The sequence below is a fragment of the Eupeodes corollae genome, chromosome 1 (assembly GCF_945859685.1).
Source record: "Eupeodes corollae chromosome 1, idEupCoro1.1, whole genome shotgun sequence".
NCBI classification, from domain to species: Eukaryota; Metazoa; Arthropoda; class Insecta; order Diptera; family Syrphidae; genus Eupeodes; species Eupeodes corollae.
Genome location: NC_079147.1, coordinates 206,621,345 through 206,765,523, shown reverse-complemented (window position 1 = coordinate 206,765,523; position 144,179 = coordinate 206,621,345). Strand labels below are relative to the sequence as shown.

Here is a 144,179-nt window from a genome sequence, read left to right as displayed (position 1 = left end):
CAACGTCGAACGGCTACAGTCGCAAGAGATGGCCAAATCCTTCTCCGACACAGTTACAAGTAATTTCTCTGCCGCCAACTCAATATATCGAAAACCAGTGGCAACATTTCAAAGATGCAGTCAGAGAAGCCACCTCTGACGTGCTGGGTTTTAAGCAACCACCAACAAGGAACCTCTGCTTTAATGAGAAATGTCGGCAGGCAAATGCAGCTAAACAACAAGCACACAAAGCAGAGCAGCGCTGCATAAAAGGACGAGAGCTGCTAATGAGCTCTATGAGCAGAAGAGGTGAGAGGAACACCGATTTCTCAGAAGGAAAAAGAGACAGCATGGGAAGCGTGCGGTCGAAGATTTTGGGAAGTTAAAAAGCAGGAATGAAGTTCGAAAGTTGTATGAACAGGTGAAACGAAATTCACAGGTACATAAACCTAGAACCGAAGGCTACAAAGACGAAAGTGTTAACATCATAGTGGAACCACAGTCAATGCTGACGATATGGAAGAACCACTTCTGCAGACTGTATAACGGCGACGACGAGCTGAATTCCGCTATCAGCCAGGATGATCCATTTAAAATAGACGACGAAAGCCAACGATTCCGCCCTCCCGACCTAGACGAAGTAAAGATTGCCATATCTAAGCTGAAGTCTAACAAAGCTTCTGCTGGAGGGGATGGCTTGAATGCCGAGCTCTTTAAAGTAGCAGGAGATAAATTAGTTAGGAGCATGCATCAACTTATCTGTAAGATATGGTCGGAAGAAAACATGCCCGATGAATGGAACCTCAGTATTGTTTGCCCGATCCTAAAAAAGGAGACCCTCTGAACTGCACCAACTATAGAGGAATCAGTCTAATAAACATCGACTACAAAAACTTTTCTGCCGTAATGTGTGAACGTCTAAAGCCCACCGTCAACAATCTGATAGATGCTTATCAGTGTGGTCTTAGCCCACGCAAGTCCACAGTCGATCAAAAATTCACATTACGGCAGATCCCGGAAAAAACCCAAGAACACCAAATCGACACCCAATATCTTTTAATAGATTTCAAGGCCGCATATGACAGCATCTGCAGGAACGAGCTGTATAGAGCCATGTCTAGTTTTGGCATCCTTGCCAAACTCGTCCATTTGTGCATTATGACCATAAGTATTGACCATAAGTAATAAGGTTTCGGGATTAGGAGGCATTCCATTAGAGTTTTTGAAAAATGCCAGCTCACAACCGAGTGTTCAACAACGAAGAAATATCAAAGAATTTCAAGAGTCAACCATTTTAGCGATCCATAAACAGGAGTTCCTAATCTCCCCAAAAACTGCAGAGGTATCTCTGTTCTCAATTCATTACAAAAACTATTTACTTTCTAACCCTTCTACTACGTTTTTTGGATAAGACAACTAATCTCTATGCTTTTTTTGTAGATTTAAGCTGCCTTTGATACTTTAAACAGTAAACTATTACTTTTCAAACTAGCAGGTTCTGGATTTTCAACAACATTTTTAAGAATATATGAGAAACTTCTTTCAAACACAACAGCTGTAGTTTCTAATGGTAGAACCTCTTCGCAGCAATTCAAGACAGTAGAGGGAGTCCCGCAAGGTTGCGTTTTGAGTCATTTGCCCTTCTCACTTTTTATTAACGACATTGGAGACAGTTTTTCAGGGGATGTATATTATTGTGATTTGCTTATTAAGGTGCTTTTATATGCGGATGAACTTATTCTTACTGATAATCCAGTAACTCTACAACTGCAAATTAATAATCTTAACCAGATTGTAACTCTTGGGATCTTCAAATAAATAAAGATTATGGTTTTTAGATTTCATAATCATAATGTCAGAAATTACCGTTCTTGGAACCTTGATAATAACCTTCAAAGTAAAGTACTTATGATTGCACTTTAGCGTTGTTACACGCCGGTCAAAGATTGGCAAGAATTGGCTACTAAATATAATATGTCATTGAATTCAGCCTTGAATAGGTTTATTTCATGAAGGGACTGCATCTCAGCAATTGAGGAAAAAATATTTCAAAATTCTCTGAACCATGCTAAAGAGTCCATGTCAAGGACGATATACAGCAAACTGAATCAGTGTTTGGCCGAAGCTAATTATTTTCGAAAAGAATTCACAGTTTACGAGATGAGTTTGATATTTAAGATCCGAACTGAAATGCTAGAGCTAAATTACAGACCTTATATGGTTGTTATAAATCATAATTGTAATCTTTGTAACCTTAATCAAATCTTATACTCCAAGAAATTTGGTGTTTATACTTTAGGAGAAGCTTTCTTTCTACAGAATAGAGTTACTCAATTCTAAATGGTGAGTGTGGTTGAAAAGTTCTTATCCGGTTTGTTACTGAAGCTATCGCTTACAGAAATACTTATGTCAATATTTTTTAGAATCAATCTATTATTTTTTTGAGCTTAACTAAAAGCCTTTCTTTCGTTTAATATCGAATCCCTTAATTAACCATTACTCTTTAATCGATTAATTCATCAATTCTTTAAATTTAAATACAATAGTTTAATTTTTTCCTTTTTTTTTAATATAACTTTAAATTTAAATTTAGATATGATCAGCAGACGAATTTTAAGCCATGCTCGTAAACCTTTTATATTAAAACATTTGTAGTTTATGTGTTGAAAAAATAGTCTTAGTGTAAGTATGATATCGACTACCTGTAAGACCAGAGGTGAATTCTTGCCTTTGAACTACAAACCATTCTTTTTATCAAAGAAAACTTTAGGATTGAGTGAAAAATCCCTAGTATCTCATAAGTTTATTTTCAAAACTATTAATTTGTGAAAACAAAATTATGGCCATAGAAAAATCAAACTTGGGGACTATTTTCAATTTATTAATCTTAGTTCAGTAAGAAAAACATTTTGTTATTTGAGTTTTTTATTTTTAAGGACGACTACTGTTTCATTTTTTGAAACAGTTTATTTCAAGGTGCTTTATATTTTCCAAAATTAATATAAACAATAAAATTGTCTGCATCTATACATAACAGACCGAATTTTTCTCTTAAATCGTCTGAAGAGTGCAATGGTTCACTCTGGCGTATACTCAATATGTGTGTATTGAATTTTAATAACTTCTATTTTTGTTCTTAAAAATTTGATATGAATTTTGTTGATTTATTAAAAGCATCACACACACATGGAAAAATACTAAAAAGACTTTCCAGACAACTACTATATGTACATTTCTACGAGTACTAGAAAGTGATTGTCTCCGAAAAACCCTTATGTACATATATGTATACTGTAGTATTATCTTATAAGTCTGGCGAAGGATGGCGCCATTATCAAAATTTCAAAGCTTAACATAAATTAAGTGAAATTAAGGAAATAAATAAGATGTACCCTTATTTATTTCTTATTTAGGGCTTATAAATCTGACACCTTTTCCATTAAATTTGATCTTCAAGTATGGGATTTTATGGAATAGGTGGTTCCTTTTGGATATTATTATGTGCGTTAAGAAGTATAAATCTAAAATATTTCTTTATTTTATTTCCACATGAGTCATTTTCTTTTTTTCTGCAATACGTTTGTTGTCACTTTATTCATATCTGCTTTATGAAGGTTTGTATGTAACTCGCAAATCCCTACACACACAAATAAATAAATGGCTCAATTTTTTCGTTGTAAAGTGCCATAGAGTAGTAATAAATAAAGAAACTTGTCTTTTTTGCTTATAAACTGCTTGTTCTCGCTTCTTAAAGGATAACTTGTCATCTTTCTTCCTTCCGCACACTGTCTATCGCATTTCCTCTAATTTTCTTACATTCTTTCTATAGAAATATCCTTTCCCGCACCTACACCACAAACTACCTCAACCGCATAACTCCTGCCAACACCACCTGTCATAGGCCGTATATCATTTTCACAAATTCCACACGAATATTTTTAGATTTACTACTTTGCACCCAACAAAGAATTACCATATATCCTATGCTCCTGCCACACTATCACCATCATCACCTACTTCGCCTATTTCCATCTCCTATGTCCTTTAGCATCATCATGAATCGTCTGTGTGTGGATTCATTCGAGTCGAGAATCCTAGTGCTGTATAGTTGGCCGCAAATACTTGAACTCACATTAGAGTCCTATTAGATCCTGGTTAGTTTAGTTTTTTACTTTTTGTCTCTATAGCCACTAAAGAATTTCTGTGTGTGAAATATATTCTGCGAAGCCACAAAGTTGGCCAAAAACAAATTCCATGTATCCCCTCAAAAAGGACCTTTATCCGAAAGCTTGGCGACAAAAATACTCCCAACAAAGGTTGCTAACCTCGATTGCACTTCTTGTTTGCTGTGCTTGTGCTGCGTGTTCAAAGCTGGTTGGGTGCTCAACGTGTCTGTTAAACGCTCCAACGATGCAGGAAATCATGTGAAATTTTTTCCTGAATTGATTTATATCCTTTTTTCCATCCATTTTACTGTAAAGAAGAAGAAGGAGTAGAAAAAGAGGATTTTTACAGTTTTACAACTAGTTCGCTTTATCTATTCGCCGTCACCACTGCGCGAAGTTTCTGCTTCCAGAATCTTCCCGCAAATATTATATCTCTCATTCCACTTCAAAGTTCAACTAAGCTACAAGCTCGATGTCGAGAAAGGTGGCAAAAAGTAAGCAGGAAAAAATAAAGACAAAAAAAAGCAAAACAAAGAGATGTAGAAAAATTCAATATAAGGACATAAAAGGATATAGATGTTATAGAATATTTGTGTGGATGGATTGTAAATGGCATAGATGTCTACAAAAACATGTACATATATACTCGTATATGGAAAAAAAAGAGACAAAGAGAGAAAGAAACAGCGTGACGTCTTCGTTCGTTCGAAAAGAATAATTTCAACAGAGATGAAGCGCTAAGAAGGCGGCAAACCTCTATTACAGATAGGTACCTGTTATTTTATTGTTGTTTCCAGGAACGTCCATAAATCACATCGAAAGTCCGTGTTTTTATCAATTTTTATATCGACTGTCGTTTTCTTTTTACATCACACAACCGGTCGGTGGTGATTCGGGGCATATTCGAAATGTTCAATCAAATATGGCGTTTTCTATATAACTGAGGAAACAATCAATTTCAAGTGTCTTCTATTGTAAGGAAATGTGCGATTAGCAAACAACCAAAAATATTGAAGGAAAAGATCTGATATATTCAGCTTGGGTTCCATATTCATACATTCGGCTTTATTAAACGCTTGAGAAATCTGGATTACTAAAGAAAAGGTTGTACAGACAACTATTTGGCAAATACAATTTTAAAAGGATATCAGGGCTATATGTACATCCATAAAACGTATTTGACGGTATTCTAAAGATGGACTTTCAAGCATAATTTTCAATCTAAATATATGAAAATGTTTTTCCGCTAGTTAACCCGAGCGGGAACTCCAAATTTTATTTTCAAGTGAGATTATTAAAAATTAATTATAAGTCTCAAGGTTTCTGTAGTTGTTCTCAGTTTCATGTGCCTTTTATGAAGATAGTAAAAACTCTTCTTATTTTAAATGAATGTAATAATCTTTTACTTGCTGGAAAAGGTGAGATATTCTGCATTAATACCTCTAACAAAAACATTCCGTCAATTGACTTAGTTCATCCTAAGATCGCTCATAACTTAAGAAAGAACTTATCCCACAAAAAAATATAAAATGACGGGAAACTAGTTTATCGACAGAAATGGTGTGTGCATTCGATTAGTTTGTTCAAAGACACAAACCATTTTGTTTGATATATTGTTTTCCCAGTATTTCGTATTTTTATTATAATACAAACTTGAGTCTTCATAAAAATTAAAAATACAATTCGCATTCTTTTTGTTTTGACAACATATTTATTAGAATTGTTTCAATGTGAGAGCCCGAAAATAAAGACTTACTAACGAAATAATCTTTATGATTATTTAATTTAAAGCCCGTCGACTTATTGTAAGTCCTGTCAACTGTCAATTGATAGATATTGACAATATATCTTTTTTAAACTTGATTCATAAACAAATGTTGCTACTTAATTGTTGATCTTCATCCAATTTGTTTATATTTCCATATTTTCAACAACTCGTTTTTCAATGTTATCTTTTTAAGTCTTAAATATTTACATTTATCAACTTTAAATTGATAGGAGATTTTCAATATATTAAATATCAATCAAATGGAATGAGGCGAATTCCACAGTCAAGTTTTCGTCATATTTTTATAATTTCAATCACCTATGTATACGTCAAGATTTATCACTGGTTCCTGAAAATTAAATTACACTTTTGTGATGGCTTTAATTCAAATCCAATCTTATCTAAAATTACTCTATCACAGCAGGTTTTGCAGATATTACTTTTTGGAATTCTAAATGAAAAGAAAAGCGTTTCCATACGAAATACACTCCGCTCCACTTGAAAAGAAGCAAACTTTCAACTTTGTTTTAATATCAGACCGTGCAGTGCTTTGGTAAATATATAAATTCACCTATTTGTTTTAGTTCTTATAAGATGGATCTATTGCAAATAAAACTACATAGACAGAATAATTCAGGAAAATACCATTAGCTTATTTTAACCATTTTTATAATACTTGATTAAAAACACTGTTTTTTTGCTCCACTTGATACTTTGTTTTTCATTAAATTTCATAAAATAAAAATATTAAGTTGAAAACCTGTATTTCTAATATTAAAGCAGATAGTTAAAGTCTTACTTCGAATTTGAAATCAGCACAGAAAATTTCCCCCAAAACGATTTTTATATTCCAGATTGCTTGAAACTCTTTAAAGAATCATATGAAGACTCAAAATAATTTAAACTTTATCTAGAAGTCGAAGATTTGTACTTTTCATTTTCAAAACCGTTATACAATATTTATTGTTGAGGGATGTATTCGTGTTTAATGTTGACTTACAATACGCGTTTTTGGTTGTCTTTAGGATTTTTAAGGTGTCATATGTTAAGAACATGATAAGATAGAAAAGTAATTTTTTCGATCAGCAATAATTTAAGGAGTTTAAAATCAATATTTATTCTTTTAATGAAAGAGACAAAAATTAAGCTTTTAAATATTTTTTTGAGAAAGTAAGTACTACTACTACATATTACTATCTATGAGCAAGGCGTCGGGAACCCTCTATCCAGCCTCTTATAACCACCATAGAACATCCCTTTCATAGAATATTTCTATTTTAAAGGCATACCTATGATATTTTTCGTGCCCTGGAATATTTTTATGGTTTTTTTGCTGCTGTGTCTGTTGTTATTGTTGTTTTTTTTTTGTTATTCTTTTCTAGTCTTTAGCGGTTTTTGAGTTTTATTTTTTTATTGTTTTTTTGTGGCAAGGATATGGCTTCAATCCTTTCTAGTTGGTTTGTTCCGTTATAGCGTCGCCGTTTGTCGTCGTCCATCCTTTTTTTTTGTCCTTGTGGCGCGTAAGGATTTTTGTCTCCATTTCTCTGGATGCCAAATGGAATATACAGGTGAGGTGAACTACCTTCGTGTGTCCCATTTTTCTTCCGTTCGTCGAATCGTACCCCCTGAAGAGCAACATTGTTCGTTGTCGTGAATTCTGACTTCGTTTAGTTTCATATTGGCACTTGGAACTTGGACGAGCGACGGACGTATGGTAGCTGCTTTGGTAGTGCAATTGTATACGGAGGATGCTAGACGGGCACGAGATAGGAAGCTGGAACACATAAAACCATTACCCACTTCCATCCACCATAGATGATAGTAAATTCAAGGAACAACCAAGCAAGACCAATCGATCTGAAGAATTTATGTTTTGTTTTTCTTAGATATATTTTATGGCTACCTAAGTCTCCTTAACTTTGCTCTTGTTTTTTTTTTTTTATTTTTTTTTTGTCCGTTCTATGAGGCTTTGCTTCACTGAGAACATTGCGCTAGAGCTGGGTTGGGGTTCTTTTTCGCCGCCATAAAATATAAAAATAATATACTATCACGATTGAACAGCTTTAATGGTTGTGATGTCAGTGATGCGAAAAAAGTAAAAAAATTGAATCCAGCTTTCATTTTTAATACCTCAGACCTTAAAACCAGAGAGCTCCCTAGCAATCAGAGTCATTATCTTTATTATTATGGATTGAATTTTTGATGGTTTTGTGGGACTGAAATATTAATAATAATTATGGGTAGCTTACCTGATATTTTGTTGTGTTCATTTTTGTTTATTAACTTTAACGATATTTTAAGATAAGTAGGATAACATGCATCACGCTAAGGCTTTGATGATTAAATTTAATAAAAATGCAATTCAATTTTGTTTATGGAAGATTAAATGAAACAGATGTTGTAAGCTTTTTTAAGGATAAGCAATGTGCAATGTTTGTATACAAGGATGTGTGAATTTTTCGGAAAATAAATATTGCCTAGGGTAAAGTTAACCTTGTCGTACATATAGGCATAGAAACACATGCCGATACAATTTACTACATGTTCCGGCCTTCTTTAATAAAGAAGTCATAAATTGACGGAATATATTTGAGATCTAAACAAAATACGGTTTGTTTAGATCTCAAATATATTCCGTTAAATCGCAATGGCTATGAAAACTTGCTTCTATCTGACAATTTATTTCTTTGTTTGGATATTAAAGCCGCTTTAAAAATATGCAGTGGGTTAAGCTTTTCAACTATTTCTTGTATTCCTAAGAAACGTAGGAAGAGTTAAACAAACAAAAACGAAAAGCGGTTTCTCAAATTAGCCGTTCGGATTCAACTTAAAACTGTAGGTCCCCTCCATTCCTGACAACATTACTCGCACACAGGAATAGTTGAGAGTTGTACATAAGTCACTGGGCTCTAGTTCTTAACGGACTGTTGCTAATACATTTTATTTATAATTTGTTAAATAACAATACCAAAGGGTGATGCAAGATACCGGTATCAATTGTAGATTTTGTTTATTTTATGGTTATCAGACTTAAACGCATCTCATTGTACTTGTAATTAACTGTTCTAAAGGTTATTTTCCAACCCAACGAAGGAAGGATTCATATAAACCGAAGGCAATCAAATGATTTTGAAATACCAAGAGCAATATTCTTACTTTCTCTAATATAATGTAAAGATTTGTTTCATTATTTGACGAAACGAACCATGAGACCACTAGTTGACCTATTGCTACGAAGGTCATACTGCCGATAACTAAAAAGCTTTTGATTTTAGGGTGATAAATAATCAGTGTTTTCATAGCCTTAAAAAGAGTTAACGTAAGTGCAATTGCACTATAGTTAAAGAAACAAAAAGAATTTGTTTTGCCTTTTTTAAGGACAGGCTAAACTAATGCTGTTTTCCGACTCGGACGGATGAAAAAGCGTTGAAGAACACATCTAAAGAACAATGAAGGGATACTGTCCGATCCAGCGGATTTGTGAATGCCAAAATCTTAGCTCGTATACAAAGATAGTTACATTAACGTGCACTTAAAAGTACCACCCACAGGCAATATCAAACTTTCTTATATCACATTAAGTCCTTTTTTGCTGTGTTTAATCAATTTTTTTAACTTAAGGCCTAATTTCTTAATTCTTTAGTTTAACTTCCTGCTTTTATGTTTTCTCTCTCTTCACATTGACTACTGATGTATTTAAGTAGTTCACTTCATTTTTTGGCTTTCTTTTGTTTTGGAAAAATAAATTTTAACATTATCTCATCTTTCTGTTACCATGAATATAACTATATGACTCCTTGAAACCTGTGGCTTTAAACCGATAAAACTTCTTCAGAAATGTGATAAGTTACACGTGTGTCTTAGTCTTATCGAAATTAAAGTCATCCATTTTGCATTAACAACAAAGCTATTAAGTTTCAATAGAAAAACATCTTAAGATTTAGTCAAAAACAGCCCTGCCTTAATTTCTTTCATATTTCTATATAATAACTATCCCTAATCATGATCCCTTTTTTTCGGTTCAATGAGCCTATAAGGATTCCATTAAGCTTAAGGTACACACACATACCCTTACTATAAATGTTTGTCCCTTAACATATCTTTGTAGCATTTAATTCAGTTAAAGTTCATACGAGCGTAATTAACGCAACTCATTTTCCATGGAAACTTATGGGTCCTCATACTTATATCGGACATTTTAATGTATGTGTTCGTGTGTTGATGTGTTTGTATTATTTTCTTGTTTTAGCTTATTTTTTTTTCTTTTAATTTAATAATAACAACTTTGCTTTCAAAGTTCATTTTGTCTTTATAGCTTCTGTCGTCTATCGACCATGATGTCTTGAGTGCTCGCCATTTGTCGTCGTCATTGTGTGTTCTTTTGTGTGTAGCTGTAGCTGTAGCTCTAGAGATATTATTTTACTTAACGTAATTCAATATTTTTATGTCCTTGATCAATTTTCCTCTTAATTAACCACGAAAAAACAGAAAAATAGAAAAACAAACAGCAGACTCTCGATATAGTACCTACGTAGTTATGTATTTTCGTAGAAATTTTATCAATTTCAAGCAGCATCGTCGTTGTTACTCAATACAAAAACATACACAAACACACACAAACATATAGAAATATATTTATATAACATGGAGTCGTTAATGTCCTTTTAGATTATATGATCCATGCTAAGGAAAAAATTCCATACAAAACACAAACAAATTACAAGTGCAACCATCAAAATCAAAATAGAGATAAAAATAGAAAGAAATCCTTTTCTTTTTTTATAGACCCCTCCTTTACTGGTCCCTTTTTATGACCGAATGATGAAGAAACATCACGCAAACAACTCAGTTATCTGAATTCCTAAACACATTTTCACTTTTTCCTGACTCCTGAGAGTTCGTCTTAGTTGATAGGAGTTAACAAAGGAACGTGTACAATATAAAAAAAGGAATTTCACAAAAAACGTATCCTTTCGCTTTAAATTTTTTTAAATTCTACTGTTCATAGTTTTTACTTTAGAAAAAATAAAACTTTAATATTTAATATTTATTATATTGTTTTAATGATGTTCAAATGGTAGACATGTGCATTCAAGAGGACACAAGCGTCCACAGGTTTTTCTCAAAACCCACCTCTGTCTATCAACTCCTACTCTCACCTCCCCGCGGTGAACATCGGGTGCCTAGTACCTCAACTGGAGATTGGGTTCCAACCCCAGTGTTGGGGGCAGCAAACGAGAGAGGGGGGGAGAGGTGTTCCCAGTAAGGCACCTCTCCTTATCCAGGCGGCAGCGGACGAATTCTCGAGATAGAATCAACGGTGGCGTCTACAGTTCCAGTAAGGTCGAACTACTTAGTGAACACCTTATAGGGCTTCTTCGACATATTCGGAGCCCAGGCCTATAAGGAGCGGTTCATCCGGCTCCCCTTCCTTGGAGTTATACTAAGGATCTGGCCCTCCAAGTTGGGGGTTGTGCCGTCGGGGTGACTTCCTGGCCACGTAAAAACATCATAGTTTCGAAGCAACAACAAGCCTCGGATACGGACGGATTCACTGTTGACAACCCACGCAAACGAAATAAGGACAACGAACTTCGGATATGTACGTGGAATGTTAGGTCCCTTAACAGACCACGTGCAGCCGAACAATTAGCGGAAGCCCTAAACTGCTGCAAGGCAGATATTACAGCCATCCAAGAAGTGCGATGGGATGGACCGGGCAAACGCAAACTAAAAGACTGTGATATCTACTACGGCGACTGCTACCGAGAACAAAGACAGCGTCTATTTGGGTGTGGATTTGTTGTTGGAACTAGGCTCAGGCAAAAAGTCTTGAGTTTCAACAGTGTGAGCGAGCGCATCACGACAATCCGCATCAAGGCTAAATTCGCCAACATAAGCCTAATATGCGCGCATGCCCCAACAGAGGAGAAAGATGAAGACACCAAAGATATGTTCTTCGAGCTCTTGGACAAGACATATGAGCAGTGCCCTGGCTATGACATTAAAATTGTCTTAGGAGATTTTAATGCCAAGCTAGGAAGAGAAGACATCTTTGGTGGCATTATCGGGAGATACAGCCTGCACGACACCACCTCCGACAACGGATTCAGGCTGGTCGATTTCGCTGCGGGGCGAGACGTTCTGGTAGCTAGTACGCAGTTCACGCATCTTAATATCCACAAGGGGACATGGAAATCTCCTGATCAATCAACCGTCAACCAGATTGACCACATTGCGATCGACGCACGACACTTCTCCAGTATCCAGGATATCCGAACATTCCGAGAGGCCAACATTGACTCGGACCACTACCTCGTTGTAGCCAAGGTACGGCTACGGATATCCCGATCCAAGCCAAAACAAGGAAGTACTGTGAGAAGATTCGACGTTAGACGGCTACAATCGCAAGAGACTGCCATGTCCTTTTCCGATCGAGTCTCTAATAACCTCCTAAGGAGTCCTATGCTTCCTGCATTAAGCATTGAAAACCAGTGGCAACATTGCCTTGCAGCAATCAGAGATGCCGCCTCTGAAGTGCTAGGTTTCACACGGCCACCACAGCGAAACCCCTGGTTTGACGACGAATGCCGGCAAGCTCACGCAGCGAAACAAAAGGCATACAAACGGCGCTGCACAAAAGGACTAGAGCTGCTCGCGAGCTCTACGAGCAGAAGAGGAGAGAGGAACACCGGCTTCTTAGACGGAAAAAAAGAGAGCATGAGAAGCGCGCGATCGAGGAGATAGAGGGATGTCACAACAGGAATGAGGTTCGTAAATTTTACCAAAAGGTAAAAAAAACCTCCCAAGGGTACCAGTCACGAACCGAAGCCTGTAAAGACGATCAAGGGAACATCGTAGTAGAACCACAGTCGATGCTGAGAATATGGAAAGATCACTTCTCCAAATTATATAACGGCGATGAAGAACCGAATTCCGCTGTAAGGGAGATAGAACCACTCAACCTCGGCGACGCAGATCAACAATTCCGCCTACCCGACCTTGACGAAGTGAAGATAGCTATATCTAAACTTAAGTCAAACAAAGCTGCTGGAGCTGACGGCATGACCGCCGAACTATTCAAAGCAGCAGGCGATGACTTGGTAGGGAGCATGCACCAACTCATCTGCAAAATATGGTCGGAAGAAAGCATGCCCGATGAGTGGAATCTCAGCATAGTGTGCCCGATACATAAGAAAGGAGACCCTCTAAACTGCGCCAACTACAGAGGCATCAGTCTCCTTAACATTGCGTATAAGATCCTCTCTGCCGTATTATGTGAACGTCTGAAGCCATTCGTCAACAACCTGATTGGTCCTTATCAGTGTGGCTTCAGACCAGGAAAGTCCACTATCGACCAAATATTCACACTACGGCAGATCTTGGAAAAAACCCAGGAGCTTCAAATCGATACCCACCATCTCTTTATCGATTTTAAAGCCGCGTATGACAGCATCTATAGGGAAGAGCTCTACCGAGCAATGTCTAGTTTTGGCATCCCTGTCAAACTTATCCGTTTGTGCAGAATGACGATGGAGAATGCACGCTGCTCTATCAAGGTCGGAAAAGATCTTACCGATGCATTTGATGTCAAAAAAGGTTTTAGACAAGGCGATGCACTGTCATGCGACTTCTTCAACATCGTTCTGGAAAGAATTGTGCAAAACTCAACCGTCAACACTAGAGGCACAATCTTTTAAAAATCCATCCAATTACTCGGATACGCAGATGATATTGACATAATTGGAAGATCAAAGCGTGATGTCAGTGGAGCGTTTTTGAGCATTGCGACGGAAGCGAAGAAGATGGGTTTAGTGGTCAATGAGGGCAAGACCAAGTATATGCTCTCATAAAAAAAAGGACACTGAACGACGTCTTGGACAAAATGTCACCATGGACAGCTATAACTTTGATGTAGTTAAGGACTTTGTATACCTAGGCACCGCTATTAATGCAGACAACGACACCAGCGCTGAAATCAAACGAAGAACAACTCTTGCAAATCGCTGCTTCTTTGGACTTAGAAGGCAATTGAGAAGTAAAGTCTTCTCTCGAGCATGTAAAATCACCATCTATAAGACACTCATCATCCCGGTTCTCATTTATGGCGCTGAGGCCTGGACCCTGTCAAAGAAAGATGAGAGCGTCTTAGGATGCTTCGAGAGGAAAATTCTTCGGGTGATTTTTGGTCCCGTACGCATAGATGGAGAATGGAGGAGAAGATATAACGACGAACTGTACGGGCTGTACAGCGACACTGACCTAGTTAGCAGAATTAAAGTCCAACGGCTTAGATGGCTAGGTCATGTAGAGCGGATGGACAGCAACGCTCCAGCCCGGAAGGTCTTCGAATCCAATCCCGAGGGACGGCGCAGTAGAGGAAGACCGCGACTCAGGTGGCGCACCCAGGTGGGAGAGGACCTCAACCAACTTGGCGTGCGAAACTGGAGACAGCTAGCTAGGGACCGAGCTGGCTGGAGACGCTTGTTGGTTGAGGCCCAGGTCCGCCCCGGACTGTAGCGCCACCTTAAGTAAGTAAGTATATTGTTTTAATAATTAATATATTTTCATTGTAAAATCCCTACGTCGCATCGTCCGTACGATCGGGATACCTTTTTTCTTGGACCCTATCTCAAGAACTGGAAAATAATAATCATCAAAGCATAAAGTTTTTGATATGGTAAAATGTTTAGTATATTTATAAAACATAAAAATCTACAAAAATACTACACAAAATTGGTAAAAACTGATTTTTGACTTGAATATCTGCAGAATAAATGAAGTTTGAGTTCAATATTATTTCAATCCATGCCAAATATTGGTGTAAACATACGAACATTTTCTTGGAAGAATGCAATTGGTATATGTCAATTTAGGTTCACGGATTCATTGAAGTTTAGTTCTTAGTAATCCAATTCGTTTAAAATTGAGTTAAAAAATTTTAATTCTAGATCATTGAAATAAAATCGTAATAACTTAAAAAAATAAGAATACCTAACACTTTTAAAATGAATATGTACATATTTAAGAAAACTGGCACTTACTAAAAAAAAATAAAGATTAAGATTTCCCAAATCCCTCATTACATTGCAGGCTTCAAAAATTATAAAGAAATCACTTTTTACTTTTTTAAGAACTTCGGATTTATTTTTAATGTTTAATTTAATTGCTCTTTTTCAAAACCAAAAATAAATTGTATTGTACTTAGAATATAAGAAGTGCTTGGTGTAAAATAACGATATCACTCTTCTACAAACTTATCTATACTAACTTCCTTAAACGCAGTATGGCTTAAATTGTTCACTTCTAAGTGTTGAAGAATCATGAAATGTAAAGGGTCAATGTGGGCGTGATACCAGCCCTCTGTTCCTTTATTTGGAATCGTTTAAATGAAATACCTCTTGAATGATGGAATTTAACAGAGTGAAACTGTTTGATGTGTTTTCCAAGGTGGATGTAAACAATTTTTCATTATACCACATGAAGTGTGACACTAAGGTATAATTGAGGTTCTAAGGTGTTATTGTGATGAATTATCTCATCCTTTATTGTTGCTGGCTTGTTTACGTACCCTTTTTATTTTAAATAACCCAAAAAAAAGAAATAAGTCCTAATCATATGATCTTGGCGGCCAACTGACATCGCAACCACGTGAGGTAACAAGGCCATTGTTTCGTTAGCAGCACTGTCCTGTTAAAACCACATATCATACCCATCCATATCATCCAATTCTGACCTTAAAAAAGTTCGTTATCATCTCAGGATAGCCATTCACAGTAACTACCTGACCGGCCGTATTTTCGAAAAAATACGGCAAATTGATTCCGCCAGCCAATTAACAACTCCAAACAGTCACTTTTTGTGGGTGAATTGTTTTTTTTTTGACAATCACTCTAATGTGGCAATTTTGCTGATTGACTATCCGCTGGGGTGAATATGGTCCTCAGGAGACTGAAGTTGTATTCCTCGAAAATTGATCATCCATTATTGCTCTTTCCAAGTCTGAATGGTCAAGAGGCTTTAATTCTTGAGTCAATTGCACTCTGTTAGCAAGTAAATGCAAGTATTGATGCATAAAATACGACAAGCATGGGAGGTGTAATTGTTGGACACGGGAACGATGACGAGTTGTGGTGGACGGCTCTTCAGCCACACCATCGTAAACAGATGCAATATTTTCCTACAAACCCGGTTTGCTCAAATTTTTGCACGAGTGAAATGCAAACAAAATCTTGACGTTTATGTGTGGTTCACATTCAATTTCGGCTCTTAAAATTTAACCTCCCTTCATATGTTATCATTTACAAGGTACACTTCTGATGCTTCTATTATAATGAAAGGTCTTTTTCTCATGAAGCGTTAAATTTTGTATAGAATTTGTATCATTTAAGTGGAACAAATAGCATGATGAAATTTGGTAAAGCGGTTGGAAAAGAATTGGAATATTGTTAAAATTATATCCTAATTCTTAATAACAGTGCTGATAGTTAAAAATCATTTCTTCACATATTTAGCCTTGTATATCAAGTTTTAGAATACTTTAATGTTGATAGTAAAAAAAGTATAACCTTTTCATAAATAATAAACTTTCTCAAATTTAGAACTTGGCTTATTTTGTTTTATATTTATTTATTTAATATCAATTAGAGTTTATAATCTCAAATAGACTACTGAAATTTATATTCATTGATTTATTACAAAATTAAAGCTATACACAAAAAATTACAATTATTATTACATTATTCAATTTGTTAAAAAATATAAGTTTTTGAATTTGAATTTAAAAATTTACTGCAAACATCTTACGGCGGTTTTCTAAGACCAAACGAATTACGAAAAATAATACATAACATAGAGTTGGCTTTGTTCACCATGAATTCTGTATGCTGTACAAAGTTAAGCTTGTAATCAAAACTGACTGCAGGGTTTTTCTTAATAGAAACTCTATCAAGGACATGATTTTGCATATTGTAATTGTAAACGATAGGTAACAAACGACGGGTAAACGAAAAACATTGACATTTGGATATGTTTAGGGCTAATTGGTTTATATTGCACCAGTTGATAAGATTGTTTACATCATTTTGGAGCATCGTTAAGTTTTTTACACGTCTACAAAATTTTAAATCATCTGCAAACATAAGAAGCATTGAGTTTGTAAAGACATCAGTCATTAATAATAATAAGGAACAGCATTAGACCTAAATGACTTCCTTGCGGAACGCCAGAAGTTACAGAAAAGTGATGTGAGATAATTGAATCAATTGAAACGAGCTGACTGCGTACTGTAAGATAAGCTTTTTACTTTACTAACAGGTCGTTAGTTTGTTATTTACTGCTTTGGGTCACATTTGTGAATAGGAGTAACGAAGGACGTTTTCCATTGTGCCAAAAATACACCATATGTTAACAAACTATTAAACACAAAACACAAAACTCTAGACAAAGCGACGAAACATTTTTTTAAAACAATAGGTGGAATTTCATCTGGAGCAGAATTATTGCCTTCAATTAGACCAGATAGAGCCAATTCCACTTCTGTTAAGGTAACACTTACATTTTTGGCAGACGTATTACCCAGGTTTTATTGTAAGCAGCAGAATTTTGCTATTTTTTTCTGGTGTGATTTAATTTAAAATTATTTAATCACATGCGAAAAATTGTTTTTTTGTTTGAAAAATCTGGAAAATAAAATCTCATAATAATCGGATTTTGAATCTGGTATTATAAGAATAAAAAAATATTACCATTAAACTTGTGTTAACTAATACAAAATGTTGCAAATTTTGTAGAACTTTTAAGATCTTTCGATAGACGGACAAAAATGGGCTTTATATCAGCCTCTATAGAAATTATTTTTTTTTTTAACTTTGAATAATTTTTTTTTGAAAAAAAAAACTGGTGTTATTCTCCTTCCACCCAAAGAAAGTGATGTTTTAGTGGGTTAAGAAACAGCATAGGATAGAATCAAAAAAAAAAAATTAATTACACAAGTTTTCCCCATTAACAAAGTGTCTATGTGTCTATCGTGTCCTGTCAAAGTGTGTGTGAGAATGTTTATAGTGTTAATATGTATTCACGAAAACAATACGTGAATTTAATTTTCCCAGAAAAGATGAAAACCAAGGAAAAACAAAAAGCTAACACACGCGATGCGTTGCGTATACCAAAGAAGAAAAAAACAGCCAAGTACAAAAACGCTCACCATATTGTGTGGTGGGATGTGTATAGAAAAACAACAACACCAGAAAACAATGTCAAGGATTCTTATTTTCTCTTTCTCTATTGGAATATAGGCTGTACAGATCCTTGCTGGCATATCACCCTATTTTCTATCCTGAGCATATCCCTTCTTCACATTTTTCTTCCTTAATTTTTTTGTGTTCTTTCTTATTTTGTTTGTTTCGTGGCTCTGCCTTCTTGGGTATGTCAAGCAGTCGTTCTTAATATGGCTATAAGTAGGTACTAATGCCGGCATAAAGGTCTGTCCCCTTTAAGGACGACGAAAGAGGACCAATTTTTGTTGGTTTTTTGACTTCTTCGTTCTTACAAGTTATTGCTAGGCCCATAACTTTAAGCAGAGAAAATAATTATTTGCATTTAAGGACGGGGAGGTTATTTAAGAAAGCCTTTAAGATGCAAGGTGATGGTAATTTAAGCATGACCTTTTTATAGGCAGAACAAAAGTATAAAGATGAAAAATTATGTTTTGTGCACTAAAGATTCAAGTTGTTCTTGGCACTAACTTGATGCTTAAAATTATTTCTGATGATGACTGTCAAGTTCGTTCATTTTACACCCTTAACCATAGTGACTGACTGACTTACATAAAAAACACAATATTCTAACGTCTTAAAAGTTCCCTATATTTGTTCTTATTTTCTTTTCTTTGAAATTGTTCATGGGGTGAACAATTTTAATTATCTTCAATTTTACTCTTTGTGACGTTATTTTTCTTTGCTTAGAGATTAACGAGTTTTCTTTGTTAATGATGGCGAAATTTTACGTGCGGTGTTCGCTTTGGAGAGCTCATTGAAATTTCATTCTTTTAAGATTTTCCAAACTGTTGCTTTTTTTCTTAATATCCTCCTTAAAAACGCCCATTACCCAACTGACTTTCTTAACACTATTTCTGACCGTAACTATAATCCTGTCACTTAAGCTAAGTGTCATTAGTTTATATTGAATGAAAATGAAGTGACTCTAATGCGCTAAATAATTATCAAAGCCCTAAGATAGAAAGACGAAAGAGTCTTCTAATGAATTTCTGTCTTAATTCTCTCCAAACGATTACTGATTTGTCTCACATTTTCTCCCCGTTGATAAATACTTTTCCGATAAGGAAAATGGACCCCCACCATCATTTTTCTATTAAGGAAAGTTGAATGAGAGGAAAAATGGCGCCTGTGATTAAATGACACTTACTGATTATGTCATCTAACAAAAGAAAAAAAAAAGAAGAAAAGTTTATGAATTCTCTTTTCTTGAGTATCCTTATAATTTTGGGTGTGATATTTACACGTCCTTCAATGCCTACACCTAACCTACACATCACAAAGACATATACCACAACCACAACTACTGCTATACTGCCCCATCAAGTATGTGACATTATCACATTTAGCACACTTTGTATATATATTATTTAATGACTTGAAGGAAGAAATTTAGAAGTAGAATTGACACTTTAACACGTCTCATCTGTCAACTTGCTGTCAGTTTGAAATTATTATTTTGCCCCAACATTTTCATCATACTTGCCCTCTCAACAAAAAAACACCTCACTCACTTGTTTGACATTTTGTATCATTTGTCAGTTTCCACATAAATTATCCAGGTAAGTCTTGGAATTGAGGATTGGGATGAGAGGGACAAAATAAACATTCAAAAAAATGTGGTAACAAATTAAGGGTGTTGTATGTTGTACTCAAAGTTTACCCAAGACCCAACTAAGATGTCTCTACTGTCATTCCTTTATATCGGATGACAGCCAGATATAAGGTTATTGCATTTGGCTTTCAAATGTATGGGTACAATATTCAATTCGTCAAAATGAGTTACAATTTCAAGATTAGATACTGTTGAGTCTTGAGTGATGGATGAAAGATGAAGATGCTATGTAAGTGAGTTAAGAAGAAAGTCATTCAATTATGATAGACATTTGAGAATAGGACATATTACGGTGAGAAATAAGTTATAAGATTCTCTGGACGGAAGAGGCAAGGTAATTGGAATACGAAGAGATAGGAGATTTGAAATATAAAATGAAGAAAGCACCTACAATTTCAGTTTTGCAACAGTATAAAGCTTCAAAATAATTAAGCTTTTGTAATGTATACAAAGCAGAACGGGAAAAAATGTATGGGTCCTGGTAGACAAATGTTTAAGTACTGTAGAACCTAAATAAGAAAAACACTTTTAAAATTCCATTAAAAAAGGCGGAATGTTTAATATTTTATGAAAATATACGAATGTTTCATCAATACTAAAAATGTTTGTATTGTAATATTGGGTTAAAATACGAATGTTATTATTTATTTAGTAAATTATCCGCCATCTAACTTTTTTTTCAACTAGTGCTTAGTTCGTGAATTGTAACACTTAGCTAATTTCTGATTTGACAAAAAGTGTGCGTGAAGCGCCATCAACATCAATTCACTGTCGTTCTTAACAATTGAACATTTCGGAGATATCATTAAGACGAATTTTGAATTAAGACATTGGTATGATGAAATACAAAGTCCAATTGGTTCGTTTTTGCTTCGCTCAATGGGCCTGCGATCGACTTAGAGAAGACGATGATTTTGCCAAAAAAAAATCATCTTTTCGGATGAAGCTCATTTTGATCAAGGCGTGTATGTAAACAAGCAAAATTGTCGCATTTGGGACACAGAAAATCCGCAAGCATGCATTGAAAGGCCGATACACCCAAAACGAGTGCGGATTTTGGTCAAGATACATAATTGGGCCATTTTTCTTCTAAAATAAGCAAGAAGTAGCCGTTACAGTCAATAGTGATAGTTATAGGGCCACGTTGAACGAATTATTGTTCACAAAAATTGAAGAGGAGGATATTGGCAACATTTGGTTTAAAAGGACGGCGGGGGCGCACAGTGGTGCTAGAGCGGAAATAAGTCTTTTTTAAAAAGTCATATTTATCCTTTTAAATTGTATGTTTAAGTACTCTTTGAAAACCCGAGCGTATGATTTAAAAGTATTTTTAGCATATATACGTACTGATTTACAAGCCCTTAAAGATGAAAAAAAAATGTACTCAAATCACGAACCGTATTTTTAACAAATCTTGAGATGTTATTTACCGAAGTTCCTTTAAACAAAATTCTCTAGCTTCTGAAATAATTTAATTGGTCTATTTTCGATTATTAAAAAAAAAAATAATTATTTATAAAAAATACTTTCTATAAGTAGTCCGAAGCATTATAGTACTAGGAAAAAATGTGTTCTTTTTAAACTTTTTGATTTAAAAAAAAGCGCCAAAAGATACCAAGAAAGTAAGTATGCCAGCATATGCTCCATGCATTCATGTTAAAGCACAGAAATCAGCTGTAGATACGTGAAGATGTGGAAATTAGGATCAAAAATGTTTCAGTGAATCGGATTTAAAAAAAAACTGCGTTTTGACGGTGGTGTTTCCCAAAAAGTTTGATTTCTTTGGTATTAATTGTCAGAATGAACTGGTTAAGCAAATTATTTTAAGAAAAAATGTCAAATTTTATTTTAAAAATAAAACAAAATTAATACATTGACCCAGGTCTGAGAATTTCGATTTTTGCGAAACCATTTATTGCTGCCTGGAAAATTTGTTCAACTTTGAACTCAATTTTCTTGAAAAAAAAACCACGAAAAACAATATAGTTTTATGATATTTTAAATGATATGAAAGAGCTTAATACAAAACAAAAGAAAAGGATTAGGGATAGTCGTTTATTCTTTTTTTCATTTTTCCCTAAAAGTAGGGTAGATAGAAATAAAAAAGATGTTATTTTTAAAGTTGTATTGCTTTGTTTTTGTTGTGTATTGCTTCAGAATTAAAGAAACGTTTTATGTCTCATTTTTTAAGTCGATGGAACGCAGTTCATATAAAAAATTAATTTTAGAAAAAAATACACTCATTGGTTCGAAGTAGAACTAACCCAAAGTGTATTCCCCGAAACGTTAACGAAAGAGTTTTCATGAATGCTGTGATCGAGCTAAAAGGTATAAGAGGGACGAAATAAGAAATATATTTCATCAAGAAGAGATAAACTTTGCAGCATAAGAGAGCTTTTCCCGCTAACAATTTGATCCGGATAAGGCTCTTGCATTATTTATACAAGCAGTATTGACAAAACGCCAATTTGAAGTATTAAGACATGACCTTAAAGATTTTACTCAATAAAACTTTTATTTAAATATAACATCAAAATCCTAAAATTTTATAAAAATGTCAATAACTTCTTTTTTCATAACTTTTTCTTGGCCAAATTTTCACCAAACATGTATAAGACCAATTTTAGACCATGTATATAAAATTTCATTAAAATTCGTTTAATAGCTCAGATTTTATATAGGCTTTTGTTCAGCTCTCCCATACAAACGTCAAAACCCTCAAATTTTAGGAAAATGTTAATAACTTTGTTTATAATTATTTTTTTTCAACAAAATTTTGACAAAATATGTAAAAGACTAATCTTAACATGTTAACCAAATTGTATTTAAATCCGTTGATCCGTTCAGATTAAACAGACTTTTTTCCGCTCTTCCATACAAACCGAACCACTGTGCCGCGGCCGGCGCCACTGAGTGCCACACAGCCGAAGCTACACTCCATGTTTTACTCCCTGTTTTTGAAGATTGCATTATCAGCCCTAGAACTAATGTCGTTTGGCTACCTCAGAGTTGCGATTTGACACCTTTGGACTATTATTTGTGGGGTGCCGTAAAAGGTAAGTGTTACACCGACATGCCAGAGACAATAGACGCTTTAAAATTATTTTTCGTTATCAACCCGAAGGATTGTACTTTCAAATAAAAAAAATTGTCAAAATATTCAGTACTTTTTTTGTATATTCATTTCGAAAAAAAAGTTATTTTGGAGAACCTTTACGTTAAAAGCTAACGTTAAGCTTTCAATTTGTACTAACACTAAATTTAAAACTAATATAATTTCAACTAGTTATGTAAACAAATTTAATTTCAAGCTCGCAAATTTGAGATTGTCACTTATAGTGCCAAAGTATAAGAATTGATTAAATTGATTGATTGATTGATAAGAGGAATGAACGATCTGCTAAAAATAGTGATTCAGATTGAAATTTAATCGACAAAGACTAGATACACATAAAATCGTTCCATTCAATACACCAGCTATAAAGAAGCAGAGCTACAAAATAATTTCTGTAACCAAAAACGGAATTTTCAAGGGAAGCCTTGATAGTCTGTCAGACCAAGAGAATAAACTAAGACAAAATCTCAAACACCTACCTTGAATACCCGTGCAACGCAAGCGCATTCAAAAATTGGCCCGAAAACAGAAACATACAAAAATTTGTATAACATATGGAACACGTAATTCTCGAGAAAATCTTTTGACGAAATCAAGTTTTTTGTTAGCATTTTTTTTTAAATATAATCAATAAATGTTAATTTTAAGTCAGGTATACAAAACCAGGGTCAGAATAATTGGATGTTCAATTCAAACGTGACGAATTTATAATGTATTATAAACGGCAATTTTTTAAAGCTATAGGAAAGTTTTTCAAAAAAACACATACAATTGAGAAAAATTCATGAAATCTTTATTTGAATCGATAGTTCGGTCCATATAATTTAATGTTTGAAGATTATTTCATGCAAATGTTGACCTTGACTGCGCCTCAAATGGTCCATCCGCTTAGTCCAATTTTGGAATAATCTTTTCAACATTTCAGGTATCTCACGAATAAATGCTTCAATGCTGTCAATTGATGTTTAAAGGCCTTAAATCGCACGATCTAGATGGCCAATTGACCGGTCCCGAACGTGAAATAAAATGTTCACCGAACTCGCCTCTCAATAAGTCAATTGTTGCGCGTGCTGTGTGGCATGTGGCACCGTCATGTCATGTAAGTCAAGCTCTTGCATTTTGGGCAAACAAAAGTTGGATATCATCTCACGGTAGCGCTCACCATTCACAATTACGTTACGATTCGCATCATCTTTGAATAAGTACGGTCCAATGATGCCACTAGCCCATAAACTGCACCAAACTGTGACTTTTTCGGATGCATTGGTAGCTTTTGCAATGCTTCTGACTGATATTAACTCTGAAATCGACAATTCTGATTATTTCCGTACCCATTGAGGCAAAAATGAGCTTCGTCGCTGAACACAATTAAATGGAAGAATCGCGCAATGAACTTTTTTAACAGAGCACACATTTTGATAATAAAATTCAATAATTTTAAAGCGTTTTTCGTTTGTAAGACGATTCATGATTAAATTATAGACCAAATTGAAGATGTTTGACAGTAAAACAAAACACGAAATGTGCGTCAACTGTTTAAACCAGTGTTGCCAAAAAGATAATAGCTAAAAAATCACCCTTTATAACTAGTTTTTTTTTATTGGACTTTTGAACGCAACATTTACAAAAATTAATGATTTGATGTACTTTATGGGTTGGTGGTACTATTGGTTCATACTTTTGAAGTAAATGGTTACCGAACCTCTAAAGAGATTTTGTCCATCAATTCAACACCCATGATGTGCAGAATTTGCTCATCTACACCGATAAGACCAAAATGATTGATAACTTGGTGGACAGCATTTACCGCGTCATTGTCGATATACAGACATAAATGTTGGAAAAAGTGGAGTTTTATTTAAAAAAAAAAAAGTTTCAACGATACCGACGACGACTCACGGTGCAACAAGTCAAATAACACGACAAACATTGCTTTCATTGCATTAGGACATTGTTTTACGAAAGAGACCGTATTCAAACACGATGTCTAGACGCATTAAAAATCAACATTAAAATAAAGTTTAGACTGAGGGAGAAATGGTTAGATGCAATAAAAGTGTAATTTAATGCTAACGATTACATTTTAAACGCAAAATTTTTCCAAAAATCAAAAAAGGAACAAATCGTTACACAAAAAACTTTCACCCACCGTGAAGTCGCAAAATAACAAAATAATCGCATAAAGATGCAAACCTTCCTGAATCGACCGTTTGAATGATATTTGATTTTCAAACTTCAAAATTCCTTATTAGATATTACAGGAACAACACATTTCAAAACACCGTGTTTTCAGCGATTTACTGATTTCGAAGAACTTAAATACAAATCTGAGTTTTTTGTTGTTTTGAAAAATGGAAATATTATTAAGTTCTAAAAAAAACAGAAAATGTTACAAGAAAATAAGAGCTATTCAGCATAAATAGAAATATCCTTAAACACACCATTGAAATCAAATTTGAAAAGAAAAAAAAAAACAAGAGATAAATGTTTCTTCCTTTCGTTGGCATTTTGCTGAACACGTTATCCTTCGGCAATAATATATTAATCTACTAATTTATGAATCTGGCCTAAAATTTGTTTTTCAAGGATTTTCATTTAACAAGGTACAACTTGGCTACAAGATCCAACAACAACAAAACAACAATTATTATCTTGGTGGTTTTGATAAATCACAATATCCGTGATGCGGTATGGCACATATGCCGCAAGACATGGCCAATAATGTGTATCGGTCACGTTTTCTAGGGACAATCAATCAATATATAGGGGTTGAAATAAAATAGAAATTAAAAGTAGAGAGAAAATACTGTTTGTATAGGGACAGGGTAGCAGTAGGTATGGCATAAAACATATCATATCCGTTTCGATGATAATCAATTTCATGGTTTCTCTTTATCAATGTCAATGGGGCATGTGTGATTATCGATATTAGCTTCCGGTTATCAATGATATGACCGGATATGATGGTTGATGTTGTCGATGTTGTCTCATCGCTCATCCGAAAAAATATGTACGAGTATGGCTTAAAGCCATTTTTTGGCAATTAGGTATAATTAACTGCCTGTGGCTATAAATTCAATCATGATGATGTCAAATGAGAATGAAACAGCAAGGGACAAAAGGTTGCGATTAAAACATGAAAATTGGAAACACAAGCCGAGTCAACCATAATTTTTTTTAATTTGACTTCATTAACCTGTATACGACCCATCGACCTAGCGACCTATCTATACCTATATTAAACATCAAAAACACAAAGCTTCTGCTGTCCCAAATCTGGTGAAATATTTTCCAAGAATTCCTCATTCACCCCCATCAGAACCTTCACTTCCGTATCCAAATACATCAGCAAAAAAAGAACAGTTTGAAATATTTAAACACCTTTTGTGATTATGCTCTTTGTTGAAATTTAAACTGATGTTTTCACAATTTTTGAAAGTGCGATAGGAAGAGTGTGGGGTAAGAGGGAAACAAGTTAAAGGCAATACCTACTTTTAGGGAAATTGATTACATCACACGGTCAGTGAAGCCATGGATGTCGGACAGGTGAAATATAGAAATCGATTAATTCACCACTGCATTCACCTGCCATTTTCAAAAGCCCTAGTCGCTTCTCGTCGCGCCACCCGCGACGCCAACAGGAAGACACAAAGAATCGTCCCTCTCATTTCAAACTTAAATTCAATTTATTATCCGAAGCTACATTTTAGGTGAAACTAATGCCAGCCAGCCAACTATAAAGCTATGGTTCCTCCACAGTGATTTTAGGGAAGAGCAGAGTACCTAGTCTCTATAGGGAAGTCCTTGCTTCAGTCTTCGTCCAGTCCAGATTCCATCACCCACCCCCCCATCTGCCTCAGTCGACCATTGTCTGTATCAACTTTAACAACTCGGTGACTAAGCGCGTTCCATAGCTTGGCTCGTGCTCCTTCTGATGTTAGTACTGCTGCTGGCTTAAGCAAAACAAAAAGGAATGATGATGAGGACGACGACGAAGACGAGGACTAGGACGGCTATGGTGCAAGAAGGATCTCAGGTGTGTTTAATTGAGTTCAAAGTGCCTGACCTGCCGAAGGTATAGAACAAAAACAAAAAAATACACACACAAAATAGGTAAGACGAAAAAAACTGCTTATACAGTAAATTTTCTCCATTGTTGACTTTATCAAGCGTCGTTGGCTTTAATTAAACTTTAAGCGATGACATTGGGGAAGGATAAGAACGTGAGAAGATAAAAAGAGGGGGATGGAATGGAAAGGGCCATTGGTGCTGATGGTCGTTCGTAACTGTTGATGATGAAGACGACGACAGGACGACAGGCGACTATAACGTCGACGACGGCGGCGATGAAGACGAAGACGATGAACTTCTAGAGAAGACTCTATTTTCGAGGTTATTCTTCCAGCAAGAATTCTATATTTATTAGTTCGTGTCTGTGTCTGTGTCTAAGAGAATTGGTGATACCTATTTTTGTAAACAGCAACCCCTGAAGGTGTGGATGAGTATAGTTGATGATAAGGGGGAAGTCTATGATGGCCTGTTGTTTTCATGTTTTCAGATTTATTTAGAGAAGTGATTTTGAATTTTTAAGTTCGGCAGATTTGTTGACGACACGTGCTGGGCGTTGTATTTTTTTTTGTTGTATCGTTGAGTCGTTGTTTTATTTTTATTTTTTATGGCAATTAAGGTTGTAAAAATGGGATTTTGGAGATGGGATTTTGGAGGAAAAAACAATAACAAGAATGGTAAAGATTTGGGAGAAAATGAATCAACTTTAACTTTATTAAGCTGTAGAAAGGAACTTTGTGAATTAATGAGGCGTATATCATGGAAGTAATTATGTTCAAATTAATATGTAATGTATTTGAGAGTCATCTTTTGTTTAATTTTGATCATTTTATTTTAGTACCTACACATATATTTTGAAAAATTTAGTTGAATGCAAAAATTATTGCCGAAACATTTAAATTTGATGAACTCATCGGAAGATTTGTTCTTCTTACGTGTACAAATATTCTTAAGAAGTAAATACAATCATAACGGTTTTCAAATAAAGCTTGTTTTTATGAAATTTTTTGAATTTTACTTTCAAGTGAAACATTTTTTTGATCCTCAATATCCCTCAAACCGACTTAAAATTAATTTTATAATATGAATTGTATGAATTTGAACAAAAATCAACCAACGGTTTTTAATAAATTGAAAGACTAAAATAACGTTATTGGCATCTAGAAAATGTTTGAATAAATCGAAGTTACTATTACTACTTAAAATTACTACTTAAAATTGGTAAAATTTTGTTTTCGACTTGAATATCTTGACAACAATGCAAGTTATTGTCTTCAAACTAATTTTATCTCAAAAAAATTTGTTTTTTACGTTTAGTAAAATTTCCAATACAATTCAAAGTTTTAATAATAAAAACAAAATTAAAATCTACAAAAAATACTACGCAATATTAATAAAAACTGATTTCCTGCTCGAGATATACCGACATAATGCCCAAGTACAAAATCTCCAAATATAAAATCCCCAGGATCTAAATCCCCATGCCGATAATCCACAAGCGAAATCCTCAAATCTAATGTTTTTAAACTCCGTCAATGCATGTTTGTTTTCATTATTTGAGTGTTCTTTTCGGAGTTAAGAAAAAGTTAAGAAGATTACGACTTTTCAAAAGTTTCCTTCTGGTTCAAAACCAATTTTCTGGATGCGTTAAAAAGAAAACATGAACCCGAGCTAAAGTCAGTTGTCGATTGCCTTAAAAATAATCTTCACAAAATGTAGTTGAAGCTTGGCATCTGCGCATCATGTGCATTGTAGGGATGAAAAACTTAGGAATATATGCACTAATTTATCAAAGAAAATGATCGTAGGGAGTCAAGTATAATATGCATACACACATATAATGTTAAAAGGTTGTTTCTATTGTCTCCCTTGATCTCCTATTACATTAAAATATGTTCTTCTCTATTTTCTGTTCTTTAATAATTGTTGATTAATGTTGAATTTTTGTCATTCTTAACTGTAAACAACAATTGAGGGGTATAAAAAAAGGGATCAAATTCAATCATCTCCACGCATTTTAGATGTTGCTTCTTTCTTTCCTCTTCATAATAGTATTATAATATTATGTATATACAATGATAATGATGGGAAACCATTGCCTTCGGAACGGAAAAAATTAGGCCATTACATTTTCAGAAAATAGACATTGAGACACTCAAATTGGGAATTTTGTCCTACAATCGGAAATGATAGATTTTGTTACCACAATTGAGAAAATAAGCAGCGGTGAAAAACGTCAATTGGAATAATCGAGAGTGAAAACATACAAGAAGTTAAAAATTAAAAAAAATCTGTCAAAAGTTTAAAAAATTGGATTTTTAAAATTATATCATATTATGAACTATGCTAAATTATTTGTTTCATTTGTTTATTTAATATCAAAATCCTTAAGCACAGATTCACCATATTTCGATTTTGATTTTGGGAATTCTGGATTTGGGGATTTTGGTTTCGGAGATTTTAGATTTGGGGATTGTGTTTTGGGGATTTAGTTTTGGGGTTTTTTGCTTTTGCCTAGGGTACGTAACCCCTTGCTCCAATATCTCGAGAATAAAACACAAATATAAGTGTTAGCATAAGACAATATTTTTAGAAAAATCCAATCGGCCGTTTTTTACAAGAAGTAAAAACCAAAACAATTGCCAAAAATTATTTTATTTATAAAAATCCAATTGAAAAAATCTACAAAAACAAATAGGATCTGATAAAAAATAGTTCTGGAATCAAGTATTTTGATAACAAAGACAGATAATAACTACAAACTTTTTACACAAAAATTGTTCATAATATTTTTAAATTTATTATTGGCAGTAGTTATAAGATAGTGGATTAATTGAGAGCACTTGTGTAGGGCCATTAAGTTTTTTTTAAGTTTTTTGAAATGTACTCTAGTTTTTTAAGAATTTTGTTGTAGCTTTAAGATAGTTTTAAAATAGTTATAAAATAAAAAAAACAGTAGGTTGACTTTTTCTATAAATTTTAAAAAATGTTGTTAACAGTGTTTTGTATTAAATAAATAATAAATAGTTTCAACTGTTCTCGAAATATTCGAACCAACAAACAAAACTAACCAATTGTTACGTAGTTGTTTATTATTTTTTTTTTTTTTTGAAAAAATGTGTCAATTAGATCTTTTTTTTAAATTTTACCAAATGTAAGAATCAATTCGTTTGAAGCCATTTCATTTTTGCCAAGATATTTGAGTAGAAAATAATTTACTTTTTCCAAAAAATTATCCATTTGTAAAAAACGTTAGTCTTATTTGGACTAAAATATTCTAGAGGTAATATATCGACCGATTTAAATAATTCAATATTGGAAGTTAATATTTATAACTAAAATACTAATAATAAGGAGTCTGGGATGCGTCTGTCGATTTTTGTCTTGCTTAAATCTTTTATAAAATATTCATAACAATATCTTAAGTAAGATAAATAATTTGAAATCAATATTTTTCTTTGTTCTCCCAATACTTAACTTTCCGATATCAAGTGGCGTGACTTTTTCTTCAATTTCTTTTAATGTCAATAGGTACTCGACATCTAAAAAATAATAATAAATAATAATAATTAATAATAATCAATTCTAATTGATTTTTAGTTTCAATATTGTTTTTTATAAAAGGCGGTGGGAAGATAGACAACAGCAAACGCAATTCACGAAGGCAAAAAAGCCTTGCCTTCGGAATGTTAAGTCAAAAACCCTTTAAATTCAGTCGTTTTATGTTTTCGTAGGTTTTCGAGCTTTTTTTTTTAATAAGTTTTATGAAAAATAAAAGATTAACTAAAAATTACCAACAATTATTTGAATAATTATGAAGAAAGACTTTCATTTCGAAATATTTTGTTGGTTAGATTTTTAGTCGAAAGCTAATTTTTACCAATTTTTTGTTTTCATTTTTGTAAAAAAAATCTGTGAATTAAAATTTTGTCAAAATTATTTCGAAAACGTTATTCTTCGTTGCATACAATTATTTAAAAAAAAAAAAAACAATATATTACATAAAATTTAATTCAAGTTGCTATTGTAAAAAAAACATCCACTCAATTTTGTTGGGAGTCCTTTCTGCATCTTTCTGTGTTATTGTGTATCTGCATAACAAACGCACACACTTACGTACATATCTCAAAAAATCTTTTATTTGTATTCCTTGAAACGTTGTAAGCCAAACGGACCGATTACAATAACTTCGTATGGCAAGTTAAAAATAACTGTTTAGCGTGAATCTTTTGAAAATATTATGATCTTAAAAACCTCAAAAAGAAAACGTAAAGATTGTAGAGACAATTGTTTGGTCTTTGAATGTAAGGAAAAAGGTGTAGTAAAGTACATAATTATTCAAAAATTAAATAAAGGGAATAAGTTTGGAATAAACTTTATTTTTTGCCACTTCCAAATTACACGTTGCAGTAGAATGACTTTTCCTTCAGTTGTGGAGAGATTCAAAGCTTTTATCAATTAAAAGTTAATAGATATAAAACGCTTATTTTGTATTCCAATTAGGCATTAGTTTAAGGAAAGTGTTTTCTGCTGTTTTTTGGACATTTATATTTTTGAAATTAGTGTTTAAGTTTTAGCTCCAGAGCTTCCAATGCAAATTCACTTTAAAACGTAGAATTCTTTAACCTTTAAAATCAAAAAAGTGTTTGTATTTAATAAGAAATCAATTTTGAAAGATAAAAAGCTTACAATATTTTTTAGCGTCAAAAAATAAGATGGAATTGAAGACGAGTTTCATGAATTTAAAAATAGTTTAAAGTTTTGAACTCAAGGGAATTTCTACAAAAAATAGAAAACAAATTATCTCCCAGGCTATGGCTCCCCATAGACCATAATGCAACTTCCTGTTTTCTTTAGCCACCTATTGGTGAGCACTTATTTTATATTAATCCAATACACAAACCATTTGGGACAAACATTTTTTTAACAAGCAAATTAATAACTTAACTTTAGAAAATGGTTTGTGTATTGTCGAAGAATTTCGAAGCGACATCTATATGTAAGTATCAAACGTTTTGCTATAAAAGTTTGAATCAAAAAATAAATTAAACTATGGAAAAGTATGCATTTGCATGCAAAGTTTGTATAGGGAGGTTTACATGGGAAAGCATGGTTGACAACATGAATAGATGGTAAAAATAACAATATGCACAACTTTGCGTTTACATGGATAACGATTTTGTCGAGTATCAGTGTTTTAAATTTTCGAATCAAACGGACACATGATGGTGAAAATGCTCTTGGCAGAGTTAATTAAATGACTAAAATGAATAAACTCAGGTTAAACAATTTCATTCAATTCAATTATTCAATCCAGAACATTTCTATTAGTTAATTTTTAGTTTTACAATGATACAAATATTATCAATGATCAGCTGTTTTCTGATCTCACAATTCGGAAGAAAATTGTTCCACTGTAACCTCAAATGCTTGATTTAAATCAGGAAACTTTTGTTTAATGACAGAAATTTTCAATGAAAGCTACGACCAAGCTGGAAACAAATTCAATGATTGGTTTGAATGATGGAAGCTATAGTTAACTGGCCTTTAGGGTAACTGAAGGGTGGTTAAATTTGAAGGGCCGATGTTGAATGTGAACCACACGCATTTCAATTTACATTTCTCAATTTCAGACTAACTCAAGTTGAAACATGGAAAGATGAATAATGGGGGCAACGCTTTAAAGTTATCCAAGCTTACTATGAAAATGGGTTGAAATCAAAATGAATATAGTGCAATTCCTGATTTTGTCGGTTAATTAAATCGTCAAAATGTGAGTACAATCAGAAAAATCGTGCAAAAGTTTGTGCAAAACGGGTCTCTGGGATTTGTGAAAACACCAGTACCTACATATTCGTGTCGTATAGCTCGTGTTCTAGAAAATATTGCTGCTATTCGCTATAGTGTGGCCGCAGAGCCGTCCACCTCAACTCGTAAACATTATACATAAAGACTTGCATTTACACGCTAACAAGTTGCAATTGACTCAAGGACTAAAGCCTCTTTATCATTTCAAACTTCGTCAATGGTCAGAATGGTGGCAAGAAATGGCAACATGGATGACGTGCTTTCGAAGAAAATCATCTTCTGTGATCGACTACCTGTTCAACACTTTTGGACTCTGGGATCATTTGAAAGAAAAGGTGAACTGTATGTTGATGAGCCAGCAACACATAAAATATGAGATAATTTGGCACATTAACGGCATAGAAGCTCAGGTATTGCTCATTGCTCAGTGCCATCGGAATTTGAAACATCGGATGGAGATGTGCCGCCGAGGTCGCCGATTCCATGTGGCCGATATTTTATTTTAAACGTAATTAGACAATGCCAATAGAATATAATAATAGAAAGATATAATAATAATTTCTTAAATAATTTCTGTTTTATTCAAAATTAACATCGGCCCTTAAAATTTAACCACGCACATATTGTTTTCGTATCAATATAAAATTGGCAATGTTCGATACTGGGTTTCTTAGTAATTTTTGTATCGGGCTTGGTTTTGGCTATTTCAACCTATTTCAGATTTCCATGTTTTGATTAAATAATGTTTTCAAATATAAAGACATTTATATATTTTTTTTTCTGCAAAAAATGAAATTCACCTTTTTACTTTAGTTGTATAAAACACGTTTAATTTGACCAATCTGACTTTTTTGACTTTATTTGAATTAATCCATTAAATCCAGACAACTTTAATTTGGTTCTATATTCAACTTCATCCCTCCACTTTGCTCTCGATAATATTCTTCCTTTCTTCTATCCTGGACAAATATATGTATAAAATAACAAAAACTCCGCACCCACCACAATGGCATTGGCCAACTGTAACCAATCAGAACGCGGAAATATGTTTCCAACCCCAAATTAATGGCAGAGCAAAAATGGCTTCCCAAATATAGATTGTATTGCTAAAAGGGATGCTTTGTACTTACTCGTCTGTATATCCTTATATCGTTTTATGAATTTTTGTCGCAGGATGTTGCAATATTTCGTATCCATATTTTTTGAATCATCATCAGTTCGTCGTAGTCTTCCATCTGTTGTGTAACATATCGCTTTGAATTCTGTCTTAGCTGAAAAGAAAAATAAATAAATAAAATTAATTTGGTATTTTAAGTGAAAGTTCAGATTGTTCCTTATTCATGTCCTTGATTAAAAAAAAAAAGAAATTATTGAATTCAAGTGAAAGAGCACTTAAAATAAATTTGTTTAAAGTGATTTTACCTAATTATAATTAACTTAATAAATTGTGAAAATTGATTTCACAAAATTTTCTCCATATTCATTGATGACTATGCAGCATCATCCAGAATCAACGGGATACATGCCAGAAGTACCATTCACTCCACTATGGGGTCAGGAGGCTCCACCACCACCTCCAATTGTTCCATATCAAGAATTAATTGCTGGATTTCCATGCTCGGATTTAGGTACTTTAATATAAAATCCAAAACATTTCAAATTGAAAACTAAAGATATTTCTATATACATACGTGGTGAAAAAATTACAAGGACTATTAGGGAAAACAAATTGGGAATATGTTTTATCAAAGATCTATGAAAAAATTAAGCTCTGTCCTCGCTATTGTGGAAACCATTTTATTTATTAGATTACGGACGCAACAATTTAAGAATACAGACAATTTGTTGCTGATACAAAGAGCACACAATTAATTTAAGTGAAAATCACATACATGCCGTTTTTAAACCAACTTTTTCAATTTATGATATTTTAAGAGCTGGTTTTCAATTTTGGTACTTTAAAAATAATTGACACTTATCCTAACTCACTGTGAGCTTAGTTTTGGAGTTTCCTAAACAGGACTAAGGATAGACTTGAGATGGAGTCTTATTAAACTTAGATCCCGAAAACTAAACATCCAGAAATACCCAAAAAGTGCAACCGAATCGGTCTCTTCAAAGTTTTTAAATAAGTGAAAGTGTCTTATAAGTAGACACGATGTTTGAAGCGATCGCCCAATTTGTAAAAATAGTACAATTTCAAAATGTTGTCAAAAACTTGTTTACGAATGGTTAAATCAAATTCTTAAAAATAGTCAATATGGTTTTGTGTCTGAACGATCTGCTGGCACTAATTATAAATTGTTTTCAAATAGTGTTTGAAATGAATTCATAAAAGAAAACCAATTTGATTTTGTATACACAGATTTCTTCAATGGGTTGGTCATGATATTATACTTATTAAGAAGCAAAATAAAGGAGATGGCCAGGCCTTAAATCTATAAAACTATGTAGTACCAATTTAAAACTTACATTTGGCCCAATCTACCTGCCAAACATTTTTGTGATTTCGCTGTGGGGATTTTTAGATAATTGAACTTGAAGTTCAAACTTCTTGAACTGGGAAACTACATACGTAAATTATCGTACTTAAATTTTCCGTATTAATAACTTTATCTCTGCACTGATTCAGGTGTGCTACAAGGAAACCTTTTTTGCCCTCTTTTTTTCTTGCTATTTATCAATGACATTCTGAACAAATTTTTAAATTCCAAGAGGGTATCCGAATGGATTGTGTTTGAATAATTTCTTCCGCAAGATTCCAAGATTTTGAGTATAGTAAAAATAGTTCATCCTTTAATTTTGCCTTAAAAATAAGGAAATGATTTTTTTAATAGCAACCTTTAAAAAGTCCTTGGAGTAATTTTTTATTAAAAACTAAACTTCTTAAACACACATATAAACTACTTCTTAGTAGCCAAAAGTAGTTAAATGCTGGGTTTTAACTTGTTAATGATAGGACAAACAAATGTTCGACAATATTATAAAATATATCAATTTCTACAAAAAAAAACTTTGTGAGACCATATGTCTAACTATTGTAGGTACGTCACTATAACTACTTTTTTACATTTAACAAATTGATAGAAATGCCGATCAAAATCAGACCGTGTTTTCCATACCATTTATAAATTTGTATCCAAATAAATAATTTAATATTCAAGACTGTCTCAATACCTGATGGTTACTTTATGATTCATTGAATTGTTGACACGGTGTGTAACATCGAAGATACAGTGCACTACCCACAGGAATTTTTAAATTCCCTCAATCGTGCTGGACTGCCACCTCATGTGCTGAAATTAAAACTAGGTACGCATGTTATGCTATTAAGAAATTTAAGCCCTCTCAATATGTGTAGTGGTACAAGACCACGGGTAATTAAGTTTAACTTTCTCGAGTGGGATCTCCTGAAAATCAATACGTTTTTTTTTCCACCTACAAATACCACAGCCGATGTAGTGATAGAGAGGTTTCAAGAAAAGCATATTTTTTTTCTAATTTAGTGATTAATGGTCGTTTTATCTGTACCTATTTATGTCTACCCGTGTGAAGCAGGGACGGGCCGCTAGTTATTAATATATTTGCATAGAAAATCAGTTTTTAACAGTTGTAAGTAGTATTTCTTATAGTGTCTGTCGATTAGATTTTTCTCAAATATTTAACGGTAAATAACAATAAATATAAATTTTATTTGATAAAACAATCTTTTAAGATCATACCTTCATTTATTCTCAAGATATTTACATACATATATGAGTTTTTAATCAATTTTTAGCCAATTCTCTATGATTTTTTATAAAAACTTTCATCCATTGGTCTTAAAATTAAACAAGATGTCAAAAACCTTATTTTCCGATGCATGAAAGGAGGTAGTACAACTTTTTTTCATAAAATATTCGAGGGGATACATAAATACATACAAACTTTTTGTGGATTTTGTTTAAGGTCAAAACAATTGTTATGACATCACAATGTATAATATAGAAGTAATTTGTAGTCGATAGTGTTATTACTTCGTCATATTATGGAATCAACCAAATTTTGAACTTTTTTTAAATTGAAAAAGTAAAAAAAAAAACACAAACTGTAGTTTCAACTTCACATAGGAAGTTATTGTTATCGAATTGGAGACTCTCACTATGGTGGGTCTATATGGGTTAGTCTAAAACAATTGGATAAACAATAGTTTTAGTCTTTCAATTTTGATCATAAATAAATAAACATTTGGGTGTACTGACTCTAGAACAGGCCACATAAAGTTGGCTGTGTGAAAAACATGACATGATTCCTCCAAATTGACACCACAAACATGAAATTTTTGCCCTTGGGCCTTATTTATGAACATCGCAAATGATAAACGCACAGGATATTGTAATCTTTTGAATTCAAATGTCATGTCAGTTGGAATCATAGTGATACTCGGTATCAAACACACTTCTCCTTTTGATTTACCAGTTAAGATTGTAGCTTCAATCAAATTTGGCTATAACTTTTTCACTGCCAATCTGGTGCTATTACACAGTTTTGGTGGATTAATATTTCGCAATAATAAAATCAAAGAACCAATTTTCAGATTCAAGCAATGCGGTGATATACCAGCCGGTTCTAATGAATGTAAAAATTCAATTCGATAATTCATTTCCTCATCTTGATTTATAACACTGTCAATTTATTTATATGTCGTGACTACAACTCGCAGTTTCGCTTGAATTTTAATTTAATGGCATTGATATGAATGTTTTTGGTGCTAAAATGGTGCGTTCTCTCAACCAATCATGATTTCTGTAATTCTGAAGAACATTCGGAAAAACACATTCAATCAACTCATCTAAAGATTGCGCAATTGTACAAAAATTGTTCGGTAAAGTGATCAATCCATTGGTACTGTCGATTGGTATTTTGCCATCACCAATTTCTAACAATTGTTTTGATAACTCATGGGTGTTGCATCATTATGTAGGTGAATACGCATATTAATGTTCAGTGTCAATTTTCGTAAACATCTCCAAAGAACTGATGACTTCAAACAGTCGTTTATTTCATCGGTAGGAGCTGATCGAGAAATGATAGGCAATGTTTCACGAAAGTCAGTTGACAACAATATCAGAGCACCACAAAAACAGCTGTTTATCACCACTTAGATCTTACATTGTTCGATCAAATGCTTCTATTGATTTTTTATTCGCCATTGTGCACTCATCCCATAAAATAATTGACGTTAATCGAACTTTTGCCATAACAGAATTTCTCCAAGAAGCAAGTTGGAGTTTCAATCACCCGTACATTCAATGGTAATTTTAATGCAGAGTGTCCGGTGCGACCACTTTCTAATAATGTAGCTGCAATTCCCGAAGATGCAAGTGCCAATTCAATTTTCTGTTCCGATCGAGTAGTCGCTAAAATCAATGATGCAACGAAAGTTGTCATTATATTCGATTGTACAAATAAACGTATGTAAATCATTAGAATTTAACTCCTGCACACGTTGCAATTCACGTTAAAAAAAATCATTTATCTCACGAGTTAGTGCGGTCATACCCAATTGTGCTAATGCTTTATTTACAATCGTTAGACACATATCTTCAATTATTATTACAGCTTCGTTGTACACTTCCAATGTAATCAACGAATTGGGATTTCTTTAAGTAAATTGATTGTATATGGGAGTATAAAAAGATGTTGATTTTACACCTTTTCAAGTTTTTTTTTTTAAATTTTCTCTATGTACAAACCTTCTTTGGACTTCCACGAATAATTAAAGACCAAAATTAGCCAAATCGGTAAAGGCATTGTTGAGTTATAACATTACAACGAAAAGTGGCATTGATTTTTATATATATAGATAGATTATTGATTTCTAACTTCAAATACATTTTGTTCTACAGATAATAATGCAGATATATGCAGAAGGGACTCTAAAAAAAAAACAATAATCCTAGCTTGAATTAAATTTTACCAAATATTTGGTGTAATGCCAAACTAGTAAAACGTTGAAAAAAAACTGGTAACAAAATAATTGTCACCTCGAATATTTTACTTCACTTTTTTATTTAATCTCTAAAATAATTTTATACAATGAAGAATAACGTTTTTGACATCTAAGACTTTGAGAATTGACAGTATTTTTTAACAAAACAAAAATAAAAAACTATCACTCATTAATAAAAGTTGTTAAAAATCGATTTTTGACTAAGTACCTTTTTCAAAATTAAAGATGTTGGGTGCAAACTTATTGCATCTTATAGGAAATATAGTTTTTAGCATTCAGTACATTTTGTATGAAAATCCAACAGTTCTTTTTTTTTGTCATAAGAATTAAAATTGATATTCGATTCTTGATATCTCGCAAATAAATGAAAGTATTGTCTTCAAAATAATTGAATTCTGTTGTATTTGTTTACATAAGAAATAAAAACCTTCAAGAAATTCTAATGAAATTGGTAGAAATTGTTTTTCCACTAAAAATCTCGTTTCCTAAATAGATTTCGAAATCAATCTGTTTCATCATATGGAAAATATTGATTCTAAGATAATTTCATAGAAAAATTGAGCTGACACTTTTTTTAACAAAACACGAAAATCTACAAAAACAATCAAAAATTTTTAAGGAATGGTCTTAGACTAAAGTATTAGGAGAACAAAGGCAGATATTCACTTCAAATTATTTATCTCACACAAAATATTGTTATGAATATTTTGTTAAAATTTTAAGCAAGACAAATCGACAGTGTTGATCGCATCCTAGCCTCTTTTTATAAAAGTCGGTTTCTTTACATTTTTATATTGTAATATCTGCCAAACTTAAATTATTTGAAGTCGATATCTCCGCTGGTTCATTAGATATTACCGACAAAAAGAGAAGACAGATATATCTCTAATATTCGTTGATTTAGATTCTAGGGAACTTTTAATATAAATAAATGTCAAAATTTTCCATTTGAAAAATTGAACCCATTGCATTAACTTTCTTATTGTTAGCGTTTTAATCTACTTTTCCTGTCACATACATTTTTTTAAAGAATACATTTTTGTAATACAATTTATTGGTTTTGGGATATAAGGTTTTTTGTATTTTTTATTTCAGGATTTTTTCCTTCACATATAGTTCAAAGCAATATGTATGTAGCCATACAAATTTTAAAACTAGCAAGAAGTATCGCGGAACAAAGAAATACAACTCTATTAATGAATTTGGGAAACAATAAATTTGTGTACATATGCATGTATATGATATCCATTAAAAACACATTTTTTATATCGAAGCAATTTTTGGAACCAATTCACCATACCTCAAAGAAAAGATGTTAGACGGTTTATTAAAAAAAAACTTACAAAACAAATTATTCTATATTTTGAAATAAAATTCTGAAACTACTTAGGGAATAATACATCAAACATTAGTAAGCAAAAAGCTTAATAAGTCTGGAAAATACTTAGATATTTCACACATCATCTTTTTATAAACGTTTTTGGTAGAAATGGAAATTGTATTTGATTTTTTGCTAGAGGAGTAATACTGGAAGAACTTATAGATCTGGTGTTCAACCTAACTTGGGCACCGTAGAGTTTTTAGTGAGTTTCAGCAACTATTCCACGGGTTCTTGAGTTAATTTTGAGTCGAAATACGAATGAGGTCATTTTTTCCTCTTCGCTACCTTTTCAAAATAATGTTTTTTATAATAATTGGGCTAAGTTTACCACATAACGTCCAATTCTCGAATTATTTGCTTTGTTTAAACAACAATTTATAATTGTTTATACAAACTGGTTGCAAAAGAATTTTGTTTAACATTTGTTCGAATAAATGCTTTCGCTTTTAATAAAATGTCTTAAATTCTATGAAATGAAAATTATCCGTACTGTTCGTTGCTTTTATCCAAATATTAGACAATTTTTTGGTAGATTTATTGGAAGACAATAAGAATATATATTTTTGAAGTGAAAACAACAGGTTGTACAAAAACATTTACAAAATATAATAATAAAAAGAATAAAACAATAACAATGAAGCAATGATTGTTTTCTATCATTTATTTTTCGTTAGTTTGCCAATCGGTGACTTCTTGTTTCTTCGTGAAATCTTTTGTTGTTGGTTCCTGCACAAAAATGTTCAGTCAATTATAAATTGGAATATGTTGTTGGCAAGAACATATCTATTAGATAAAGTGCAATTATTCGAAAATACAAAAAATTGGGTGTTAAGGCGTGTTCAAACGGTTGCAAGAAATCGGCGAATTTTATTATACAAAATTGGCAGCTAATGTTCAATTTTTGTCTGTCACTTTTGACAGATAAAACTGCGGGTGTTTACTAGGTGGATAGAAAATTGGTTACCATATTTTGCAAAAAAATGTATCAATGATGGAAGTTTTGCCACTTAGCTTTATTTTTGAGTTTTTTTGGGATTTATTAAATTTAAAAAGTAAATTAATTAATTTCTTTTTCAGCAATTTGGCCTCGATCTCAGGTGTCCAGTTTGGTAAATCAACGACTCTCTCCCCGAGGTGGTTTGCCAGCACCATCGAATCCGTCAGCTAAAAAACCTCGAAGGCGAGTTGCTTCAATGGCACAACGACGTGCAGCAAACATACGAGAACGCCGAAGAATGTTTAATCTAAATGAAGCTTTTGATAAATTAAGAAGAAAGGTACAATATAACAACATAGCATAATCTGATCAATTTTTAAATAAAATAGAATATTCTTTTAATTTAGGTTCCAACATTCGCCTATGAAAAACGTCTATCACGCATAGAAACTCTACGATTAGCCATAACTTATATTGGCTTCATGACAGAATTACTAACTGGCACACCATCGAATTCACATAAAAATCGTTCTCCTGAAATTTACTCAAGCATGAATGGCCATCATCATCCAGGTCATCATTTGCATCCATCGTTTCAGAGAGATTTCGTTTCACCTTATGGACATAGTTTGGCTTAGAATAATAATAATACACTTTCTGATATTTAATTTTTTTTAAAAGTTTTTTGTTGAATTATTTGTTAAGTTTTGTGTCTTCTTATTTAAATACATTTATTTATATTGAATTAAAAATTATAAAATATCTTTTATTTCAAAAGTAGTTAGTTGGCAGCTCTATTTCAAAATTCAATAATTGTGAAAAAGTAATGAATTCACCCGAATTGTATTGTAATGAATATTCTTGACATCAGGTCTTGATGGAAATGTGTGAAAACATTTATTTTCTGTTTCCAATTGCTAAAATTGATAGTTTTCAAATATAATTCTTAAAAACGCAATTTCATTTAAATCTCCTACTCTTTTATGCGCCACCGCGCGCAGCCGTTGTATCAGCCTTGAAGATCTTTTTTTACAATGAGAGCATTGTATATTAATTAAATATAATAGCTGGGTCAAATAATTGTAATTATTTCGATCTCCACATACAGATTGTTTGAGGAAAACGAGTTTGTTGATGCATATTTTAAAATATTTGCTATTTCAATTAATTCTCTTACAAATCAACCCCTTTGTTACTTAACGATGATTAAATGATGTATTCCACGCCTATCAATAACTTCGTAACTCGTGTCCGGAATGAATGTACTTCAGTTTTATAATTCATCAATTACAAACATATGTACTATGGTTGCAAACAATCCATAATAATGACATGCAAGTTTAAAGGCACAATTAATTTACTAATGATGAAATTCTAAACTTTAATAATATGTTTAATAATAATAATGGACTGCAAAACTAAAAAGAGAGATTAGATACTCATATCAAGAATATACTCAGACACACAAATACATTTAAATTTGTACCTGATTCCTCTCATTCATTATGTTCGCGACAAAACAGAACCAACTAATAAACAGTAGAATCTCTCTAATCTGCATTGAATATATATTTGCTGAATAAGTGGTAAAAAGCACTAATGAAATAATACATTTTTTGTTTAGGGTTTTTGTTATTGTGATAAACTTTCAGGGAAATAATACAGTCAGAAAACTTTTCTAGCAAACTACGAACTGCAACTGCAATATTTACACCATTTTTGTAGTTTTTACTTGTCAAATGACATTAGACGACAGTTGCTCAAATTGTGAGCTATTAAAAGTAAAATCTCCTATTAGAAATCTTAATAGGGATCTCATAAACCAATTGGAAATACAAAACTATGGTAAAGCTAAGTATACAAGATTGGAAGATCTTTCCCAATTTTCAGACTTTTCTGTAAATACCCAATTTTATATATCGAAACTGATAGTCAAAAGATTTGGCAGAATACCGTCTATCAAAATTCAATAAAAAAATTTCCGACTTCGTGCAATCGTGCACACAATTATTTGTATTTTCAAATAATTGGACGACTGGTCCACTGATTGGAAAAAGTGGGGTGTTCTTGCCAACAAAATTATTGAATTATTAATTAATTAAAAGAGTCAAATTGATTGGGTCCCATGCACAACAAATTTTCATAGAGGTCCGTTTCCCCTCTTGGCAATTCGAGCAATTTAGTGTATAATCCTTCCTGGTAACTACGAGCTATGGAATCTTTCGTCAAAACTTTGCGAAGTCTCTTCTTAGGCAATTATTTCTTCTCTTCATCGGTCTTATACAAATATGCTGCTAATTATTATCGCCTGCTTCGTTGTTGTTTCATTATTGTTTATATTTCATATTTTGTAAATGTTTTTGCTCAATTTGTTGTTTTCACTTCTAAAATAAATGTTCTGTTCTCTGTCATCTGCCAAAAAAATTGTCTTTCAATGAGTCTACCAAATGTGTGTTTTCAAAAAACCTTCAAACCGTGTAAACAGATGAAAAACTATTAACAAATTTGGTAGGTATTTGTAACTTTATGCATTTGAATTTTCGGGATTTTTGAATTTCGAGATTCTGGATTTTGGATTATTGATTTTCTGGATTTCATAAGCATTTATCCCTGGATTTTCTTTTAATTTTAAGAGTTTCGACTCTTTCATGGAAATAATTAACTGTGACACCTGGATTTGCGCCATCTCATTGTGCATTTAATCAATTTTATAGTTATATTTTCGTTCGCAAAACATACAAAAAAACATTGAAACATTTCGTGTATCAACAATAAACCATTAGAAATAAATGTTTAATTTTAATGTTAGTACTTTCCGAATTGAGAGATTTTCCTGTATAAGCACCTATTTGTTTTATTCTAGTTTCTTATCGTAGATATAATTACAATCATTCATTCGATTCACTAAAAACACGTTTCGTTTAAGTAGTATACAATACAAAAAGTTCTAGCATTCAATAATTGCAGTTTAGAACATAACAATATAGAATCGGAAGTAGTCTCAAATCGTCTAGGTTCATAAACTTTAGTCTGCGGCCTTGACAGAGCTCACCGTGCGTCCCGTAACCATCAGTATTATCCCTTATAAAATACCTATACCCTTAAATTTAGATTTCTAAAAATTCAAAATAATATAAACCGCAAAAAGTTTATAATAATTTATTGATACGTTACTTTGGTTAGATAGATATACTCAACCATACAAACATATATCTCTATCTATAACTAAAATATAATTTCTGTGAGTATAACAATAATTCTAAGCTAGAAAGATTTGTGTTTTTGTTTTGTTTCTTGAGATCTATCAAAACTCGTATAGTACAAATTTTATTCGTTTAGTATTGTGACAGAGCTTTCTTGATTAAGTCAATTGAAACATAACTTGAACACAAAGTTAGTATATGTCTTATGCTATCTTTTGTATAGTAAATTTAAAAAATAAGAAAATAAACATTGACTGAGAAAAAAGTTTTTTTTTTGTGTTTTGTGAGAGATTTATCATTTTACTTAATTTATTTTAAATAATTTAAATTTAAAGTGAGGGCGCATGATTTTATAATATTAGTGATGCGTTTTTTATGAATGAAGAGTGCCTTGGACTTGTAATTATTTTGTAAAATTGTGTGAAATAAACAAAAATAAGAGAACTTAAAACAAACACAATCACAATAATAATGTATAGATAGAGTGTGCATAGTTATTTGTTTTTTAATTATTTGACATAAACGTGAATTCAATAATTATTTCACATTTTACGGTCTTAAATTTCAGAATTAAGTGAAAATTTTGAATCTATTTCCGCCACTAAATTTTATAATCTGTGGTTAAATTACCTAATTCAAAAATAATTGTGGTTGTTAAAAAAAACAGCTCATTACCAAATTAAACAAAAAACACACATATAATAATTGATTTAAAATTGTTTTAGCTACAATTAGAAATAAATTTTTAAAAATAAGAAATAACTAACATACAAGGCTAATTGCAGATTTATGAGACACTGAAAATTTAAATCCATGGAAAATAATAATAAAATACTATCGTAAGAATAGTTCTTAATTTGACCTTTTCAACTGCTTCTTGTGAAGAATCAATCAAAGGTTGATGTGGGACAATTTATCATTACACAACTGCACAGTCTCTATCACCTTAAGTAAATAATAACTAACCCATTGAGTTTTTTTGAATCATTTGATTTTGTATGGATGAACAACAAGTTATAAGTATAAATTTAATTAAAACTTTAGTGTGATCTCACACTGAAATTCTTCAATTTAATGACTTTTTTCAAGGGGCCGATAGCCGAAGTCGTTTTTTTTTGTCATAAGTGTATTTATTGCTCGAAAAATGTCGATTGATTAAAAGTGTTTTTTAGTGAAAGTTATGCAAATTTAATGCATACCTAAGTTTAAAAACTGACACAGAATTTTAATTTTACAATTTAAATTTTTTATAATAACTGAGACAAAGGATATTATACTCATGTAAATACCAACGTAAAGTGAAAAAATAGAAGAAAAAAAGTAGTAAAATAAGCCTGATTACACCTTACAGTAATTGTTTGTTATTTTATAAGTGATATTCTGATCGACAAAGTTACGTTTTTTTGTCATTAAAAAAACAACACTTAAAAAACTATCCTGAATTCGCATCCCTCTTTAAAGTACTCTATTACATCATGTTTTTTAAAATATGACTGTTGTGATATGTTACACAAAATTTTTTAATCATTTTTAAGTTTGTACTTCATCTTCTAAAAAGAGCTTAAATCAATTTGGTATCTAACATAGTTTCTGGAAAGCTTCATTTGATTTGAGTTTTCATCTGATTCTATGAAGTTTTTAGAAATCTTGAAATTAACACTTACGTGGATTTGAATAATAACTTTTGGAGATAGTTTAAATAGTAATTTAATTTTAACTACCTGTTCCAATTTAAAAAATACCATTAAAAACATAATTTTTGCATTTCAAAAACTTGTTGTGGCTTTGTTTAGAGAATAGATCTGTTACAAAAACAAAAATTGCTTTCATTTTTTTTCTGTTACATACCGTTTTAGCATAAATGGTGTTAGGTAAATCCTAACAATATATGACAAATTTACGTAAATTTAAAAACCTGACGTTATAGAATAATTTGAAGTCTGATTTCAATTAAGGTTAACAAAACCAATCGGAAAAGTGCAATTTGATTGCCAAGAACAAAATTTAACTATGACAGCTTATCTGCTGTAATATTTTTTATCTATGCTAGTCTAAAAGTAAATTTTAAATTAGCAAGTTTTATTTTTCTCTGATAATGTACTTACTTAAGGTGGCGCTACAGTCCTGTGTGAACTAGGGCCTCCACTAAAAATGTACTATTGTGCCGTATTTGTGCTGCAATACGTTGGCATTACTGCCAATGAGTCAATCTTGACAAAATTTAGTAACCACGAAAAAAGAACCGTGATATTAGAATTTTGAAGAGAAAATTCAGGTTGTGCCTTATTGTTTTTGTTCATATTCAGAACTCGCTAACAAAAAGTTTAATTATATCGTATGTGAAAATTCTTTGAGTCTTTGCGCTTTTATAGCTTATTTTATATTTTTCAAAATTAAGAAAATTCCAGTATTACATTTTTTAATGAAACTTCCATTTCGGGGTTTTGTTGGAGACTTCGAACTGTTTAATTAAGCAACTTTAAGATACCATGCGCACTAAAAAACATAATAGTTAGGTACTAAAAAAAATTATTTTTAGATTACAACTAAAATAGAACTACAATCACATAAATAGGTACTTAAAAGAAGATTAGACTTTCAATAATTTGGAGTTGTTTATTCTTAACAATTTATGTTATCTTAGACAAAATAAACTTATAAGTTATAACTTATGTTCGTATGTGCATACTTTTAAGTATTCAATAAAATGGGCTTCCATGTTTATATTTAAAAATACTTTAAAATATACACGAATAAAAATGTAAGGCTATTGATAAAAAAAGATAAAAAGTTTGTTAGAAAACAATTTCTAACTCTTGAAGATTAAAAAAAAATTGTTAGTTCAAGAAAAAAATCATATGGGAGAGAGCCTTTGCTTGATGGGAGGGAAAAATTTTATTTATAATTGACTTAAAAATAACGGCGACACATACAGAGTTATGATAAAGCATTTTGAAAAAATCAAAAACTAATTTTGTAACTTAGTTTCTAAACATTAAAATGTAGTTGATTCACCTTGTTTTCTGTCTATTGAAAAAAATAGTATTATATAAACCATTCCCAAATGACTTTTATTTGCCCTTACACACAACTACATCTAGCTTTTTGGTAAAATGTATGCCAATCACCTCGTAAAATTGTATGTACTTTTTCTAGGTACCTAGCTCACAGCATAATCTGAATTAAATGATTCACGCAAATTCGGATAAGAAAATTATTCACTTAAAGCCTTTGCATTCACTTGAAGTCTGAAGTGACAATATTCAAAAGTCGCCCACACAACTTGCCCACCAATTTTCAGTGTAAGGCACCGATTTTCGGTTTAAATACACCATAAGATTAAAACCAACATTTCAAAAGGTTGTAATGAAATTTTACCTTATAATGCAATCCAATGCAAAGACTTCTAACGAATGCAAGGAATGCAAAAAATTCAAAGAGCTCAAAGAATTTAAAGAATGCAAGGAATGTAAAGAATGTGTGAAGTCTCAAATAGTTGCAATAAATTTATTGATGGTTTTAAGGTAAAATGATTGGTGATTGCAAAATTGCATGTCCCAATGTTTAGGTGAATTCAATAAATGCCATGTTCATACTTAGGTCGCCATTCTACAAGCCTAGTAAGTGCCTTAACAGTCTTATTAACATTTAAAAAAATAATATCATTTTTCATAAAATTTAAGCCAAGTTGTGCTTAATTCTTAACATTCTTTTCTATCCCTAAACTGTCTAAGCATAGCTCGCTGTGACGCTATACCTAATAAAAGTCCTGAAGGTTGAGAATTTAAGAATGATTTTTATTTTTAAATTCAAACATTCACTTTGAGGGAACCTTAAAGTTGTAATACTTCCCTGTAGCTTTGGTACTTCTTCATCAGCAGAAGTGACAATAATATCTTTGGGATCTACTGGAATATCCCTCATATATAAAATATACAAGGTTGGTCCTAGGAAACTTCCTTGTTATACACCTGCTACTATTTTCTTTGTTTGCGATTAGTTTTCGTCAAACCATACTCTTAAGTCAATTCGTAAACTTTCATAAATTCATATTAAAATACTTCGCAGTACTGCCTGGGAAGGTTCCTACGCAGTTTCAGCTCAAGTTCCAAGTGTCAAACCTTGCTAAAGGCTTGAACAGTATCTAAGAATAAGATCGAGCATACTTGTTTACCTTTAAGTGTCTCTTCTAGTAGTAGTTTTTCGAACTTTTAGTATAATTTTTATTCTGCTTTAATCAATATTATTGGTAACAACATTTTGAAGTTATGAACCCCTTGGCATTTTGCATTGAGTGAAATAACGACCAGCGAAGCTAGTTTTATATATATTAGTTGTATACATATAAGATAATTTTGAAGATTGAATTATTTGAACCAATGTTTATAATTTTTTTATTTAATTTAATTTATTAGTTTTAAAGACATGGCAACACCAACTGCAAACAATGAAAATAATAATAATCCATCAAATTTACCAAGTTGGATAAATGCAGATAACTTTCAAAGTGTTCTAGAAGAAAATGTTGAAGGATTTAAGAAAATATTGAACTTTGAAGTTAAGGAGACAGGCGGTGGTGGAGAAAACTATGCATCAATGATGATGAGAGTAAAAGTCAAGGCCGAACTTAAAGGTAATTTGAGTTTTAGGCTTACAATATCTTTCTTTAACAGAATTGAAAAGTTTTGATATTAAAAATAGGGGAAGCAAAAAATTGTAGATTTGTAGAATATAATTTCATATGAAAAAATAGTAGAATAACTTCCTTATTCCAATAATTTTAAACCTATTCGCTTTGTTTCAGATGGCTCCACCAAAGATGTTGCTTTTATGATCAAAACCATTCCACAAGGTGAACAAGGTGCCGCTATGGTTTCGATGATGGGTCTATTTCCGAAAGAAAAAACCATGTATGGTACGTACCTACGGGAGTTTGAAGAAATGTATCGTGCTGTCGGCAAGGAAGTCACATTCGGTCCGAAATTTTACACACTTAAAAATGACCCTGGCGTTGAGTATGTTCTACTTGAGGATCTATCCCCAAGAGGTTTCAAGAATTTAAACAGACTGGAAGGACTCGATAAGGAGCACACAAAATCCGTTTTGAAGCTGTTAGCCGAATTGCATGCTGTGTCTGCTGTTCGCTACGAGGTGAAAGGTCAATATGACCCGACTTTAATGAAAAGCCCATTTAACGAGGATTCACGTGACCAACTTGATGCTTTAATGAAATCTTTAGTAGGGATTCTGAAGACATGTTACGGCAAACACGAAACTGGAAGAAAATATTTGGCAATATTGGTAGGTTTTTCCGATTTACTCGTACATGCAATTAATGATTTAAACAAAAACTTTTTCTTTTGTATTATCCATCGTAATAGGAACCAATGTTTAATAATTGGACTGAAAAATACATCCAAGACAGTAAAGTCAACCTAGATGACTTCAATGCTGTGAACCACGGGGATGCGTGGTCCAACAACATCATGTTTCGGCACAATGACGAAGGAAAAAGGGAGGAGACAATTTTAATTGATTTTCAAATGAGTCGCTATTGCAACCCAATAGTTGACTTATTCTACTTCCTTTTGTCTTCACCGAATTTAGAAGTTAAAGTTAACTGCTTCGATGAGTTCATAAAATTCTATCACGATAATTTACAAGAGAATTTGAAATTACTCAATTATCCAAAGAAGCTGCCAACATTGAAACAATTAAGAATGAGTTTATTAAAATACAGTTCATGGGGTAAGAGTTCAAATTTTATTTAAGGAAATGGTTTTCTAGAACAACTTTTTGAATTTAAATTACAGCTATTTCAACAACAACTGGTATTATGGCTGCTGTACTTCTGGATCCATCTGAAAATGCAAGTATGGATAATTTCTTTCAAGAGAGTGAATCAGCCAATGATTTCAAAACGCAATTGTATGACAATCCACGATATATCCAGCATTTGAAAGTTGTACTGCCATGGTTGGAAAAAATGGGATATTTAGATGACTTTTAGTTTCATTATAGAACTTATTTTTAGCTGTAAGCGTTATTTTGTTTTTGCAAAATAAAAAGTATTAAAAAAAAACTCTTTAACTTAGTTAAAAATGTATTCTTACTTTGTGAAAAACTTTCAATGCTTAAAATAACGAAATTTAGGTTTTTATATATTTGATAATAGCTATCTTCTTATATTATCTTCTTATTTTGACAACTCAAGTACTCAAACTGTCACTTACTCTCTTTTCTGCCAGTGTATTTAACTCCAACAAATATTTACTTTTATAGTTTTTCAGCTATAACGACAAACATTATGATATCGTAGTGCTCAAATCTATTTTCAAGAATGGCAAACATTTAAGCATCAATGGAAAGTTGGGTTTGCCAGCTAACTTTCGATTAGTTTTTTCTTACAATATCATCTTAAGGTTTCTACAAAATTTGTATAGAATGAAATAACTTTGAAGTCGCTACTTTCTGGAATATTTGTTTTACAACATAAAAATAATATTTTCTATTAAAAAAAATAGTTTGAAGGCAATATCTTTCTTTTTTTGACAATATATTTCAGTGAAAAATCAATTTGTTGTCAAAAATGTCATTCTTCTATCAGTGATTTTTTCTGTAAAACAATTTATTTGAAGGCGATTTCTACTGGTTCTTACGATATGGCCGAAATGGTATCTTGAACGTTCGGATGTACGAACGAACGTAGACACACAGTCACCTCTATGAATTAGATTCTAGATACATACATAGATACAATCCTACAAATCAGACTGGTCTTTCTAAGCGTAGCTAACCATACCAACAGCAACACTTAAAACAATTTATGAAATGTGTTTTGAAAGCCATTTGAATTTAAACACATTTTTTGAAGCGTTCTTAGTCTTCTAGTTTAAGAGAAAACTCAAAATTACTAAAATTTACTTATGTATATCATAAATAAACTTATGTTCTGTTTAAATTGTTGAAGTATATAACTAAGTTTTCGTAAATTCCCATAAGTCAAAGCTTTTCATTTGACTCTATTTGAAGTTTTGAATAATTCGTTTAAGAGTTTTAGCTATTTGGAAATACCCTCCTTCCTTTTTATTGTTTGTTTAAATATATTTCATATACATATGTTATAACGTAAAAACTGTGACATTTTTGCTTTTAATCGCAAATTTTATTGAAAACAAAATAAAAAAAACTACTTCATGAATTAAAACTATATTATGTGGCTTAATAGTCGTTTGACAACTAGGGTGACTCTAGTGACTTAGAACTATGTGGGAGTAATGTTGTGGGGGATGGATGGGCTCTTCAGTTTTTAAGTCGAATTCGAACGCTTAATTTGAGAAAGCAATTTTCAGAACAAGAATTGCTCTTGGAGAATTTGTTAATTCCTCGCAACAGGCAGTAACCGTAAAAAAAAAAAACTTAAGCTGACATGACAGTCCTACGCACTAATCATTGCGCCACGGGTACTACAACTTCATGAACTTACGTAGTCTAAAAAGCCAAACATATTACATACATATTGTCCAATTGAAAATGTTGACATTTCTCGACGTTTATAGGTCTCTAGAGCTTAAATAAAAGATTTTTAGAGAGATGTCTGTACGTGCGTGATTCGAACGGACCAGGAAAAGATGCAGAAAGGACTCTTAAAAAAATTGCGTGTAGTTTTTTTACCATACCAATTTAAAAAAAAGTGAAAATTTTTGTTAACCAAAATATCTAATGAACCAATAACGCTAGCGACTTGAAATAAATTGTATATTTTATATTGTAACGTGATACCATACAAGTATATTTTTGGAAACAACTCAATTAACTTTTTTTTTTTATAAACCAAAAAAGGTATTTTTCGAACAAAAAATGATTTTATCTCCAATTTTATGCAAAACGTTTATGACTCCTGGTAAATATTGAGAAAAATAGAATTGACATTTTTTATAAATCAAAAAAAAAACGAAAAAAATACACATTCAATATTTTTCGACATTTTTTTTTAATAAAAATTAAAACCTAAAAAAAACGCAACTAAAAGATGTAAAAAATTAAAAATATTGGCTTTAAATTAATTGTACCTCACAGAAAATATTGACTTCAACATTCAACATAAAAATTGGTTTTCGACTAAAAATCTCGTTAGCAAAAAAAGATTTTAAAATAAAACTATTTGTAAATGATGCAAAATATCGTTGATATTTTTTAATACATAGTTTAAAATAATTCAACTAACAATTTTTTTAGAAAAACACGAAAACATACAAACCTTTTAAGCAAGATAAATTGGCAGAAGGGAAGGGAAGTTATCAGTGTGGAGCGCATCCTAGCCTTTTTTTTTCGAAAACATTTGTTCTCCAATTAGTAAAGGTTTTCTCAAAAACATGGCGTGGTAGATTGATTTTGAAGTTGGATTCAAACTAAGGAAATCAAAAATCCCCTCTTATTTTTTTGTTTTCATCCACTGAATTCAGCCAACAATTATTTTATTTTCTTAAGAGAACACACTCATTGTGAAATTACTTCGAACTTTTCTATTTATGATCATGAAAAAAACAAAAAGTATTTATTCTCAACCAATGCACGTAAAATGCTACATTTGGTTTGAATCGAACATGTCAATAAATAAATGAATTATAATTGCTAACAACTTCAAATTTAAAAACAAAACAAACAATAGATTTAAAATAATTTATTTTTTGTTCATCTTCAAGAAAAACACAGATAAAATAATAGATAGACAAACTGTGTCTCTTTAAGATGACTCAGTCGAGCTGTCAAATGTGTTTTGAATAGCTTCCATTTATAACGGAGAAAATGTCTTGTTTCATTGAAATGATCTTCTTATTTCCGATCTGTTAGTATTTTAAAACTATAATTCAGCATAGAAGTAGTCTTTTTGGTCATTAGGCTGAGAATAACTATTTTAATTTTTACTTGTGATTTAACGAGACATATTATATAGATTCAACATAATTAACGGTATTTTACATAAAGGTGAACAAATAATTTCTTTCATCATCATTTGAGCGAAAAATACTTTTTTTTTATATTATCTTATTACCTATACATATTTGTTAAGGAAACAGGTCTGAAATAAATCTTAAAAATTATCACCAGTGCAAGCTTTTTCAGTATAACAGCACACAGCTGTTCTGTTTGAAAACATCATTGTTTTAGAAATCTAAAGTATATTATCAAAAATGTTATTAAAAAAATTACTTACTTTCAACAATTCAATATACTTCGCCTTTAAGTGTTCAAAAACAGACACATAGGCGACTTAATTTGTTTTTGTTTTGATTTGATTTCGAGGAATTATCAATATTTAAACCTCTACACTTGTGATAAGGTTATAATGATAAATTCATTTCATTAAAACACCCTAAGGATAGAATTTTCTAAAACCGCATTTCAGTACCTTGTAATAAGTTGACTATACTTGTAATTAGTGCCTCTCTAATTTGAACTCTACATAGAGGTAAGACAAATTTATATATTTTTGTATGGAAACATCATTCTTTTTTCGAAAACATTAATTTTTTGATAATGATTTTTGGTAAGTTATTAATATTAAGAGTATAGTCATACATACTAATTGGATTGAAATATAATTCTGAATGTGCATCATAAAGAAAATTGAAAATATATTTTATATTAATTAACAGAACCTGTGAAGACAGTGGTCATCATTTCTTAAAATAGATTTATTTGTTTACATAGTGAGTTTTGTTAATGAATGAATATCTATGTTATTTGTTTGTTTATATTTAAAGTATGATGTGAACAATTTAACCATTCGAATTGATAAATCCAGTGGCAAAATGAGGTTTCATTTTGCCTTGAGATACTTAAATTAGGGCGGCACTGAAAAAAATTATAATATTCTTTAACTCGTATATTAGGAGTTAGGACAAGGTCTGCAGAGCTGTGTTAACTTCGCTCCGAAATGTAATTTATTTTTATTTGCGACATATATGAACTATGTACATAATTTTATATTGCAAATTTTGCATTCGTTAGAAAATTCGATCTCGAGATTTTAATCTAACATAATGAAAACAGTAGAAAACTGTAGATATTTATGTAAAAGGAGTTGTTTTGATACGCTTAATACTATGAGTATGTTGCTAAGGTATCGCTGTAAAACTGCTCAAAACAGACTTGAGTGAGTTGATGGTGGGTTCCACTGGTAGCAGCAGTGACGGTATACTTCGAAGAATGGTAAATATTTTTAGCCATCGCGTTGAAGGGTTTAAAGTAAGTCATATTATTGCTCAAAGTTTGATGCTGAAGATCGACGAGTTTAGATATTTGTTTGAAAATTCTGGAATTTACGCTGTTTGTGTTTCGGAAACATGGTTCTCGAAAGATATAAGTGACGCTTCATATTCTCTCAAGGGTTATAATCTGTTTCGCTCAGATAGGATTGACCAAGGGGGTGGAGTTGCGATTTATGTCAAAGAGGGTCTAATTTGTAAAAAAAAAGTTTTCTTGCCATTGGATTCTCCATGCGAATACCTTTTTATAGATATAATAGGGGAAGACAATAACCTTCTTCTAGGCACTATTTATAGGCCGAATAGAAATGTAGATTTAGAACCTATATACTATCTTATGGACCAAATAACAATAACTTCCACAAATATTATTATATGCAGGGACTTTAATAGCAACTTATTAGTCGATGACAGTTTAAGTGAAAATATGAAATCTTTTGATATGCATTCTGTTAATTTATCTGTACCAACACACTTTACTAAGACTTCAAGTACTTTATTGGACCTCTTTTTTGTAACTGAGAAAGATAGGGTTGTTTTGTAAAATCAACTCTCAGCTCCAGTTTTTTCCAAACACGACCTGATTTTTATGACTTATGACTTCTGTACTAAAACTACTTCCGGCAATAATATCATAAAATATAGGGACTATAAAAACGTTAACATGTCAGCACTTCAAGAACATATTCGTTCAATTTTTTGGGATAATATTTATCTTCTGCCTTCGCCAGATGACCAAGTGGAATTTCTAAATGAAAACTTAAGAACGCTGTTTAACTGCCACGTGCCTTTGAAAACAAAAAAGTTTAAATGTGAATCGAAGCCCTGGCTTAGTGAAAGAATTAAACAATTAATGGACCAACTAGATCGAACTTATAGAAGCTGGATAGTTTTCCGGGTTGAAGAACTTCACAGAGCTTATAAGACCCTTCGTAATAAAGTTGTCCTAGAAATTATAAATGCCAAAGAACAATTTTTCTCTAGCCGACTAAACGCTAATGATGATGGTCGAAAACTGTGGGAAAATCTTCGAAAGCTTGGAATTGGTAAACAACGACAAAACAATCTAAATAATATTGATAAAAACGGACTTAATCGTAAATTTTTATCTACTCCAAACAATGTAATTTCAACTCAACTATCCACTGATTCAACATTTCCTTTGATAGACCCTGCATTTAGCTTTTCAGGAGTGAGCATTCTAGATGTTGTGGAAAGTTTTCTTTCCATAAAATCCACTGCTGAAGGAATTGATGAATTAAATCCTGTATTTTTGAAATCAATTTTGCCAATGCTTTTACCCTATATTACCCATATTATCAACACAGTTCTTACAACAGGAATTTTTCCTCAGAAGTGGAAGATGGGTAAAATAATTCCTATTCCCAAAAACTTACTTTGTGAGAACTTTAGACCAATTTCCATTCTTCCATTTTTGTCTAAAGTTTGTGAACGCATTATGCAAAAACAACTGAACGGCTCTATAACCCGCAACAATTATTTGGTGCCAATTCAATCAGGCTTTCGCGCTCAACACAGCTGCACAACTGCACTTCTTAAAGTCATTGAAGACATAAGGACCGAATTGGATAAGGATAAGGTAACGTTTTTAGTTCTTCTTGACTTCTCCAAAGCTTTTGACATGGTGAACCATACCGTGCTGATGAATAAGCTGCGTTGCGAGTTTAACGTATCTTCAGATGCAATAAAATTACTTTTTTCTTATCTTAGCAACAGAAAACAAGCCGTTTATTTGAATGATAGTCTGTCTGAGTACCTACCTTTACTTAAAGGTGTTCCCCAAGGTTCTATTTTATCACCCCTGCTATTCTCGTTGTATATAAACGAAATCGCTTCTCTTATTCCCGACGCTTCAAAGAACTTTTATGCAGATGACATACAAATCTATAGAAGTTGTTTACTAGGCCTTATCGAAAACTGTGACTTTGATATCAATCAGGATCTCGAGCGAATCTCAAATTGGGCAGCTAATAACAAATGCAAATGCCTTGTAATATCCAAAAAAGAACTTGATTTGTCATATTTTCCCTCAATCATGCTAAATGGTACTATATTAGAATTTGTAAACACTTCTAGGAACCTTGATGTGGTTTTTAATAGGACTCTTACATGGAATGACCATATAAACTCATTAGTAGGAAAAGCATATGGCACTTTAAGAACATTATGGACTGCTCAAGGCTTTACACCGATTAAAACACGAACTCTACTTGCTAAGTCTTTGGTTTTACCGATCTTAACCTAAGGATGTGAAATCTATCACAATTGTGATTTCTATAGCAAAAACAAATTAAAAGTAGCCTTTAATAGTGTAATACGATATATTTATGGATTAAAAAGATATGACCATGTTTCCCATCTGAGACGAAGCTTTTTAAAAATGTCTTTCGATAACTTTATCAAATTCCGAACATTGATTCTACTTTTTCTACTTATCTTTATGAACAACTTCGGTTTTCAGTATCAAACAGATCAACTTATTTAATTCATCTTCGTTTTACGTGTCTTACATCTGAAAGACAATTTTTCATCAATGCATGCCGCCTTTGGAACTCACTCCCACCTTACTTGCGAGAACTTAGTGACATACAAAAATTTCAAAAAAGTTTACATGATTTTATTTCTAATCAAAACGACTAGCTTATCTTTTACAGACATCTCACTTCCAATTCTCTATTTCTTTCTTTTTTTCCTTCTTTTTTTCTATTTCTTCTACTTTTTTATATAATTACCAAAAGTAAAGATACTATAAAGTTTTTTGCCTAAAGTTTTTTTTTTTCTTTTGTTCATAGATGTACATATTTATTTTTATTATATTTTTCTTCTTTGGCTATTTAAAATCACTTTTATATTATATACAATTGTAACTTATTATTTAAAATGTTATCATATATTATTTATTCATAAACTTTCACTACCTTATAAGATTTATCTTAATGTGTTAGTAACAATTACCAATAAACTAAACTAAACTAAACTAGTCCACACACTAATTTTTTTTGTCAAAAATCAAAAATTTTATTTTTCTGAAAAACTGCTCTAGAGATTTTTTTAAATTTTTCCACTGGTTGTCTTTGCATGACTTCAATACAACAAATGTATTTTTGTGCCCCCATAGAACCGTTATTGTAATTTTAAATTGTTGAATGAACTTACTACAGCAATTTAAAATAAAAGTGAGAATTTAGTTTGACTCCAAATATCTCACGAAGCAAAAAGTCAAGCGATTTCAATTAATTTTATATTATATTATTTAACGGGATACTAAAAAAGCATGATTTTGAAAGAAAAATTCAATAAACGGTTTTTTAGAAATCAATAAAAATATTGTTCACCTTGAAAATTTTTTTAACAAGAAAATGATAATAATTCAATTCAATTCTGATTTATTTCAAAAAGTAATAACCTAAAAAAAACTATTGGTACACATTTATTTTCGACTCTCTGAATAAAAACATCTCTGAGAAAATGATTCAAAATTACTTCATTTTATACAAACTATTGTTGCCAATATTATGAATTCAGGCAAATTCAATTGTCATTTTTTTTAATTAAAAGTAAAACCTTCCAAAAATACTGCTTACATTTGGTAAAAAAGGATTTTCGAATCGAATATCTTTAGCAAAAAGTTAAAAATTATTTGATTCTGAACATAATATAATCTATTGACATATTTTTACAAAAACTAAAACCTGCAAAAAAAACAACTAACAACTGTTAAAAAATGATTTTCGACATAAGTATCTTGATAACGTAAAAGATTATTGACGTCCAACATTTTTCCGTTTATAACAAAATAAAAACCTAAAACAAAAAATATTGAAAAGCACTAAAAATTATATTTTGAGTTAAATATCTTGAGAATAAAATAAGATACTAACTTCCAAGTAGTTTCATGCCATATAACTATTATTGTTAATATTTTATAGACAGTATTTTCCTATAAAAATATATTGATTTAACTCCTCGAATAGGTCTCTACATACAACTTCAAAATATATGTTTTGAATTGTGAATTAATTTAATTATAAAATATCTTGTTAGAAAAAATACAATTCAGAAGTTGTTAGCTGCCACCAATGGGAGGTTATCATTATGGGTCGCATCCCAGCCTTTTTATTATTATTAATCTTTATTTCTTTTTTTTCAAAATTCGATATCTTAAAAACGGGTAAACATTTTGCTAACGAAATTTAAACCAAAAATATTAAAAAAAAAAAGAATGGAAAATTGTACTAACTTATTTTAGAAAAATTATAGTTTTAAAAGTAAACAAAAATAATAAATGAATGTTTCTTTGACTTATTAAATGACATCTAAATTTAAAAAAAAAAAAAACTTATTTCTTATCAGGAAAATCTGTTGACAATCTATTTAATAGGTCAGAAAAACTAAAAAGAAAATATTTGTCAACCGGAATGTTTTATGTAAAAAAATGTTGTTACTTCCAAAATAATGGTGTAAAATGTGGACTAAATTTTGGGAAACATTCAATCAACATTAATTTATAACAATTGAGAAAAACCTAAGTTCTAATAGTCGTTAAAAATTATTTTCGAATCAAATATCTTAAAATCAAAGGAAGGTATTGACTTTAAACGTAATATATACAAAGATTATATTTTCTATAATTCTTAGAAAACCCCAATTAATAGTGTTTATTTACAACTCCGACCAAAAATCTTTAATTAAATAAATTCACAAGTATCAAATATTTCTACAGAAAGCAGTTAAAATTTTAATTTTTATTGCACACTTTTTGAATTTATTTAAATGAAAATTTGGCATATTAAAACAAAATTAATTTAATTTTTTAAGGCCATAAATGGGGTGTTGTGAGTTTTGATCGCATTAATGCTTCTTTTTTTAATTTGATAAATACTTTCGATTCACCTTTTCATGAGTAATAATCTCTAACCTTTTAGACTAGCCCTACAAATATTGTATACGGTTAATTTTAAAGGTGGTTAAGCACCAGAAAACAATTTTTGGCTTAATTAAATACAACTTATTCCTCAACAATGTTTTTGCATTTACGTAGTATGTCAAAAGTTAAGAGATAACTTATGGGTCTTCATTAGATCCTATGTGAAGTCTTTTGTTAAACCCAGAATTTAATTTCTTCATTATTAGACATTCCAAAAACTTGATGTTATAACCTTAGGATAACAAATTTGTAATAGGATGAAAATAAATTGATTTTTTACAGTTTTGCTTTTCTCTGTTACGAACATAAATGCTTCAGAGTTTTTTTTTTTAAGATTAATGTATGACAGGTTAAGACTAACAAGTTATGAGGATTATTTGGAAAAATAAGTTAAATGCTGAAAAGGGTTACATGGAATATAAGAGTAAGGGATTGCACATTAATTTGAAAAATCATCATCAAGATCACATTTTTGAAAAAAAAAAATTATTTTACGCATTCAGCCTCAAAAAGCTTAATGTAAGGTTTTTTTTTATCTATAAAAGGTTGTATCTTAAATAACTGACGTGCTGATTGAAAAGTCGGTATTAAAAAAACCTTTAGAAGAGTACAACTTGGTTGCCAGTAGTTTTTGTCAAAAAATAAACTAATTTACAGTTAGGAAAATAAGTATTTTAAATATTTTTCCAGACATACACAAAATTATTCCGCACCCAAAAATATAGTTTTATTACATTTTGCACGAAATAGGCTGAACCATAAAACTTCAGACAGTTTTCCTGTAAGTATACAAACTTTACCAAAAAAACGTTATAATCTTTTTTGTGTAGAATTAGATGAACTAGAATATTTAGCTACAACTCTTTTCAAAACCTTCAGTTTTGGATTAATTTGCAAGAAAGTATTCTTCCCCTTTTATTTGCTGTGCTTAAAAATAAAGGGCTTTTTTGAGAGTTTTAAGAACTTATAAATGCAACTCTATACCACAATTCCGCTTTGTCAAAATTGGTTTACTGTAAGACCCGAAGAGACTGTCAATCTTTCACATCCATTGTCTTTAAAAGCTTATTTACACTTTTTAACTAACATTTAAACCATTTACTTACTAAGTAACCATTTAAGATGGCGCTTCAGTCCAAGACGAACCTGAGCCTCACCCAACATGCTTCCCTAGCCAGCTCGGACCCTTGCTAGCTGCTTTCTGTTTCGCACGACCTATCCCACTTACACCTGAGTCTCATTCTTCCTCTACTGTCGTTGTCGTTGGACTTTTATTCGTTTGACTAAATCTGTGTCGCTGTACAGCCGGTACTGTTCCTTATTGAGTCTTCTCCTCCACTCTCCATCTATGGAGACGGGACCAAAAATCCCACAAAGAATTTTTCTTTCGAAGCATTCTAAGAGGTTCTCATCTTGGTTTGACAAGGTGCTAACCTCAGAGCCATTTATGAGAATGGGGATGATGACTTTTTTGTATATAGAGGGTAACTTTAGTTGCTCCAGAGATGACTATTACCCAATTTTGTCCCAAATCCAAATGAGCAGCGATTTGCGAATGTTATTCTAAATTGGATTTTAGTGCTGGTCTCGTTGTCTGAATTTATAGCGAAGCCTAGGTAGACAATGGTTTCAACTACACCTGTTCATGGTGACGTTTAGTCCAAAACCTTCAATGTCCTATCTTGATGACAGCATGTGCTTGCTCTTGCGCTATAGTAACATCACGCTTTGATCATTCAATTATGTCACTATCATCGGAGTATCCAAATCATTGGACAGACCTTTGGAAAATTGTGCCCTTAGTGTTGAAGATTGAGCTTTGCATAATTCTTTCCAGAACAATATGAAAGAAGTCACATAACAGTGATCGCCTTGTCTAAAACTTTTTTGGACATGCGTAGGTTGCGTAGGTGAGATTTTTGCCCACCTTTATAGAACAGCGTTAATTCCCTATCGTCATTCTGCACCATCAATACCATTCAGCACACATATTTGTGTTATTACAAACCTTTTAGGAAACAATTCTGAATATAAAAAAAAGCATGTACCAAGAAAATGTTAATAAAATCGGAGAATTTTCTTAAAAAGAAAAAAATTAGCTTCGATTTATGGACTTTACTTTGGGGACTACAATTTCTTTATCGATTCATTGTATCTATTATAAAATTGATGAAAACAAATTCATTCAGAAATTAGTTCTTATCATATCCGGTAAGGCTTTTATATCATTATCGTTTGTTAAGATTTCACACGATAAGTAGAATAATTACTGTAGATATTTTCCATTCAACCAAAGTTCGAGTAAATTAAGATATCAATTAATTGTGAATGGGCAATAACACTTTTAATCTATATTGATTAGAATAAATTGATATCTTAAAATAATCTTATTAAGATTTAAAACTGAAAAAATAAGACTTTTGATTTTATGTTCAGATAAGGAGAAAACTTTTTGAGAAAACAAATTTGCTGAATAAATTATGTAAATTCAAATCCGATCATTTAAAAATGTTTTTAGATTTGAAATAAAAACAATATAATGGCATCTCCATTTTTAAACGCTGAAATTCCTGTTTGGGTGAACGAGGAACACATTAAAGATGTTTTGGAGGACAATGTTGAAGGATTTAAAAGCATTAATAAATTCAAAGCCTGTCTAGCTGGTGGTGCTGGAGAGAATTTTCAATCGGTAATTGTGAGAGTAGAAGTCAATACGGAACTTAAAGGTATGCAGTAGATACGTAAAACAAATAGTTCAATTAAGTTAGTACCTTTTCTTTATTTCATTTAGATGGATCTACTCAAGATGTTGGTTTCATGATCAAGACAGCTCCACAATCAGAACAAGCTGCTATGATGCTCGCCATGATGGGTCACTTCCCCAAGGAGAATCTGATATACGGAAAGTACTTACCAACATTCGAAAAAATGTACAGCGAAGTGAGCAGTGGAAACGTTACCTTTGGTCCAAAGTATTACAAACTTAAGAATAATCCCGATTGTGATTATGTTCTATTGGCTGACCTTTGTCTTGAGGGTTTCAAAAATGAAAACCGTGTTGAAGGACTCGACAGACAACACACCGAAGCAGTACTGAAGAAATTAGCTCAATTCCATGCTGCTTCTGCTGTGGAGTATGAAAATCAAAAAGGAGAACTAGAACCGATATTGACGAAGAACATGTTCAATGAGCAAACAGCTGGAATGTTTGCAGCCATGATGAAGCCGACTTGGGAAACATTTGTAAAAAGCCTTGGAAACTATGAAATCGGTGCTAGATATGTCGAAAAAGCGGTATGTGTTTGAATAATACCAACAAACAATTTATACAAATTTTTGAAATTGAACACATTTTTAGTTTACGATCAATTGTTTTTTTTTTAAATACAAATAATACATCTCTCACTTTCAGGAAGCGATGACTGAGGTTATGATGGATAAGTTTATAGAATTTTCCAACACAAATTTAGATGACTTCAATGTTATATGCCATGGGGATCTGTGGTCGAATAATATAATGTTCCATCATGATGCCGATGGGAAAATCTTAGAAACTCGGTTTATTGATTTTCAAATGTCCAGATATGCTTCGCCTGTTATTGACTTATACTACTTTTTGCTGACTTCTCCGAAACTTGAAATCAAGGTTGCCAATTTTGATGATTTTATTAAGATTTATCATGAAAATTTGGTGGAGAATTTAAAACTTTTAAACTATACCAAGAAGTTGCCAAGTTTAAAACAATTGCACATGGAACTTTTAAAAAAGAATGCTTGGGGTAAGGATTCTATTACAAAAAGTGAGACAAAGAATATTAATAGTTTTTTTTTAAGGATTTTCAACATTAACCAACACGTGTGCAGGGATACTTCTGGACCCAAGTCTTTGTGGTAATATAGAGGACTTTTTAAAAGGGGGAGATGCAGCAGAAAGATTGAAAATGCAGTTGTATACAAATCCAAGATATGTTAGACATATGGAAGCCATTTTACCATGGATGGATAGTCGAGGTTTATTGGACGTGTAAAAAAACGAACAGTATTGAAATATTTAGATGCAACATTATTTTAACTAACTTGAATTATAACTTTAATTTTATTTATTTACCTATCGCTGTTGTATGAACATTTAAATATTCGAAAATAAATTCAGTTTTGAATTCCATTTCTTGTGTGTTGCTTTATTTTGTTGGGACCCCACTAAAAATTAAGGTTAAGCTGAATATAACTGTGCAGATATGGTCATCACCAGTTTAGTAAATTTCGGATCATTTGAGATAGAAATTAAATTATACAAAAATGATAACTTTTGGTCTATTTTGTCAACAAATTAATGCTCACAAAAAATATTTTTCCTACAATACAATAATTTAACTATAATCATCATATTTCATAGCTGGTTTTTCAATACGATTGTATCAACGACTTAAATCATCTAAAATAACAAGCCATGGGATTGCTTTTCATTTAACTTCAAGATCAAGAATCTGAAAATCTACTGAGCCAATTTTAAAAACGTTTCACAATCATACATACTCGTATGTATACAGTAGGCTCCATAGAAAAATGAGTCCTGAAAATGAAAACTTTTATCATTGGACAAAATTACGTTATGAGGCTGAATTTTTTGAAAGGAGAAATGCAACTGGTTATTTTACTATATATGAAAATAATGATAAAATAATGATAGACATGGAACTTTGCCTTGGTGCTCGGTGTTTCAGTAAGACAATCGTCACTTATCATTTTTAAACTTTCCTTTTGAATTTGGTCATGCTTCATGCCTAAATTGTTTGAGACGATTATTTCAACTGGCTATTTCATACGAGCATTGCTTATGAAAGAGTGACATAATAATGACAGACATGAAACCTTATGACAGTACTCAAGAGCTACAAGCTCTTTAGTTAGACAACGGTAAACGTTCTCTTTTGAACTATGCTCAAGAAGCTCAAATGGGTTATTGGAGCACCTGCCCAAATATGGGAACTGTACTCGAGCTTCTGACGAATATACGGGCTTTATCAATCACAGCCAAATCAGAAGGGTTAAACTTATTGCATCGTCGGAGAAAACCTACAAACTTAGCAGCATTTTTGGCGATGTCGAATACATATGTGATCACTCCACCGCAAGTGATTCGTAATCTAAAAGCTATTACTAAAACCTAAGCGAACTGCCTCCAGCGAAACAATTTATTGGATTAAAAGTTTCAGAAAAAAGATCATTTACAAAAATAAAGAAGAGTGTTGGAGACAAAACGGAACCCTGTGGCACACTAGCATTTATTTTATAGATATCAGATTGGAAACATCAAACTTTTATTGAACGGTCTAAAAGGTTATTTCTAATCCGTAGAAGAAGAAATTTATAGAAACCAAATGTATGAAATTTTGATAAGAGAACTTGATGCTAAACTCTGTTAAACGCCTTTAAATGTGAAGTGCAATAATCTTCTTTTTCTACAACAATGTAAAGATTTGTCCAACTGTTCGGAGAGATAAACCATGAGATTATCAGTGGTTCTATTACTCCGAAAGCGACATAACTGGTCATAGAAAAATCATATTTCTTAAGCAGATAATTGATTAGCGTTTCCAAGACCTCGGAAAGAAAGCAACTAAGTTGAATTACAGGATAGTTAAAGGTGCGGGAGGATTCATATTTTTTGTTAACGAGCTGGACAAATGCCGATGCTGATTTCAATTTATTTCGTTTTTCCTAAGTGGGCTTGGCTTTATAAATCGAAAACAGTACGTCTTTGGTCCTTGCAACCTCTTTACAGATAATTTAATACATGTGACTCTATTCACTATAAAATTTCTCATTGCACAAAGAATAAGGGTTTGTTATCATTCCAGCACTAAATTCTACGTTACTGTCGAAAAAGTGACCAGTTAAAGTTCCTGAAAAAGAAATGCAACAAAAAAATGAGTTTCGACCGAAAGTGAATTGAAATCACTTTTCAATATCACGTAAAATGAAATTGCATGATTTTCAATTCGATCAATTTCAAAAACTTCGAAATTGCTTCGAACTGTCAGAAATGAAGAATCATCTATTTTTATTTTTTTTTCTGCAGTAAAATGTTTACTGTTTTGAAGATGGGTGCAATGTTATTGGCAATTTAAAATGAAAAAGATAGCAGAATTTAAGAGAAAAAATAAGAACACGAATGTTGCGAGACAATTCAAACTTATTGGATCTACCTGACACAATGTAAGTGTGTGAAAATTATGGGGAATTGTTCTGGTAAATAAAGTAAATTTTTAGTTTAATCTGTTTAGCTTTCATTGTAACTTAAGATTAATCAAATACGCTTTTTTATGTGTTCTAAGAGAAAAAAGAACTTTAATAATACCTTCATCGATTCCTTCAATTCAAAAACTTGCTGCAACCCTCCGACACCTAGCAGAAGGAAGCTATCAAAGATCAATTCACAGAAATACAAATGTGATTTGAATGCATTCAAAAAATGAAAATAATAAAATACAAGACTGGATCGCACTAACTTGCTGATGTATACAAAGAGTCTGTTTAAAAATATTATATGTGTTTTATGATTTAAAAATGTGCCTGCAAAAAAATTGTATTTTCAAAAATTTACATTTGTTTTCTCAAATAAATCTTAATTTGTCAAAATGTGTGTTTGAAAATCGTTAGAGCGGTTTTATTTTTAAATTAATTGTTTAGAAATATTTTACGAATGCAAAACTTGCCATATAGTTCCTAAAGTAAAAATTCATTACTTCAAATTGTTACACAATAACAACGCTATTTTTTCCAAAAAAATTCCTCACCGTGATATTACTCAAAGGAGTGAATAACAATCTACCAAGATCTTGAGATTTAAAACACATATTTAGTCGTTTCAAAACCTTAAGAATATAATTTGTAACGTTATCAATTACATTCAGCTAGTAGGGTACTAGTTCTTTTAAAATATAAAAATGAAACCTTATACATATGTATTTTGTATAACTTATAACTCTGAAAGTTACACAATTCCAAAATCTCCTCAAGGATTTTCCATATTAAATAGCTTAATATATTTTATCTTTATCAGACTTAACATCTGTTCACTTCCCAAAAAGAAAGCAAAATATAATACAGAAAATACAAATCAACGTAATACGTAATTTAATTCATCACAACCATGTCAAATTAAGTTGCAAAAATTAAGATTATTTTCCGCTAAAAATAGCAATTTATGCCAAAAAATATATTAAACAATATTAAAAACATTCAGTTTCTATGTCATTTCTAAGGTATAATGTCACATTTTCAATAAGTATTACAGCAGGAAGGGTGCATTTTTTCAAAAGGGATGTCACCAAAAACAGAATTAGTTCAAGTTATTTGACATGGGAGTGAGTTAACGATTATCGGATTGCATAGATTTATGTTGGTTTCATAATAATAATTTCAACAAAAGGAGGAGGGGTTGTTTGAAGTAAGTACTTGGTGTTTTTTTTCAAGACAGCTAAGAATTGGGTTAATTTTTTGAAAAGTTGTGAAAATAGTACAAAAACATATATTTTGGTTTTAGTCATTATAAAACCATAACTTTATTTCGATTTATAAAAAGAGCTGAGGAATTTCACTTTTAATACTTAAAGAGTAACATTTTTAAAAACTAGTGGCCAAATTATAGATTTGAAAACCAAAATTTAGAAACTACAAATTATCTTTGTCTGAACAATGCAAATTTTTGTTTCATCTGCACAAATACAAGTGTTTTTACACCCCTTGTCCCGTTGACGTACATAGGGAACAGTACAATGGGAACAGTTTCACCTGTTTTGAGTTTCTCTTTTTGTCTTGCTTTGATGACACCCTATATAACAAGCCGGTGCATCTAAAATAAACCATAAAATTATTAATTAAGTCAAAAAGGCGAACAATATGTCTTTTTTCCGCATAGTCTAGCAGGAACCAAAAATCAACCCCCTTTTTGACACTCCTCAACAAGCATCAGAGTGAAATGATACAATAGAATTCTAAAGGAGGGTGTGTTATATTTTGCACAACAAAAGACATATTGGTCTCACTTACTTTTAAAGGGGGAACGATTTGATACTTATTAAAAATAGATAATGCCCCTGACGAATTGCAACAGTTTAAACGCTTGAATTGCTTATAGAAGAGAAAATATTAATTTTGACGTTTTTGACCATAGACAAATTATGACACCGATTAGCATAGTTATATTTTTCGAGAACCCCTTTTTGTTACAAGTCAAGAGGACAAGTGTGCAGCAGTTTTTGTGAATAAGGGTAAACATAACAAGATTTGGAGTTAACCAGGGGTTAGAAAATATGTACTGTCAATACTGTTTTGTTTATGTTTACGTGGTGTCAGAGAAAGTGATTTTTGTTTCATGTTTTTTTTTTAGTTGACTGATGCTACTTCCTGAATCACACGGGTGTTGTCTAATTTCATTTGTATTGAAGGACACGTTTTATAGAAAATTTATTTTTTAATTTCCGTTTTGAATTAAAATGACTTTCGAGAGAGAAATGTATGTTGTGAACGTGTAACGCAAATTTTAGTTTTGAAGACCTAAAACATATTTCTTTTAGTCAGTAATTCCAAAGCCGATCACAGTCTATAGAATAACGTGTTCTTTTTTAAAGAGGCATAAATCTATAAGTTGTCAACACTATTTCATCTGACGACTATTTTTCAGCTTTCAAATGATTTATTTACCAACCATAGAAAGTTGTTTAGATCGGTGCGATTTGTCGAATTGAAAATGTTGATATTTCTCGAAGTTTCAAGGTTCCTAGAATCCAAATCAAAGATTTTTAGGGAGATGTCTGTGTGTGCTTAGGTACGTACGTTCGGGATAACATCAACTTCAAATACATTTTGTGTTAAAGCCGATGACATCGAAAGAAGCAGAAAGGTCTTTCAAAAATTGAATGTGTTCCTTTCATATTACTGCAATTTAAAAAAAAAAGTTAACATATTAGTTGACGGTTTTGAGATTAGTTTTGCGGTTTCAAAAGTAAACGTAAATAAAACACATGTAAAATGTACAGGGTTATCCCATTTGCAGTTTTAAAAGTAAACGTAAATAAAACACATATAAAATATTTTTGTTCATGATATTTCTTTTTTTATTATAAAGTCGAAACGTTGACATTAGTGTGAAACACTACATGATTTAAATGACCAACACGCATAATGTTGCAAGCATCGATTTTTGTTCAGGTAATTTTCGACCACTTTTTGACACATATTGGGCGGTATCTTAGCCATCACTTGACCAATGTTGTTTTTAAATACTCAAGAGTTAGAGGTTTATCTGCCCGTGCAGACGTGTCAAATCGCATGAATTTGGTGGCCAGTTTATATCGCCTCACCACAAAATGTGTTTAGCAATAAAGCCATACTAAAGTTGTATGGCATGTGGCACCGTCTTGTTTTAACCACATAATCTCCAAGTTGTATTCTTCAATACAAGGCAAAAAAAGTTGGTTATAATATGAAAATAACGCTCCGCATTGACGGTGTCAGTCGTTTCAACGTAGAAGAAGTTAAGTCTAAGTAAGCGCACCAAACAGTGACTTTTTGTTGATATAATGGATTCTTTTCAATTACTTGAGATTTTTTAAAACCCACCGAGTGAAGAAAATTTTGTTCGAAAAATCGCTGTCCACTGCCTGTTGTTCTAGCGCCCATTCTACGTATCTAGAACGTTGTGCATGATCAGCTGGCTTCAGTTGTTGTGTGAGCTGGACTTTATATGGATGCAGTTATAGATCCAAATACAAAATTAGCCATAATGTGCCGTAAGACATTCCTAATTCTTGAGAACAAAGAGGAATTAACACTTTCAGTTCTTTGGCAAGACTTTTTCTTACAGGGGCGATATTTTTTCAGTGGTATCATTAATCATGAAATCATAATCTACTCTTAAAACACGATATGTGGCTGTGCAGAATCACCAATATTGTAAAAGGTTTTATCCATTTCGTAAATGTCAGACTTTCAACTGAAAAAAATTGCTTTAACAACTTAATTTGACGGATGCCGAATTCCAGCCCTATGCTTTTGAAACCGCAAAATGGATAACTAGTTATAATGTGACGCGATGCTAAATAAGTGTTATTGAAAATCGAAATCAATAAACGGTTTTTTATACATTCAAAAAACTGACAAAAATGTTTGTTACTTCAAATATTTTACGAACAAACAATGGTATTACTTCCAGAATGCTTTTATGCAACGAAGTCCACGTTTTTGATATCTGTCAACATTTTGAAAAAATAAAAACGTAAAAAGTTGATAAAAATTGATTATCGACTCGATAATCAAGATATTCCCTTAAAACTAATTTAATATTAAATAAAATATTATTTTTAATATTAACTTACAGTTTTAGAAAAAATTACAAGTAATTTTTTTATAAAAAATAATAACCTATACAAAATACTAAGCAAAATTGGTAAAAACTTAAGTTCGATTCGAATATTTCGAAAATAGATGAAGGTATTGACTTTTTGTTTTTATTGTAAACTTAAAATAATATTCTTAAAAAAATCCAAAGGTTTTTTTTATACTATTCGACTAAAAATGTCGGAAACAGAATCCGATATGGAAATCGAACTTTTATTATCAAATGCGAAACATTGATATTAAATATAAGTTAGTTTTTTTTTTTTTTTAATTGAATTGACAACTTTTTTAAAAAGCACAAAAAACCAAAGAAATCTACAAAAAAACAGATACGAAATTGTTTTCGAAATAAGTGAAGATATTAATATATTGATTTCAATTTTCAATGCGTTAGAAAAACCGACAGATAGGCCCGGTTGGGAAGTTATAAGTGTTGTTCGCTTCAGTTGATTTATTGAAGGAAAAGTTTGGTTACCACACTGTTTTAGTTTCAGTGGATTACCTAGTTTTTAAGATCGATTTAATGCCACTTGACTATTTTTTGTGGGGACATGTTAAGTCGTTTACCCACGCCCACGAGAACGAAACCATTGGAACCGCTTGGAGGTCAAAATTCGACTTGTTATTGTTGTTATTCAACCACAAATGTTGGAGAAAGTCATCGAAAATTGGACCTTTAGATTAGACTATTTCCAAGCCAGCCGTGGCGGCCATACTCCAGAACACTACAAAAAAAAAAGAAGATTGTCTTTTTGATAAAAAAAAGTTCTAAGCCTCTAAAAACACACCATTTATACTATGTTGACAGAAATTCGTTTTATTATTGACATTTTAATCATAATTAATATTATAGGGCCCGCAGAAATTTTTCTTTTTTTGAAAACAAGGAAACAAAGCTGCACTTTACCAAAACCTCAAAAATGTCGTAATTTCGAATTACGAGAACTCGTTCATTAGAAAAAAAGTTCAATTTTAAAAGCGTTCCTTGTTTAAAATTTTAAATGCCTAAAATTCTACTCTAAAAATTAAACCATAAGATATCTCGTAAGAACCGGAGAATATTTCATATCAAACTTAATTTAAGATGACTCATGTTTGTTTCGATTAATGAAAATCCCTTCACTTACTTATTGTAATGTTAAATAACAATAAACTGACGCAGTCTCTTATCAATCTTAAGTTATGAAAATAACGAACTTTAGGTACTCCCCCAAAACAAGCTTTATGTTTATCGCAGAAATAAAGCTTTTATTAATAAAATTGGTAACTATACTGCAATTAACTATCTACCTTGAAAAGAAAATAAAAATACAAAGATTGGCAATGGAAAGTATTGCAATCACATAAACTGGTAGTTCTACATAAATAGGGTAAAGTAGGTTGAGATGAGGTTTATAAATTACCTAAGTATTTTTAAAGTTTTTTGAGTAAATAGAGTAATGGAGAAATCTTGTTTTTAGACAAAGTTTTTTTTTATTCAAATAGACAATTGTCTGTTTTAACTTCGTATTGGAAGTTTATACCTTTGCTTTGAAGGTCACTAGGTCTTCGTTACGGCTTTTAAAGAGTCACCTTTTTCTCCCTTCATTTCTTTAGAACCAGCTTAAGCGGAGATATAATCTTCAAGTATTTTAATATTTTATTTATTAAGACATCAAGATAGGCAGACAAAACTTTTGAAAAATCAACAATCTAAAAACGTAATGGAAAATTTGATTGATCCTTAATATCTTAAGATATAATGATGGTATCGACTTCTATGATATTAAAAAACTTTACAATTATTTTTGTAAAGGTAAAAAACAGTTGAACAAAAAAAATATTTGTGATCTCAATAATCTTACGAACAAAAATGACATTAACTTCACAGTAATTTTATATTCCACAGAGTGAAGTTTTTGACAAATGGTAAAATATAAAAAAAAATATCCAATGGACAATTTTTCTTTTAATAAATATATACACCTACGAAACAATTATTAGAATTGATTATATCCCAACTTTTTTTATTTTCATAAAAATTACGGATTTTAAAGTGCAATGAAAAAGACAGTTAATTTCTGTATAGTCAACATTTTTTTATAAATGTGACATTATAGAGTAAAAATTTGTCATTTTTACCCGAGTATACCCTTTTGAATGCGCGAAGAACCTATCAATCCAACCAAATATAGACAACATGATGTGTTTTATTATATGTACATTTCTTTTTGTCTAATTTTGTTTTATTATTAAATATTTAAAAAAAATATATTTTTATCTACATACAGGTGGTAGGGTACTCAGTTACAAGTGTATTCAGTTAGTTTCAATTAGAAGCTTCGGTTAGTTTGCATTGTAATTTTATTTAAGGAGTTTCAGTAGCAAAGTTAAACATATAACGAGTTGGAGTGAGTAGTAGGTGTACAATGATTTTATAATAAATAACTGTATATTGTTTTTATTAAATAAATAACTGTGATCCTTGCTGTGATATTAATAACTTTAAAAATTACATTGATTACGTTCAAACTGGATTTAAAAAGTGTTTCGAAAACACGAGAAAGTAACTAGAAAACCCCAGACTAAAATTAAAATCAAAAAGTGTTATTGCTAAAACTAAAAACAATCATGTGCTAAAATGTAATCAGAAGTTCAATTTTCTCTGACTCAAAGTAATTTATATTGATTAGTTGCTTCTTCTCAACAACAACGAAGAATTGATAAGTTTTGCGAAATTATCACAGGATTTATTCTTTTTTTTACATTTATTTACTCTACATACAAAAATTGGAAGTTGACAGTTCCGGGTTTTCTTAAAAATACGAAAAAACAAAGTTATTTTTATTTTCTGAAAATATTTTAAAAATTATAATTTTCCCTTCAGACAATAAATTAACCAAACCCATGCGTTTAAGATACCTTTTAAAACTTTGTAAAAACTTGAACACAGCTCTTAATAATCCTTAACTTGGATATTAATAGGGTTTATTTTATAGCAGCTTTGTATACGTTTTTATATACAAAGATAGCAGAAGTTGTTTGCTTGTTTATAGCGCCATCTCTTTTTGAGATCATAAACGAATTCAGTTAATCCTTATAATGGTTTTTGTTTTTGATATTTATTTAATTTTTTATTGCATCCTTTCTGTTTCCTATAAAACCTGCATCCATCTCTTAAATGTCATTACTTGCTTCTATTTGAATATAGAATACAATTTGGAGACTTTTTTAATATTTCAAATTTATGTTTTCCAGGGAATACTCGTATGTCTGCAACAATGAACGGAACAAATAGCGTTCAAAACATCCCTCAATTAGAACCTCTACCCAATAAGATGTTCATAATTCCCAATTGGTTGAATCAAAATATTTTTACAAGCATCGTCAAAAATGATTATGGAGAGTTTTCGAAAGTAACTAACTTTACTGTGACACCAGTAGCAAAATCTGGTGAAAATACTTCATCGGTTATGTTTCGGGTGACAATTGAAGTGGACCTTTTAGGTAAATTGCCAAACTTTGTGTTTTTGCATACATTTTATAAAATGGTTGTTGTTGTTTTTATTTTGTTCGCCTTACAGAAGATGGACCTACCAAAACTATATCATTCATCTTGAAAACAAATCACAACGACGATAGTATGTTATCACTTCTTGAAACTTTAATGCTATTTCCCAAAGAACAAGAAATGTATTCTTCAATAATTCCCAAATTTGAGGCTTTGTACGAGGATGCTGGGAAGCTAGTCAATTTTGCCCCTAGATCTTATAAGTTGGCTAATAATCCACCATTAGAATATGTTCTCTTGGAGGATGTTTGCAGGAAGAACTTTCGAAGTGCCAATCGACTAGTCGGTCTCGATATGGTGCACATGAAACATGCTCTGGTTAAGCTGGCTGAGTTTCATGCTGCTTCAGCATGTCTCCACGAACGTAATGGTTCCTATGGAGAACAATTCATGTATTCGATATTTACTGAGAAATATCGTTCAATTTTGACAACTCTAAATAGTTCTGAAGTGTTTCTGAGTCATCTGAAGAAATGGAAGAACTGTGCTAAATATGCTGAGATGTTGGTAAGAGTGTGTCTTGTATAGAAAATCTTTTTTTTTTTAAACAGACCTCTGTTTTTAAAGGCTGACAGTGACAACTATTTAGTGGATCGAATCATCCAAGCTGGAAAATACAATCCCAGCGAGTTCAATGTTCTCAATCATGGTGACTTTTGGAGCAATAACATCATGTTTCAATACGATGCATTTGGAAAAATCAAAGAAACTTGTTTTATTGATTTTCAAATTGGCAAATATGGAAGTCCGGCTTATGACCTTTACTACTTGATTCTAACTTCAGCTCAAATGAAAATTAAACTATCAGAATTTGATTATATGATAAAATTCTATTATGATAATTTAATAGAAAATTTAAAACTTCTAGAGTATCATAGACCTTTGCCGAAATTAAGGAACTTGCATATTTCTTTGCTAAAACATGGACTTTCTGGTAAGAAAAACTTATAATATGGTACCGTTGTTATTTGTCATTAATTTGTATTATTTGTATTTTTTGTGTCATAGCTTATTTGATTGTTTCACAAATTTTACCAGTTGTGATGTTGGATGACAATTCAATTACTAAAATTAACAATGAAGATGGTTTAAGGCTTAAGTCGGCTATGTATAGCAATATCAATTACGTGAAAGCAATGGAAGTAATAATGCCATGGCTGGATAATCGTGGACTCTTAGATTTTTGTTGAAATTTTAAAATCATGTATTTATGAAAATAAATAAAAACGGTATTAAATTTCCCTGAGATAATTGTTTATATGTATGCTTGGAATTTAAAATCTTGAAATTTATCGAAGTTTCGTGTCTGTTTGTGTCTTTTGAATGTTCAACGTTCGGAATACTTTCATCGCTTTTTAAAGGACATCTAGAGATATTCAGCCGGCCCCATCCGTTCGGAAAAATAAATCATCGGGTAAAATTTTCGATCGAATGATTTTGTCGGATCGTAGTACAATCGTAAACAGATTTCGATACGTATTGACCCATGTAGTTGACAGTTACATTTCCTAAAACAAAATATTTTAAATGAACAATCATGAGCGGAATAAAAGTGGATAGCGAAGCACTATTTTTGGAAGCGGAGAGATACGAAGAAACATAAAGTCCTACAAGCCTTTCTATCTAATGCTCTGACCGGGGAACGAAAATTATACTCGAGGAAACCTTTGCCCCAAATTGATATTATTGGATATGCCAGCAGAACAAATTGATGAATCCAGGATACATGTGGAAACAAAAACAGGATTCCTTTGAGTGTGTTTATAATATTTGTACTAGATTTGTGATTTTTATATGTTGTAAATGCCAATTTCCAAGAAGCTAATCATGTTTCCCATTTATGGAACATCAGCCCGGGAAGAAAATTCAAATTTTTTGCACTTTGAATTTTGATCGTTCTATCCAAAGTCAATGTTTACTGTATTATTGTCGTGCCAGTGAATCTTGAACTCCAACATTTTGGTTTTAAACTCAAGTTTTTTCTTTGTCAGCTTTGGAATAGCTTGTTGAGTGTCATGTTCCTGATCGATATCTATGTCAATGGGTGGAGAGTTCTGTGCTTTTATATCAGGTGGGAAATTTCCAGCGGTATTTCTTTCCTTAAGGGATTTTGTTGCTACCAAAGTTATCGAGATCCTTATGTTAACAGGTGCAATTACGCTTTCTTCGATTTCGCTCAAATAAGTTCTACCAGCCGATTGTACTGAATTTGATTTGTTTTGACATTTTATGGCTATGCAAAGTACGAATAACACACGAATATGACATTGTCAAAGCACATTAAATTTATTTTCGTTGATCTATCTGGTTGACCTATTTAACAAATTTCGTTCAAATCGGAGAACATTTCTATCGGATTCGATGATAAGGTTGATTGACTCAAAATACATTTTATTTTACAGATAATTTAAAAAAAAATAGAAAATTGAAATTCTTTAAGCTTATTTAATTTCATACAAAATATTTTGGTTAACAGCAGTTGCGTTTTGTATAAAAACTAAATACACAGTTAAAAAAAATCCATGGACAAATGTTAAAAATTGAAAAATACTTCTTTATTGGAATTACAAAAATACTTTTCAAATTTCTTTAAATTGCTCATAACATCAAAATATCAGGTGTACCAATAAATTGATGATTAATTGTCAATTGTATGACAAGAACCAATTAGTAAATGCAGTTGATGTTAAGCTGACTAATTTTTTAAGCCAAAAAATCAGTCAGCAGGCTTTTCCACATTTCGAAAGAAATAAGAACTGATGATACCACTTTTAATTGATGTTTTGTTAATTCAATAATAGCTTAAGGATTGACTGCACTTTATATAAGTCAATTTCTTTTTTCAATTTATTTTGTTCAAATTCAATTACCATAATTTGAAAGTTTTGTTCAATATTCCGGCGTAAAATAATTCCTAATAAATGCAAACACACAAATCATACATTTGTTGTCAACATATGAATTAGTCCTATAAAATAAGGCAAAAAAAAGAGGTCAACCAAAATCAGAACTTGTTTCTACTCAATTTTAACAAAAACCTTGCACGTAGATTTTATGAGAATTTGTTAAGAATACAAAAAGGAAGGTATAAACCAGTTCCTAGGTACAATCTCTTATTCTAAGGTAAGATACTTATTTTACTGAACTAAATTTAAAAATAAAACCCGGTTGTTTCTCATACGTTTGAAAATGTTTTAAACTTTTCCGTACAATGCAACTATAACAAAATTATATAGTTTAGATAATTACATATAAAAAGCTGTGATCAATTAAATGATTGATTTTAATTATTGAACGCATAAATCACAATTTAACAATAGATAATAAAAAAGACTTAATAAACTTGGTTTGTCTAGATCTGAATATTAAGTTTGCATTTTAAAATAATCGTGATTCATTGGGCATTTCTATAATTGTGTTAAGGAAAGTTCGAAATTCCTTCAATAGGAAAAACTTGAGTGACAAATTTTATTCACTATAGCCCCAATTGTTCCGATTAAAAATATTTCCACTGTAAAAAAAAGTTTCTCCAAATTTAAAAACATCGTTAACAAATCTAATACCACCGATGCCAAACAAAATTTTGGAGGAAAATATAATAAAAGTTCGGAAAATCAAAACATTTTCAGTAAAGTTGTATTTAATTCAAATGTATGGAGTTTTTAAGATAAGGACTTGTCAACTTTCACAATTGGAGAAAGTACGTTGAAAAAGCAAACGCTCTTAAAGTTGTGGTCAACCACTCCGAATTTCGGTAGAAAACGTTTGCAGAAGTTTCTCGTTCGGTATTAGAAAAACCCCATATAATTTGAATATTTATCAGCACTTCAATTGTCTGTCTAATCTGTTAATTGCATTCAAGACCTTAAAAACTGCATTCTCATTGATATTGTAATTAAATATAATAAACACTGAATGCACTTCACTTTATCAATTAAATACTAACGAACTGTGCTATAATTGATGATATCTTTATGCTTCTGGTTTGTTTTAATCAAATAGTTGTTGGCAGTTGTTAAATATTAGTCAAACGTGTAAGTTGAAGTTGAAAAATAAGAAAATTAAAAACAAACAAAAATACTTATTTATATATTTTATTTTCATTGGATAGAAATAATGTCGATACAAAAAAATGAAATTGATGATGTTAATCCAAACAAAAACCTCCAAATTCCCGAATGGATCAATGCAAACTACTTTCAAGGTATTCTCGCAAAAGATTATCCCGATTTTGAGAGAATAGTAAAGTTTATCACTAACGCTGCAACTGGACCTGGAGAAAATTTTACAACTATTATGGTTCGAGTTATAATCGATTTACAACTAAAAAGTAATGTTTATTTTAATTTGAATACAAATTTTAATTTTTGTTTTATTGTACAGACTCAAAAAGCCTAACAACCTCTTACATTCTTAAAACATCTCTTATTAATTCTGGGGCTTCGGAACTTTTTATCAACATGAATATTTTCCCCAAAGAAATGGAAATATATCAAAGTATTTTACCGAAATTCGAAAAACTCTACAAGGAATCATCCAGGAAAATTGTAAAATTTGGACCTGAATGCAAATTTATCGAAGACTTTGCTGAGAGGACCAGTATTGTTATGGAAGATCTAAGGCGAAAAAAATTCAAAAACATTAATCGTTGTCTTGGTCTTGATTTGTATCACATGGAAGAAGTTCTCAAGAAATTAGCTCAATTCCATGCAGCTTCAGCTGTAAGTTTCGAACGTTTTGGTCCGTTTTCCGAACATTTCAGTCAGTCATTCTTTGACGAAAACAATAGGGCCTTTTTTGAAGAACGCGGTAAAGCTCAAAGGAAGATATTCTTGGATGTAATGAAGAAGTGGGGAGGTTGTGAAAGATATATGGAAATATGGGTAAGTAAAGTGACTTTTGCATGGCCAAAATTTCAAAACAGCTTTTTTTGTACTTATTGTAAAACTTTTAATTTATGTAAATTTAAAAAAGCTGCTTCGAGGAAATTATTAGGTCTACAGATATGGTTCCAGGCTTAAATTATATCTAAGTCTATAGTCCTAAGATTGATTGTAAAACGTTATTGTTAGGGTTTCATATCAATTCTATGACTGTTTTTTAGCAATAATTTTGTATTCAATTTCTTAAGAACTCAATGTTTATACAAGTGTTTTTGGAATTTTTTAATGTTTTGAATTTTGTTTAAACTTTCTATCTTTTTTTTTCATTTCGTTGTAAATATTTAAAATGTGTTTGGTTTTTAGCCCTTAAACAGTTGATAATATGTTTTGCAGACTTTATACGTCAGTAAAAAAGTTATTTTTATTACGGCTATTAATAGAGCTTTATGTTATCTAAGTGTCTTTTGTCGGCAAAGAACTTGAGTCAATTTATCCGAAATAAATGTTTGTATTTGCCAGATAGTCATAACTTACAATTAAATTTCTTAACAATTGTGTAGAAGGATATAATTAAGACGATTTTTGTTTTATTGCAGCCAAATTATGAAAACATCCTACAATGGTTTATTGAACAGGAAAAACCCGCCCCCAATGAGTTTGCCGTCCTCAATCATGGAGATTGTTGGTCAAATAACATTATGTTTCAGTACGATGCCAATGCTAAAATAAAAGAAACTTATTTTGTGGATTTTCAAATGTGCAAATGGGGCACCCCAGCTCAGGATCTTTATTACTTGATAACATCATCGGCAGCTTATGACGTCAAAGTGGCTGAATTTGACAAACTTATTAGAATTTATCATGAGAATTTGGCTGCTAATTTGAAGATTTTAAAGTACTCTAAATCAATTCCAACATTGAAAGATATTCATATGATAATGATAAAATATTCTTTATGGGGTAAGTTTTTGAGTTTGGTTTAAGATATGGAATTTCAATAGAGAATTTTACCTTTGAATTGCAGGCTTTTTTACGGCTATCAATACTATGATTGTGATTCTTTTGGATCCAAACGAAAACGCCAATATTGATAGTTACATGAATGACGAAGAATTTCGAGCCAGGAGTTTGATGAATCCTCGATACATTAAAGCGATGAAGCAGTTGCTTCCATGGTGGGAGAATCGTGGAGTATTTTCTATTTAGCTCGAAATTATATCAATGGTGTAAATAAGTATTTTTTTAGTACAATAGAAAATTATGTTTCCTTAACCTTATATGTATTCCTATACCTAAAACGAGCAAGACATTTGTGAGTCACTATTATCATTTGTATATGTTTTAGTTTTCTGTGGATTTATTTATATTACATATAATACATATAAATAAAATATGATTCAATACAAATATACATGCAATACAGACTTGACAACTTTAAATTTAATTTGTGAACGAACCATTTCATCAACCTTTCATTGTCACTAATTTCAATTAACTCAATATTTGTACCATGGTTAAGTACAAGGAGAAAAAACGCCTGCAAATTCAAAACAAATTCTACTGAAATTTGAAATATAGGTGACCGCAACTTCAAGAACGTTATCTCCAATTCTTGGTTGTATAACTCGTTCTAGTAGACGGCAATACAAGTTTAGTGCAAGATTTGCAGTCTACATATTTGTAGTGTGAAGTTGCCGAGTCAGTGAGACAATGGGTGGGTCGAAGTGTCGAAAATGTCGCTGCCATTCAAATGAACTTATCAAAATCAGTTAACTCCAAGACTCGGCGGCCGAATTCTTAAGAACTGGACAACGAAGTTTGGAAGAATTTCCAATATTGTCCTTAGTGTCAAAAGTCTTCCAACAGCATCCAATAAGATGAAAATTGAGAATTTTCTATTTAATGAAAATTTTCCGTTTGTACGGTTGGTTGATTTTATCCAAATATTAGACAATTTTTTGGTAGAAAATTGGCTGACGAGTTTTGTCGTCTAGTTACAAATTGTGTGTTTACATTTTTGGAAGACGAGTAATTGGTAAAGTCGAAGAGAGAGACAGACGAAGAGGAACATAAGTTGCCACAGAAAAGTATTCGAATTCGGTAGAATGAAAAACTTTGTGTGTTTCTTAAAACAGAATTGGCTAAAAGAGTTTTTAGATTGAGGCATTATCAATGTCAAAGTTGAAGATGTGTGGAGGTTTGAAAATTTGCATTTACATTTGTTGACCTACAATTCAAATTACGTGATTTTGCCAGACGGTAAATTCTTATTTCTTTCCAGTTTTTAAATTATTTAAGAATCCTGAATACGTTTGTTGTTGTTTTCTGCTCAACTGCCAATTTTAAATAAGATAATACTAATAAAAGCAACACAAAATTGGCCGACGTTTGGTGTAGAAAATTGGTTTATTTGTTTGCAAAAAATCTGCCAGTTTGCTTAAGGTTTATGATCGTTATACCTCAAGAAATGGGCTAGAAAATATGCCTAGACTATTTTCTTAGCCGACAATATTGGAAGAACTTAGAACCAACAAAAGCGGCAATATGTTGATATGTGTGACCGAGTCATCGAAAATGAGATTTAACGAATTAACCGCTGCAAGTGTAACGGCTATGACCATCTCAACTAAGTCGAGATCCATTCATAAATGTTTTGAATGTACTTCAAGCCGATAATCAAGTTTTTGAAATATCTCAAATGGTCTGCGTTTTATTTTTAAAAAAAGCTGTCAAACCGTCATTAAAAAACTTATATTCTTAGTGTTTCGTTATAAAAAATTCAAGTAAGCACATTTAAGTTTAGCCAGTAATCATCTTTAATAACAATTATTTGCAGAATTCCATCGCAGGTTTTTTTCAAAACACGATACTTAATTCAATACTTTACGATTCCAGGAAGTACTTCATAATTTTAAAAATCGGTCAGTAGCTTTATTACAAACCAAATTCTCTAAATTCCAAATTCTTTAATCCCGAATTTAACAAAGCAACAAAAAAAAAAGAAATAAAATTAATTTTACATTTCACTTGCTTAAAAAGCTTTCAAAACTCGTTTCATTGGAAATAAACTTACGTACCTACTCGTATATATAATTTAAGTTAAATTCTCAAAATACAAATTTAATATTTTTACTCAATTACCTACAAAACTTATTTATCAGTTCTTTAACAAAACACACTTACAAAATAAATATTAAATAAAGGTTTATTTTGGTTTTATTGTAGTACTAATGAATTCAGAAACATCATAACCTTCTCCTCCCCAAACATTAAAATGGAGACAGACATTTTATTAATTTTTATTAATTAACAGTGTTTTAGTTTGATTGTATAATTTTATAGGTCTATGTAAATTATTACGATATATTTTTAGGCCTGGTTATTTAAAATACAGTTCATTCAGTTAAAACCTTTGAAGTGGAAAGAACCTTTGGGTTTCGTGGAATTTTGTTTTTAGTTTTATGTTTTTAAATTTATCTGGTGAGAAAAGTAATTCTTAGTGAATTTATTACTATAAATGTGTTAATATTTGAGAATTATTTTCTGCGGACTGTTGCGGCACCTAATTTTTTAACTGCGACTTTACTAACTGCATTTCTAAAGTATTGCAGTCTTTTACATTTCTGTTGCCAATTAAAAATTTCGAAAATTTCGATTTGTCTATATTAAAAATAAAAAAAAAAGATTTTTAGAGAGATGTACTTATACGTTTGTTCGAACTACCGTACGCTTGGGAAGCTTTTTTCTGTCCAAACCTCAAGAAGCACTAGATAATAAAATAATAATATATAAAGATTCAGAAAGGACTCTCGAAAAAATAGAGTGGGTGGTTGTTACCATAGCAATTTATGAAAAAAGTACAAAATATCTAATTAAATTTTATATTCTATAAAGTGATGTGTATACCCAAACTATTAAAATTAAAATATAATAAATAAAATAAAATAATTGCTTCCTCGAATATTTTACGAACAAAAAATTATTTTATTACCAGAATATTTCATGCAACTAAGAATAACGTTTTTGAAATCTTGTAAAATTTTGAAAAATATAGATTTGACGTTTTTTTTAACAAACAATAATAACTTAAAAAAACTAATGCCTAATAAAAGTTTTTAAAAATGAAAAATTGGACTTTTCAAAGGTTAGGTTAGGTTAGGATATAGTGGCTGTCCAAGATGGAAACGGACACACTTAGGCCAGTTTAATGGCCCATTGTGATACCACATGAATCTTGTGGCTTCCTCCTCAGCTTAATGGAACCAGTTTGAGTCCCTTACGAAACGTGAAAGGCTTATAATGCTGATATGATTTAGATCGTTAAAGAAGAATTCTCCTAGGTAATTTTTGAGTTTTCGAACCAGAGCAAGGCATGTGCATAAAAATGTTTGGATCAAAAACCGAAAATGCGATTTTTCTATAAAACAAACATATTTTTTTTAATTTTCGCTAAAATTTCGTTTTGTTAATTAGGCTTATTTCAATGTAAAAATATTTTTTTATTGCTCCAGAAGGTTACCCTCATTAGAACTGTTATTTTGTTTTTAAGTTTTCTCAAGAACTAATGAATCGATCTTAATAATATTTGATGATCAAAACCGCTTTTACTTTTGATTTTGTATTTGAAATTCGATGTCTTGAATATGGGCCATCATTTTTTTAACAATTTGAAATTTAAAACGTATATTAATAATTTTAATTTACAAATTTTAAATCTTAAAATATTTTTAAGCAGACTCTTTGCATACATAGCAAGTTCGTACGATTGGAGGAAGTGCGAGTCCATTTGTATTTACTCGTATATTGTCAAACTACGCATATGTTAATAAATTATAATAAGCATAAAACTCTATACATTTATCCTAAAAAACAGGCCGTCACATGGGATGGGATGGATATAGGTTGTCATACCAGAGATTTTAGGTTCAATCCCTGACTGTGCCAATAAAAAATGGCTGTCAAATTTAAAACAAAACAACTATCTTGTTACTAATAATTTTTCAAGGCAAAACTTGCATATGTTCCGAATTTCTTACAACAATTCCAAGACAGAAACTGACAATAGGAAACTACTTAAGTCACGTTATAAAGACTGCAGCAGAGAAATATAGTATTGGATACTGTTATCGTTGAACATAATAAAACACCTGTTTGTATTATTTTTTCGATCACTATACAGATAGATCAATATATTTTTTAATTAATAAATGAGACAAATTCTTTACAAACCTATATCTAAATGGAATTTTATTTATTTAAAACATCAAAAGAACTTGTTTGTTTGACAAATACAATTCTAATTTAAGCAGAAATCACACAATACAAATTAAACATTTTATTCTCAATCAAACCACATACCTCCACACCTGGTTATTACTTTTTAAAGCAAACAAACTTGGCATCAAATAAAAAAAAGGTTAATTTGGGTATACAAAAAATTTAAAAGATCAATAAATTACGAGTATTGAATTTTTATTTATGGAGGCTCTAAATATCTACCGAGAGCAAGGGAAATTGGAAGTGTTTTAAATTTATTGTATTACCTATATTTTGTCACTGTGTAAACTTACATCATATGTTTTTAGATCGTAATTCTGAAAGTTGTGATCAATCTTCATTCAGCAAGAAACCTTAGTAGTGGAAAGAACGTTTGTGATTTATTTTTTCTTAAAATTACATAATTTGTTTTCCTGGTGAGGAAAGTTGCATTTCATTAACATTTAATTAATTTTAGTTCCTCAATAAATAATTAAAATCATTGTTAAAGTTTGTATTAAGGATAATGATAAAAATCAATATTAAGTATTTTAACCAAATACAAATTTACAACAATGATATTTTCAAATAATTCGATTGTTATTAATAAAGATAACACAAAATATAGCAGTGATGCTATTTCTAAGTGAATAATAGTCGTTTAAGGGTTTTGAAGACAGTATTTTAAAGCTCTGAATTCATATTTGTAAAAACTTACAAAATAGAAACATTTTCAGAACTACATTTTTCATTATTAAAAAAAATTGATTTTACTTTTGCAGTGACAAACCATGCCAACCAATTTCCAAACTGAGTGTGATATTATTAATCCAAATACATATCTCAGCATTCCTAAATGCATCACTGAAGAACTCTTTGAAAAAAACATTAAATCTGATTTTCCGAACTGTTCAAAAATTATCAAATTTACTCCAGTCGCTGCCCTTAGAGCTGGAGAAAATTATGCTTCAAAATTATTAAGAATTTATGTCGATATTCAACTCAACGGTAAAGTCAAAAACATACAATTTAAAATTATAAAATTCCATTAAAAAGAATTTTCACAGACGGAAGCATTGTTAAGACATCGTACATTATCAAGACTGGAGCCGAAAGTGAATACACTCGCAGCTACGTCGATTCTATTTATGGATTTCCCAAGGATCAAGAAATTCTCGAAGTCATTTATCCAACATTTCAGCAAATGTATTCTGAAGTTGGTAAGAAAATCCAATTTGGTCCAAGTTTTAAATTTGCCTTCGAGACTCCTGACTCTCTGAAAATAATTGTTATGGATGATCTGCGACGACAGAATTTCTTGAATGTTGATCGTCTGGAAGGTATGGATATGATACACATGAAATGTGTTTTGACAAAACTAGCAGCCCTACATGCCGCTTCAGCGGTTTACTGTGAACGCTTTGGACCATTTTCGGAAATCCTCAGCCACAGTCTGTTTATAGAAAAATACAGGAACACTTTTAAAAGCTTTGGAGCTGGATCCGAAACCATGTTTCAAAGTCTTCTTCCCAGGTGGGGTGGCTGCGAAAAATATGTTCCAATGTGGGTGAGTTTCAATTCATTAGAAAGCACTTTTCAAAAAGTTTCCATAATGTTCGTATTACTACCTTCTCTAGCCAAATCCAGATAAACTCTTCGAATGGTACAAAAAATCAACAACTCCTGATCCAAATGAATTCAATGTGTTGAATCATGGTGATTGTTGGGTCAACAACATAATGTTTCAGCACAATAACGCCACCGGAGAAGTTACGGAAACATATTTCATTGATTATCAACTAACTTGCTATGGCAATCCAGCACAAGATCTTTATTACTTTATCACTGCTTCTCCTAATCATGACTTGCGTATTAAGGAATTCGATTATTTCCTAAAAATCTATCATGAAAACTTGGTAGAGAACTTAAGACTTCTAAAGTATCAAAAGCAAATTCCGAGTCTCAAGGACATTCACAACTATATGATCAAGTATTCGCTGTGGAGTAAGTATTGAACTTTTAGACTGCTTTCTTTTAGACAAGCCTCTTTTCAAATATTTTGATATACTGTGCTTTTCCTTAAGGTTTCTGGGTTGCAACATCAATTATGCCACTAGTCTTGGACGATAGCGAAAATAACAATAGCAATGCAGACATGGAAAGTTTGATGATTGAAACCGAAGAATCAAATCAATTGAAAATGAAACCGCGATATGTTAAATTTATGAAGCAACTTTTGCCATGGTGGGAGAATCGGGGATTGTTTGAATTTTAAATGCATTTCTTTAAGGCAATATAATTTTTCAAAAACATTGTTATGTATTTACTGTGGAGAATTGAAATAAATTGTTAAGAAAAACATGTTCTTCTAAAAACTTCCCAACTTTTGTACTTGAAACTTGAAATTAAAAATTAGTTGTTTTTTTTTTTAAAGTGACTAAATTGGCTAAAACAGACACTTCGTTCAGTATGAAAGTAAAGATGTGTTTAATTTTGCTTGATTGAAATTTCTTGAATTGTTTTGTTTTTAGGTCCATTTAAAATTTGGAATGTAATCATGGAACTAATGTCAAAAAAAAATCGAATTCATTCGATGATTATAATCTTAAAAGTTTTTCTATTAAATATTCATGCAACTCATTTTTCAAATTAATCAATTTAAAATCTTTATTTTGGTACAGTAAAGTGTTAAAGTTAAATTAAAATTAAAATGTGAAACCATAAAGAAACACAAATTATGGTTTAACTAAGAAAACACGTAGAAAATCTTCGGTTCAATACTAAAGCTGTAAAGGTAACGTTAAAATGAGTACCCGTATGTATACGTTACTTTTGGTATAAATATTCGGTACAAATGTATCGTTACTAGTTACTTTCGTTACTTTCATTGAAATTGGTATTTTCGTTAAAAATGTATTAGGTACATATTTCAGACGTACAAGAGCACAAGCCAAATGATACATTTTTGTTTAAAATTGTACATAAACACAAAGATAGTTTGTGTATGTGTTAATTTGAATGCAGCTGATATCAGGATATTAGTTTTCTCAGCACAGTGAGCGGAAAATATGAAGTAAATATTGAGAGAAACTTAAATAAAAGATATTAAATGTGTTGCATTGAAAATATATATTTAAATTTTTGTCATTTTATCTTTTTTATATTATACTTTTAAAGAGCCAAATTATACTTCCATTGCATTGGCTATTGCATTTGCATTACATTCGTTACCTGATATATTTGGAATTTCTTTGACATCTTCGCACGTTTCGATAGGGATACGTCTAGAAGGCATTGGAGAAGGTTGCACATTTGGAACATTTGGTTTAGACAGTAAATGTTTTTTTAAATTTGTAACTGAACCACCTTTAACAGAATAACATGTCTTGAATTGGACTAAAAAAGTTCCAAAGTGTACTTCTTTTTCAATATCAATACTGACACAAAGTAACGGTAACATAAGTAAATGATGCAATCCATACAAATAACAATAACACCAAAAAAAAAAGATATCAATACCACATATCAGAGAAAGGGAGATAGAAAACCAAACTGCCAAAATAAATTTTGCCTAAAATTAGAAGCTAGTGCAGCGGAATGTTGTTTTTTCTCATTTCAATTTGAACTCCGCATTGTCTATCTCTCATTCTACAACCTACAACAGATACGAAAAATGAAAAGAGACGTTACCCATTACGATAAAAACGCACACTTAACTTATACTACTCAACTACTTAGCTATATGTACATGTTAACTCGAACTCACATATGACACACACAGTTCACAGAAAAACGAAACACAGCACACTATCTCAGGATACATTATGACAGTGTAATACCACTTTCTATGCTGGTATGTAATGCGTCATTTAGTATGAAATAACTACCTAAACAAAAGTAACTAGATCATAAAAGTAACGACATTTATTTCAGAGTACCGAAACGTTACTCGGTACAAACTAAAATACCCGTTACTAAGTAACGAATACATACGATATGCTACAGCTCTATTCAATACATGCCCTGACTTTTTCACGGGTACTGCCTCTTGCAAGAACAAATCCTCCAAGAGTAATTCTTGTCATGAAAAGTGCTTTCTTAAATAAGCCGTTCAAATTCGGCTTTTTATTATTTTCTATTTAAGAAAACGCTTCAAAACTCAAGAGTTGAAGCGTGGGATGCGACCCACACTGATAACTTGTATTCCTGCACATCAATATTTGTATAAGTTTGGCAAAATATTAATAACAAAATTTTGTTCTCAAAATTTTAGTCGAAACCCATTTTCTATGAGTTTTTATAGGTTTTTGTTTTTTGTAAAAAAAAAGTTTTCCTTTCTTTCCTTATACAAACTTAATTTAAAGTTAACAATTGTATTTTGCATATGATAAAATAAGATTGATTACAATATCTCTTTTCACGTTGGACATATAGAAACTATATGGCAAATATTGCATACGTCAAAAACGTCGAACTCTAGATTTTAATGAAACATGACATTTCAATTCCAGAGAAGTCGAAAAATGTGGGTCTTCCGATTTCTCCCGTCTGTCAGTCCTAGTCTCTACAGTCAAACTATTGGGTCGATTGCATCGCAATTCTATACTTCTCAAAAACGAACCGACATATTTGTATTAAATGTTCTCTAATTTTGTGTTCTTAATTTGGCTCCTTTCAATGAAAAAAAATATATTTTTTAATGCTCCAGAAGGATGCCCCATACTCCTCATAGAACTGTTATTTTGTTTTAATTTTTGTCAAGAACTAAAATATTTATTTTTTATTTTGTAAAACTCAATATCTCAAAAATGGGTGAACATTTTTTAACGAAATTTTGAAGAAAAAAAAATTGTAAAACAAAGTTTTTTTTTGAATTAATAAAATAGTGTAGGCGATAATTTATTAGTAGTCACTGTTCTTGCAAGCCATACTGTCTTATACTTGCAATATTTTGTCTTCAAGCTAAGTAAATAGAAACCAATTCCATTGCTTTGATTTCAATGGTAATGATCGTATGATCTTCAAGATTACATAAATGTACCGTATTATGCTAAATGTTATAAAAGCTTCTATCAATAGCTGTATGGGTCGATTCTTAAATAAACTGCCATATAGTTAAGATCTCGTGTTTTGTGTTCTATTGATTTTAAAGACTCGGCACCACAGTTTTCAGAAGTGGAATCTTACCACAGTGTCATTTTGAGTTTAATTTTTAAATTTCGAGAATATTTAACAAGTTAATATGCCAGAAGAATTCGACCAGTTCCTAGAAGTAGCAACTGTTGCTATTCTCATAAATGTTTTGCGTTCTTTGAATATGCAAACTTATGGTAGTAAAGCGACGTTAAGACTTCGTGTAGAGGAAGCAGTTGCAGGCTATGAAGAGGAAGATCTTTTAAGACTGGTTCAAGAACATAGGCCTGAAGGAGCTAGAAACATGGAAGAGGAACACGTGTCAAATGATGATAGCGAGGAGATTGATGAGGAGCTAAACCTTCTTCGAGAAGCTTGTAGAAAGAAAGAGGAGATAATTCAACTGAAGCAGAAACTGAGACAATTGCAGATGGACGACGCAGACTCAAACCAAAAGTCACATGCTTCGCATAATTTCAAGGATATGGAAGATTTAATGTGTCCATTTAGTGGAGATGATAACTTCCCTATTGATCGGTGGGTTGAACATTTCAATGAGTATGCAGAAATTCTTCATTTAGACGACCGCACAAAGTTTATATATGGGAAGAGACTCCTAAGTGGTACAGCAAGGCTTTTCGTGAGAACCCTGAAGTTACGAAGCTGGACAGAACTGAGAGACGCACTCGTTGGTGAGTTTAAGTGTTATGTAACAAAAGCTGATATCTTTCGTGAACTTAGCTCAAGAAAAAGACGACGAGATGAAACTGTTCAACAATATGTTTTGTGCATGCAAGAAATCGCATCCCATAATCCCGTGGAAGAAGAAGACCTAATCCAATTTATTATCAAAGGCATTGCCGATACAGAAGTCAACAAAAGCATTCTTTACAACGCCAATAACATCGATGAGCTCAAGCTCGCGTTACGAAAGTATGAGAAATACAAGAACAACAGTCGTGACAATTTGCCAGCAAAGCCCAGTACATCACATCAAGTGTACAATCGCAGCAAACAACAAAACAATACATTTCGGACAAGTAATCGCCCAACAACAACAGAACGTGACGCAAATGTGGCTCCAGCTAGTGGCTCTTATCATCAGAAGAAAGAGTTCACCTGTTTCAAGTGTGGTTGCCGGGGACACATTGCCAACAACTGTCCCAGCAAGAAACCGGTTATGACACTTCAAGATGATAACAGCAAGATGAATCCAGCAGTCAACAACAATGTTTCCCATCATGCATCCAGCGGTTCTGGAAAACAACGTTCGTCAGCAGCTAATGATTTCGAGAAAGATGTTTTTTATAAGTTTGTACATGGCCATGCAGAAAGTTCGATCACTTTAACAACGCTTTTGGACTCGGGGAGTCCAATAAGTTTTATTCAAGAGAAATTTTTGTCACCGTTTATGATCGCACCGTTGGAACCAAACAGTCGCTCCTACTGCGGCGTCAACAACAGCCCACTTAGTGTCTTGGGAAGTGTTAACTCTCTCATATTTTTTGATAAGTTTCCAACTAATCTCTCTTTACTTGTAGTTAAAAATCATTCGATGAGCTATCCTGTTGTGCTTGGTAGAAACTTCATTGAGAAAATTGGTATGGTGCTGCAAAGAACCAACGAAGTAGCTGAGAGTCAAGAGAATAAATTATCAACAGAATCTATCAATGTCCAGAGTCATCGTGTTTCAAGTCTGTCGTTGCCGTCGTCGTCAAGTGATTGTCAACAAACGCATGCTGTTGTCAATAAGTCTGTAATTTCGTCGAGTCAATGTCATCAATTGCATGGATCTGTAAGTAATGTTAATGATGGTGTAGATTTTGTTTCCCAAATATTAAATATTGACGTCAGTGATGAGCATTCAGAGTTTGAAATTAAAGTGAATGAGGATTTACCTTTTAATATTCGGAAAAAAGTGTTGTAGAGATAGTAAGACCAGTTTTTCACCCGAGTTCTGATAAAATTTGTTTGAAAGAAAGTCAATTTAAGATGAGGATAGTTTTGTCTAGAGATATTTTGTTTCATTGCCCTCCGCGGAGATTGCCTTTTGCACACAAAATTGAACTTGAAAAGATTCTTAAAGATTTGTTATATAAGGGTATAATTCGAGAATCTAGTTCACAATACGCGTCCCCTATCGTGCTTGTCGAAAAGAAAAATAAAGAGTTCAACCTGTGTGTTGACTTTAGGGAGTTGAACAAAATTACTCAGCGCGACAACTACCCGTTACCTCTGATTGAGGACAATATTGACAGGTTAAAAGATAAAAAGTTTTATACAACCCTAGATTTAAGGAACGGATTTTATCACGTTTCGCTGGAAGATGATTCAATGAAGTATACTTCATTTACTACTCCCATTGGTCAGTTCGAATTCACAAGGATGCCTTTCGGGCTTCGAAATGCTCCTTCTGTTTTTGAACGATACATGAAGTATTTGTTTGGGAAAATGATTTCACAATCAAAAATCATGACCTATTTAGATGATATACTTATTGCCACCGAAACCATTGAAGAGCACATGGAGATTCTTAGAGAAGTCATAAATATAGTCGTTGAAAAGGGTTTGCAGCTCAGGTTGGACAAATGTCTTTTCTTACAAAAAGAAATTACTTATTTAGGTTACAGAATAACCGAAGCTGGTGTCAGCCCAAACGATGCAAACCTCAAAGCTATTCAAAATTTTCCAACACCGACTTCAACTAAAGATGTGCATAGCTTTCTCGGACTGTGTTCTTATTTTAGAAAATTTATTTATCGATTTGCAAACATAGCAAAGCCTTTATACGACCTACTTAAAAAGGATGCTCCATTCATTTTTGGTTTTAGGGAAATAGAAGTTTTTAAATTGTTAAAAAATAAATTGATTTCAGCCCCAGTTTTATCAATTTACAGTCCACATAACATCACAGAGTTACACTGTGATGCAAGTGCGCAAGGCTTCGGAGCGGTGTTGCTTCAAAAACAAAGTGATGGAAGATTCCATCCGGTATTTTACTTTTCCAAGCGTACGACACCTGCTGAAAGTAAATTCCACAGCTACGAGCTGGAGACATTGTCTATAATCTATGCATTAAAACGATTCAGAATATATCTTCTCGGAATTCCGTTCAAGGTTGTGACAGATTGTCAGGCTCTAGTGCAAACCTTAAGCAAAAAATCGTTGAATCCTCGTATCTCAAGGTGGGCGTTGGAGCTGCAAGCGTACGAGTATTCGGTCGAGCATAGAAAAAGTGATCGCATGTCACATGTGGATTCCTTGAGCAGATCTTTTAATATCATGCATATAGACGATGAATCTTTTGAATTTGTTCTAGCCGCTGCCCAGAAACTTGACCCTAAGATAATTTCAATTGCTGCAGAGTTGAGTAGGACTGAAAGCCCTTTGTATGAAATGGTTGATGGGTTGATTTATCGAAAGATTAAAGATAAAATAGTTTTCTACGTCCCATCTCATATGGAGGATCAGGTCATTAGAACACACCACGAAGCGCTTTGCCATTTAGGGGTCGAGAAATGTTTTGCACACCTGTCCGGATTATATTGGTTTCCTAAAATGAAGGACAAGATCAAGACTTTAATTAAAGGGTGTCTCAAATGCATCTATTTCTCCCCTGGATCAGGGAAAAACCGAAGGAGTTCTGCACTCTATACCCAAAGGAAAGCTTCCCTTTGATACCATACATATCGACCATCTCGGTCCTTTTCCTAACTCCCGTTCTAGCAAGAAACATATTCTTGTGGTAGTTGATGGTTTTACCAAATTTGCAAAGTTATATGCGACTAAAAGCACTCAGAGTAAAGAAGCTATATCTTGTTTAGAAACATATTTTGCCAACTTTTCAAGACCAAATCGCATAATATCAGATCGTGGAACCTGTTTCACCTCAAAGGAGTTTGCTGAGTATATGAAAGCCAACAATATTCAACATGTTAAAGTGGCAACTCACTCCCCACAATCTAATGGTCAGGTTGAACGCCTTAACCGCATAATAACACCTATGCTTGCAAAAGAGTGTGAAGCCTCATCGAACAGTGGTTGGGACAAACATTTGGATAAAGTTGAGTTTGCTATCAACAACAGTGTCAACCGAAGCACCGGTTTTGCTCCAAGCACCTTATTATTTGGTAGAAATCAGAAAGGAGAGTTTTGTGACAAGGTCAGAGAATATTTAGTTGAAAAGGTAGCCTCTGAAGGAAAGAGTTTGGAAGACATTAGGGATGAAGCTGAAGTCAATATTGAAAGGGAACAAAAACGAAATAAAACTTATTATGACAATCATCATAAAAGTCCGACAAAATATAAACCTGGCGATTACATTATGGTAAAAAATGTCGTCACCACTCCGGGAATAAATAAAAAACTGTTGGCCAAATATCGAGGACCATATGAGGTTAAAAGCGTCCTACCTAATGACAGATATACTATTGGTGACATCGACGGCTTACAATTATCACGGCTACCTTACAAAGGTATAAGCTCTCCGAGCAATATGAGATTGTACGCGGTACCCAACGCTGACTTGAAGCATGACAAGATGAATGCATCTTAAGAATAAAAGTCAACTTAATAAATCTCATTCATTTTATAATGCGCCCACACTAATAATCTCAATGTATTTATTATCGACAAATAATTTTTTTTATAATTTAACTTTTTATTCTTAATTGCTTTGAATGTGATTTGTAATTTTCTTTATTTAAATGTTCATTTAATTTAATTTCTTTTTTACATATTCTATGTATTTACACGAAATTTATAAGTTCTTACACGATTGACATGTCAAATGATTTTATAAGTTCTCAAGAATTTATTATCGATATTATATTATTTGTATTTTGTATTATGTAATCGGGACGATTTCACGATCAGGATGGCCGATCTGTAGGCGATAATTTATTAGTAGTCACTGTTCTTGCAAGCCATACTGTCTTATACTTGCAATATTTTGTCTTCAAGCTAAGTAAATAGAAACCAATTCCATTGCTTTGATTTCAATGGTAATGATCGTATGATCTTCAAGATTACATAAATGTACCGTATTATGCTAAATGTTATAAAAGCTTCTATCAATAGCTGTATGGGTCGATTCTTAAATAAACTGCCATATAGTTAAGATCTCGTGTTTTGTGTTCTATTGATTTTAAAGACTCTGCACCACAATAGCATTAAAATTTTTGAAGACAAACTTGAGTTCAATTTGTAGTCAAAAATAATTGTGACCAATAATTGTTTTTTTGTAGCATTTTTTGAAAGTTTTTATTTCTTAGAAAAAAAAACAGCATTTGAAGTTTTCAAAGAAAATTAAATTATGTTTAAAACAAAATTTGGTATAGAATATAATAATTTTGAATCCCATAACTTCATGTTTTCGAGATTGAATTGAGTCGAAAATTAGTTTTTACCAATTGTGTGTAGCATTTTCTGTAAACTTGTAGTTTCTGAAAACTCTTAATTGATTTTTTCTACAAATTTTACCAAATATTAAAACCAACATTATTAATGAAACAATATTAGTTTAAAGCAAATATCTTAGCATTTCGCCAAGATGTTTAAGTTGAAAATCAGTTTTAACAAACTTTTAGTAGTATTTTGTTGAATGTTTTTATTTTTTGTAAAAAAGACAGTCATTTAAATTTTTATTAAAATTTGACCAATGTCAAAAACTTTATTCTTTGATGTATACAATAATTTTGAAGTAGTTTAATTTTTTGTTTAATATTCGACAAACATTTTTTTAAGTTTTGTGTTGGTTTAATAAAAATTGTAAATTGAACAATTTTTTAATATAATAAAGTATAATGTACTATTTATTGGACATTGGTTCGAGATTTTTGAGGTCTTTTAAAATTAATATAGTACAATGAATCCACAGATTTTTTCAGAAAGTTCATTCTGAATATTTGGATGTTTTTATCTGTAAACAAAATTTATTTATGACCGACAGAAAAAGGTTCTATGACCTTTAATAAAGTAAAGTAAAGTAGTAAATCAAAGTACGATAAAACGTCATATTTTATCCTACTCAATTTTTAATAAGGGCTTACTCTGTTTCTACAATTCGAGACAAAACTATTTACAAGAACCCTAATACACAAATTATTCTGAAAACTTATTTTATTTACCAACACCTCCATTAATGTGTTTTTTAAACCTAAACACATATTATTAAATAATACCAAAATAAATGTCTAAGTAAATCTGTCAGGTTAAAACCTAAAATTTGTTTAAATAAATATATTCAAAAGCTCAGCCTCTAGTATTTAGAATTTGCCATTTCATAAATGTCATTATTTCAGTCTTCTATAAAAGCTTTCGCTCTTGAATTCATAAACAACAAAACCCTATCAATCATTCAAAATATTCATGCAGTATCTAATCAGCTGGTTTTATTTGAATTCTTAGCACTAAGTTCAAGAAATATGAATAAAATACAACAAAAATAAGACCGAAAAGCTAAATACATTCTCACCACGTGAGTTTCATTTACTCTTCAAAGAAATCGTGACGAAAAAGCTTTACCCAGTCAACTATGTAGCTGTGAGCCTAACCATGTGACTCTGTAGTATTTTTTCTTAGATTGTTTTGAAGAGTGATTGAGTTTTTTTTTATAAATTTGTTCGGCTTCGGTTTTGAAAATAAACACAACACAAAAATGGGAACAGGATCAAAAACAACCTATCAACCTCCTGAATGGCTAACATCCGACTTTCTTCAAGACGTTCTCAAGGAATATTTTAAAGACAACACAATTCTAGTTAAGAATATGATCGTTCAGAGTGCGTGTTCGCCGGGTAAGGTAGAAGGTTTTGCTAGTGAACTTCATAGGGCAACTTTTAACTTGGTGAGAAATGCTGAACCTGGGAAATTTTCTGTTATCATAAAAGTGAGTTCTTCTTAAAGTTATATTTAAAAAGAATAAAACATCAAATTAACGTTGCAGGACCATCCAAAGGGCTACAGTGGTATGATAGCCCAGAAGAGTAAACTATTTCATCGTGAAATTCTCAGCTACAAGGAAATTCTGCCAAGAATTGAAGAGCTCTTAGCGACCATTGGTGATAGTACTAAAATTTCACCAGCTTGCTACTACACCACCGAAACTCCTGAACCTTTTTTGATACTCGAGGACATGCAAGTTAGTGGATTCAAGACCTTTGAAAAGCAACGACTTCTTAATTTGGATTACGTCCTTCCAACAATGGAGAAACTTGCGAAAATGCATGCTTGTTCGGCAGTATTGGCTGCAAAAGATCCCAAGCTAATGGAATTCTTTAATGAAGCTCCGATTTCAAGAAATCCAGATCGCAAAGATTTTCTGGGATTTTTTCCGGTTAATATTCGTTGTGTAGCCGAAGAAGTTGCCCAATGGAAGGGTTTCGAAGAAATCACCGAAAAACTTTTCAAATTGGCCGAGAATGTACTGCAGGAAAGTTTGGCAATGTACGATACACATGTGAATGGATTTCAAGTTTTCAATTTAGCTGATATTTGGATAAATAATTTGATGTTTCGATTGGATGATACTAGTTTGGAACCTCAAGATGTCATATTGGTAAGAGAATTCTTGGACAAAAATTGGTGTTTCGTGTATGATACCAGAATTTCATTTTTAGTTAGATTATCAATTGGCGTATTTCGGTTCACCAGCAACAGATATCAATTACTTTTTATTTGGGTCAATGAATGAAAATGTTAGAAAGGTGCATTTTAAGTTCATTGTGAGGGAATATCACAGACATTTGAAGGAAACTTTGGAAAAACTGAATTATAGTGGAAAGATTCCTACTCTGAAAGATATTCACGTTGAAATTATTCAAAATAGTTTGATTGGTGAGTGATGGTATTTAGTAAGGAATTAAAACTTAAGAACTAGGAAATGTTATGGAATTATCAACGCTTGGTTTTTAATTTTAATTATACTATAACGGAATTGATTCATATTTAAAAATATCAGTTTAAAAATTGTTGAAACTTCGTTTTCTGTGTAGACAAATATTAAAATTCTGTATGAAGAACAGGACTAGGGTTCTAGTTTCAAAACCTTAAGTATTGAATCAATTCTTCAATACGAGATCAGATAACCTTTATGGACAACATTTTAGCCGATAATTTTTAATTTTCAATGAATGCGTAACGAGCTTTAAACCTATCCAAGTCATGAATACTATAAGGGTATGTGAAACGCAGTTTTTAAAAGTCTTATAAGCGTTCTGTACTGTCTCAATGGTAAGAATAATTCGAATATATCATGAATGAGAAAATACAATTTGATAAGAATGTCCTCTCACCACGTGTAGAAATGTAGAAACATAAAGAGTTTGAAAAGATTATCATTTAAATCTTTATATTTATTTAAAATTTGTATTTACTTTTATTTATTTGATTTTATTTTGTTTATTTAACAATCTCAAATGATAAAATAATATATTTTAAAAATGCAGTAATCTCAAAGCTTATAACATAAGATTGCAATTTATCTAAGACAATGCGTGTTCGTCATCGTCGAGTCACGTGCAGCTTCTTTTTGTTTTACAAATGACAAATAAGAGTCTCCAACTGATCATAATTTACAAATATTGTAATAAAATTTAACTTATTCAACAATATAAATATTAGAAGGGATTTATTTCAATTGCACTTTAAATATTTAATGAGAAAATTTTCCAAACAGTTTTATAATTTAAGACAAATGTTTTAATTTATTAATTATACCTACCACAATTTATAAATACTTCTGGTGTTATAACTTTTTAACGACCATATAATTGCTTTATTATTTAATATGCTAATTTATTTATTATTATTAATCTATTTTTTGAAAGGTGTTATCGCTTCAACTTGTCTCACACCTTTAATCTTAATGGAAGCTGAAAGTTTTGAAAATCTGGAAAACCTTACAAGTCGTACCGATGAAGGTGATAAAATGCGTCGAGAAAACGTTCAGAACTTAAAGTATCGAGCATATTTGCAGAGGACATTGAAAGAATTCGAATTGAGTGGATTTTTGGATATTTAAAAAACGTAATGTTGTTTGAAAACAAAAAATAAAGAAATCCTGGCCATTGAATCTGATTTTGTGTCTCTTCACTAACATTGATTAAAGAATTTTATTACGATAAAATTTTAAATTTCCGATTTAGAGGAAGTCCCGAAATTTGTTTGGGATTATTTTAAATATAAATCCAAAAATTAAAATGGAAAACCTTTAACCATTTCTTAAACACTACAAAAAAAAAATTTCGCAATTAAGAGAAAAAATTGTCTTAAAATAAACTTTTTTCTTATGACAGTAATCCCTGACCGTATCAATTTGGTCATATAAGCACCTCAACAAAAGAGATATTTTACAATAAAAAGTAGTCAAACCTTTCTAGTTGGGGGTCTACTGCTCTTGATACTTTTGTAGACTGAACTAAAATATTCCAGCTTAAGGTATTATTAATCCCACAAATTGAATCTTAAGCTGAACTATTTACAAGACCTTATGTTAACAACAATATTTTTTATAGAAGGAAACAAAATTGTCAAAAGTCAATATCTTCATTTATTCGGGTCGAAAATTAGTTTTTAACAATTGTGTGTGTTATTTTTTGATAACACTTAAAATGTTAGCAGATTTCAAGACATATTACATTTTGAAGGTAATATAATTATTTATTAGCAAAATATTTGATTTCAGTTTTTTTTATTTATAAATACAAAACGTGTTAATAGCGGTACAAGGTCAAGAGATACTAGGAGCCTATAAAGTGTTTCACTTTTCTTTTTTACTTGTGCGTATAGGAACTAAATGGCAGATTTTGCTTTGGTAAAAAAAATCGAACTCGAGATTTCAATCCAATGTGACATTACGAGGGAAGAAAGTCAAAAAATGGGTCCCCTATTCCGTCTGTCTATCTGTTTGTCCTTGCTCCTACCGCCTAAGCCATTGGGTCGAATGAGTTCAAAATTTCAAGTTGAGCAGATTCGCCTTAGGTGTTTTTAATTTGTTTAACGACTGTAAATAACAGTAGTGAATATACAAAATTTTGTTGGTCAATAATTGAAAATTTTAATTTTATCAAAATCGAATCGTTACATTCCTTATTTTTCTTAACTTGGTTTCTTTCAATAAAAAAAAATTGTATTGCTCCAGAAGGGTACCTATGATAGAATAGTTTTTTTTTCTTAAAGCTTTTTTCAAGAACTAATGCATACAAATAATTATTTCTTTTGCACAGGCTCTTATCTGCTTTAATAATATTTGATGATCAAAAATGTCAATTTTTATTTTTTGGATTTTAAAGAAAGCTCTAAAAAACTACATACTACAAATAAAGGGTGATTGGTTAGCTATTACCTTTTTGGCAACAATGGTTTTAACAGCTGACGCAAGTTTCGTATTTTCACTGTCAAACACCTTCAGTTTGGTCTATAATGAAAACATGAATCGTCTTACAAGTGAAAAACGCTTGCAAATTATTGAATTTTATTATCAAAATGCGTGCTCTGTTAAGAAAATTAATCGCGTGCTTCATCCAGCGAGCGGGTATGCTCATTTTTGGATCAATGGGTAGGCCAATAAGCAGAATTGTCGATTTTGGAATGAATATCAGCCAGAAAAATTGCAAGAGCTACCAATGCATCCAGAAAAAGTCACAGTTCTGTGCGGTTTATGGGCTAGTGGCATCATTGGACCGTACTTCTTCAAATATGAAGCGAATCGTAACTTAACTGTGAATGGTGAGCGCTACCATGAGCTGATATCCAATTTGTCTTGCCCAAAATGCAAGAAATTGACTTGCATGAGATGTGGTTTTAACAAGACGGTGCCACATGCCACACTGCACGCTCAACAATGGACTTATTGAGAGACGAGTTCGGTGAACATTTTATTTCAAGTTCGGGACCGGTCAATTGGCCACCTAGATCGTACGATTTAACGGCTTTAGATTATTTTTTGTGGGGATACGCATTGGAAGACAACATTGAACCATTTATTCGTGAGATACCGGCTGAAATTTTGGAAAGAGTATTCCACAATTGGACTAAGCGGATGGACCATTTGAGGCGAAGTCAAGATCAACATTTGCAAGAAATAATATCGATTCAAATAAAGATTTCATGCATTTTTTTTTTAATTTTATATGTTTTTTTTAACTTTTCTATAGCTATTAAAAAACCACCCTTTATTTTTAAACTAAAAATGAAAAATTTTATATATACATAATTAATTTGAAAAACAACTCTAACGATTTTAAGAGAAAAATTTAATAAATCAAGCTTTTTCCGATTAAAATTTTTGGAGAGAAACTTATTTTATTTTAAGTCGATATCTTTACTAGTGCTTGAGAACAAGTGGCGTAAGAGACGAATGTACACATCACAAACATCCCTCCAAAAACTTTTGATTAGAATTCTAGGGATCTTGAAACATAGAGAAATTTCAAAATTTCAAAATTTAAATGCTACAAATCAGACCGATTATAATAATTTAATAATCTAAACAGCACAAGATATTTTGCAGGTTACCCGAGTCGAAATTTTGGCCCTATTCTGATCCTAAAAAAGTATCTTTTCTCCTCATTCGCTCCTAAATACAGCAAAATGAACCTCATATTCCCATCGTCCTAATTTTCTCCTACATGAATCTTTAAAATTCTTTCCGTTTTTCTACTAATATTTTTGAACCTTATTTCGTCCTAAATGAAGGTTTATCAACATATAAAATAGATATCATCCTTTTTTCATACTTAATAAGCCTATCTGGTCGTTTACTTGCATTTTTTGTTGTTGTCACTGTTGAAGATGATGACAATGACAACAATGATGTTGAAAATGACAAGGATGGAGCTGGTGATAATGAAAATGGTAACGATGGAGCTGGTTCAGTCGAAGGAGCCAACGAAGATAATCAATAAGAGTAATAAAAACTTCTTAAATAAATCTATATACATAAAAATCAATGCCACTTTTCGTTGTAATGTTATAACTCAACAATGCCTTTACCGATTTGGCTAATTTTGGTCTTTAATTATTCGTGGAAGTCCAAAGAAGGTTTGTACACAGAGAAAATTAAAAAAAAAAAACTTGAAAAGGTGTAAAATCAACATCTTTTTATACTCCCATATACAATCAATTTACTTAAAGAAATCCCAATTCGTTGATTACATTGGAAGTGTACAACGAAGCTGTAATAATAATTGAAGATATGTGTCTAACGATTGTAAATAAAGCATTAGCACAATTGGGTATGACCGCACTAACTCGTAAGACAAATGATTTTTTTTAACGTGAATTGCAACGTGTGCAGGAGTTAAATTCTAATGATTTACATACGTTTATTTGTACAATCGAATATAATGACAACTTCCGTTGCATCATTGATTTTAGCGACTACTCGATCGGAACAGAAAATTGAATTGGCACTTGCATCTTCGGGAATTGCAGCTACATTATTAGAAAGTGGTAGCACCGGACACTCTGCATTAAAATTACCATTGAATGTACGGGTGATTGAAACTCCAACTTGCTTCTTGGAGAAATTCTGTTATGGCAAAAGTTCGATTAACGTCAATTATTTTATGGGATGAGTGCACAATGGCGAATAAAAAATCAATAGAAGCATTTGATCGAACAATGTAAGATCTAAGTGGTAATAAACAGCTGTTTTTGTGGTGCTCTGATAATGTTGTCAACTGACTTTCGTGAAACATTGCCTATCATTCCTCGATCAGCTCCTACCGATGAAATAAACTACTGTTTGAAGTCATCAGTTCTTTGGAGATGTTTACGAAAATTGACACTGAACATTAATATGCGTATTCACCTATGTACATAATGATGCAACGCCCATGAGTTATCAAAACAATTGTTAGAAATTGGTGATGCCAAATTACCAATCGACAGTACCAATGGATTGATCACTTTACCGAAAAATTTTTGTACAATTGCGCAATCTTTAGATGAGTTGATTGAATGTGTTTTTCCGAATGTTCTTCAGAATTACAGAAATCATGATTGGTTGAGAGAACGCACCATTTTAGCACCAAAAACATTCATATCAATGCCATTAAATTAAAATGCAAGCGAAACTGCCAGGTGTAGTCACGACATATAAATAAATTGACAGTGTTATAAATCAAGATGAGGAAATGAATTATCGAATTGAATTTTTACATTCATTAGAACCGGCTGGTATATCACCGCATTGCTTGAATCTGAAAATTGGTTCTTTGATTTTATTATTGCGAAATATTAATCCACCAAAACTGTGTAATAGCACCAGATTGGCAGTGAAAAAGTTATAGCCAAATTTGATTGAAGCTACAATCTTAACTGGTAAATCAAAAGGAGAAGTGTGTTTGATACCGAGTATCGCTATGATTCCAACTGACATGACATTTGAATTCAAAAGATTACAATATCCTGTGCGTTTATCATTTGCGATGTTCATAAATAAGGCCCAAGGGCAAAAATTTCATGTTTGTGGTGTCAATTTGGAGGAATCATGTCATGTTTTTCACACAGCCAACTTTATGTGGCCTGTTCTAGAGTCAGTACACCCAAATGTTTATTTATTTATGATCAAAATTGAAAGACTAAAAATATTGTTTATCCAATTGTTTTAGACTAACCCATATAGACCCACCATAGTGGGTCTATATGGGTTTAGTTTTTTTAGTTCTTACTCTTTGCTGATAAATATAATATAATTTGGATCATTGGGACTTTTAAATAGCTAGCAATTTAAAATATTTTTTGTTTGAATAAATTAACTTAATACCTAATCATTTTTTTATTACTATGCCTTATACGTAGCGAAGCACGTACCGAGCCGCTAGTAGAGAATAAAATTAAAATATAATTTGTATTATTTTTTTAAAAAAGCTTCCTTATAAATAAAATGAAGGAAAGTGAGAGAGAAAGAACAAAAGTAAGTAGGATAGAGAAAGAGAAAAGAAAATAAGATAGAGAGCGAGAGAGAGTCTAATAAACTAGTCTTAGAGAAAGAGGAAGAAAGAAAGAGAGAGTAAATGAACAAAGAAAAAAGCTAAAAAGGTTCAATTGAGGCTTCATTTGATCCTAAACATCGAATTTTGTGCAATAATTGTCACTGTTACGTTCGAATGAGGACCAACATGTTAACAGTAAGTGATCCTCTTTTGAATCTCTTTGAACCTCGGAGAACCTGAATTTTGGGACGAAAATAGGGCCAAAATTTCGACTCGGGCATATACAGCTTTTAAAAGAAAAACACGTCCACTATGCCTCAACATATATAAAATTTAATATTAAAGCCATAAGTTCCTGGGTTAAGATGATTTTGTTAATTATTTAAGACAATTTTTCCAAATAGGTTAAATGTTTGTTCCGAAAAGATGATTAAGATTTTTTTATAAGTCAATCAATACAAAAAACACAAAGAACATTTCTTTTAGGCATTCTCTTTAATTTAAAAAAAAAAATCTTTTTTTTCATTAAGCCCAACAAACAAGCTAAATTTCTAACTTGTCAGATTGTAAACTTTAACTTAAACTTTTAATTTAAGGTTACGGTGGCTTTTGTTCCATTTCGAGATTCAAATAGGTCTACAAATTTCAAGTCAGAATCTTAATCTCTACAAATATTAACTTAAACATTTTGTTTGTCTTGCAGAAATATTTAAAATCATATACCCCTGAATTTATTGTTTAAAAAAAAGTTGTATTCGTTGATAAACTTTTCGTAACTCATTGTTTTGCGTCATTTGTTTACCTTTTTTTATTACCGATCCAGTAGCATTTTTTTAATTTTTTTAATTTAAACTGCAAAATTAGAAATGTTTATATATACAGTAGGATATATCTTTAAGAAATTTGGACAAATTACACTGATCATCAAGGTTTTGCGTCTGGCACACAATTTTTACTTTTTGTAGAGTTTTGATATCCTTTGTTGGAATTTCAAAATCAATCTATAGCATCCATTTTCTGAGATACAGGTTTTGAAGCTATGTTGATTCATTCATTATATTGTAACAAATAACAATATTCCGTTTAAAAATGTTCAGTATCTTACTTACTTCTCAAAAATTCTAAGGTTTCACCTGCCATATATAAACTTCAAGAGATCGCTTAACAGAAAAACGAAAATCGGTAGCAATGTTTCTCCTTATTGCAAATTTGTATTCTTATAGTTTTAATAACAAGTTTTTGGAATATATTGAAAAAACCATTAAAATAATGTTGAAAGCGAGTATTTCTGAGTTCGAGCACCTATTGCTAATATCGGAGTTCGGATTCGAAATAAGCATTAAAAATTAAATTTACCAAACAAAGTTTTGCAAAACATAAATGAATTTTATTCAAGGTTTTCCAAAACTTCAGATAAAGTCAAATGAAGACTCAGCGTGTCATGTTTTTTTTTTTTTATTTTAAGAAAGGTTTATTTAAAAAACCTTTTCTGATGGGAAAATTGTGATGCGAGATTGCATTTCAGGCCAACAAATTCCTTTGAAAAAGTTCAAATCACAAACCAAAAAAAATTAATTTTCTTGACCGGCGAAATTTGAGTATAATTAACTTTTTACTGAGATGTGACGTTAAATTTTCGGTTTATATTCCGGACACTGAACTATTATTTATAAAAAAAAATATACTAGATTTACTTCTCGAAGCTAGGAAACATTTCCTTGAGTTAAAGAATTTGTTCCAAACTTTCTGTTCGAACATACAGGGAAACGGAGAGGCGGCGGCGTCGCGGCGCGCGGTGCGAACCTAAACTAGATACGAACAAACCTTGGAGTTACAAATTAATAGAAAATTACGCTAGTTCATAAATAAAAAAATAAAATTACAATACATCATAAATAAAAAGACTCAAAAACTAAACTCATAACATTTTAAATGGTAACTAATTCTTGAATTTCGGCAAGTCACTCACAAGAGCTTTAATAATTTAACAAAGAAAATAGTAACCCAGAAAAACAAGGCAAGCCGTTTTATGAAAGTTCATTTGAAGGCTATTTTGTATGAAAAATACGAAATGTTTCTGTTTAGTCTTATTTACTTTGTTTCATATTTTGTGAACAGTACAAATAAAACAGTGAAATAAATTGTATTGTTTTTTTATTTATAAATCTGTCCTAAAAATTTTGACTACCATTAATTTGGATTAGTCTTAATTTTCAGACAATGGAACCAACATAGTCTTGACATTTTAAACATTATTTTTATCTTATAAAATTAAGTATGTATATGTTTTAAAAATGGGTCAAAATACTTTACTTTAATTAACGAGAAACAACAATTCAGAAATCACAAAAATAATAAAAATAAACAATAAATAAAATAAACTTACATAGCTTTCTATTTTAAAAGACGTTTAAGGTTGACTAGGAATAAAGGAATAATTAATAAATAATGCAAAGAGTTTCCTTCTCTAATTTGACACTTAACAGCGAACAAAAATAAAAGTTTCAAAAAGTTAAATATTACTTATTACACAAGTTAAAATGTTCTCATTCCGGTTAACATTTGAATTCCATGAAAATTACACATTACACTACTAAAAGTCCTCAATCATTATTTGTTCTAATACCAGGTATACCAAACCTTGCAAGTATAACATCCGATTAAATCATTGAAACCATCAAAGAAAAATATATACACTATCAACTTTTAGTCGCAACCAACACATAAGTTCTTCAGTTTGTGATATTACTTCGAGCATGTTATACATAATAGTTTTTGGTTTGTTGGCTTTAGCCACATCACATTCAATAGTTCAGTCTTCTGATTTTAATCGAAAGTTAGTGAAATTCATTAAAAATGTCCAAAGTGATAGAAAATCTGAAACTCTTCTTATTCTAATGGAAAGCTCAGATCATAACGCGATAAATGAGAATTTCATCAAGGAACTACTAAAACCCAACTTTACAGTTCCATTGGTCATATCGAGTGGCATCGATTCGTTTTCATTGAACAGAAAGTTCACCGGGAACTTTCTAGCAGTCGTTCAACTTGATTCTGGGGCAAAACTATTGCAAGAAATATTGGTTTACCTTCAAAAGAGGCGTTCTTCTAGAATTATTTTGATTTCAAGAACCGATTCCTTTGACGAAGATCTATTGAAGGAAATCTTTCAATTCTGTTTTCAAAATGACATGATAAATGTGATTGTGGTTTTTCGGGATTTTTCAACTTCTTCAATCTTCTACCGATTTACTAATTTTCCTGAATTTAAAATCGAGGAAATTGTATGGACAGATGATGACGAAGACATGAGAGATTCATTCTTTCCAGAACGTATGCGAGATCTTAAAAGTTCTATTCTGCCAGTGTTGTTAGCAGGACCTGAACCATGTTTGATAGTTTCTCAAAACGAACAAGGACAAACAAAAATAGGCGGTTACTTTGGCCATGTTTTCAATGCTTTTGCTAAAAAACACAACGCTATATTAAATACCAGCTTAATAAACTTAAAACTTTCGTCAAACCAAATTATTGATTTAGTAGTCAATAAGACCATTGAAATATCAGCCTCAGCAACATTTCCAAATATTATTAAGCCAATGGATTTCTTCACATATCCTTGCGACTATATTGATTGGTGTGTTATGATTCCGATCGAAGCGAGTATTCCGGTCTATAAAATTTTTACATTTGTGTGGAAGTGGAAAGCTCTATGCATCACTCTCATCGAAGTTCTAGTTCTGTCAGTTATGCTTCACGTAGCTGCCCATCTATCAGAGAAAAAATCATCTTTACTGAACAGCCTATTCAACGACAGCTTACGTGGACTACTTGGACAATCGTTTATTGAAAGAAAAAACACTTCATACACGACAAAGATTCTATATTCGGTGATTTTCATATCCGGAATTATGTTCGTAACCTCGTACGATGCCTTTCTTCAGACCTTTATGACAAGTCAGCCGACAAAAAATAAACTTGAAACCTTTGATGATCTCTTGGCTTCGAATTTAAAAGTCCTCGGTCTTAAAATTGAAATTGAGTTGCTTTTCGAACATAACCCAATTTTCAAAACCAAATATTTCAACATGTTCGTTTTGGAAAGTGACTTAAGTACTTTTGTTAAAATTCGAGACACTTTCAACACAAGCTTTGCCTATGCGGTCAATAATGTGAAATGGAAAATTTATCAAAATCAGCAAAAGCTTTTCACTAAACCATTGTTTCGTTTGCCGAAGCAAATGTGTCTTATGACGAATTTTCAATGGGCGTTTCCCATTAACGAAAACTCAATCTATAAAGAGATTTTGAATGCATTTCTTTTGGAAACACAATTATCTGGATTGTTAGAGTTCTGGAAGCAGAGGAGTTTTTATGAATTGAAAGAAATCGGTAAAATAAAGATTCAAGATTTGACCATGAACACAGAATGTGTTGCTTTAAGGGTGGAAGACTTCAAGTGGATTTGGTTGGCACTTGGCGGAGCTTATGCTTTGATGGTTTTCTGTTTCATTGGGGAAATTTTTGTTTACAAGTGGAAGAAGTCGAAAAAGCAAAACAAAATTTTTTTCAATTGATTATCATGCAAACAACTGGCGCATTTTTGAATTCGATTAATAAAACATACCAATTAATAAACGTCAAGAAACACGAAGTAAGCACCTAATTATCTTTTAAAATTGGAGTTCTTAGTTGAATAGGAACTATCAAAACTTGGAATTTTTAACACATGCTCGTATTCAAGCATTTAATGTAATGCATATGTTTTTAGTCTTGTTTGTAACTAGTAAATAAAATATTCTCATAATTTGACAGACATAACAAAAGAGAGAGAAATGTTCAAACACAGATAAAACTTATGCTAACAAGAGTATTATTTATTCACATAAGTTTCAAAAATAGCATAAGCTTAGATATGAAAATTTTAACAATGCTTTAATTCTGACTTTATGATTTCAATTTCTCAAAAATCAATCAACTGCCGTATTTAACTTGATTCTGAAGAATGACCGTGAGCAAAGACAATAATAAATCGAATCCGTTTCTAAAACACATTATAAAAGCCTCACTCGAAGCTCATCAAACCAATCCAGTTTAAATACTTGTTGGATCTAATAGGAAAGTCTATTCCCAGCTTAACGCTTTCCTAGGAGATATCGTTGATATGGATAAAATGTTCCCAAAAACCATTGCGGAAGAAAACAATCTTTAAGTAATTGATTTTGAAAATGAAATTTGAGATCCTATTGAAGATCACTTCAATGTTCACATTGACATAGACTTCTGGGCTAACAACTTGATATTCAACGAAGGACAAAATGATTAATGAAATCTCTATTAGTAAAACACTTTAACTTTAAGACTCTGAGACTCCAATTTCAAACTAATAGAGTGAAATGAAATCTACAGCTTAAGGATTTCCAAGAAGATATTGTTGATATGGATAAAATGTCCCCAAAAATCATTGCGAAATAAAACAATCTTTAAGAAATTGGTTTTGAAAATAAACTCCGAGACCCAATTTACGATCACTTCAATAGGATCATTGATAAAGACTTCTGTACAAACAACTTTATGTTCAACGAAGGACTAAACCAATATCTGAAATGAAATCTCTATTAGTAAAACATTTTAACTTTAAGACACTGAGACTCCAATCCCAAACTAATATAGTGAAATGAAATCGCGATCTTAATTAAAAATCAAGTTATATTGTTTCAAGATTCTATCATTCGTTCGACTTTATTACTTCGAATACTTTTCGAAATCACTTCAAGTGAAATTAAAAGCTTTTCTAGAAGATATTTGTTATAAGGATAAAATGTTTCGGGAAATCTTTGCAGAAGACTACGATCTCTCGGCAATTGTATTGGAAGACCTTCAAAAGAATGTTGTACGATAGGAGAATGTTTACTCGGTACACGAAAAACTATTTGCTATGGGATCCTAATCCATATTAAAATGTGTCGCTCATTGAGACTTCTAGACAAACAACATTTTGTACAACGAAGCAATTCAAGAATTCAAGGTACTCTGCTGCTAATCCGAGCTAGAATTCCTGGTTTACATTAGTTCAGATTGTAGAAGAAAAGCTTATATGGTAAAAACTGGGCTAATATATATTCATAAGAATTTTCTAATGTTAAATTTCTACTCTCATATCTTTAACTTTTATATCAGGATGCTTGGCTCAACCAATGTTGAAAAACAAATTGAAGATGTTATTTCCAATTTTCGATCGAAGAAATCTATTTAATCACGTGACATACACACATTTTTTGATCAAAAAATGTGCACACGAGTTATTTGAAATGTAACTTTTTTGCTTTTTTGCTTACGAATAAAATAATCCTAACAAATAAACAGCAAAACAAACCTTAAGTGTCTTTTTAAGTTCTAAGAAAACTTCAAAATTACAAAAGAGGGCGTGGCATTAGTAGCGTTTGAAATATTTAAACATTTAAAGTTAAATCATTTGTAAGGAAGTGAGAGAACCAATGCATTTTTTCCTTCTAATTCAGCTGCTAATCGACGATAGCATATTACTGGACTTTTAGTTAATGGAAATACAAAATTCTTAATAGAAATCTAATGTTATTTAAAAGTTTATTTTCCTATTCGCATTCATTTTCATGGCAATCATTTTTCTTAAGATTAAGTCCGCCGAAAAAAAGAATTTTGAAGTTTGGGAGTTGGACTTATTAGAACTTTTTGTGTGTCTTTTAGTGATATTTTTAGTTAGTTATGTATGTTAAAAAAATAAAACTAACTTTGCTCTTATTACCCTTCGACTTATGTAAATTTTATGATTTTTACACAAATAAGATTAATTTAATCAATTATTTTGTGTGACCAAATATATAAATGTTCTGTATTTGAAAAGGTCTTTTATGCATTTTTAAACTTAAGATAAAAAATTGAAATCTTTTAAGGAAGACTCTCATTTAATTTTTGGCCTTTCAGTTAATTTAAAATTCCAAAAACAGTAGAAACAAGAACCATTTATAAACAGGTTAGGTAAAAAAACGGGATAAAAATTGATGTTTTTCAAAATGTTTTTATAAAAAGGTCATCCTTTACGGGACAACCTGTGTATATTAAAGACTATAATTTATATAAAATATGAGCCGAAAAAAAAAATTTCAAAATCGATATACGAGTACCATTTCAAACACTTCAGCTTTTAGACCGTAATAGGTGTTCGGCTATAAATAACAGAAAAAAGAACGAGTATTTTAAATTCTTTTTTTGTGAGCATACTCTTGAAAATCAAAAACTATTTGTTAATTATTCTAAGGCTCTAACGACTTGGCGAAACATCGGAGACACTCAAACAAAACGTTGGTTACTAACTCCCGCAGTTGTGAAGTTTTATTTATATTTATATTTAAACGCATAAACACAATCATAAATAATTTAAGCTAAGATAGCGGAGTTTTTAGACTAGTCTACTTCGGAAGGGATTCTCTACGGTTTAATCACCTCGTAGAATGTCTAAAAACATGTTTGTCTGTTTTTCCACTAGTTTGACAAAAAATAGGACACAAGATTAATTATCTATGTTATAAAGCAAACAAGTTTTATTTTATGTAATAAATAATATTTGTTGCAAAAACATCTTATATCTTATAAAAGCTGCAGGAATCCTTCCAGACATCTCACTCTGAGAAGTTTCATTCGACTGTTTGGAGTTAATAATATTTTTGCTGCCTCTCAAAACATGCCCGAATATCTGAGTTTAAAACCTATAGATACCATTAGTGAATCACAACTTCATACAAAATGGCTGACCAGGGATTACTTTACTGAAAAACTTAGAATCCATTTAAAAGACCCAAGTTTGGAGGTGGTTTCTTTGAGTTCTTGTCCAGCTGTTGGAAAGGGCCAGAACTTTGGCAGTATCATGACTCGAGTTTTTGTTCAATATAAGACGAATGGTGATTTAGAGCCAAGAACAAAATCGTATATCGTCAAGAGCTCCTTCGAAGGCGATGACTTTGCGAACGAGGTGATGAAGCCCTACAATATATATACTAGGGAAATGGATATATACCGGGAGATCATTCCCAAACTAAACGCTTTGCTAGAAGAGATCGGTGACATGGATAAGATGTTCCCGGAAACTATTGCCGTTGACTATGATCTTTCGACAATTATTTTTGAAGACCTTTCCGAACGTCAATACATAATGTGTGACAAAACAAAGGGCTTAGATATGGATCAAACAAAGCTATGTCTAAAGAAGCTGGCCAAGATGCACGCAACATCAGCTGTTTTGAATGAACGTGAACCTGGAATTTTCAACGGTTACGATCGGGGGATGTTCAATCGATACACAAATTCTTACGGTCCTTTATATATAGGAAATTTAGAAGCTTGTTATAAGACCGTAAGTCAGTGGAAGGACTACAGAGAATATGCAGAAAAACTACTTGCTCTCAAACCAAAACTTTTGGAATACGGAAAACAAGCTTTCGATCTTACTGACGGACATGTAAATGTCTTCGCTCATGGAGACTTTTGGATCAACAATGTTATGTTCAATCAAGAACCAAACCAACAGCCAAACGATGTCATTCTGATAGACTTCCAATTTAGTTGCTGGGGGTCACCTGCAATCGATCTGCACTGGTTCTTCAATACATCACTTAAGGAAGACATAAGGTTATTTCAACAGGATGAACTCTTCCACTATTACTACAAGATCTTTGTTGAAACCTTGAAAGCCCTTCGATTCAAAGCTAAAATTCCCAGTTTACACACATTTCTGTTGCATATGGCTGAGAAGGATTTTCTTGGTAAATATCATCATAATGCTAGCAAAATAATAACACTTCAAATTTAATTCTTTATTACTTTAGTTTTTATATCAGGATGCTTGATGCATGCTTTAGTGCTAAATGAAGAAGCTGAGGATGCTGATTTCCGAGCTTTAGTTGGCGAAGATGAGCGAGCTATGAATTTCAAATATTCAATTTTCAAGAACGAAAAAGTGCAAAAGAATCTAAAGAGGCTACTTCCAATTTTCGATAGAAGGGGTCTATTGGATCACAGGGATTGATGAAGAGGACGTTTAAAGATTTTGATCATTAACTGGTTTTAAATATGGGAAAAACGGTTATAAATATTTATAGTACTTTTAAGTATGTACTATATACTTAACACTAATTTTAAGAAAAATAAAAACACTGAAAATTTTAAATCAAAACATTCGTGCGGCAGTGTTCGATCAGCCACTTACTTAATTACTTGTGACTTTACACTTGAGTGTCCTTTTAAATTAAACCTGTGAAAAAGTATTCTAAGTACAGAAACCCTGGATATATTGCGTTTTACCGTAAGCTTAAGACCGACGATTTTTCACGTAGCGAATTTTCTTTCTGTGTACTCCCATACTGTTTTAAACAGGCCAGCTATATTGGCACTAAGTAAAACCAAAGTAGTTAAGGAGTTCGATCTCACTGAATTCTTTATTCACGGGTAAAATTTGGTGCCATTATCTTGCCATATATGTACATTAGGAATGCTGTTGCTTATCAGTTTTTGCCACAATATGGTCTGCACCAATTCTTTTTTCAATTGTATGTGGTTTAAATTTTCCATTAATAAGCAAATCATTCACTATTGCTTTACGAAGCCCCAATCCAGACAGAGTATCAACTTCTCGTGAATTCTGATTCCATCCAAAGAATTTTTTTTCCTATTCTCGCACTAAAATCGTTATTACGGGCGATTTCAATGTACACAATTCTTCATGGCTTCAACATTTGGCAAAGACAACATCCTAGGGAGTGTGTGCTGAGATCTTGGCTGAGTTGAACCAAATAACTCATCGAGTCAACGAGCCCACTCGTATATCGGATGTGGTAGGTCGAGCAGAAAACACTCTTGACTTGGGTCTTACTTCTGGCCCTCGTAAGTACACTATTCGTGTTCTATCTTCTCTTGGCGCATCTTACCATTGTGTCATATCAGCAAATTTCTCGCGTGAAAACTCTCCAGTTAAAGAAAGTGCTCCTAAGAAACCCGTTTGGCAATACGAGAAAGCCAACTTGGACGGTCTCAATAATTATTTTAGGATCTTTAACTGGTCACTATGCTTCCTCGATAGTGACGTTGACGGCAGCGGGGATATGATCACAAGTTTCATTCTCCTGGGAATGAGAACTTTTATCCCGAATAGGGTTAAAAGCATAAGACCTAAGGAAAACGCATGTTTCGATGGTAGCTGTAGAGGGGTTATTAGGGTCAAGAAGGTATGTTTCCGTTGTTGTAAAACCAATCCAACTGAGGAAAATCGGAATAAGTTTAAGCAAGCCAGGGAGGCCTGCAATGCCCATATTCGACGGACCAAATTTTTGCATGAAAAAAATTACGCAATATCCCAAAGGCAGTACAAATTTTTAGTCATTTAGAATTCTTCCTCGGTCCGTACGCTCGTTGTCAATGACAATTCATTTGTTAGCTCTTTAGAGAAAGCTAATCCCTTTGTTAGGCAGCAATAGGTCCACTGGAGATCTCATGGTTCATCTCACCGAACAGTGGAGCAAATTTAATTTACATCGCTTTGGAGTAAGTAAGATTCTTGCACTTGATATTTCAAAATCATTTGATAGGGTTTGGCATTAAGCTCTCTTACCGAAAATGCGTGCTTTCGGTTTTCATGGATCCCTCCTTCATTGGATTAGTAATTCAATTACCTTTCGAATCTTTCAATAGAAGTAGTATTGGATGAGTTCAAGGTTGAAAACCACAAAATAAATGCTGGTGTGCCCCAGGGCTCTGTTCTTTCTCCAACACACTTTCTCATTTTTATTAATAATCTCCTGTCTGCAACTTCTAATCCAATACATTGTTTCGCTGAAGATAGTACTCCTAGCTTTTTATATTCGTTTTCAGATTCACATTCCTCTTTTTCGAAAACTCAATGCTGTCTTGTATCATTAAAGCGAGATATACCCCACTTGCCATTATCCATAGATGGCAATTCCATCGAGGAGACTGAACATCTCGATATTTTCGGAATTTGTATCACCAAACACCTTTTGTAGAACGATCACATACGCGATGTCGCCAAAAATGACGCAAGATGTTTGGGTTTTCTGAGGCGATGCAAAAAGTTGTCCCCCCCCTCTGATCTGGCTGTTATCTACAAGACTTATATGCGTGCAAGGCTTGAGTATAACTCCCATATCAGGGCTGGTGGTCCGCAACTTATTTAAGCCTTTTCGACAGTATTGAACGTTTGATTGGTGATATTACCATCATAAGATCATTTACATCGCTTGAAAATCGTCGAAATATTTCTTGTCTCACTGTCTTTTACCGTTATTTTAACGCTTTATGCTCTAGGGAAATAGCCAGTTGCATTCCTTCCTTTAAGCAGTTCGACTGTAATACTCGCGCTTCTAGGAATGCACACCAATATACCCTCGAGCCCAATTTCGGTTGTACTGTCAAGTACATATAGGTAGATTCGTTCTTTAACCGTGCAACGCGAATGTGGAATGCCTTTCCACACTCTGTCTTTCCCAGCCATTGCAATATTCAGGAATTCAAAACCAATGTGCACCGACACCTCCTTTCAAACGCTCTCTCCCTTTCCTAGTGCTCACACTCAGGAGGAAAATACTTATTATGTAGACACAGTGATCTAACAGATTCTATGGATTTAAAAAGTACGGAAGAAATCGTGATGTATACCCTTAACGATGAGAAAACATTGAAGACCAGTTCTTCATTAATGTCTAATTGTGAAAATAAAATATACCGAACTGTGTTTAAATATCAGAAAAATGGTCAAAAAGTTGTTATTATTTCTTATACATGGTTCCTGAAAATCTAAAAGATTCAGTAAAATTTTCTGAAAATTGTAACACTACATCATTTTTATCACTGATAGATTCAACGGCCTTATAAGATCTATCGATTGTATGAACTAAGCTCTACAAACAAAAGTTGATAACCTAAAAAGAAAAAGGAAACTTAAAACCCTTTAGATTTCAACACACGGTCCTGACTATTTCCAGAATTAAATAAATATTTATATTAATATATTAGACTAAGAACTCGTGCATAGATGCAATAAATAACAAAGCTCAACAAAAAAATTCTCTCTAATCCATATTACCAGCAGCTTTAAACTATAAATACAAACCATAAGCATCGTTAAGCAAATGACGTTAACTCGAGTGAATATTTGTCTCGATTTCAATCATTGTGTACCTTTGGAACACGTCTCTTAGACATTTGAGTTTAAAAATACTTTTGATAATAATGGCGTCTTAATATAAGAATAGTACACAATCACAAAGCATGCGAGTTCCTAAAGTAGGTAGATCTACATATCTTCGTTAGAAGTACGCTTATTGCACACCTAAGCTACAATTCAATTGATAACACAACACCCACACCCCTAACCAGATGACAGATGAACAAAGTAGCGAGGAGAGATTTTGCTAGAATTAGCGGGCGAAATAAATTACTTTTGATCATAAATTAAGTCTACAGTTGACAGCTCAGTCAGCATCTGTATAAAAGCATCTGACATTCGTAAAGGCATCTCAATTAAAAGACTATCGTTCTTGCAGAAGCTTCTATTTCTAAAGTTATGCCAGAGTGTCAGAATATCGCTACTATAGATGAAGTCCAGCCAGTGCCAGAATGGCTGACAAAGGACTTCCTCAGGGAGAAGCTGAGCATTCACTTTAAGGACCCCAGCTTGGAGGTTACTTCTATGACACTCTCTCCAGCTATTGGCAAAGGAGAGAACTTTGCTAGTGTCATGACCAGAGTGGCGGTTCAATATAAGATGGGAAGTGATCAAGAACCTAGAACAGGATCGTACATCGTTAAGAGCTCATTCGAAGGAGATGACTTTGCGAATGAACTGATGGAGCAATACGACATTTACACCAGAGAAATGGAAATATATGACAAAATTATTCCGAAGCTTAACGCGTTGCTCGAGGAAATCGGTGATCCGGATAAGATGTTCCCACAAACCATTGCTGTAGAGTTTGAACGTTCAGCGATCGTATTTGAAGATCTCTCACAGCGCCAGTACATTATGTGTGACCGAACTAAGGGCTTGGACATGGAACACGTAAAACTGTGCCTAAGAAAGTTGGCCAAAATGCACGCCACTTCAGCTGTTTTAAATGAACGTGAGCCGGGAACTTTCAAGGGCTACGACCGTGGAATGTTCAATCGACACACGAACTCCTACAGACCATTCTTTGAGGGACTTCTGGTAGCTTGCAGTAACATGATAAGCCAATGGGATGGTTATAAGTACTATGCCGATAAACTTAATGCACTTAAGCCTAAACTGATGGAATATGGAAAACAAGTCTTCGATCCTATCGAAGGTCATGTGAATGTCTTGGCTCATGGAGACTTCTGGGTCAATAACGCCATGTTCAATGAAGGCCCAAACCAGCATCCGAATGATGTGATTCTTATTGACTTCCAATACAGTTGCTGGGGATCACCCGCTATTGATTTGCACTACTTCTTCAATACATCCCTGAGTGAAGAAATTCGGCTACATCAACAGGACGAACTTTTTCAATATTACTACAACATATTCGCTGGAACTTTGAAAGCTCTACAATTCCAAGCTAAGATTCCCAGTTTACATCAGTTCCTGTTGCATATGTCTGAGAAAAACTTCTATGGTAAGGACTAATCAAGTTTATTTTTCTATTTTTTGTCTCACAACTTGATGTTCTTTTTTTTAAAGCTTTTTCTTCATGCTTGGTCCAAGCTGTCCAGATAAATGACAAAAATGATGATGCAGATTTTCATGCTTTAATGAGTGAAGATGAACGGGGTTTGAATTATAAAAGTTTAGTTTTCCAAAATGAAAAAGTCCAGAAGAATTTAAAGAGGCTATTGCCGGTGTTTGATCGCAAAGGTTTATTGGATCACAGAGATTGAGGACGATTGAGTGAAATTCTTATATCAGTATAGCTAAAAAAGTGATCTCTCTAAAGTGTGATTTAATGTCAACATTGAGAATATAGATTTAAGGATTTAATTATTTTGTTGTAATTAGTTGGTATAACGGTTAAACGGAGCTATGGTTAAGAGTGTTTATCTATACTAAACCAAAGATACTTTTTAAGAAAAGTAATGAATTATAAGATGGCGAATTGGTTCGTAAGCTTAAAGGATAGTTTTAAGTATATATTAATGTATTAAATGGTGATTATAAATAAATAAATTAAAATGAAATGAAAATTACGAATATAAATTTTACCTTTTGGATTCAGAATTTGAAACAAACAAAGGGCTTTTCATCTTGTAAGGAACTGTACTGTCTCACATTAAAGTCCTTGGAATCAGGTTCTATTGAAAGTCTCAAATTGAAAGTTATTTCCAATCCACTCGGAAAGAACTAAATAGGTCCTTGTTCTACAAATTTGTGCCCTTTTTCCTTTTTATTTGTTTTTGTTTGAGGATGTTGGTAATCAAATTTGTATCTTAAAAATTCGAAAATTCTAGACTGCGCGTATTTAAACTAATATTTGCAAAACTTTCAAAACTAATCGAAAATAGAATCAAGCTTATTTGCCAAAAAGTGTGATTAATACGTTTTTTTTGTAAAGTATTGCGTTTAAATGTGGTTCTACGCGTAATGCGTTGCAGAATTTTACTCTTAACGAAGGATTTAAAAGAAATCGGCTTTCCAACTACAGCATTTTTGTTTCATCAACATCTGCCGGACACATTGCAGATGTTTGTGAAAGTGTGCAGCAGAATCCGACGACGTCAATTCTGTGTCGCTAACAACAACTTGCCTTAACGTGGCGAATTTCGTTTCGTGATTTGGGACTGCAGAATCCAACAGACTTAGGAGCTGTACCCAAAGGATCATAAAGCAGCGTCGTGTATTTGCTTATCGGATTTTTGAGCATTTGGAAGTTGATCCTAATTTTTGTCGAAAAATCAAAGACATCGTAAACTATATAACATTAAAATCGACCCATCTTTAATGAGAAACTCATTAAAGATAAGGTACCCAGTAATACACTTATTACATTGCGAAAGAAAGGAGAAGGTACAATATTAACTGAGGACTATTTTGTGCTTTGAAAGGAGGCTTTTGAAAATGAATAGAAATTTTGAAGCCACGAACAAGATTATCTTAACTAAATTTTGGGAATTGGCTAGGATCAGTGACCAAAAAATGTTTCATCAAGCACTTTGTTGACAGAAACCAAGTGTTTTTGTTTCTCTGTTTTTTTAAATCCAATGCAAAATACGATAATAATTAAAAATTTGAATAAAGACACGGTCTTTACTTGTTCACAGTTTCAGTACGAAGAAGTAATTATATAATGTTACGTTTTGACAATCGGAAGGGTTTTTCTTAAAAGCTCCGACACTTCATGAAATTTACTTTGTAAACAACTCAAAAAAAAGATAGACTTATTTATAGGGTGCTTTAATTCAATTCAATTTTATAGGAAGTGTTTCGCGAAAAAAATTTAAATTAAAGTAAGCATCTGACATAATAATATAATATAAAGGTATATTTAAGTCTCAACAAACTTAATAAATACCACATACATCCTGTTGGTCTCAGTGTTCAATAAATAAAAGAGTCAAAAGATCTAATGTTATCCAAATTTTGTTGAAGCTTAAAACTAAAGTCCTATTAAAAAGAAGAACTAATGGAAAATTGATTTTATTTCTTATAATTTAAAATAGTTACAAAATATTTTAAAAGAAATCTTAAAAATGAATAATATTTTTATCATATACTGAATTAATTATGGTTTAAAGTTCTGTTTCTATACTTCAAAATGATGCTTCATCCACAGTATCTCACTGTCCACGACCTCATTGTCGACCTCATTGTCCACCAAATCCTTGTCCCCCAAATCCTTGTCCACCAAATCCTTGTCCACCGCCTCCTTGTGCACCTCCTCCTTGTCTACCAAATCCTTGTCCACCGCCTCCTTGTCCACCAAATCCTTGTCCACCGCCTCCTTGTCCACCAAGACCTTGTCCACCGAAAGCACTAAGTCCACCAGTTAGGGCTTGTGCTCCAGCTCCAAAAAGACCTGCAGCTGCCTGAGCCCCAGCATTAAAGGCTTGTCCTATTCCACCTCCACCGAGTTGCCTTCGGACTCTTCTTGAAAATTCAGATTTAACTGATTCTTCTTTGGCACAGACAAAAGCCACAAGGACAACAAATATTGACAATATCACAAAAGAACGCATTTTCGTCTATTTTACTTACTAACTCTTCAAAGTTTATTTTGAGACTGATAAGATTTGCACGGTTTTTATTTAATTTATATAAGAAATCCAAATAAACTTTGGTTGGTTGCAAAAATAAAATTATAATAAGTCCAATATGGTCAAAATTTAAATATTATAATCTAGACAAATTTTGTGGTTAAGATATTATTAAACAATGGTTCAGGTAAAAGTTCTTTTCCAACCTGAAATAAACAAATATGATAACCAGTTTCATATTTGTTTATTTCTTCAGTATGTTTTTTTATCAAATACATATTTTATGAAAGTAAAAAACTATAGCTATTATTAGAATGTCAATGCGTTGATTCTCTGACGTCAAAATGACGTCCCAAAAGAGCGTCACGTCCTAAAATCGCCAACGATAAATGCTTGAGTCAACGCGTTGACAATTTTCAGTGACAGTTTAATTTCTGAGTCAATTCTATTGGGCCACGATTACTCGCTGTTGGGACTGTCAGTCATTGCAATGTCAAAGTACGTTTGCCGTTGTTGTTTGTAGCTATTTATTAAAAACAGATCTTTCAGTACTAAAAGCAAAAAAAAATTGAAAGTCCAAATAATTAATTCATGAATTTGTATGATGAGAATCAAAGTCGCGATTAACCATGTGTGTCTGAAAGTTACCAATTGGCTTTTTGTTCAACCCCATTTTAATATTATAATCATGCCTTAAATTGTCGAATAGTTTTTTTAGAACCCACTTTTCTTAACTCAGAATTGATTTAAAGGCTAAGAATTTTTAATGTTTGATCAGACGGAATCAAAGTACAACTTGACATTATTTTAAAGGCTTTGTGATATTATTTAATCTGTTCTACTCAACAAAAGCATCATTACATGTTTTCACAGATTTTTTAGACAGTTGATATTTTTATTTTATTAGATATAAAATTAAAAACTACCCATAAATTATGTATCATATGCTTATTCTGTACCAATTGTTAATATTCTTTCGCATTTTTAATGAATTGCAAAAATAACATTGCTTCACATTTTTTTCGAATCGTGTGATCGTTATGGGTGAAACACAAACACGCTTTAGCATAGGCTTCGTCTGCGTTACGATGGGCATGCCTCGAGGTTGGGTTGAATGACATTTCTTACATTTAGCTTACACAGCCTATCGTTTGTATGTTCATCTCATGGAGCAAGAAGAAGCGCAGACTATATTTATTCTATGTACATTTATTTCAATAACTTAGGTACCTTTTAACTTTTTCTAAAAACCAATGGTTATCCCTCCAAAAGCAAATGTGTTTTGTTTGTTGACTTTTTTACAGCTGTTGAGCTGTCAGACAAAGCAATTGTTAAGCAAATTTGAACTGGAGCTTCCGTTTGGAGTCACATTACTTAACATTACGTTTTTTTCCTTACGATTGTCAAACGAAACGTGAGGTCAAGCTTCATTGTGATAATAAAATTTCTACGGTCGAACTCGTAAACGTCAGGCGAAGCCGAATCTAAAGCGTGTTTGTGTTTCAGCCATTAAAGTGTTTGGTGTCAACGCGTTGGCTAAACTGTAGTGTCATTCATTTGATGGTTGACAGTCTTATTGCCGTTAACTTAAATGTAGGAATCAGTAAATCAATTTTTAAATCCTTTAAGTTTTCAGTATAAAAATGCACCCTAATGGTTAATCTTTCAAAGACTTATCGCATCAGGTTTTTAAAATATGCCTTTCTAAAAATGATAAAAACAACCAAAACCGATTTTTTTTAAACAAAGGTAAAACAAAGCATATTCCTTAACAATAAATTGTACCTGGGTTCTGCAAAGAAAAATATCTCTTTTGTCTATACAATTTATAAAGTACTTCACTAAGTTTTCGTTTTAGAATTATTTTGTAGTGCTGATTCCGAATTCGTAATCTGATTTTAACTAATGTGTTCGAATTCAGAAATACCCATTTTAAAATTACTTTTAAATTTGTATTAATATTTTTCAAAAACTTAACATTATTACCTCACGACTACGAAATTGTAGTAGGAGACCAATAATAGCTATCATTGGTTTCAGATCAGATCATTATTTTATACGGTTTTGCGTTTAAGTGATTAAAACCGTTCTAGCATAAATACTTTAGCCTTCTTTTAAGGCTTATGTAGGGCGGGTGAAGACCGACACTGAAAATAATTAAACCAATATTGAAGTTAAGGATTGTAGATTCGGAGAATCTCTCAAATTTTACTGAAAAAAAAGTTGCTTCAAAAAACTGTATAAGTTTTTTCGAATTATTATCAGATTGATTTTGAACTAAAGCCAGTGTTATTTTGTGTCCCTATAAATAGGGAGTTGGTTTAAATAAAAGTTAGCGATCAAAAAATAAGATAAAAACACTATTAAAACTTTGAAACATAATTAAAAGCTTTATATTTGTTTTTATTTGTAACTCCCAATAGGAAGGTATTGTCATCGCTCCGATTTGTCGAATTGAAAATTCCAAATGTCTCGAACCGACAATGCTAGCGAAGTCAATCAAATTTTATATTGTATGTTGTGACTTCATTTCAAATTGGTAAAGATTTACACGAATTTAACAAACGGTTTCATTTATAAATCAAAAAAAAACTTGAAAAAAAATACTACTTAAAGCTTGTACAAATTGATTTTTTCCTTCAAAATTCCAATAATCAAAGAATTCAAACTAATTTTGTCTTATAAAAAAAATTAAACATCAAACATTATATGTAAAGTACATATTGTTGTTCTTTTTTGCTTCCCAGAATGAAGTATTACATTGCACTAATTGTCAACAGTCACATGTCGAGTTTTCAATAAGTGCCCAACTGATCCTTTTGGTTTTATTTTTGGAAGAAGTGATTTCAAAACTCTTTTAATTGAGTTAAAAAAAAAGTTTAAATCAAATTTACCAAGAAAAAACCAGTTCTGTGTCCATTGTCAAAAATTATGCTACTAAACTAAGCATATAAATTGCCAAATTTATTGGCCGTTTTGGTAAAACTGTTATTGATTTTGGGGGCTATATACTTATTATTTATAATCAGCCTGCAAAAAAGTTCATACAACTATTTTCCTCTTTTCAAAAGTTTCTTTAAAGATTTATGAAAAAGTTAAATGCAACAATAATTTTTTTCGTGGAACAATGATTTTTGTTTCTTTATAATAAATATAATTTTTTAATAATTTGACAGTTTGACGATGAGCCAATGTTACGAAAGTTAAATGTAACCAATAATACACCAAATATTTTTTTTTTCATTAGGTTACAAGGTACATTTTTCGTCGTTGAAGAAAATATTGCCAACCTACAAATTATTTTTATATCTCAATTAAGATTTTCAACGATAAGTCAATACATCAAAAATTCAAAACTGGTGTTTTTCGTCGATCCTTTTATTGAATATTTTTTGAAATCTCAAACCAAGAGTAGCAAAAAAAGTGTCATAGTAGAAATACTTAACTAAAAGAATTTTCCCCTCAGTAAAGGAACGATTTTTCATAAAGTGATTCAACTCCAAATTAAAATGGTAAAAGGCTATGATATATATGTATGAAGCGCGTATCTTAAAATATTAAGATTTTCATTTTAAGCAACACATTTTCGTTGAGGCAATAAATTGTTTGTTGAGCGAACTAAATTACGGTGTATGATCAAATTTCATAAGTTTTCTCTGATCCTTGAAAGTAAGTACAGATTGGTAACCAATAAAATGTCCTAACCAATGAAGTGTTCTAGGGCCTTAACTTTGATCTTTTTCGTCAATAAATAGACCAAAATTACGTTTCTTTTCCTTAATGTTTAAGTCTTTTTTGTTCATGTTATTGGGATGGGATTTTCAAATTTTCCAAATGTTTGAATCTGTTTCTAAAAAAAGTGTAAGGTTTGTCGGCTGGACAGTGGACATAACAATTGCTGAAACCAATTGAATTGGTTGACTAATTTGCTCTTACGACACTCCGTTATATTCGTGCACAAAACCATTTACAGGGGCCTCAAGCCTTTTTTGTTACAAATGGCATCACAAAGTCTCGACAGTCTTCAGCGATATTTAATTTACTAAAATTAATATTGCAATAAAAACTCGTGCAAAAATGCAATAAATAAATAAAAGCTTATGAACTCTCGCTTTAAATCGTAACCAGCAGCGAGCTAATATAATAAAGCAGACGACGACGAATACCACAAACGACAACCAACCTACCGTCACGACCGACAGCACGATATGCGATGATGTAAACTCGAGCAACTATTTGTCAAGATTTCAATTTATCATTGTTTATCTTTGGGACATGTCTTAGAGATTCTGAACGCTATAAGTTTATATACACACATTTGTGTTTGGTTTTTAAACATCTGATAACTGCGTCATTTTGAAATTATTATTACCGTCCAAGTTCAACAGCGATCGTAAAAGTGCATTGGAATTACAACTCTCATTAAGATATTGTTGAAATAAAACTTGAGCTAGGTATTCAATTGATTATACACACCCCCAATAAATGGTCTTGAGAAATGTGAAGCAGAATGAGAGAAAGCAGCTACCCCATCCGCCTACCGAAGTGCATCACTAGAGTAAATTAATTATTTCAGCGGCCATAAATCACATTTGCTGTATCGCCTGCTGAGGCAGTCTGAACTATGAAGTATAAAAGCTTCTGATAGTTTGTCGGGGTTTTCAATTTAGTAATTTTCGTTCTAGTCTAAGTTTGTGTTTGTTGGTTTTGAACAAGCCATGCCAGAGGTTCATAACTCTAACAACATTACAACCATTGATGAATCTCAACAGGCTCCTGAATGGCTAACCAAGGATTTCCTCGAGGGTAAACTGAGAGTTTTCCACAAGGATCCCAGTCTGCAAGTGGTGTCTATGACTCTTTGTCCCGCCACGGGAAAGGGCGAGAACTATGCTAGTGTCATGACTAGGGTGGCTCTGCAATATAAGATGCGAGGTGACAGTGAACCGAAATCAGGGTCGTACATCGTCAAAAGCTCTTTCGAGGGAGATGAATTTGCCACCGAGAAAATTAAGCCCTATGATATCTACAACCGGGAAATGGAAATCTACGAAAAAATCATTCCCAAGCTCAACGCGTTGCTCGAAGAGATAGGTGATACCGATAAGATGTTCCCAGAAACCATTGCCGTAGAATACGATCGTTCGGCAATGGTGTTTGAGGATCTTTCGCAGCGCCAATACATTATGTGTGACCGGACTAAAGGCTTGGATATGGAACATACAAAAATGTGCCTGAGAAAGTTGGCAAAGATGCATGCTACTTCTGCTGTTTTGAACGAGCGGGAGCCGGGAACTTTCAAGGCCTACGATCGTGGCATGTTCAACCGACACACCGATTCTTTTAGTCCGTTTTTCGTAGGAGCTCTGGATGCTTGCGGAAGAATGGTCAGCCAATGGGAAGACTTCAAGTATTATGGAGAAAAGTTGCTTGCACTTAAACCAAAGCTCATGGAATATGGCAAACAAGTCTTCGATGCAATCGATGGCCATGTTAATGTTCTGGCTCATGGAGATTTTTGGACAAACAATGTTATGTTCAACGAGGGACCAAACCACCATCCCAACGATGTGATTCTAATAGATTTCCAATACAGTTGTTGGGGATCACCTGCTATTGATCTGCATTACTTCTTCAACACATCGCTTGTTGAAGAAATGCGATTGCATCAGCAAGACGAACTTATTCAGTATTATTACAACATTTTTACTGGAATTTTAAAGGCTCTTCGGTTCCGAGCCAAAATTCCCAGCTTACATCAATTCCGGTTGCACATGGCTGAGAAAAGTTTCTATGGTAAGCGAATTGCATACAAGTCACTCAAAAGTTCTTACAATTAATAATTTTTTATCATCTAAGCTTTCACGTCTGGATGCTTGGTGCAGGCAGTCATGGTAAACGAAGAAACCGAAGATGCTGATTTTCATTCCTTAATGGGCGAAGATGAAAGAGCTTTGAATTTCAAGAATACAATTTTCCGAAATGAAAGAGTGCAAAAGAATCTTAAGAGGCTATTGCCAATGTTCGACCGATGGGGTTTGTTGGATCATAGAGATTAAAATAAAGGGCTTAAGTGATCTCTCTGATGGATGGAACATCCATAGATGTTTTAAAAGGCTTAGTATTACGTATGTAGTTTTTGTAAGAAATTAGCTACTTTAATAAGTACCTAGAATTAAATTAAGTACATAAATAAGTGCCTATGGTGATTAAGGACTTTAAAGTTTTTTATTTGTATTCTTAAATATTTTGTTGAAAAAACAGAACCAACCGATCACCTCGGGAGCAAACAACTTACTCATACACTTGTCCCCACTTTAAAATAGTAAGTGGTGTATTATAGCGTAACACTTTCCTTTAAAACATTTTTTATAAATGATATATTTGAAAAGGTAAGTAGTATTTATGAACGCTGCATAGAGGCTCTGCAAAGTTATATTGACTCTAAAGTTAAAGAGTTATTTAAAAAGGTAGGTAGGTAAAGTTGGAAAAATTCATTACAATAGTTTAAGAGGTTGTTTATATACTTATGAATTATGTATTAGTCTCAAAAACATTGGGACCTGTTTATAAACAATTTTTAAACTGATTCAAAGTTGTGACAAAGCAATTCATAAATAAATTGTTATTGTTTCAAGTGGCTTTTCTACCATTTTTGATTCTGTTCAATACGTTTTTGAACTAATCAGTTATAGCCAGAAGCTTTTATCCTTCAACGCATTAGTAAGTTTTGAAAACTACAACAACTTGATCGTGCTACCGCATGTCCTGAATTGCATAATTGTTCCACACGTACCAACCAACACTCACATTCCTTTATTTGTGGTACGTAGGTACTAAATCTTTTTATTTTCACTTAGTCGAACAGTAGGCCTAAGAATGATTTAAAATAATTTTGACACTTTTCACATTAAATATATTTATTTGAAATATTTCAAATCGTCGAAATCGTCTATCAATAGAAACTTAACTGTATTTTATTAACAATTGTGATAAAATTATGGACTTAGGAATCACCACTTTAGTAAATCTTTATGCATAGAGTCTCAGTTCAGAAAAGAGAAATGAATTCTGAGCTGGTTTGGCTTCCCGGGATTGATGAAACTTAAATTTCAAAACAAGCTTTAGGCTAGTGTGTTCAATGGCAGATCCAGAGGGGGAAAGGTCGTAGGGGTCACTACCCTCCCTGGGAGAGATAATTTTGTTTGTATTTTTGTAGGAAGAATTCCCTTCAATTCAAAACTAATCGTATTGAGTTAATGGATATGACCCCCATTATATTTTAAATTATTTATTTTTGTATATGAAAACAAAATTTGTATATTACTTCCTAAAATTTTGTTGCCAAAAGTAACACTTTTAACTGAGGACTGGATGAAGAACATAATATGAATCGGAAATTCAGCTCTATTTCAAAAAATTCGCAAAAATTCATCAAATTTTGACCAATGGACGGTCCAGAGGGGTGGGGTCATAAGGACCATTAAGCTTATAAAGTTAAGTTGTATAAGTGAAGATTTCGTCTAAGGATTTGTTAAGTTATTTAAGGACATTCACCAAAAAGTGGTTTGGTGTCAAAAACAACAAACATTTTTGTAACTTTAGTATTGCTTTAATTTACTTTCATAAAATTTTTTTTATTTCTAAGAAAAAGAGCAAATATTCAGGTTTTGAAGAAGAAACTTTGAATAAGAGATCGTCAATATTATGTTAAGTTGCCTTAAATTGCTTAAACTAGCTTTTAATTCCATCTTATTTCTTATCACACATAAACAGTGAACATTGAAGTGATTTTTACTGGATACATAAACTATATTTAAAGTATTGCATTCGTAAAAATTTCATTTCAAACCAAACATGGCATTACGATGGTAGAAAAGTCGACAAAAGTGGGTCTCCCGATTCCACCCGTCGTCGTCCATAGCTCAAGAACCAGATGAGATAGCAACTTCAAATAAATTTTGTTATACAGATAAGGCAAAAATATGCAGAAAGGGCTCTCAAGAAAATTGCGTGAGTGGTTTTTTTACCATAGCAGTTTAAAAAAAAGGGTGACAATTTTGGTTAACCCTAAATATCTCATGAACCAAAAACGCTAGACTTGAATTAAATTTTATATAATATATTGTAACCTGATATCAAACAAGGATATTTTATTGAAAAAAATCCTACTAACTCATTTTTTATAAATCAAAAATAAACTGAAAAAAAATGTTTTCACTTCGAAAATTTTACGAATATAAAATGATTTTATCTTCAAAACAATTTCGTGCAACGAAAAATAACGTTATAAACATCTGGTAAGATTTTGAGTAAAATCGAATTGGCAGACTTTTTAAAAATTTGAGATTATGGCTTCCATCGTATTTATCTTAACATTCGGTAAAATTTTGTGAAAAATGGAATACAGTTTTTTAACAAAAAATAAAAACCTAAAGAAAAAATTAATATAAGTTGGTAAAAATTGATTTTCGACTCAAATATCTTGTCAAAAATTTAAGATTATGGCTCCAAACTAATTTTATATTAAAAGAAATGTATTCTGAAAAATTTTGAGAAAAATTGAATCGAAAAAGTTGGTAAAAATTAATTTTCGACTCAAATATCTTTTCAAAACTCTGAGTTATTGGCCAACTACTTTTATCTTTTTAAAAATATTGTTGTCAACATTCAGTAAAATTTTGAAAAAAATCCAATTGACAGTTTTATTTTAAAAAAAATAAAAACCTAACAAAAAACAATACTAAAACTTGGTAAAAATTTACTTTCGAATCTAATAGCTTTTTAAAAATTAAAAATATTGTCTTTAAACTTTTTTATTTCAAATTCAGTAGTTTTTTATAAAAATCCAACAGTACGTTTTTCCATAAGAAAATAAAATCTACAAGAAATAGTACGCAAATTTGGTAAAAATTGATGTTCCGTTCTTGGTAACTTTCAAATTAATTTCATTCGTCCAATTCGTAAAAATTTAAGAAATGCTACTTACAAACTAAACTATTTCTTTATATGAACAATATTGTTGGTAATTTTTAACTTTTTAAGAATAATTCAAGTGGCAACTTTTTTAACCCAATACAAAAACCTACAAACTCTTAAGCAGGACAAATCGACAGACGGGATGGGAAGTTATCAGTGTGGGTCGCATCTTACCCTCTTTGTTTCATTTTTTTAATACGAAAAATAACAGTAGTATACAAATTATAATTTCTCCAATTTTTTTTTCTTAATTCGGCTTCTTTCTACAAGAAAAACACATTTTGGTATTGCTCCATAAGGGAACATTTCATAAAACCCTTATTTTGTTGTTAAGTTATCTCAAGAACTAATCGTCGCTTTCAATTATCTTTAAGTGCTTCAGTTGTTATAGATTTTAAAAAATCATATTTTTTTACAAAACTTGATATCTCAGAAAGGGGTGAACATTTTTGAACGAAACCTAAATGAAAAACGTATATTTATAGGCACTAAATAACTTCATACCCAAAATATTTTAAAGACAAAATTAATTTAAAAAAAAACAAGCTCTAATGGTTTTAAAAATTAAGTTAATTTTGAAAATTAAAGTGGCATTTAAATTTTTGAGAAAAACTCAAAAAAATATTTTTAGACAGACTTTTTTGAAGAAATTAGCTACCCAATCTTGCATTACATTAATTTTTAGTTTTATTTTCTGTTGAATAAAACTTTTAAGATCTTAGATATTAAAGAAATCTACTTTTTGAAGTGAATTTACTTTAGATGTTTTAGAACTGAGATTTCAATACGAATTTCAATAATATATACATATGTCCCAAAAATAACAAAAGTGACACTTTTGTTAAACAAATGGCGAGAGAAAAACACAGTGCAAGTTTCATATCGATTAGTATAAAACCTTTGAATCTCTTGAGTACTGAAGTGAAAAGAGATTCTGAATTGTGTAAATTGTGACTGCCACACAAAAGTTTCTTCCCAACGTATTTGTTTTTATTTTATATTCAGAGAAATTACTTAAATGCAACCATTTCCTTAAATTCAAGTACCAAACATTTTTCTGTCTACAATCTTCAAGTCTTGTTAACTCCTTTAAGATCAAAATATTTTCTTTGATCTGCTCGAATCTACGAGTAAGCAGACTGGAAGCGATAGTAATAAAATAATAGACTCCCGAAAATTGAGTCCGAAAAACTACGTCAAAAAAAACAGAAAATTATTATTATCAGATTCTTCCTCATTTTTTTTTTTTTAATTTTTGTAGCGTTTTCGCATTGATAGAAATGGCAACAAAAAAGAATATATTCTTTTTCAAAACAATTTCTTACATTTCAAACAAAAACCCTCTAAACTATTGTGTTCTGCTCTTTAATATGGCATATTTAGAAAACTGTTGGAGTTTTGGAGTCCACAAAATTAAATAGTTAGACTATAATTTGCTGGACAACAGCGTTCTAAAATAATTTAATAACTAAAGTTGTTACTTGTTACTTTAGCCCTTGAAATTTGTACATTTAAGGTAAAAATACACATTTAAATTGTGTTGGCCTCCTTTACAGAACATTAACTCGTCTTAATGTCTAAAGTTGTTGGGGGCAGCAAACGAGAGAGGTGTTTGGTTTGAACTTAGACATCTCTACTTATCCAGACGGCAGCGGACGAATTCTCGAGATGGAATCAACGGTGGCGTCTACAGTTCCAGTAAGGTTGAAATGCATAGTGAACACCTTATAGGGCTTCTTCGACTTATTCGGAGCCCAGGCCTATAAAGAGCGATTTTATCCGGCTCCCCATCCTTGGAGTTATACTAAGGATCTGGTTCTCCAGGTTGGGGGTTGTGCCGTCGGGGTGACTTCCTGACCACGTAAAAACATCATTGTTGCGAAGCACCAACAAGCCTCGCATACGGATGGATTTACTGTTGACAACCCAAGCAAACGAAATAAGGACAACGAACTTCGGACCTGTACGTGGAATGTTAGGTCCCTTAACAGACCACGTGCAGCCGAACAATTAGCGGAAGCCTTGCAGCAGATATTACCGCCATTTAAGAAGTGCGATGGGATGGACCGGGCAAACGCAAACTAGACAGCGTCTATTTGGGTGTAGATTTGTTGTTGTCTTAAATTTTAACAGTGTGAGCGAGCGCATTACGACAATCCGCATCAAGGCTAAATTCGCTAACATAAGCCTAATATGCGCGAATGCCCCAAGAGAGGAGAAAGATGAAGACACCAAAGACATATTCTTCGAGGTTTTGGACGAAACATATGAGCAGTCCCTGGCTATGACATTAAAATTGATTTTAATGCCAAGCTAGGAAGAGAAGATTGACCACATTGCGATCGACGCACGACACTTCTCCAGTATACAGGATATCCGAACATTCCGAGGGGCCAACATTGACTCGGAAAACTACCTCGTATATCCCGATCCAAGCCAAAACAAGGAAGTTCTGTGAGAGGATTCGACGTTAGACGGCTACAATCGCAAGAGACTGCCATGTCCTTTTCCGATCGAGTCTCTAGTAACCTCTTAAGGAGTTCTATGCTACCTGCATTAAGCATTGAAAACCAGTGGCAACATTGCCTTGCAGCCATCAGAGATGCCGCCTCTGAAGTGCTAGGTTTCAAACGGCCACAACAGCGAAACCTCTGGTTTGACGACGAATGCCGGCAAGCGCACGCAGCGAAACAAGAGGCATATAAAATGGCGCTGCACAGAAGGACCAGAGCTGCTCGCGAGCTCTACGAGCAGAAGAGAAGAGAGGAACACCGGCTTCTTAGATGGAACAAAAAGAGAGCATGAAAAGCACACGATCGAGGAGATAGAGGGATGTTACAGCAGGAATGAGGTGCGTAAATTTTACCAAAAGGTAAAAAAAACCTCCCAAGGGTACCAGCCACGAAACGAAGCCTGTAAGGAAGATCAGGGAAACATAGTAGTAGAACCGCAGTCTATGTTGAGAATATGGAAATATGAAATTCCAAAGTAAGGGAGATAGAAGCACTCAACCTAGGCGACGCAGATAAACAATTCCGCCTACCCCACTTAGACAAAGTGAATGAAGATGAAGAATGCACGCTGCTCTATCAAGGTCGGAAAAGATCTCACCGATGCATTTGATGTCAAAAAAGATTTTAGACAAGGCGATGCACTGTCATGCAACTTCTTCATTATCGTTCTGGAAAGAATTGTGAAAAACTTAACCGTCAACACTAGAGGCAAAATCTTCCTAAGGTCCATCCAATTACTCGGATACGCAGACGATATTGACATAATTGGAAGATCAAACCGTGATGTGGAGCGTTTTTGAGCATTGCGACAAAAGCGAAGAAGATGGGTTTAGTGGTCAATGAGGGCAAGACCAAGAAGACAAAACGTCACCATGGACAGCTATAACCTTGAGGTAGTTAAGGACTTTGTCTACCTAGGGACCCCTATAAACACAGACAACGACATCTGCGCTGAAATCGCTGCTTCTTTGGACTTAGAAGGCAATTGAGAAGTAAAGTCCTCTCTAGAGTATCTAAAATCACCATCTATAAGATACTCATCATGCCGGTTCTCGTTTATGGTGCTGAGGCCTGGACCCAGTCAAAGAAAGATAAGAAGGTCTTAGGATGCTCCGAGGGAAAAATTCTTCGGGTGATTTTTGCTCCCATATGCATAGATGGAGAATAGAGGAGAAGATATAACGACGAACTGTACGGGCTGTACAGTGACACTGACCTAGTCAACAGAATTAAAGTCCAACGGCTTAGATGGCAAGGTCATGTAGAGCGAATGGACCTCAACATTTCAGCCCGGAAGTTCTTCGTCCCGAGAGAAGCGCAGTAGAGGAAGACCGCGACTCAGGTGGATCACGTAGGTGGGTGAAGAAGTAATGTTTTTGCTATTGCTTCCTTATCGACATAAAGCTATTTTTGTGATTTTTACTATTTTCTTAATTTGCTCAAGTTTCAAAAGATACTTTATTTTCTTGTTAAACAAACACCTGTAGTAGTAGTTACTGTTTTAACATACAGAAGACGGAATTGACAAAATCAAGAACTTGTTCAATTTGGCAAAGTCAAAGGTATTTTATTTAAAGGTGCCATAAATCATAAAAACCGTGTATTAGGAAGTGTAAATGGTAAAATGACTTCATAAATGTTCGACTTAAAATGGGCTCTAAGGGTCTCTTACTGTCATAAAAAGTGATTTCTAAAATAAGCCGTTCGGATTCTGCTTAAAACTGTAGGTCCCTTCAATTCTGGCAATAATACTCGCACATGGGAATGGTTGAGGGTTATAAGTCACTAGGCCCTAGGTTAGGTTATAGTGGCTGTCCGAGATGGAAACGGACACACTTAGGCCAGTTTAATGGCCCATTGTGATACCACATGAATCTTGAGGCTTCCTCGTAAGCTCAATGGAACCAGCTTGAGTCCCTTACGATGCGTGAGAGGCTGATTATACCGATATGATTTAGATCGTTTAGATCGTTAAAGAAGAATTCTCCTAGGTAATTCTTGCGTTTTCGAGCTAGAGCAGGGCATGTGCAGAGAAGATGAAGAACCGTTTCTTCCTCTTCCTCGTCCATACAGCTTCTGCAAAAGTCATTTGAGAATACGCCTAGTCTCGTGGCGTGCTTTCCTATTAGACAGTATCCGGTTATGACACCTATTATCGAGCTTATAGATCTGCTTAGAGAGAGCAAGCACCTTGAACGTTTTAAATCCAGTGTTGGCCAGATGTTTTTGTGGCTTGACACGAGGTGATGTTGTTCCACCTGGTGCCTGCCCTCCTCGCAGCGTCTTGCATTAGCAACAGTTTACAAGTAGCGATTGGTATGCCAGTACTTGCCAAACGTGGTAGGATGGGCTGTACTGTACCGTCCCTGGCGAGTTCATCTGCCTTACAGTTACCTGGAATGTCTCTATGGCCCGGCACTCAGCAAAGGTGAATATTAAACTGTTGCGCCATTTCCATTAAAGATGATCGACAGTTATGGACTGCTATAGAGTTTGTAGAGACAGAGTCCAGAGATTTGATAGCGGCCTGGCTGTCAGAGAAAATACTATTTGATATCACGTTTTCTTTGAGCCAAGACAAGACTTCTTTAATCGCCAAAAGTTCCGCCTGGAACACGCTACAATGATTGGGAAGGCGGAATGAGAGACTTAATTTCAGTCGTTCAGAGTACACACCTCCACCAACCCCTTCTTTGGTTTTTGACCCATCTGTGTAAAAATGGATTGACTCATCCTCCAAAAATGTCCTATCCTCCCAAAAAGATCTGGTAGGTATAGAAATCTGGTAGTTTCTGTCGAATTGTAGTTGGGGGATGGTGTAGTCTGTGTGCTTTAGAATTGATTCTAAGTACCTTAGAATTACGGAGTGGCCAATGTTGTTGTTAGTCCACTGCAAAGAGGCATTGAGGCGAATAGCAGAGCTTGCAGCTATTTGTTTGCTAAATATGTCAAGAGGTGTAAGGTAGAGCAAGGTGTCCAGTGCCGCAGACGGGGTTGTGCGAAGCGATCCGCTTATACATAGGTAGGCTGAAGGTTGGACTTTTATTTATTTATTTATTTATTTATTTAGCTTAATAAAAGCTATCATAACTTAACTTAACTTAAAACTAGCTTAACATTTTTTTTTTTTTTTTTTTTTTTTTTTTTTTTTTTTTTTTTGCAATTCTTGTTATCAGTTTTCAACATTAATTCATGTGGGCCCTAAGGCCCACATCAAAGCTCTTTAATGTACAAGAACTAACAATTTTGATTTTACTTAACTTAAAATTACAGGGGACAGGGGATTCGGACTCAAAAAGGGAAAAAGTAAAGGGTATCTTTCAGATGGGATTTGGAAATGTTGAAATCGAAAACTACCATAGCAGCGTTGCAGTGACGAAGAATTCTGGACATTGGTTCAAAGTGCCCGTAATTAGTGCGGTGATGAGGGATATAGAAAAGGGAAACAGATCGCAGATTTCGAGGGTTAGTGTTAAGATGAATATCACTCAGGAGTCCCGGGGAATCAATATTGCCCATTAACAATTGGTGAGCAAACAATATATCAGCGTTTTTGCGTCTAATATATAACGGCTGCAAGCCTATCAGTTTTAGTCGATCAGCATAAGGAGGCAAGTTGGATGTATCATCCCAGGGGAGGCCACGTAAGGCAAATCGAACGAAACGTCTTTGAACATTTTCAATTCTGAGTGAATGGTTTTCATAAAAGGGAGACCATACTTGGCATGCATATTCAAGATGAGGACGGACTAGGGAAATGTAAAGCGCTTTAGTAACATAGGGGTTGGAAAATTCTTTTGACCATCTCTTAATAAAACCGAGAGATCTATTAGCTTTATTAATAATTTGGTCAAAATGGGAATGGAAATTCAGGTGTTTGTCACACATAATACCAAGATCTCTAATAGAATCGACTACGTTGACGGCGTCATTAAGGAAGTAGTATACTCTATGAGATGGAATTTGTTTGCGCATACATTTAACTCTAGGAAATTATGCATGCACCAAACAAAAAAGATATTAAGATCATTTTGTAAAAGTAAGGAATCAGATGGAGTAGAGATAATCTTAAAAATTTTCATATCATCCGCAAACATTAGGATATCTGAGTTTTTTAATTTAAGACAGACATCGTTAACAGATAAGACGAAGAGAAGGGGGCCAAGGTGACTACCTTGTGGGACTCCAGAAGTTGCATGTATAGGACTGGAGACTGAGTTACGGAAAAGGACTCTATAAGTTCTATTCGCAAGATAGGAGCTTATCCAGTTTATAAATATAGATGGAAAGCCTAGAGCTCTTAGTTTGAGATAAATTATGTTATGGGATATTTTATCAAAGGCTTTGCTGTAATCAGTGTATACGACATCAACTTCTTTGCCATTCTCAAGGGCTGACAAAACTTTGGATATAAATTCAATTAAGTTAGTCGTAGTGGATCTACCTTTAAGAAAACCATGTTGAGCGGGGGAGAATAAAGGCTTGCAATGGAAATAAACGGAATCATAAACTAAGCTTTCAAAAAGTTTTGGAATGCATGAAAGTTTAGCAATAGGTCTATAATTGTTAATTTCAGTTTTATTGCCTTGTTTATGAATGGGAAATATAAATGAATCTTTCCATATATGAGGAAACACACCTTGGGAAAGAGAGAGTTCAAAGAGTGCAGTAAGAGGCTTTGACAGAGAATGCATACATTTTTTTAGAACAACTGATGGGACGCCATCAGGACCAGGGCTAAAGTTTTCTTTGAGGCTTACGATTTTGGCAAGTACCATTTCTTCAGTTATTGTAAACGATGAAAGGGAGGTTTGAGTGCAACCATCTAAATAACTAAAGTAGTGTGGATCAGGATCATGCAGATGTTCAGTATACGATTTGCTAAAGTAATTAGCAAATAGATTTGATATGGTTGTTGGATCAGAGGAGATTATGTTGGAGAAACTCATTGAAGGTGGAAACCCATCAGATTTTCGTTTGACATTTATTTGGTTAAGATATTGGTTATAAAGGGATTCCCTTAATTCAGAGAAAGAATTATAGGCGAGAAGATAGTTGTTGTGATCAGTATCAGATTTGGACTGTAAAAAGATCTTCCAAAGCTTGTTACGGGTATTTCTTAGGCTACGGAGCTCTCTGTTGTACCAAGGGGGAGCAGAGGTGAAATCTTTTCTACGAGAGAACGGTACTGATTCTTCAATACAGTACGAAAGAATCAAATAAAACCAATTTGTAAGGGACTCAACTGTTAATTGGAGGGATCTTAATTCAAAATCGGCTGAGCTAAGAAGATTGTTAAGTTTGGAGAAATCAGCCCTACGAAAATCATAACAGTAATTTTCCATTTCAAAAAAGTTGTCTTCAAATTCAATGGGGAAGGAGAGATTAAGGGGTGGATGATAGCGATCCAAGGTTGAGAGAAGATGAGGGCTCGGGGAGACAACACAGTTATCGCAATCAGATGAGAATATAAGATCGAGGTGTCTCCCCATAAAGTTTCCTACTCCATTTAGTTGAAAAAGACCACAATCAGACAGACGATCAATGAACAGCGATTCAGATTCAGAAGAGATGTTAGTTGGAAAGAAGGATGTCTGATCATCTGAGGTGGACCAATTGAGATGGGGAAGATTAAAGTCACCTAGAACGATGATTAAATCATTAGGTTGCACTAGTTCAAGCAGATAATCAATGGCATTAACAGCGGCTTGGTATGCTTTAATTTGTTGGGCTGGCCGAATGTAACAACAAAGGACAAAAAGACAAAACTTAGGGAGTGTAACCTTAGCTGATACACCTTCAAATTCGATTGAAGTGGGAATACAGAGTAATGAACTTTCAAAATTATTAGCGATAGCTAAAAGCACACCACGACCGTGTGTATTACTCGCACATTCCACGACATCCATTCGATAGATGGAAAAGTCGTTAGTGAAGAGTTCAGTACTAAGGATATCAGGTGTGAGGTTGGTTTCGGTAAGGGCAAAGATGTCATAAGGAAGGTTTTGGGAGTTGTTAAAGACGGCAGAAGTTTTAGACCTTAACCCTCTTACATTTTGATAGTAAAGGCTAAGACATTTAGGTTTAGTGGTCTTTAGGTTAGGAGCGATAGTATTTCTTCATATCTGCACGGGATTTTTGGATATGAGATAGTCGTTTTGAAGAGATAAAAGACGCAAAAGAGGTAAGGTCTTCTCTCACTTTTTGAGGAGAAATTTCAAGGCCATCATGAAATTTCAAGAAAATTTCCATAAGTGCATCACGTTTGGTAGGGAGGCCTTCTTGGGAGATTAAAACCTTAATGTTTGTATTTGTTTTACCTTCAAAGCAAACAGAATCTGGTTTGTCGTGCAGGAAAGCTAGGTAAAGACGAACATTATTGTAGATTTTGTGGTCTCTAAGACGGGACATAACATACCGATCATTAATATTGGCCTCAGATAAATGTTTAGTTAATTTAACATTTGGAGGGATCATTGGGTTAAGGAATCCTTGAGGTTCTTGGGAAACTGATGAAGAAGAAGTAGGGTTAATGGTGTGAGAATGAATGAAATTTGTATAAGCGGGTATTTTAGCAGGAGCATCAACCATCGGAGAGCAAAAACCAAGACCCGGATGAGAGGTTTTAAAAGAAACTCGTTTGGGTGGAGGCTTTACAGATGTGGGAGAAGTTTTTCGTTTAAGGGACGAAAGTTGGTTGGAGAGAGAAAAGTTTGGAAAGATTTGTGTTTTAAGGGTCCAGTTAGTTTCAATATTTTTTTTGGGATAAGGTTTGATATTAGGTTGGTGATTAGGTTGGGGATTAGGTTTAGGACTAGGTTTAAGATTAGGTTTGGGATTAGGTTTGGGATTAGGTTTGGGATTAGGTTTGGGATTAGGTTTGGGAATAGGTTTGGAATTAGGTTTGGATTTGTTAGACTTAATTAGATTATTATTGCTACTTATACTGGAAAGCCGCATTTGTCCAATTTGTAAGTATCCTTTTTGGTGATGAAACATCCAGTTATATTTGGAGGGAATCAGGAACTTGAATCTTCTTCCAGACAATTGAAGACATTCGCAGATATTGACACAGTATTCTCTTTTGAAATAGGAGCGAACCCATGTAGCATCAGCATATCCGGGACAATTATTAAGCACGAACCATGTATTATTTGCAGATTCAAGCCTGCTTAGTCTCAAATTCTAGTCCGATAACTTCCAGGAATGGCCACATTTGTTAATTATTTCGTCCTCTGCAATAGTATTCGCTGAGGTGGTTTGTTGCAGAGAGTCAGCAGCCGGGTTTGCCGCAAGAATTTCATCACGAATGGATACGTTCGCGATATCACATGACGGTATGCCGGGTTGTTTAATGATGTCGTAGAGAAGCGATTCAATTTTTTGAGTTTTAACATTAAGGCTTTCAAGCTCGCGGTACACACTCGTATATTTCTGTTCTTGATTGCTTATATCGTAAGCAATAGATATGAGTGCCGTTGAAACCCGAGTAAGCATACAATTAATGTTTTCGAATTCGTTAACGAGTCTGAGGTTTGTAACTTCACTCATTTGATTGGAGGAGGGGGAGAGCCGTGATGACGAACTTTGCAAACAGCAATCAATATCAGATTTTAGTAGGTTTAACTGGTCAGACAAGTTTTTTTTTAGATCGTTTGCCGACCAAGTTATCACCTTTAACTTATCGTCAATGTCTACACGAAGAGAATTCAACCCACCTATGACGTCACAATATTGTTTTTCCAAAGAACGTATCGTGGAAAGGCACTGCGTAGACGATTGTTGACATTGGATGTTTGAGTCCTCAACACTGTTACAAACATGATCAAATTTCTTGGAGAGATTAGAAATTTGATCTTGACAAACCGAATGTTCGTTAGATAGGGATTCTTTTAAACATTGAATTGCAATCATAATATCCGACACAGATATTTTATTGCATTCATCGCAATAAAACGCAAAATTGCGTAGATAGTCTTTTAGGTAAACACTCGCCTTTCTGGCCAAGCCAGCACAAGAGGGGTGTAAGTATTTCCCACAAAGGCCACTGCACTTTAATAGTTCCGCGTTTGAGTCAACGATGACACACATTTTATTGGCGCACGACATAATTAATCAAAAAATAAATAATATGTTTTTTTTGTTAAAGTTATTGTTTAGTTGCTTTTAATTTTTTCTATGCTTGTTAGTACACAAGAAGAAAAAAATGCTGGTGTAATGGGAAACGGCGATGGGCAGTAAAGTAGGTCGGGTAAGAATTATCACACGCGCTGCGAGTATATTGATATAAATATTTTTTTTTTTTTTTTGATTTGTAATTGATTAATTGGGGTCGGTAAAAAGGTGGCAAAGGGCAACTGAGGAGCGAAAAGAAAATGCGACTGCACTTGACGAAGGTTTATTTAACTTATCCCTGTTTATACCTTTTTCTAAAGCAGTCCACCATACTGCCACACCGTACGTTAAAATCGGTCTGATTACCGATGTGTATAGCCAATGCGTGATTCTGGGTTGTAAACCCCATTTATTACCAATAGCTTTTTTGCAAGAAAAGGGAGCTACGGTAGATTTTTTGACTCTTTCCTGTACGTTGCGTTTCCAATTTAGTTTTTTGTCTAAGACAAGAGCCAGGTATTTAGCCTCGTCTGAGAATTTTAATTGGATTCCTTTAATATAAGGAGGGTTGAAAAATGGAATTTCGTATCTCCTCGAAAATAAGACCAGATCGGTTTTGTGTGGGTTAACACCCAGTCCACACCGATCAGCCCAAAGTATGAGTCTGTCCAAGGCATTTTGTAAGAGTTCTTTTAGGATATTAAGATGCTTTCCTGAAACTGCTATAGCAACGTCGTCTGCATAGGCTATCACTCTGAAACCCTCCGCATCCAGACTAGTTAGGATTTCATTCACCACTAGGTTCCAGAGGAGAGGGGATAGAACACCACCTAAGGCCCTAGCTCCCAACTCTTTCCAAGTCTGGAAATAGATAGTGTTTGAAAATAACCCGTTTCATATTTTAACTTAACTCACTTCCACATTTCGAAGGGGTGAGACGAAGTCTAACGAATGCAAGACTCAAGACAAGGACTAATAATTTTCATGATTCTAGGCGAAAACTAACTTATTTCGTAGACTAACATAACTTTGCATTTCTAGGTGAAAACTAACGGATTGCAAAATAATAAATAAACCACTTGATTTTCCTTTAAGATTAATGATTTATAGTTGAGTAAGAAAGAATTGTTTTACCAAGTGCAACCACCTGGAAGTCAGTGCGTGTACTGACAAATGAGGATAGATATTTCCGATAAGAAAAAATTAAAAAGCGTCTTGAAAAACATTTATTTTACCAATTTTTTTTTATTTCAGAGTTTCAATGTTATAATTTCATCTCAAAAAGTGTAAGCAAACTTCAAGAAAACAACAACTTCGTAGTAGGTAGAGATTTGTTGCTATTTATGATATTTACTTCACTTTTTTTTGAATGAAATTATGTTGATATATTTTTTACCTTATTTAAGCACACAAATTCTTTTTTTTTTATAATTAATATATTGATCCCAGTCAATATAAAATCATTTGGTAAAATTAATGTTATTCGAACCGCTTTTTAAACTTTTCTTTTGAATAATACATTAAACGTCAAATTTAAAAATAATCTAACTCAATGTGTTTATAGCTTTTTTATAGTGTACAAAATATTTATGAGTAAATATTAAAATTTAGCTTTCGTACGAACGTATTGTTTTCTATCATTATAAGAACTTTAATAAGAGATTAATTTTTATGCAAACAAAACAATTACAAACTTTACTAAACTTCTTCACCCTATGTTTTCCACTTCAGAAGTCTGAATGTAGTTCAAGTAGTGTTTTCATACGTGAAAAGCAGATGTCGCATTACACAACAAAGAGAAACTCTATTTACTGTCAAAACAAAACATGACATTTCTCTCTTCTTTACTACGACTTTTCCTCGTCCACATGTTATGAAAATTAAAAATCCAAACATTTTCACAAAAATTAAACAAATATCTTAATTAAAAATGGGAAAACTCAACGTTACAATTCTTCGCTATCTTACACGGGAAGATTTTCGGGTATTGACAGCCGTAAGTTGTTAAAATCCTCGCTGTTTTTGGTTTATTTGCAGTGATTATATTTTCTGTATGTGTTTATTTCGTTCTGTAGATTGAGATGGGAATGAAAAATCACGAACTTGTACCTGGATCACTTGCAGCTTCCATTGCAAATCTGAAATCCGGAGGAGTACATAAACTACTCAGGGAACTGGCCAAACATAAGCTGGTTTCGTATGAACGCGGGAAGAAATGTAAGTTTCAATGAAATCTCCAATGAAGTTCAAGTATTTTCATGGATTTCTCCATTCCAGACGACGGTTTTCGTTTAACCAACACCGGCTACGATTACTTGGCCCTAAAATCTTTGACTCTTCGTGGGTCATTATCCTCATTTGGTAATCAAATCGGCATAGGCAAAGAATCCAACATCTATGTAGTCGCTGACGAGGAGGGAAATCCCATTTGCCTGAAACTCCATCGTCTCGGAAGAACCTGCTTCCGCAACATCAAAGAAAAGAGAGATTACCATGGCCGCAGGCACAAGGCCTCATGGTTGTACCTGTCCAGAATCTCTGCCACAAGAGAGTTCGCTTACATGAGTGCTCTCTATGAACGTGGATTTCCAGTTCCGAAGCCAATTGATTTCAACAGACATTGTGTTCTCATGGAGCTCGTCAATGGCTACCCAATGTAAGTTAAGAACAATGTTCACACACACAGTGATTGACAATTCAATTTTAGGACACAAGTTCATGAGCTGGTCGATCCCGAAGGGGTTTACGACGAACTGATGAACCTAATTGTGCGTCTGGGGAACTCTGGAGTGATTCATGGGGATTTCAATGAGTTTAATTTGCTCATTTCCGACGACGGAAAACCGATTCTCATTGATTTCCCCCAAATGATGTCGACTTCTCATCCAAATGCCGAGTTGTGAGTGAAAATTAGTTAATAATTTCCGAACTTTTTTGAGCGTCCCTTCTTTCAGTTACTTCGATCGAGATGTCACTGGAGTTCGTGAGATGTTCCGTCGAAAATTTGGCTACGAAAGCGAAGATTACCCCAAGTTCTCCGACATCGTACGAGAAGATGATTTGGACGCAGATGTTCGTTGCACTGGCTACGGCTTTACCAAGGAAATGGAAAAAGATCTACTACAAGAGTATGGAATGATCGATAGAGACGAGGAATCAGATGACGAAGAAGATGACATCCCAGACGAGGAAGAAGACAAAGCAAAAACAACTGAACGTGAACTGAATGAATATCGCCAGCAATTGGAGAAAGAAGTTAGCTTTTCCGAGAACAAAGCCAAAAAAGCCGACGACAGCATTCGGAGTTATTTGGAATCCTGCACACAATACTTGGGCAATACGACCTTGGATGAGGTATCGCCACCTTTGGCAGGAGACGATGATTTCGTTGATGCCGAAGGAGAACCTGAACTCGTTCCTATCCAGACTCTTACATCCCAAAACTTGAACAAAATCCAGAGCCCACCTCTACCAAAGGCCGATCAGGACGATGCAGCATCAGATGCTGGAACTATGAGCTCCAATGACCTCGAAACAGATAATGTTCCAGAACTGACAGATGTTGACCCGAATTCGAGAATGTATCGATTGAAAATGGTCGAAAAACTTCTTTCAGACGCCAGGAGTCAACGGTCTTACTCGACAACAGCGAGTACAATTGCTCCTAGTGTGATAACAGATCGTATCAAGAAGACCATGGATGTAAAGGAGAAGCGGGAGATGCGCAAGAAGTGTGTGGCCAAGGGAGAATCGAATGCAACGCAAAGAGGTCGAAAGGAAAACAAGGATGTTGTCAAGGAGTACGCTGGTTGGGATTTTTAAGTGGAATTTTGTTTTGTAATTATTTAGAGGAAAATAAATACATTTTATTTTGAAATTATTTGAGCTTTGAGTAAAAACTCTGTTGTTTTCAATAGGGCTTCCAAATAAAAAGATAAGCTTAGAAAGTTCGATATCGGGTTCAAGTTTTCAACAAAGCCAGACTTGAATCTTCAATCTTATTAATGTAGAGACATGCTTTTACATTTAAACAATTCTTTATAAATTATTGTAACTGTTGTACAGTAGGTACTTTAATAACTTTTAAATATTGCAAAAAGACTTACCGTTACTTTTAAAATTGCAGCTCAGCATAATTGAAACCTGGCACAAGCACTTATACCAAAATATAACACAAATTTGATTTAAACTTTACCCAGAATTAAATAATTAGAAATATAAGTTTTTATTTGCAAAGAAAGTATTTTTGAGGTTTTTGGAAAAGCTAAATCAAAACGAACTTTACCAATCGACTAATGTAGTCACTGCGTAGACAACTTAATCTAATTGGTTACATTCAGCAACGAAATAAAATGACATTTCGCATCCGAAGTAGTGTAAACATTTTGGCTTAACATTTTGTGGACACTGATTTTGACGTTTTACAATAAGCTGTTCGGTAAAATCACAAAAGTTTAGTTAATGAAATTGATAGTAGAGAATAAAAAAAATAAACACAAAAAAGAAGGCAAATGTTTCTCATTTTATAAGTTTACATTAGTCATTAATATGACATTTCAGGATTGACTACATTTGTAGTGTAATTGTGCATTGGCTGCGTTCAATCTTAGACCGGACACCTTTTTGTGTTAAGTGTCTTACGTGTAAAAGAAAAGCTTATCTAAAGCGGCTTAGCTATCAAAAAAGAAAGGTATAAAATAGTTTCTGGGATATGTGAGTATCTGACAAGACTGCTGATTCTACATATGGTATAATTTAGAGGAAACCAAAACTTGATATAAAATTTGCATTATTTTGGTAAAAATGCGGTGAATTGTTAAAATTACTCACAGAAAATTTTATTTTACAATAACTTTGCACCTCGTTCAAGTATCTTAAATTTTACCTATCCAACACGGGATTGAACGCAGCCATTCTCAAAGCTAGTTAAGTTTCACATTTCCCATTCATCTATTTGCTGCAAATAAAAGTTAAATGATGAAGTGGAAGATATTTTTAAAATTATAATGATGGTGCAATAAAAAAGTATTGAAAAAAGTTTTTTTTAGTAGATACGAACCGTCAAATTTTGTTGCAGCTACCTAACAAAACTGCCATCTTTGTAAGAAGTGGTTTTGTTTTAAGGGCCAATTTTGAAGTTGAATGTAAACTACACCTAAACGTCAAGTGTTTTTCTGGATTTCTCAATTTCAGACTAATTCATTTTGTAAGTCTCACGCTCGTCGTTTGTAAATAATTATGCATAAAGACTTGCATTTACATGCTTACAAGTGGACTATATATTGTTTCAAAAGGACGGTGCCACTTGCTACACAGCTTAAAAAACAATGGCATTTTTGCGTGACAAATTCACGTGGTGGCGTTTAACACGAATCAAACTATCTCACTTCATAAGAAACATAAAAACACAATTTGCATTTTAAAAAGTGCTGTAAAACTTAATCATTTTTAAATCTTCTTGTGCGGTGGAAAAACCAAAAAGATTTATTAAATCTAATCTGAGATAAACCTTTATTGGAAATATAGCATAACTTAATTATATTTCTATTCTTGCAAAAAGGCCCAATTAGTCCATTTTCATTAACAAAACTAAATAATTTCAACAGTAACAGATTGATTTTTTTTCGCC

The 144,179-nt window shown here is 32.5% G+C and overlaps 11 protein-coding genes across 11 annotated transcripts; 10 read left to right on the top strand and 1 right to left on the bottom strand.

Annotated features, from left to right (window-relative positions):
* Positions 1–34,007: 34,007 nt before the first annotated feature.
* LOC129953904 (protein Fer3) lies at positions 34,008–41,789 on the top strand. Its single transcript, XM_056067441.1, has 3 exons — positions 34,008–34,422; positions 41,245–41,444; positions 41,512–41,789. The coding sequence occupies exons 1-3, from the start codon at positions 34,281–34,283 to the stop codon at positions 41,740–41,742; spliced, it is 573 nt and encodes a 190-aa protein (XP_055923416.1). The 5' UTR covers positions 34,008–34,280; the 3' UTR covers positions 41,743–41,789.
* A 6,933-nt stretch (positions 41,790–48,722) lies between these two features.
* LOC129948338 (uncharacterized) lies at positions 48,723–63,691 on the top strand. Its single transcript, XM_056059303.1, has 10 exons — positions 48,723–48,940; positions 49,112–49,608; positions 49,689–50,055; positions 50,121–50,316; positions 55,563–55,945; positions 56,024–56,178; positions 62,051–62,252; positions 62,318–62,820; positions 62,939–63,305; positions 63,361–63,691. The coding sequence occupies exons 1-10, from the start codon at positions 48,733–48,735 to the stop codon at positions 63,552–63,554; spliced, it is 3,072 nt and encodes a 1,023-aa protein (XP_055915278.1). The 5' UTR covers positions 48,723–48,732; the 3' UTR covers positions 63,555–63,691.
* Positions 63,692–72,239: 8,548 nt separating this feature from the next.
* LOC129948329 (uncharacterized) lies at positions 72,240–86,009 on the top strand. The gene is made up of 14 exons (XM_056059290.1): positions 72,240–72,320; positions 73,168–73,416; positions 73,494–73,987; positions 74,048–74,414; positions 74,489–74,665; positions 77,148–77,180; positions 77,592–77,810; positions 77,864–78,363; positions 78,960–79,323; positions 79,388–79,554; positions 84,405–84,627; positions 84,687–85,186; positions 85,257–85,623; positions 85,704–86,009. The coding sequence occupies exons 2-14, from the start codon at positions 73,179–73,181 to the stop codon at positions 85,892–85,894; spliced, it is 3,840 nt and encodes a 1,279-aa protein (XP_055915265.1). The 5' UTR covers positions 72,240–72,320; positions 73,168–73,178; the 3' UTR covers positions 85,895–86,009.
* Positions 77,364–79,785, top strand: LOC129953902 (uncharacterized). Its single transcript, XM_056067439.1, has 5 exons — positions 77,364–77,514; positions 77,592–77,810; positions 77,864–78,363; positions 78,960–79,323; positions 79,388–79,785. Exons 2-5 carry the CDS (start codon positions 77,597–77,599, stop codon positions 79,567–79,569), a joined length of 1,260 nt encoding a protein of 419 aa, XP_055923414.1. The 5' UTR covers positions 77,364–77,514; positions 77,592–77,596; the 3' UTR covers positions 79,570–79,785.
* Positions 86,010–95,267: 9,258 nt separating the features above from the next.
* Positions 95,268–97,825, top strand: LOC129953903 (uncharacterized). Its single transcript, XM_056067440.1, has 4 exons — positions 95,268–95,641; positions 95,699–96,310; positions 96,372–96,588; positions 97,581–97,825. Exons 1-4 carry the CDS (start codon positions 95,411–95,413, stop codon positions 97,772–97,774), a joined length of 1,254 nt encoding a protein of 417 aa, XP_055923415.1. The 5' UTR covers positions 95,268–95,410; the 3' UTR covers positions 97,775–97,825.
* A 7,623-nt stretch (positions 97,826–105,448) lies between these two features.
* LOC129948321 (uncharacterized) lies at positions 105,449–108,594 on the top strand. The gene is made up of 2 exons (XM_056059278.1): positions 105,449–107,084; positions 108,536–108,594. Exons 1-2 carry the CDS (start codon positions 105,449–105,451, stop codon positions 108,592–108,594), a joined length of 1,695 nt encoding a protein of 564 aa, XP_055915253.1.
* A 1,779-nt stretch (positions 108,595–110,373) lies between these two features.
* On the top strand, positions 110,374–111,902 carry LOC129953900 (uncharacterized). The gene is made up of 2 exons (XM_056067437.1): positions 110,374–111,490; positions 111,554–111,902. The coding sequence occupies exons 1-2, from the start codon at positions 110,413–110,415 to the stop codon at positions 111,751–111,753; spliced, it is 1,278 nt and encodes a 425-aa protein (XP_055923412.1). The 5' UTR covers positions 110,374–110,412; the 3' UTR covers positions 111,754–111,902.
* A 3,346-nt stretch (positions 111,903–115,248) lies between these two features.
* Positions 115,249–116,930, top strand: LOC129953901 (uncharacterized). The gene is made up of 2 exons (XM_056067438.1): positions 115,249–116,371; positions 116,437–116,930. Exons 1-2 carry the CDS (start codon positions 115,303–115,305, stop codon positions 116,631–116,633), a joined length of 1,266 nt encoding a protein of 421 aa, XP_055923413.1. The 5' UTR covers positions 115,249–115,302; the 3' UTR covers positions 116,634–116,930.
* A 1,623-nt stretch (positions 116,931–118,553) lies between these two features.
* On the bottom strand, positions 118,554–118,925 carry LOC129948312 (uncharacterized). Its single transcript, XM_056059267.1, has one exon. It carries the CDS (start codon positions 118,923–118,925, stop codon positions 118,554–118,556), a length of 372 nt encoding a protein of 123 aa, XP_055915242.1.
* Positions 118,926–123,594: 4,669 nt separating this feature from the next.
* On the top strand, positions 123,595–125,159 carry LOC129953899 (uncharacterized). The gene is made up of 2 exons (XM_056067436.1): positions 123,595–124,739; positions 124,803–125,159. The coding sequence occupies exons 1-2, from the start codon at positions 123,662–123,664 to the stop codon at positions 125,000–125,002; spliced, it is 1,278 nt and encodes a 425-aa protein (XP_055923411.1). The 5' UTR covers positions 123,595–123,661; the 3' UTR covers positions 125,003–125,159.
* Positions 125,160–140,380: 15,221 nt separating this feature from the next.
* Positions 140,381–142,435, top strand: LOC129953898 (uncharacterized). The gene is made up of 5 exons (XM_056067435.1): positions 140,381–140,546; positions 140,626–140,767; positions 140,828–141,206; positions 141,258–141,449; positions 141,505–142,435. Exons 1-5 carry the CDS (start codon positions 140,481–140,483, stop codon positions 142,370–142,372), a joined length of 1,647 nt encoding a protein of 548 aa, XP_055923410.1. The 5' UTR covers positions 140,381–140,480; the 3' UTR covers positions 142,373–142,435.
* Positions 142,436–144,179: the final 1,744 nt, after the last annotated feature.

Coding starts and splice junctions, on each gene's coding strand:
- LOC129953904 (XM_056067441.1), top strand. CDS start 34,281: ATGACTATGCAGCATCATCCAGAATCAACGGGATACATGCCAGAAGTA. Junction 34,423..41,244: donor ATTTCCATGCTCGGATTTAG/GTACTTTAATAT, acceptor TTTCTTTTTCAG/CAATTTGGCCTCGATCTCAG. Junction 41,445..41,511: donor TTGATAAATTAAGAAGAAAG/GTACAATATAAC, acceptor CTTTTAATTTAG/GTTCCAACATTCGCCTATGA.
- LOC129948338 (XM_056059303.1), top strand. CDS start 48,733: ATGGCAACACCAACTGCAAACAATGAAAATAATAATAATCCATCAAAT. Junction 49,609..49,688: donor GAAAATATTTGGCAATATTG/GTAGGTTTTTCC, acceptor CCATCGTAATAG/GAACCAATGTTTAATAATTG. Junction 63,306..63,360: donor TTTAAAAAAGAATGCTTGGG/GTAAGGATTCTA, acceptor TTTTTTTTTAAG/GATTTTCAACATTAACCAAC.
- LOC129948329 (XM_056059290.1), top strand. CDS start 73,179: ATGTCTGCAACAATGAACGGAACAAATAGCGTTCAAAACATCCCTCAA. Junction 79,555..84,404: donor CATGGTGGGAGAATCGTGGA/GTATTTTCTATT, acceptor CTTTTGCAGTGA/CAAACCATGCCAACCAATTT. Junction 85,624..85,703: donor GATCAAGTATTCGCTGTGGA/GTAAGTATTGAA, acceptor CTTTTCCTTAAG/GTTTCTGGGTTGCAACATCA.
- LOC129953902 (XM_056067439.1), top strand. CDS start 77,597: ATGTCGATACAAAAAAATGAAATTGATGATGTTAATCCAAACAAAAAC. Junction 78,364..78,959: donor AAAGATATATGGAAATATGG/GTAAGTAAAGTG, acceptor GTTTTATTGCAG/CCAAATTATGAAAACATCCT. Junction 79,324..79,387: donor GATAAAATATTCTTTATGGG/GTAAGTTTTTGA, acceptor TTTGAATTGCAG/GCTTTTTTACGGCTATCAAT.
- LOC129953903 (XM_056067440.1), top strand. CDS start 95,411: ATGGGAACAGGATCAAAAACAACCTATCAACCTCCTGAATGGCTAACA. Junction 96,311..96,371: donor AACCTCAAGATGTCATATTG/GTAAGAGAATTC, acceptor TTTCATTTTTAG/TTAGATTATCAATTGGCGTA. Junction 96,589..97,580: donor TATTCAAAATAGTTTGATTG/GTGAGTGATGGT, acceptor ATTTTTTGAAAG/GTGTTATCGCTTCAACTTGT.
- LOC129948321 (XM_056059278.1), top strand. CDS start 105,449: ATGTTATACATAATAGTTTTTGGTTTGTTGGCTTTAGCCACATCACAT. Junction 107,085..108,535: donor TTATGAATTGAAAGAAATCG/GTAAAATAAAGA, acceptor AAATCTTTGCAG/AAGACTACGATCTCTCGGCA.
- LOC129953900 (XM_056067437.1), top strand. CDS start 110,413: ATGCCCGAATATCTGAGTTTAAAACCTATAGATACCATTAGTGAATCA. Junction 111,491..111,553: donor GGCTGAGAAGGATTTTCTTG/GTAAATATCATC, acceptor TTATTACTTTAG/TTTTTATATCAGGATGCTTG.
- LOC129953901 (XM_056067438.1), top strand. CDS start 115,303: ATGCCAGAGTGTCAGAATATCGCTACTATAGATGAAGTCCAGCCAGTG. Junction 116,372..116,436: donor GTCTGAGAAAAACTTCTATG/GTAAGGACTAAT, acceptor TTTTTTTTAAAG/CTTTTTCTTCATGCTTGGTC.
- LOC129948312 (XM_056059267.1), bottom strand. CDS start 118,925: ATGCGTTCTTTTGTGATATTGTCAATATTTGTTGTCCTTGTGGCTTTT.
- LOC129953899 (XM_056067436.1), top strand. CDS start 123,662: ATGCCAGAGGTTCATAACTCTAACAACATTACAACCATTGATGAATCT. Junction 124,740..124,802: donor GGCTGAGAAAAGTTTCTATG/GTAAGCGAATTG, acceptor TTATCATCTAAG/CTTTCACGTCTGGATGCTTG.
- LOC129953898 (XM_056067435.1), top strand. CDS start 140,481: ATGGGAAAACTCAACGTTACAATTCTTCGCTATCTTACACGGGAAGAT. Junction 140,768..140,827: donor GTATGAACGCGGGAAGAAAT/GTAAGTTTCAAT, acceptor TCTCCATTCCAG/ACGACGGTTTTCGTTTAACC. Junction 141,450..141,504: donor TCTCATCCAAATGCCGAGTT/GTGAGTGAAAAT, acceptor CCCTTCTTTCAG/TTACTTCGATCGAGATGTCA.